The sequence below is a fragment of the Oryzias latipes genome, chromosome 3 (assembly GCF_053564925.1).
Source record: "Oryzias latipes strain Hd-rR chromosome 3, Olatipes_Hd-rR_3.1".
In the NCBI taxonomy this organism is placed as follows: Eukaryota; Metazoa; Chordata; class Actinopteri; order Beloniformes; family Adrianichthyidae; genus Oryzias; species Oryzias latipes.
The window spans coordinates 17,836,942-17,979,935 of NC_136239.1; the positions used below are offsets into that span (position 1 = coordinate 17,836,942).

Genomic DNA, 142,994 nt, shown 5'->3' on the forward strand with positions numbered 1-142,994 from the left:
CGTGAAACGCCCACAAATGAATATTCATTGATTGCGAAACCATGGCAAACACAGAGAGGAAATAAAAAAAACGTAACTTCACTCAATGTGAAGTAGAAGTTATCGTTGGCGAGGTGGAAAAGAGGAGAAAAGTGTTGTTTGGAGGGCACAGTGTGGGCATTACTAAAGCCAAAAAGGCACTTGAGTGGCAAACGGTGGCAGACGCCGTAAATGCCTCACAACCTCGGACCGTGGCCGAAGTAAAAAAGAAATGGTCAGACATCAAAGTCGAGGCAAAAAAACGTCTGGCGCTGCATCGCCAGAGTGTGTCTGCCACGGGGGGGTGGACACCGGTGGACACCGGAGCTGACCCATCTTGAAGACAGACTGGCGGCAAGAATTGGGGAATCCCTTAGTGGAGTGGTGACTGAGGCGCAGGGGGACGCCGACGCGCCAGATGCACCGGGTGACACACCCCCAAAAGCCCGCAGAGGTCCAACAGGACGGCTCGAGGAAGTCGGAACCGGCTCATAAGCCACTCGTCCTCGTTTTCCAGCACGTCTTCTTGCTGTCTAAAGATGCGTTCTCTTCGAATTCTTCCATTTGCCACATCTTCTAAGAGCGCAAGATCAGCCATTGTGCGTCATTACGCATTGTGATGGGGCATTTTATTTCCATCCATTTAATTGCATCTGACAAGCTACAGATGTCGGCAATAATCGACGTGGAAATGGGAAATTGATCAGCACAAATGTAATTTCTTGTTCCTTTCTGAATGGTTGAGACATACGCCATACATTGTTTTATCAAAGATAAAACAAACTAAAGGCATATGCATAAATACCATAATTCCATAGCTTATGAAGAAATGTTTTAATATGAAAACAACTTTCCCCAGTGGACAATTAGTACATCTGTCCGTCCGTACCGTCCACACGCCCGCACCTATATCTGCTCCGCCAGACGGACACATTGACGAGAATATCAGTTTTGTACATTATTTCGTTCTGTTAACTTTATTATTTATGAGGATGAATTGCACAACATGCCAATATTGCAGAACATATTTCACTTTTCTTTTTGCAAATAAGTGTTCATTTGAATTTCTGTTGTAAATTTCGTTTGATTTTTTTGTTTGTTTCACTGCTGATCGATCAAACGGGTGTTCGTGTAGGCTGTTAATTGTAAGACTTGCTTTGTGAAGTCTTCATGTTTTGTATAAGAGGCAGTATTGTCATTTTCACTTTCACGTGTTTCTTCCATCTGCCGACGGTGTCGCCGTTTCTCATTTCACCCGTTTTTGTGCGTACGCCTGGGTCAGAGCTTGCGTGAAGGACCGCACATTTTCCCGTCAAGTTTGCTTTTTATAAATCTCAACTATTGCATAGAGAGTGGCGTACGCCTTCTTTTGTGCGTACGCAACGTTTATAAATGAGGCCCCAGACCTCTACCACACCCATCCATTCATTCATACACAAACTCTCTCCACCCATCCCTGTCCTGAGCAGCCTCTCTCCCCTGCACCACAGTCATCCCTCTTGCATTCAACGCTCTTTTTACACCCTCTGTCCATCCCATTCGCGGTCTTCCTCTCATTCTCACTCCACTCGCATCAGATTTGTATACCTTTTTCACCAATTGCTCCCTTTCCATTCTTACAACATGTATTTGTCTTAAAGATAAGACAAATACATTAAAGGTTATATTATTTCTTTATCTTTAAAATCTGTCTGTGAATAGTTTACAGGAAGTGTAACATTGTGGTTTTCTACTGTGGTTGTGTGCATTTCTTCATATATCTTGTCAAATCAGTTTAAAAAAAAACACTGACTTCTACAGAAATCCCATAATGCTCACTTCCTTTTTATGGAAGCGATTGTGTAGCATAATTAAAAATAAAAGTCAAAACCAGAAATGCTTTTTCATTTTCAAAATGTAACTGCATCAAATGATTAAAATGAAAAATCAATACTTCAAAATGCTTTTTTATTTTATACTTTAAAACCGCTTATTCTGTGTCATATTTGAAGTATTGCTTTTTCATTTTAATTTCTAGTCAAAAAATGCAGCTTCATTTTGAAAATGAAAAAGCATTTCTGGTTTTGACTTTTATTTTTAATTATGCTACAGAATTGCTTCCATATCTGTTTGCACTCTCTGAAGAAAAACTAAATGTAATACAGTCAACTACCTGTGCGTGTTCCAACACAATTCTCTGATTTTTCTTCTTGTTGTCACTGAGGATTTTTCTGCTGGATGACTAAAGAGAATCCAATGGAGGTTTTGTGACTCAATGAAAGGACAAGCAGAAAACACGTTAGATGGGCGGCGCCAAAGACTCACCGGTGCAATGGCAGGCCCAGTGATTGGTGGCAGGCACTGTCAATCATCTTGGGACAGATGTGGCAGCAGGCGCATCTCAGTCAGGAGTTTCGACAGTGCATTGCTTCTAGGTATTTTTGGTTCTCCCTTTTAAAATCAAGTAAAAGCTCCAGAAATACTGGAGCAAAAGTTGAATTTGGCCTATTGAATTTCATCCTTTACCATGGAGAGCGGCGTGTTTACCTTTGTGCTTCTGTGTACTGGTGAGTAGACCATAGAGAATGTTCTCCTTTTTGATATACTTTGACAAAGACTAGCCCCGTATTTTATGTGGTTTGTTATTTCTAATTTTTATTTTTATTTTTGGACAAATTAACTAAATGTGGCTTTTACACCACACATTTTCTGTTTTAATGTAATGTAGAAAACCTAATGGACAAAAACTAGGCCTATCAGGATTTTTTTATTAATTAATTTAGTGTTTATACTTGTTGGGGCCAAATTCACAGTTTATTTTTAGTAGTTATTGTTGGAGCCAAATGCACTTTTTCATTTAATAGTTAATTTAAATAATCGTTGTTTGAACTTCCAATTAAATAACGCTGCGTCACAGAGATGCTGTTAGCAAGAATCATTGTAGATTGAAGCCTGAGAAAATTGGAAGCGATAAAGTTTTTTGAACGTGTGTTCGTGTAATTTTTACTTTTTGGAATAAAAACTTGATGAAGAACACGTCTCACTCGCGTTTCAAATAACAGTTGCTGGACAGACTTCAAACAGTGGTACAAGAGAAAGAGAAGCTTAGTGAGTGTCACTACATTTTACTCAAAAAACTCGCTTTTCTAAATTCGGATTGCTCGGACGTCTGGAGGAAGTGATTTTGCCTTCCGCGGGAAGTGAGACGGACAGAAAGGCACCCACACACGGCACGCACCTCATAAGACTGTCATGCTCTCCGTTTTCCAAAGATGAAGGTATTTTACTATTCTTTCTGTGAGTAATAAGATGACACGAAGATTTCTGATGCTCAAAGAAAAGTGACAAGATGAAACTAAGTGATGACGTAACCGAGCTGCGCTATAATAGCACCGTGAATTTCCCGTATAAGAGAACGGACTGCAACTTTAATTCAGTCAATGTGGAGTTCGGCGCTTTTGGAAACTGCTTGCATGTCTTTATAGAAAGAAGTCCATTCAAAGAGAAGCTTCTTAATAACGCATTCAGTTTGTGCTTAAACTTTGCAACGTGAGTGATGACTGATGAGGAGGAGCAGACGAGGGGGTGTGGGGGGGGGGGGTTGCAGCGGAGCAGGGAGGACCACGGAAACTATCTGAAAAGGCTTTAGAGGAGAAGTTACAGAGATGTATTGCATTAACATGAAGAAAATTTGATGCATTGTCAAGCAAAACTAAAGAGCTTGATATTTTAATGAATGATGCAAAAAATGTCCAAAATGTACAAGATGCAATGGAAAATGATTTTGCATTTCTGATCGGTGATTTTGGCAGTTGTAATACTGAAGTCACAAATCTTTTGGAGGAAGATGAGATCACTTTTGAGCAACAGACCTGGTTTGAGCCAAAAAATGGCAAGAATCAGTGCATTTATGCGAACCACAAAAGCATGGATAGCAGCTGGGCAGGAGCTCAGGTTGCCACCACTAAATGAAGAAGATGTGGCGCAAGGAAATTCTGGTGTTATGGATAACTTGCAAGCAACTGTTGGGCCAATTGACAGTGTAAGTGTCACTGAAAAGGTTACAAGATTAATTAACTTTTGGTTTAAAGGAAGAAATGCCTTTGTTTGAAGATTGTCTTATTAAAATGTGTAAATTGTGTTTTAGTTGATTTCATGCTGTTTAGTACTAAGTTATATAGCAATGTTATATGAAGTTGTGTATAACGCTAATAACGCGAGAGTTCCTGAGAACTCGCGGGATTTGATATTGGGCTGAGGAGTTTATTCTCACATCATAATAGACTTTGAACCAAGATCCATGCAAAAAGGCAGCTTGGCAAAAGAGTCAACCAGCTGTGAAAAGTTGAATACAGACTGGTAATTCATCAAAGACCTCCGAAGTGACAGGCAGCCACGAGGTAGTTAACTTGTTATATATTTTCTGGTAAAACTGTAAATGGCAAGTCTAACGGTTTTTGTACAACTCTGTTCTGTAGTTTTCACGGCTTTACATGGAGTGAAGACATTAAAACGCGCCTGTTCTCGAGAATACCGTGTCCAGCATTGTCATTGAAGAGCAACAGTGAAGAAAACTTTACAGACAGTATTTCACAAGCAGAAACTAGTTCTTGCAGTTCACGTGCAAGTCGGAAAACAGCTTCATCCAGCATTTTTCTAGATGACCAAGACAGGAAGCAGAACATGCAGTGCTGCTAAAACGTGCGGCCGCACTAAAAAGAAAGCAAGAGCTTGAGTTTGAAGCAGCTAGAATTCAAGCAGAAAAAGAAAAGTTGGATCTGGATACGGCGTTGGCCGAAAGTCATGCAAAGTTAAAGGTGTTAAGGGAATATGAAAGTTTGGAAGATGGTTGCAGGAGCTACACATCAAGGCAAAATTTTTTAACTAAAACTGTTAAGAAAGAGAAAATTAACATGAAGCCACCGCAAGTTACTGCAAACATGCACCCATGGCCGGCCCGCCCTATACGCGGATTAAGCTGCCGCGTAGGGCCCCGCCGTCACCACTAGGGCCCCGAAGTGGCGGGGGGAAAAAAGGCTCAAATCTGGCAACACATTTCAAGGCACTTCCGGACCAACCTGCGGTCTAATGTTGTGCAAAAGAATGTTGCCTGCACTTTAACTATCCCCCCCCCCCCCCCCCTTCAACACACCTGAACTAATCTGGCAACCAAGATAATGACAATACGCCACTCCTAGCAACGATTGGTCAACATCATTGCATGTGAACCTGGCACAGTGTGCATTTACGAGTGCATTTTGTCACGTTGATTCATGCGACCACAAGAGAACGTCATGCCAAAGAGACTTTATCCATCAGGCGCTGGAAAAAGAAAGAAGAAGAAAAGGGGGGGGGGGGTATCTGTAATTTTCCGTGTTATATATATTTATTATTCGTCACTTCACTTTATTACTTCATTTATTTTATTTCCCAACTGATGACTCATCCCTGATGATCCAAAAACGCCTGAAGGAAGTGACTTTAACCAAAAACAAACAAAAAACCAAAAACTGAAAAGAAGTAGTCCGCTCCTGCACTTGATTATTCAAGTGGACCGAGCGACCATGTCTCTGAGCAGGGCAGACGGACTTTGTGTTTGAGGGGAAGGGAGGATGCTTTGTTACGTGTGCGCTATGTGTGGGAGACTTCGGACTGTGATCCGTCCCGCAGCTCTAACTGAACGAGCTACCAAACTCAGGAGAACCGGGTCTCTGTAAAAGTGTGTGTCTGGGCAGAGCTCTGACCGCCAGCTCACAGCGGCGTTTTTGGGGCAGCAGCTTTTCATAGTAGAAATGTCAGTCTTTAGAAACCGTTCAAACAATCACGTGGATTTGTGTTTCCAGTCGTGTTCCGACAAAATAAAGGCTGATGTTATTCCCACATGTTTACGTGCAGCCAAGATGCAGATTGCAGCTTTTCCTGCATGGATTTTATGTTCATCCAAGGCCAATGTTGTTAGCCCAGGTTAGCCTCGCTTAATGTCTTCCGGCTCCGTTCTTCCACACAAAAAAGCACTGACCACACGGATTAAAATTAAAATGATGAGCGAACAGGCACTTCATAAAAACCGTAAAAATAATAAAAGCCCGTTTAGAAGATCATCTCGTATGCTACGGAGCTGCCAGTTATCTATGTATGTAGCCTCTCAGCGTAACTCATTTCCTCTTCCGGTATTTCAAACCCTACTGCGCATGTGCGAAAGATTTATTCTGACCAAAAGTGTGACCCATGTGAACGTTTGTCACAATCGGAAAAAGTTTTTCTGGGCCCATGTACGCGGTTGAATTCTAATCCGACCATTCATCCGATCAAGATATTTTGCACATGTAACAGCGGCTTATGTTGTTGACTGGCAGCGTGGCGGGGGCGTGGCATCACGATGGTGTCCCTCCATCGTGAGGTCAGTCACCCATCACTGTCCATCGGCACAACCCTAAACCTTACTTATTTTTTCAGTATCACTTGAAAAATAGTCATACATTAGTGCACACGCACACAAAAGTGAAGGCACTTCTTTCAAACATTCTGCCTCCAGTGTGACAGCAACTGTTATGTAGATTTGATTATACCCTTATCCTTTCCACTGTTTGCTTTTGTTGAAGTTATGTATCTCATGTTCCAGAGGCTCCAAGAGAAGAGGAGCTGCTGGATCCAAAAATTTCACCTACTCCAAATTCAATTGGTCCAGCTGAATGGCCAACCACACTCTCTGATCCAGTAGAATGGATTTGGTGCAAAGAGGTCCTTTTCAGACTGAGAAAGACTTTGACTTTCAAAAATTATCCTCAAAATCTATGGAGTCCTAAACTGTTCATAATTAAATAAATAAATATTTAATTAAATAAATAAATATGACCTCATACAAATACACAATAAACCAATAAATCTCTCATAAATATATAAAAAGATCATGAAATTGTGAAAAAACTGCACACAGATTTTAAATTAGCCATTTTATTATTTAATATATTTCATTTTGGCTTTAAAAACCTGTTCATTATTTTAAAACAGCATTTTAAAATATTCATTTTTAATCATGTTGAATATTATCATAATTCTGTCTTTTTTTAGAAGCTCGTATTTCAAAATCAATGTTTTCCAAAGTAGCTTTGTTTTTATTTCATGTTGCTGTTTTTCACAATGGCTTATTTATTTCATGAAGAGCTTTTTCAGGAGAATAGGTTTGTCTGTCAATCAGTGATCGTGGTCGGGATCTAAACGCTCATTGGCTCATCCATGGAAATCGATTCATATTCCTCGATACCCGTTCAGCGGTATGCCAGTCAGAGAGATTACATGTTTCAGCGATATCCGCGCGGCTTTGCTGACATTAGAGATCAAATAGAGACAAACAATCTGTCTGCTGCAGAAGATGCAAACATGGACGACTCTGTTTTTGTAGTTTGAGGGTTTGTGTGGACCAAACCACAGAGGAGCTCCGGTCGTCCACGTCTCGAAGTCCCCGGTTGAAACACTCCTCATTCTTACGCCATTCACTCATAGCTCACATCGTGCCTGATGTCGGCTCGCAGGAGGTGAGCTGGCGGACCGACAGAACAGGCAGCTGCGCAAAGCGGGACAAGCCTGCTCGTGCCTCCTGAACCTTATGATATTTTTCTATTTTCATTGAGACAATGATTGTAATCAGGTCCTCTGATTTTATGATCCCTCTCAGGGAAAATGTTGAACCTTTCCTGCGATGACGTTTCTGACATCTTAACACTCTCCATGTGCATTGTGCATCCATGCATTGTTACTGAGATAAGCACAAGCAACCGCTCCATGTGGCTATCAGGCTAAAAACATTAGCTGATAGCTCCTCCCACACGCGGCATGTTGCGTTCATGGAACTCTAGTTCATAGAAGCTTAGTGGAACTCCAACAACCACTCAGCCTAACTTAGGCCACTACTAGATGTTCATGAGAAGATGAAAATTGCCGAACCGACGACAAAATCACCCGAATTATGCACACTCGCCCAAAGCCACTTTTATCCGCAAATTTAGAACCAAAACTGCCCAATTTATGGTAACACTGTGGATGTGTTGAGGTCATTCATATTTTTTTCTTTGCACTATTAAAATTGGTTTGGTACCACTAAATGTGCATCCAACATGCTAGAAATATACTGTATTCAATTCTTCGGCAGCAACAATAATACGAAATACAAAATGTATTACCGTACACAAGCGCTAAAGACACACAGCACACTCACAGAGGTGTATGAGGGGCCGTATAAGACATTATTTATTCTGAACCATTCACATTCATACATTCTTGCTCTCGCAGTCATATATACTCTCTTTCGCATACTTATATTCTCTTACGCATACATATATTCTCTCTTTCACATACATATATACTCTCTTACGCATACATATATTCTTACTTGCACAGACATATATTCTCACTTGCACAAACATGTATTCTCACTTGCACATCCATATATTCTCTCTCTCGCATGCATATATGTATGCGTAAGAGAATATATGTATGCGAAATAGAGTATATATGTATGTGCAAGAGAGAATATATGTATGTGTAAGAGAATATATGTATGCGAAAGAGAGTATATATGACTGTGAGAGCAAGAATGTATGAATGTGAATGGTTCAGAATAAATAATGTCTTATACGGCCCCTCATAGAGGTGCGCAGCGCGTGCCATCACGTCTCCTTTCTTCCTTTTTACATATGCACTAGAAAACGCTGCTGCTTTCAGCACATACAAAACACCAGCTTAAAGCACACACAGACACACACACACACACACACACACACACACAAAGACTTGCGTCGCGCGTGCTATATATGCGCTAGCGACAACCTGCTGCTTTCAGCACATACACACACACGCACACACACACACAGACACACACACACAGACTTGTGCCAGTCTATCTCTGCATTTCTCCTATGCACCAGCAAAAACACCAGCTTAAAGTAGTGGGCAAGCTGCTTTTCTGCTTACTCCTCCTGTACTGAAATGGTTGAGGGTTATGAGGTAGAAGGAGCATAAAAGGCTTTAAAATGTAGATAGTTGCGATGCAGTTAGGGGATATTTCTGTTTTACATTAAGAGCCATCTAATGTCAGGGAATGAATTTGCATGTACACTCGGCCCAGCGAAAATCGCTTGGGTGTGAACACAAAAAACGTGTTGAAAAACGCTGGCGAATAACGTGCGCCGATATTTGTCCTGGTGTGTACGGCCCTCTATGCTGTAAAAACAGCAATTGGTTGGGTGGTAAATAGACCCAAAGGACAAGAATCACAGGACATCAAGAGTCTCAATGGTTGAAATTGAGAAGCTACTGGTTGAACAGTACAACTCTGATTTTCCTGAACAGAGGTATAATGACAAATAAGAGATGTCTCAAAATGACAGGCAGTTTATGGAATCTATGGAAAAAAACAACAGTGTTTGAAAGTGGACATTACAGTATTGGACTGCCATTCAAGAACAAAAATGTCAAAATGCCAAACAACCAATGTGTAGCAGAGCAGCATATAGCCTTACGAAAAGAAGTTCCAGAGAAATCCTGCGTTCTTTGAGCACTACAAGAACTTTTTGAACACCGTCATCGAGAACGGCTATGCTGTTGAAGTGCCGAGCCACCAACTGAACCGTGATGACAGCAGGGTGTTTTACATACCACACCACAGTGTTTATCACCCAAAGAAAAAGAAGCTTCGGGTTGTTTTTGACTGTACCGCCACCTATCAGGGTAAATCTAATGCAAAGTTGCTACAAGGGCCGGACATGACCAACACATTGGTTGGTGTCCTTTTGAGATTTTGCGAGGAGTCTGTGGCGTTAATGGCTGACATCGAGTCAATGTTTTACCAAGTTAGAGTGTGCCGGAACATGATTCTGACTTCCTGCGTCTTCTTTGGTGGCCTGATGGCAAAATAAACAAGCCCATGAAGGAGTTCAGAATGATGGTGCACCTCTTTGGCGCTACCTCTTCACCAATTGTTGCCTCATATGCGCTAAGAAGAACTGCTAAAGACCACAAAGATGTTGCACCTCAAGCAGCTGTGCATGTAGTTCTGTGGAATTTCTATGTGGATGACTGTCTAAAAAGCGTAGCTACTGAAGATGATGCAGTGGCCTTGGCTTAGGATCTTCAGACAATGTGTGCCGGGGGGGGGGGTCACTTTAACAAAGTGGATGAGCAACAGCAGGAAAGTATTGCTCTCAATCCCAGAACCCTATCGAGCAAGTGAAGTTAAAGACTTGGATTTGAGACCTGACACTCTGCCAGTTGAAAGAACTCTTGGCATTCAGTGGGACACAGAAACTGATAATTTCACCTACCAAATACAACTGCAAGACAAGCCAATGACTAGGAGAGGGATTTTATCTGTTGTCAACTCCATTTATGATCCCCTGGGCTTCTTAGCACCTGTCATTCTTCCAGCTAAGCTACTTCTGAAAGAGATCTGTAAAGAACATTACGGGTGGGACATGAACATAGGTGAAAAACATGCTACAGACTGGAAAAGATGGCTGGAAGATGTTACTCACCTTTCCAACTTCAGGGTAACAAGATGCCTTTGGATTTTGGATCCATTGGTGCAGCACAGTTGCACCACTTTTCAGATGTGCACATGGTACTGTGTCCGACCTGCTATTAGAGAGCAATGAAGGAAAAAAGCACTGTGTCTTCCTAATGGGAAAATCAAGAGTAGCCTCACTCAAAGTGATCACAATAACTCGAGTTGAACTAACTGAAGCAGCTCTGGAGGTTAAAATAGACAAGATGCTACAACAGGAACACCAGAAATGGCAAAGACCAGGAAGAAATTTCATGGCTGGAGATGTTGTCCTTCTTATGGACAGTTCTTCCCCACGCAACTCCTGGTTTATGGGGAAGGTGGTGGAAACAATACCTGACTTCAGTGGGACGGTGAGAAGAGTAGGGATAAAGACCAAGACCAGTCTGCTAGAAAGGCCTGTGAATAAACTGTGTCTGCTGGAAGAAGCATTTGAAGGGTGAAAAGAAAGGAAAGAAGTTGTGTGTGATGGATATTTAAAGGATTTCGCACTCTATGTTTGAGTTTGTAATTGCTCAGTCATCCGGCTAAGCAATTAGGGGCCAGATTATGTTGGAGCCAAATTATCAGTTTATATATAATAGTTATTGTTGGAGCCAAATGCACTTTTTTTAATTTAATAGTTAATTTAAATAATCCTTTTTTAAACTTCTAATTAAATAAAGCTACGTCACAGAGATGCTGTTAGCGAGACTCATTGTTGAATGAAGCCTGAGAAAATTGGAAGCGATATAGTTTTTTGAACGTGTGTTTGTGTAATTTTTATTTTTTGGAATAAAACTTGATGAAGAGCACATCTCACTCGCGTTTCAAATAACAGTTGCTGGACAGAGTTCAAACGGTGGTACAAGAGAAAAACAAGCTGAGAGTGTCACTACAATACTCTTAGCAAAGCATTTTAATTTTTGCGTGAAATCAATCTGCCCTATAGTTATTAATGACTTTTTTGTGTTTTGTCCTTACAGTGTGGTTAAATGTTGAAGCCCTTACTGTAAGTATTCCTCAGAAATTGTATGATGTTCCCAGAGGAGGCAATGCCTTAATACCCTGCACATTTAAAACAACGGTCCAAAACCCAAGGTCTGCAGTTATCACCTGGTCTAGGAGGCCTAACCAACCTGATGCTGAGGATGTCAGTATTAAAATAATATAAGTACACATGGACATAAATGTTTTATTCTAATTTTGATTTTTTTTTCCAACAGGTGGTAATCCTTACCTACTTTTATCCTGACACAAGCTTTGATTTGGCAGAAGGTTTTGATCCAACGCGATTTTCCATTGGGGCAAATGTCCAGACAGGCCAGGCTAATCTTCTGCTCAAATCCCTCAAATTTGAAGATAGCATGTTCTATGAGTGCCATGTCCAGGTTCGAGGGGATACTTCAGGCAACACAACTGCTACAACAAATGTGGTGGTTTGGGGTAAGTATTTTTACATTCACAGAGACAATTGGTTGGTGGGAGATATGGGATTAAAAAATATATTTTATACATTTATAAAATATATTTTATGAATTAAATGCACACTAAAGGTCAATATTTTAATGAAACATGAGGTATTTTTGAAAACATTTTTTTTTCCCGGATGTAGGATGACTCAGTCTCTGAGGCACCGCCTTTGGCTCCTTGTGGGTACCGCCCATTTCATGACCTTAACCTAGTGCTGACCTCGGCAGCGTGTCTGCGTTTGAAAACGCCACGAAAACAAAAAACATCTGAACTTTTACATAGATGGATGTGCATATAATATTGGTAAACTGTATATATGTCCGAGTTTTTGGCGATGCTGCTTGGCCTGAGGAGAAAGTGTGTGTGTGTGTGTGTTTGCGTGTGTGTGTGTGTTAGCCTGGGGTCAGGTCTGTTGCATAATTCAAAATAATAGTCAAAACCAGAAATGCCTTTTTATTTTCAAAATGAAGCTGCCTTTTTTGACTCAAAATTAAAATGAAAAAGCAATCCATCAAAATGCTTTTTCATGTTCTTCCTCAACACTGCATATTCTGTCACTTAAGTAAAATGATAAAGAAAATGGTATTTGACATTTAATTTTCAAAAAGTTCTCTGGTAAATGTGTAGCATAATTCATTTAGAAATGTCTAATTTGACAATTAAAATGGATTCACAGAAATGCTTTTTAATTTTCAAAATGTAACTGCATCAAATGACTCAAAATTAAAATGAAAAAGCAATACTTCAAAATGCTTTTTCATTTCATACTTAAACATCGCTTACTCTGTGACATAATTAAAGCAAAAATACAAAGAGGGGATTGCATTTGCGTTTTCACATCCACCCCGCAAAATCTGTAGCAATATTCAATCCCAGTAAGCATTTCCAGGGGGGAGGCGGGGCGATGACGTCAGTGCTCACTGTTCTTCTGCGCACTTAGCCCTCCCGGGAGTGTTGCTAGATTGGGCGGTTTTGGTTCTGAATTTGCAGGTAAAAATGGCTTTAGGGGAGTAGGCAAATTTTGGGTGATTTTAGGGTTGGTCTGGCAGTTCTTATTTTCTTATGAAAATATATTACCGGACTGTGTGGCTGTTAGAGTTCTGCGAAGCTTCTATGTACTGGAGCTCCATGAACGCACCAGGCCGAGTGTGGGAGGAACTACCAGCTAATGTTTTTAGCCGGATTGCTACATGGAGTGGCGTCTCTGTGACTAACTATCTCACCAACAATACATGGTAGACACGGAGAATGTAGAGAGATCATGTTTATTTGTTTTAAAGAGTTCTACATCATAATCATGTTTCCGTGTTCGAGTTCATCCCAGAGATTCTCCCACAGAGTCTCTCCTTCAGCTTCCAGGCATGACGGCCGCTGCGCTGCAGGCTGCGGTTTTCCATCTCCCTCTGACCGAGTCTGAAAGTTTACTGTCCTGCGTTAACCTGAGAGGGAAAAAATAAAACCAGATTTATAATTATTGTATCGATTAAAATGAAAAGACATAAGATTCAGGAGAAGGGTTTAGCATCCTGCTAATACGTGTCAACAACATTAAGCTTAAGCAATAAGCAGGGGTGGCGAACAAGTTTGACCCAAGAGCCGAATTTTTTCACTGTGAGAGTCAATGAGTCACACCATACACTGACCTTACAAGACGTACACACACAAACACACAATTAAAGCTGTATCATCTTCCATAACGCATTAAATGCATTAAATTTTAGTTGTGTGCAACTTAAATAATTTTTACCTTCATTATAATGTCTTGCTTTCATAAGTTTATTTTAAGTTAAAACTGAATGACTGACATTTGCATCAAAAGCAAATAATATGTTGGATGTCAATACATTGCATGACTCAGTTAATTCTTCAATGTAGTTAGCAAAGAAGAACTAACTTTCCATTAATCTGGCTGCGTTATCTGCAATTACCATGCCCACAATATAAATTTTTACCTTGGACACACACACATACGGGCAAACGGCATGCAAGTCACTTCTGCTCATTGCTCCCTGGCTCATGGTTTTACACTTAAGATTTCCCACTTCCCATGAGCCTTAGGGGCTGAAGGCGGGGCTAACACCCATGCCAGTTGTAGCCTCTCTGATCGGTTCCTTTACGTGAGTGTCGGCCAGAACGGACCGATGTCTTGATTTCACGTGTTTCAAGGTAATAAACAAGGACTGGCAGACATATGTTGAGGAGAACATCAACAGCAGCTTGAGAGCAACTCTTTGACACACGGGTATTTCTCCGTTCTCCAAAACGTAACAGTATGGGGCTTTCAGCTCATTTATCTCCGGTTCTCTCGCTGCCTCATCAGTGACAAGCGGGGATCAGTCAGTCTCTGCATTAAAGGATCGATGAGAAAAGTGATCTGCGGTCGTTTCCGTCCAGTTGTGCAAGCAGCATCACGTTCTGCGCTTTATTCGTTTATTGCAGCTTTCTGCTGTGAACTCCACAAAGAAGGAGAGTGGAATTATGGCCGTTTTGAATGTGCACTTTGAAAAGCTTCAACTTGTTAATAAAGGAGACAATTTGTGTCAGATCAGGAAGAGTTTTTAATATTCTCCGGGATACGTTTTGTTATTTTCTGCCATGAACTATTTTACTGCTTCCAAAAGCTCATAATAATAAACATAGGAACGCCATTCAGTTCAGTGAAAAAGTAAGAATCTTCCTGTTCTTCCAGAAACGTCCTGTGTTTATCTTTATACTCTGAATTTCATCATTTTGACCATGAGGGTAACAGTCTGCACGCACATGAAATCTTTATATGTGTGTTCCGGCGTTGGGCGTAAGCTGCGCAAATGATTGCCGCTCACGTATGTGTCGGGAGCAGAATCAAACACACACACTGCCAAATTACTTTTATTATTATTTATAATTTATTTTCAATACCCTCTGATGGTTTGAGTGTGGTTTAAGAGGGAAAAAACTATGAAATGAGGCACAGTATATAGAAAATATGATGAGACGCAAAGAGCCACACGCTTATTGGCCAAAAGCTGCATGCGGCTCTCGAGCCGCGTGTTCGACACCCCTGTTCTGATGCATTTAAACTCCGTACTGCGGGCAATGCCACAATGTGCATCTTGGCTGTAAATATGTGGGAAAAACTTCAGCCTTTATTTTGTCTGGACACGATTGGAAACATAAATTCACATGATTGCATGGTTTCTCAGGACTGCCCGAAGAACCGCCTTCAAAAGCCGCCTCAAAGCTACTCTTCTGCTTAGAGAATCGGTTCACCAAGGAGACACAGTCAGACGGAGTGAGGTCTGAAGCGTCCTCCGGAGCCTTGAATGTTACAAAGCACCCTTCACTTCCCTTTACACAAACACGAAGACTCCGGCTGCACTGATCAGACATGCTTGGCTTGCGCAGAGCATGTAGCCACACCGATTGAGCACTGACGTCATCGCCCCGCCCCCCCCCTGGAAATGCTGACTGATATTGAATATTTCTACAGATTTTGCGGGGTGGAGTTGAAAACACCATATGCAATCCCCTCTTTGCATTTTCACTTTAATTATGACACAGAATGAGTGGTTTTTAAGTATAAAATGAAAAAGCATTTTGAAGTATTGCTTTTTCATTTTAAATTTGAGTCATTTGATGCAGTTAAATTTTGAAAATTAAAATGAATTTCTGTGAATCCATTTTAATTGTCAAATTAGACATTTCTAAATGAATTTTGCTACACATTTGCTACACTGCAGAGAACATTTTGAAAATTAAATGTCAAATACCATTTTCTTTACAATTTTAATTAAGTGACAGAATACGTAGTGTTGAGGAAGAACATGAAAAATCATTTTGATGGATTGCTTTTTCATTTTAATTTTGAGTCAAAAAAGGCAGCTTCATTTTGAAAATGAAAAAGCATTTCTGGTTTTGACTATTATTTTGAATTATTCAACAGAAATGCTTCCATAGTTCTGGTGGTACCGGTACTTTAATTATGATTATGAAGTTTTTAGGCAAAATTAAAGAAAACTATCATTTTCTAGGACACAGTTTCTGCAGATCAAAATAGGTTAAAATCTATATTTTCCATCAATAGTTAAGTTTGAAATATTTTTATCATATCAATTATAGCTACATTTGAAATCTGTGGACCAGATGTTAAAGTCTCATGTGGGTTCATTGTAAATATACCAAACTCTTCTGAGTTGATACTTAGATCATTAGTTAACCTTTGTTTTAAGAGTGTGTATGTGTACTTTGAATCATTTCATTACTGCAACAACTAAACAGGATGGCTGCCAATTTTTGTGCTAAAAGAATCAAAAAACTTTGCTATTGAACAGAAAGTATGTACTGCTGTGCAGCAGAAGATAAGAACATGTAATTTAATCTTAGTTAAATTATGAACAGTTCTGGCAATAGATTGAATCCTCCTTAGATATGGTCATTTTACATTTTGGAAGACTGATAAACCATGTCATGAATGGTTAAAAACAAGTTAATCTTACAGTTATAGCATCATCTCATTTAAAAGAATAAAATTAAATGATTAAATGTGGCAAACAAACCCATTATTTATACACATTTAAACAAACAAATGGAGCTACTTCGAAGCTCCATTTTGAAAGCTTGTGGAAAAACATTTTAACACAAGAACCTTGTTTAACAAATATACAGTACAGACCAAAAGTTTGGACACACCTTCTCTTTCAAATGAATGAGAAGATGTGTCTTAACCAGGGATGTCAAATACATGGTCCGCGGGTCGTATCCGGCTCGCCAGGTGGTTTAGTCCAGCCCACACATGAAGAGTAAAAATCATAAGGATGTTTAAAAAAGAAAGCAAGTTTCTAGTCCATTCCTGTGACAAGTTATGATTTGTTAAAGAAATAACCGAAATTCGCAATTCCCCCACTAGGATGAGCAAAGGAAAAGCAAAACAGGTGAAACAGTGAATCCAGGCAAAACCTAACAGCTCTACGTCTGGGTAAGATGCACTTTGGTTCCCTATGAGCCTCACCGCTGTTATCTTGCTATAAGGATGATCAGTAGCGACACCCTAATGACCAAAATGTTGTCAAAAAGTGAAGTGGATCAAAGAGGTTTCCAGGAAAAATTGACAGTTTTATTTTTGTTTATTTTTTTCACAAAGCTGAATGCAAACCCCCCATGCTTGGTATATGTCATCAACAGGTCACAGTGCTCAAAGAATTTTTTTCAGCACCGCTATGATACTCACCATAAAGAAAAGTTTCACCATTTGCAGTTGAGAAAAGAGAAGATTTCCAACTATTAACTGGACTGAAAAAATTACCGTTTCAGTTGATTTTAACTGCTAAATTATTCTATTAGTTTTAATATAGGCTATATTCTATACTATACTTCATTTCGTTTTATGCATCTTATTCTCAGTTTTTATTTATTTATTTATTTATTTATTTATTTATTTATTTATTTTATTTTTTTTAATAAATCTTATAATTTTAGTATCTTATTGTGATTTTAGCCCCAGTGTTTCTTGTGGGAGTCTTTTCTGCCAGGGTTGCCGGCTTGCCCGGTGGCTGTTGTTGCAGTTCTTGCCCTTGCTGGGGCGGCTGGGGTTTAATTTTGCAGCCTCACGGCTGTGAAGTGGACCCTGGTGTTGTCCCGGTCTGGGTTGGCGCTGTGGCCATGCTCCCGTGGGCGGGCTGGCTCCTGGTATGAAGAGATTCCCAAATGCCGTTTCCTCACAGCAGAGCCAAGCCTTGTTTGTTTGTTTGTTTGTTTGTTTGTTTGCTTGCTTTTTTATTTATTCATTCATTTATTTATTTATTTATTTTAACTTGCATTGGTAGTCAACATTCATTGTCGTGGGTCATGTGATTTAATGGAGGGGAGTGGGAAGGGTGTAGGGTGGGTTGGGTTTTTACTGTAATGTTGTGTGTTTTTTGTTTTTAATGTTAAAGCGCTTCGAGCTGCACGAAATGCATGATAAGCGCTATTTTATAAATAAAGTTTGATTTGATTTGATTTGATTTGGTTTGCATTCACTGCCCCATTGAAATCAGTGATGGAGCAGTGACAGCTACCTTATTTTAAACAAATTGCTGCAAACATCCAAACCATTTTTTAGAGGTGAACTTGTGGAAAAATGCTGCAGAACTTTTGTGCCCCAAAAACCTTTGCCAACATGAGTCTGTCAAGGCTTACAATTCCAGATATAACATCTCTGAGGAGACTTGGACGCCAAATGAAGGAGTACCGTCATTTATTGCATTTTCGGTTGCTATTTATGAAAACACCAACATCACAGTTATATACAGCCGTGCATATTTATTAGAGATGTCAAAGAGACCGTCACAGATGAGTTTCTGAGTTGATGGACACAACAACAGCTGATGACATAGTCAGCTCTCTATTTAAAGCGGCAGACTATGTTGGAGTGAACTGGTCACGTGAAATCAGTCTGGTCACTGATGGGGCCACATCAAAGGTCAGCAAAACAGGAAAAGATTCTTGGACATTTCTCTGTGTTTTGCTCACTGGAATGACAGTAAATGTGTTGCTGCACAGGATTCTGATATTGACGGTCCGGTGAAGTTTCAGGAGAGAAAGGAAGGTTAAATTCTTATATTCGCAAATGTTAGCAGGTTTAATTTAGTTTAATTTTTAATGGTTTTAATGGTTTGGACATTTAAATTTTAGGCAGGTGTTTCGTTTTTTTCTGTAGCCTCTCTTGAGTTTATTATCGGGATTGTTTCAGTGTCAGATGTAAAATATTCAGTCTGTATAAAATTGAATAGACCATTTTTTTTAAGTGAAATTCATTTTATTTGAGATCCATTGGCCCCAAGTGATTAGGCTACTGTGTTGAGGAATTTTTTTCCAACTGAGTAAAAAAACAAAAAGAAGGCTGTTATTTTGCTTTTACTTTACTGGTCCGGCCCACTTGAGATCATATATATATAAAAAAAAAAAACGCCCCTCTCACCCTCCGCGGGTGGTTTCTCCTCCAAGCTCGGTCCTCTACCAGAGGTCTGGGAGCTTGAGGGTCCTGTGCAGTATCTTAGCTGTTCCTAGCATTGCGCTTTTCTGGACTGAGAGGTCTGAGGTCTTTCCAGGTATGTGTTGTAGCCACTCCTCCAGCTTGGGGGTTACTGCCCCGAGTGCTCCAATTACCACAGGCACCACTGTCACCTTAACTTTCCAGGCTTTCTCCAGTTCTTCTCTGAGTCCCTGGTATTTCTTCAGTTTCTCATGTTTCTTTTTCCTGATGTTCCCATCACTTGGCACTGCCACATCCACCACAACGGCTTTCCTCTGTTCTTTATCCACCATTACAATGTCTGGTTGGTTCGCCATTACCATTCTATCAGTCTGGATCTGGAAGTCCCACAGGATCTTTGCCCTTTCATTCTCTACCATCTTCGGAGATGTTTCCAATTTTGACCTTGGGGTTTCCAGTCCATATTCTGCACACATGTTCCTGTATATTATGCAGGGTTTGTCCTCCCATGAGGATAGTCCTCCAGCACTGTATCCTCTGCTCTCTCTTGCCAGAGACATTCACTGAGCACATTGTCAGTTGGGGCCTTGAGCTTGATGTATTCATGCATCTTGGATGTTTCATCCTGGATAGTGGCTTCTACGCTCACTAGTCCTATATATATATATATATATATATATATATATATATATATATAAAATAAATTAAATGTATGATAAAACACAGCACAGACTTTCAGCAAATGAAAATGTTAACTAATTACAGGAAATCAGAACTGAACGTACATCGATTTTAAGACATATATATAATAATAATAGCAAAATAAAATAAGAAAAAAAGGGCAACATTTAAAAAATTCAAAAATGTTACTTTAAATGCACCACAAAAATGAAAAGTTCTAAAAAAAAAACTCAACTGGAGAAAACTTCTTGTTTGAAGATGTTTTGCCTCTCATCCAACCGGCTTCTTCAGATTCACACAGAAATATACACCTTGGCCATCAGAAGATGCATAACCACTTATTGTAACAGTAAAATCTGTTCAACACTAGAGGCCTTCAGCTCAACTGTTTGCTCACCTGTTGAACAGGACAAGTTAAAAAAAAAATCTTTATACATGCCTTCCATCATGAGAACAATTCTACAAGAACATGTTAAAACACCAAAACCACAGTTTTCATTGGAGTGGGTCTTTAAAGCCTTTCATATCATTAGGATGATACTAGTTTACAGGTACATACTTTGGAATGATCGTATAAACCATTGCATTGGTTTAACAATTATTTGCTTTATTTTAGTAATCTCCAAAAAGATTATACGTTAATACTGATTTGTTGTACCAAACTGAATCTAGTCACTTGATTCCTAAAGAACCTGTTTTGCTTTTGTTCCTTTTCCTAAGTGCCTCCAACCAAGCCCATCCTCAATGTGCAGGGAAAGCCTGAGTACGGCCAGAACATCAATCTCACCTGTGTGTCTGAGGAAGCTTCTCCTTCTCCCACATACAAGTGGGAAAGTTATGATGTCCAGAACAATCTTCGTCCTCTAGACTCCAAATCTACTGTCAGTAAGTGGTGGAGAAGAATGGATACATACTTCTCTGGAACAACTATGTCTATGATTATGGTGAAATTGGCACTTTGCTAACATTAGAGCTTACTGTTTGTGAAAAGGAGTCATTTCTTTGTAAGACTGGGCAGTTTTAGGGAACCTCACATGTCCCTAACCTGCATGACAGCATTGTTTCACCACAGAAAAGTTATGAGGAAGAAAAGGAAAACGCTCTGTATGGCACAATGTGTTGTATGATATTTACTTTGAATTTCAACACTATTGATAAAATGTAAATGTGAGGAAACTGGAGATTCTAAACAGGACTGTAAAATAGCTAAATTAGGTTCGTTCCCCTTCAGCTTCCTGCACACAGAAATGAATGAATAAAGACTCAGAGACAGTTACTTATCTTTTGTGGAGGTTTTACTTCGTACAAACACGAAGGGGACAGACAGATGAACATGGTGCATTTAAAGTCCGAACCAACGAGCTCAGAGATGGGCTTGGTATATAAAGCCTGCATTTGCATATTCAGAAGATCGTCCGATGGACTCCGTGTGAAAATCACGCCCCCAGGTTGCTGCTGGAAAGGCGCTTCAAGGCTAAAGTGAAGATAACTCTGAGGCCTCCTCAGCAGATCACACATGCACAGAAAAATGGAGTATGAGAATAAACTGTGAGGAAAATAGCTTGGCTGTGCTGTCTTCAAATGTAATATAATTTTGAGATGACAATACATGCTTAGTGAATTAAGTTTAAACCATTAGTGTGATAAAAGTTAAAGGCAGTTTCTAACTATTCTTTACAGTAAACATCATTGACATTTACAGCAACTTGTACTTCATATCAATACAAACATGGACTCTGGTTTAGTCTGTATTTTAGACTGATTTTCATATTGTAGTTGTGTTTGTTGCTTGAAAATCTTAATACTTTATTAAAATAAAACAGCAATGTCCAAACAAACAAAATTGAAATAGTTTAACACAATTTTGTACTTTTTTTTTTCTTTAAATATGAAAATAAAGCAACATTTAAAAATACTTACATGTTCACTTTTGTGCTTCGCAGACGGAGGTATTTTGAGTCTTTTTGATGTCACCAAAGAGACGTCGGGAATCTACGTCTGCACATCCACCAACATAGGTGGCTCTGCTTCAACCAACTTCACGCTCTCAGTTGTGCCATGTATGTTGTCCTATAAATTTTATTTTAGGACATACTTGTTGCAGAATAACTCATATTTGTCTCTTGTTACATGACTCTAAATGTCCTTTGAACTTGTAGCATCCATGAGCATGAACAGTATTGCAGGAATCATTCGTGGAGTTGCTGCCTTTTTGATTTTACCGGCTATCATCATCCTTTGCTGCTACTGGAGAAAGAAAAAACAACCTGAGGAGGCTTATGTGATGGGGTAATGTTAAAAATCAATTCACTCACTTAAACCTTTGTACATTTAATGAGAAATTAGGAGTTTTCACAATTTTAGAATGTGCATCTTTGCACATTTTGAGTTTTAACTTTTTTATACCAAATGTTTGGTTGACAAGAAAACATTACCAGTTTCCTGCAGTAATTTCTAAATTATGTGGTCGGTTCAAATTTTGAATTGACCTTTTCACTTCTCTGCAACCCAGATTTTATGCAAAGTGTAAATAAATATGGGACATGAGATTTGACATAAATTTGTTGCTAGAGACTTAAGACTAAATACCTAACATGAGTTGCTTCTCAGACAAATGAGAGACTTGGACTTGGGTCTTCTACTGAAAGCCATTGAATCAAAAAAAGAATTTTAAAAAAGCTATCACACAAAAGTTATTCAGTTATTTTAAAGAAAGCATTATTTAAAAAATGGTGCATTACAGCAAATAGTCCAATGTGTTTTATATTTTCTTTGGGTTCAAAGAAAACTAAATTGTAATCGTCTAATTTAGTTACTGGTGAAGTTTAGTTGATATTAGATCTTCAAACTTAAATATTTTAGACAAATGGAGTAACAATTATAACTGAGTTACTTCAATTGTAAGGCAAAAACTCTTTGAAAGGATATATTGAATAATTTCTATTCTAGGTCATTTAACTTTAAACATCGTATGCACCAGGTTTTGTCTCCTTAGGAAATCCTGACCTATTTGTCCCCAGTCACCTCTTTCTTATCCGCTAGTACAGTGTTTTTCAACTAGTGTGCCGTGGGAAATAATTACCCATTCACTGATCTTAAAACATTTTCCATCTCCAGGATATCAGCTCTGTGTTCATCCAAACAGGCCCTGATAAAACACTGACTAGTTAAGAATATAAAAGATCGTGTTTATTTGATTGTATTAAAGGCATTTTGATAAGAATGACGGTACCGTAATTTAGCCGTAACTTCAGCTGTTTTAAGAAAAGTCCCGCCCCTTTAACTGTCTCCACCAATAATTCTTGGAGCCTTAATCATACGTCATCAGTCTGACCAATCAGAAGTGCTTAAAATCTTCACTTCCTTGTTCCGATTCTGCTCATAAAGATGCTCAGTGCTAACAAAAAGACCAGCTAAAGCTCGTCTGAAGCTTTCAACAGGATCCGGTATCAGACCGTGGAACAAGTGAAAAAACAATGAAGCTAAGAGACACGAGTCTCTTTGGCGTTCAGCGGATGTTTGTACTACATCTCCCATGATGCATTGGGTTAAAGTGACAACGTCTCAGCGCACAATGAGTCCTTGTTAAACGTCTTGGAACCACAACAAATACACATCAAACAGTTTTTAAATCTTCTAACTTAACTTTTATTACATCTTTTAGAAAAAACAACTGCAGCTTCCAGCTTTTTCTGCCACAATTATCACAAAAATGGATGTGAGATTGCGGAGGGGCTGTAGATCAATACAGACTATGAGTTTCTCCTTTTTTTTTTTTGGGATGCTGGTGTGCCGCAGGATTTTTGTCAAGGTTAAAGTGTGCCATGGCTCAAAAAAAGTTGAAAAACACTGCACTAGGAGATTTTGTAGGTTTCCCAGGTTGGCCTGGTGATTTATTGTCTCATATATGTTTGGGTCCCCCTGGAAACTCTCTCTGATTAAACAATTGCCACATACCTGTTTATGAAACATATAACTCATGAAACAAATGAAAACTTGATTACATTTTATGTTTCTATGAAGTAAAAGTACAGCACAAGAACCAGCATATGACTGAGTGAAGTAGAGACTTAAACTGTCATGACGTACCATCCATACACATTAGAGAAAATATATATTTGCAACACAGAAATGCATTTATCTTTTTTTTAACACGTACTTGGTTTGAAGCATTGCTCTAGTTTTTTTTTCCTATTTCAAATTAGTTCACAATAATACCTGACCCTTATTAATGTGTTTTACAGAGTTCCTAACAAAGACCCAGTTGCTAATGATGAAAATCACCACCCTGAGAGAGAAGAGCTTACTGGATTATAGTGATACCAAGGTCCCCATAGATGGATCACTATGAGGAAAAGAGAGAGCACAATGATGACCACTGCAGTGACTTTGATGACCAACGGAGAAACTAGAGCAGGGGTCCCCAGACGACGGCACGGGGGCCGGACCTGGCCTGCCCACGCATTTGACCTGGTCCCTGAATGATACCACAGAAAGACCCTTTGTTTTGGTTTTGCATTATTATTTCTTTTTAGCCTGACCCGGTGATCGAGACTAATGGAAACACTGGACTAGTGGAAAACTGGGATGAAGTGGGTCTGCCCAACGGAATCCCTAGAATTGTTTCTTCACGTCAATAAAGCTTATTTGAATTAAAATGTGAGCCAACCTAAAAAAATTTCTACTGCAATCTCACTTTGCCCCAGTCAAGCCAAACAAGTATGTTTTTGTTCAACATAAAGAAATGGCTGTTTGTCTCATCTGTCAATAGATGGTGGCGGTATTCAAAGAGTACAGTCTACACTGAAATTATGAATCCTGTCATAAAGAAAAATATGATGGCTTGCAAGGGCAGATGCGAGCAAACTCTCAAAGCTAAAAGGGGACTGTTACCTCAGCAGACTGTGTTACTATATATTTCCTGACTTTTAATGTGAAGAACCCAGAGAGGTTTTTTTATTGATTTCAAAAATAGTGTTATTAAATATTTGCTGATTATTATTATTATTTTTATTTATTTTTTGGTAAAGAACCCAATGAGTATTATTTTATATCAGATCGGGTTATGTATATTTGGTTATCTGTAGCTTTCTGGGAAACAATAAGTGTTTACATTTAGACACCCTTACGATCGTCACACTTTTTCTGTTTCAAACTGACCTTGGCCCCCGTTTAGAGAATGGAAACGTCATGTGGCCGTCACTGGAAAAGGTTTGGGGAACCCTGAACTAAAGCTACCGTTGTGACAGTGAGCGCTATATGACGACCGCCACTATGATGATGAGCGCAGTTATGACGATCGCTAAGATCGTCATAACGGGGGGCGAAGACAATGACTGCTGAAACGTAAAACAGATCATTAGTGCAACTTTAGAGGTCATCAAGCAAGGTTAGAGTAAGACTATCCAGAAGATTAAAGGTGTATTAAAACCACCTCTGTCTTGTATTCACTGGTTGTGCGGATGAGGACCGTTATCAATCTATTGATCACAACTGAAAAAGCAAAAAAAAAGTTTTTTTTCTTTTCTGTGCTTTGAGTTTTATGTAATGTCACAGCAGTTCTGGCATGTTTGTTTTCCAGTCTTACACATTACTTGAAACAAGCAATAAGACAAAATAGGTGACTCAGATGCTGCAATTTAATGTGGAAGTTGTGGTTTTAACTTAAAATGCTTAGTTGTGTCTCATTTGCATGTAAGTATTGATATTCTCATGTCTGATAACTTCTGGGGTTGGTAACAGGGTCATTTTAGTTTCATTGTTTTATTAAAGCTTCATATGTATACATTTAAAGCATTTCTCTGAAGGTTTGTTACCCTTTAGAATTACTGAAAATTAGAGTAGCTAATATTCATTTGACCCTCATTTTCTCTGGGTCATGATTTACCTATTTTCAAGTACAAGTATGAAAAAAGTGCTATCTACTTCAGAATTAACTATGTAATGCGTCACTTCAAGGCTGTGTGTTGCTTTGTGGGTCAAATATGACTCAATGTGCCTCACAACACACAAACACACCCGGACACACAGGCTCTTTTCACCACCCCTATCCCACGTAAACTCAATCATTCATGCATAATCGCACACACTAAAACAATCATATTGTGTTTCATGCAAGCTAACAACACAAATATACCTGATCTTAATAGTTTTAAATACAATAAAAAGCCAGATTGTTTTAGGGTTAAGTGTACTCTTATAAGACATTCTATCTATCCATCCATCTATCCATGCGGTATGTAGTTCTGTTTTGTGTTAGAGAGATTCAGGTAGATGAGGAAAACGGCAAAGAAAAGTTTTCTAAAGGTTTGGCTTTGGCTCTGCCCAATCCTGTTTTGCTTTTTTTGGTGTACTGTTGAAAATGTATTGTTTTTCTGGAAATCCTAAAAACTGTGTGCCTCAGAAAAAATTGAAATCTGATGTAAATTACTTCACCAAGCATAAACTTACAACAGCACATACAAATTTTGGCTCTTTGAGAAACAGAACTACACGGAGCCCGTGACCTGACATGGGTAAAAAAATGATTGAATCATTCCCACAAATTATTATTTCTCTACCACAAATTATTATTTTGTTTCCACGAATTATTGTGTCACCTTGAAATAATGATTTGTTCCAGCGGAATGATTTATGACAGATTTTTAGGGCCAGCTTACAGACATTTTTATTTTATTTTATTACGACTTTAAAATCTGTTAAATAACAAGAGTAAAGTAATAAATTTACGAGAAAAAAGTCGAAATTTTACTACTTTAAATCTCGTAAATGTATTACCTTTTTCTCATAAATTTACGAATTTGATCTCGTCATCAATTAACAAGAAAAAAAAACTCCAAAGTTGTCTGTTTATCGGAGCCTTGCTTGAAGATGAAAGATGTGGAGCATTTTGTGAAGCTTCATTTCCGGATACGTTTCAGAAACAAAGAAATTGCGAACATTTTGGCAATTCCAAATCAAATTATTGTTAGTGTAGCCAGCTTTCCGGGTTCGGTGTCGGTAAAATGGAGTTTTATACGTAAAATAAGGAGCTCAGAGACATGTTTGGGTGAAGACAACCAATACTTTATTCACCCATGTTCATTCACGTACCCAGAAGCCCATTTGTCACCTGATGAATGAAAATAGTCTGTTATTTTAGCATAAGGACATTGAAAATGCCAAAAAGTGCTTCTCCTCAGACGGAAGCTTCACACAGACTTAGAGATATTGGTTGTGTCCGAATTCCCACCCTAACCCCTAACTACACTGACCAAAAATATAAATGCAACACTTTTGTTATTGCTCCCATTTTTTATGGTATGTACTCAAAGATGTGAAACATTTTCCACATACACAAAATAACCATCCATCCATCCATCCATCCATCTTCCTCCGCTTATCCGGGACCGGGTCGCGGGGGCAGCAGACTGAGCAGAGATGCCCAGACTTCCCTCACCCCAGCCACTTCCTCCAGCTCCTCTGGGGGGACCCCGAGACGTTCCCAGGCCAGCCGAGAGACGTAGTCTCTCCAGCGTGTCCTGGGTCTTCCCCGGGGCCTCCGCCCAGTGGGACATGCCCGGAACACCTCTCCAGGGAGGCGTCCAGGGGGCATCCGAACTAGATGCCCGAGCCACCTCAACTGGCTCCTTTCGATGTGGAGGAGAAGCGGTTCTACTCCGAGCTCTCCGCGGGTGACCGAGCTTCTCACCGTATCTCTAAGGGAGCGCCCAGCCACCCTGCGGAGGAAGCTCATTTCAGCCGCTTGTATTCGGGACCTCGTTCTTTCGGTCATGACCCATAGCTCATGACCATAGGTGAGTACTGGAACGTAGATCGACCGGTAAATTGAGAGCTTTGCTTTTCGGCTCAGCTCTCTCTTCACCACGACGGACCGATAGAGCGACCGCATAACTACGGACGCTGCTCCGATCCGCCTGTCAATCTCACGCTCCGAACTTCCCTCACTCGTGAACAAGACCCCAAGATATTTAAACTCCTCCACCTGGGGCAAGGACACTCCACCGACCGAGAGATGGCAAACTACTAACCAGTTCTCTGAAATATTTACACAAATCTGTCTAAAGGCCTGTTCACACCGAGACGAATTTCGCCCGCGATTTTCGCCGACGTTTAACGCCTCGTGACTAAACAAAGGGCACCAATGTGAGTGTGCACACCGACGCGAAAAAACACCACGCGTCACAGCGTCACTTTTTAAAAAATGCCTCGGGTTCGTTTTTTTTGGTTTGTCGCACCGCGTCGAAATCTATTCGACCAATGAGAACGGCGCTTTTGCACACGTGTCTGGAGCTTCTGAAGTTACAGTAAAACACAACTTGGGGGCGCTCAAACACAAAACTGCCTTGCTGAGCACACATACCAGCGAAGAAGATAGATGCCTAGTTGCATCTACACTGCCGCAAAGAAATAATGACGGACATTCTAAAATATCCCCGAAATATTCATGTTTTCTTTGTATGATTCTGACAAGCGCGTAAATACTTGCTCTCTTCTTCTGAGCGAAAAAAGACTTTAAGAAGCGTAAAGTTGCGCAGCGCCACCTTGTGTACAGGAGTATTTCTGTTTTATATTAAGCGCCATCTAATGTCAGGGAATGAAATTGCATGTTCACTCGGCTCATCGTCAGCGAAAATCGCCTGGGTGTGAACACAAAAAATGGGGCGAAAAACGCTGGCGAATATTCGTCCCGGTGTGTACGGGCCTTAAATCTGTGATAGTGAGCACTTTTCCTTTTCCAAGACAATCCATCCCACCTCACAGGTGTGCCTTAGACTGGCCACAAGAAAAGGCCACTCTGAAATCTTCAGGTTTTTTTTATTGAGGGGGTCAGGGGACTCAGACAACCAGTCAGTATCTGGTCTGACCACCATTTGCCTTATGAAGTGCGACACATGTCCTTCGCATACAGTTGATGTGGTTGTCTATTGTGGCCTGTGGAATGTTGGTCCACTCTTCTTCAATGGCTGTGCGAAGTTGCTGGATATTGGCAGGAACTGGAACACGCTGTCGTATACACCGATCCAGAGCATCCCAAACATGCTCAATGGGTGACATGTCCGGTGAGTAACCGTGATGTTTTCAACTTCCAAGAATTGTGTACAGATCCTTGCAACATGGGGCTGTGCATTATCATGCTGCAACATGAGGTGATGTTGTTGGATGTACGGCACAACAATGGGCCCCAGGATCTCGTCACGGTATCTCTGTGCATTCAAATGACATCAATGAAATCCACCTGTGTTCTTCGCCTATAACATAGCGTGTCCATACCATAACCCCACCACCACCATGAGCTACTCGATCCACAACATTGACATCATAAAACCGCTCACCCACACGACGCCACACACGCTGTCTGCCATCTGCCCTGAACAGTGTAAACCGGGATTCATCCGTGAAGAGAACACCTCTCCAACGTGCCAGACGCCATCGCATGCCATTGCATGTGAGCATTTGCCCACTCAATTCGGTTACGACGATGAACTGGAGTGAGGTCGAGACCTCGATGAGGACAACGAGGATGCAGATGAGCTTCCCTGAGACGGTTTCTGACAGTTTGTGCAGAAATTCTGTGGTTATGCAAACCGATTGTTTCAGCAGCTGTCCGAGTGGCTGGTCTCAGACGATCTTGGAGGTGGACATGCTGAATGTGGAGGTCATGGGCTGGTGTGGTTACACGTGGTCTGTGGTTATGAGGCCGGTTGGATGTGCTGCCAAATTTCTCAGAAACGCCTTTGGAGACGGCTTATGGTGGAGAAATGGACATTCAATTCCCTGGCAACAGCTCTGGTGGACATTCCTGCTATCATCATGCCAAGTGCACGCTCCCTCAAAACTTGCGACATCTGTGGCATTGTTCTGTGTGATACAACTGAAGATTTCAGAGTGGCCTTTTCTTGTGGCCAGTCTAAGGCACACCTGTGCAATAAACATGCTGTCTAATCAGCATCTTGATATGGCACACCTGCGAGGTGGGATGGATTGTCTTGGCTAAGGAGAAGTGCTCACTATCACAGATTTAGGCAGATTTGTGAACAATATTTCAGCGAACTGGTTATTTTGTGTATGTGGAAAACGTTTCACATCTTTGAGTTCATACCATAAAAAATGGGAGCAATAACAAAAGTGTTGTGTTTATATTTTTGGTCAGTGTACTAAAACACTATACAGTGCGGCACTATATAGTGCCCTGAATTATAAAAGCTATTCGGACACCTCACTCTGTTTGTTTTTTAACGGCTGACATGACGTAATCGATTTCACAAAATTAAAATCTAATTAATATGAGCATTTTGCGATGATTATTTATGAGTCCACTGTGTTCTGAAGATAAAAACGTTGTTGATTTATTAAAAAAAATACATTTAAATAACGCAATGCATTCTGGTCTATATTCGCCGATCTAGTGAGCATCAATAAACACGGGTTTTTCGCAGAGACTTCTGGGAAATTTCTAGGGCACTCGATTTTGGAATTGTAGATTTGAACAGCACTACAAAATGGCGAACGCACTAGAAAGTGCACTAAATAGGGCAGGGGTGGGAAAACTACAGCCCGCAGGCTAGATCCGGCCCGCCTCCATGTTTGGTCCGGCCCACTGAACAATATCAGAGACCCATGTTCATTTATTATTTTAATCTGGTCACATGGTCAAGACGTGACATTTTATTCCCCCCTTCTGCAGTCTGTCCTCCAACCTGAATCCCTCTAAAATCTGTCAACTAGAACAGAAGACAGTCTTTCCTTTTTATGTTGCAGTTCATATTTCCTGGTTTAGCTCATTATTTCTGAGCGATCATCCAGCCTTTTTTAAACCCGGCACCCTGTTCAGTGTCCTGATTGGCTGGAGACCCTGTCAATCAATCTCCTCAGTCCGTGCCGTGTCTCCTGTACAGCGGAACGCGTTACATGGAGTTCTTCAGATCTACAGAAATCTGTGATCGAGCAGATCTTTGTTTTCATTCTAAGATCCTGAACCTAATTTCTATGAAGGTTTGAGAATATAAACAAGAGAAAAGGGTGAAAATGTTCATGTCTGTCTGAGAAAAGTGTAGAAAGTGTGCAGTGAGGAGTTTTGATGCCATAAAAAACATCTTCAGACTGAGACTCCGTGGATTTCACAAATCAAAGTTATTTTTTTATTGTAACTCCAGCAATAAATGAAGGAACTCTGTAATGGTGAAAAGGTAACACAGATATATGCGTACCTGCAGCAGAAGACAAAAAAATATGTTTTTTTCATTATTACTGGATGAGAAACAGACGCGCAGGACACAGCGCAGGTCCTCGATTTTAGCACAAACTGTTAGACGAACCCCACGACCACAATAGACAACCACATCAACTGTATGCAAAGGAGATGTGTCGCACTTCATGAGGCAACTGGTGGTCACACCAGATACTGACTGGTTGTCTGAGTCCCCTGACCCCCTCAATAAAACAAAACTGAAGATTTCAGAGTGGGCTTTTCTTGTGGCCAGTCTAAGGCACACCTGTGCAATAATCATGCTGTCTAATAAGCATCTTGATATGGCACACCTGTGAGGTGGGATGGATTGTCTTGGCAAAGGAGAAGTGCTCACTATCACAGATTTAGACAGATTTGTGAACAATATTTCAGAGAACTGGTTACTTTGTGTATGTGGAAAATGTTTCACATCTTTGAGTTCATACCATAAAAAATGGGAGCAATAACAAAAGTGTTGCGTTTATATTTTTGTTCAGTGTATATATATATAAATTTTGTTTTAATCCCAGATTTAAAGAGAGGACAAAGTGTGGGGCAACATAGAGAGTTTTAAGACTTAGAATGAAAAAGAAAGCAAAAGAATATGCTTGTGATTTCACCACTTTTACAAACCACAAGGCCATAAACACACCTCTGAAAATAGGTGGAACGACAGCTGACAAAGTCTGTAACACATCAATGCTCAACACATAGAATTCATAATCTCAACACTCATCATTGAATTTGGGAAGACCAAATAAATAATACATAAATAATTCAGTCATAAAAAATTTAAACCTCAACCATGTCCAGCAAAAATATCAAAGACTTTCTTGAAAAAGGACATATGAATGGAATAAGAAAGCAAAATTATTCTAATGAAGAATAATGAAAAACAGCTTTTTGAGCAGTCATTGAGTAAAACAGGAATACTAGATTATTGTTTATTATACTATCATAATTTTCAAATATAATTTTTATTTCATTCAAATTGAAAGGAAATCAGGTGTTCAGGACATTTTATAGTCCTATTTCTCAACATATTTTTTATACACATTTTTTAACTGAAATTCCTTTAGGTACTCAATTTAATTCCTTTGTTTTTGTAGTCCATTTGTACTATAACGGGAAGTACAGCAGAAAGAACTGATACAAAATGAGACATTCAATAACTGATTTTTTTTTTGGCCATAATTGCCTGCAGTTAACATCTTACAAACAGCACAGGAGGAAGGGAAAGACAAGACTTAAATACATACAAGGGAACAAGACACAGTTGGAAACACTCAGGACTGATGGGGAAAGGTAAAACTTGAGACAACAACAAAACAGGAAATGCTACAAAATAAAACAGGAAGTAACTCAAACAGGCCCGAACATAAAACAACTAGAACATAAAGGCAAAGAACCTAAAACCGTGACACCTAATGTGGGTTGAAAGGCAAAGAAGGAGAAAGGCTATGTTTTGTTTCACATTAAACATGTCACATGACTTTAAAGTGCATTTTGTAAACATTTAAAATCATATCTAGAATTTTCAAACCTAAACACAAATTTCATCACGTTTAAAGTAGTTAAAACCAATAAATGTAACAAAGAAGAAGCCACACAGAGGAGAGTTAAATATTGAAGGACTTTGAAAAACACAGTGTGGAACACGCTGAAAACGTTGCCAAACTAATTGCAATGATAGCTTTTTATATTTATTACTTCCATCGTTGTTTTTATCTATACGCGTGAGCACCCAAATAAACTGTTTTGAACTGCAAACCAGTTAATATAGCACACACCAACAAGTGTTTAGGTCAACAACAGAACCAGGCGCTGGAACCCGGAAGGAAAACACAGGTAAGTAAGATGGTAAGTATTCAGATGTTTTTGTTGCCATGGCTTGGAGTCGTGGCGTGGCTGGAGGTCCTGGCGTGATTAGGATTAGTTGCGTGGCTGGAGGTCTTGGTGTGGTTAAGAGTTACCAGGATTTTCAGTGAAGTAGAAGCTGCTATAGGAGATTTATGACTCAGGTGACACTCGTGGTTTGAAGTCCTGAGGCAAGAAAACAAAGTTAGTGAGAAGCAAAAACACATGAGCAAAGCATAAGCTCTAGTGAACAGACTAAGCACCATCAGGGGCAACGAACTGGCGATGAATGCTGGAACTGGATCTCCTTATGTAGGGCTGGTGGATGATGAGGTGAGTGGTCAAAGCTAGTTCGAGTTAGGGAGTGGAGAAGAGAGGGGAGGGGGAGGAGAGACTGCCAGAGGCGCCATGACAGCTTTAGTTTATTAAAAGCAGCATAGATTTTTTAAAGCCTATCCATAAAGCAGCCTGAAAATACAAACTGACATTAGTGAAAATCTTTTTCACACTTTTACAATCACTTTAGAAATATACAACGCCATCTTCATGTCAATCTTTTGCTGAGACATGTATTTTTTGACAACATTAAACGATGTTGTGAGCAGAAATATGGACATGTGCAGTCCATACTAGACTTTACACACTGTCTTCCTGGTAGATCTGCTTGCCATTAACTGTGGTCAGGCTGGCTATGGAGTGATGCGTGCTGTGGATGGAGGTCACACGTATGTTAAAATGGGTTGGGCTCCGTGGGGAGTGTTTGAGGATCCAATGACAGCAACAGCACAGCTGCTGGTTAAACTGCCTCTTGAAGGTCTCACTGAGTAGGTAAAGGGCAAATGGGTTGATGCAGGAGTTGGTGAAAGCTAGAATCCGAGCCCAGACGCTGCATACAAAATGAACCATGGAGGTGTCCACCTGACAACAAGACAATGGGTAAGGAGATGAAGAATCAGTTTTAAATGCCAATCTAATTAATGTTAACTCATTAGGGGTTCACAGTTTTTGTCACTACCTTTCTCCTTATTCATGATAAAGTCAGGCATGTCGGGTGTTGCATTTATCTAAGCACACATAAAATACAGACAAAGATTTTCTTCTGTCGTTGAATACTGGTAGGAACGATACAAGTAGATGATGTGACTGGTAAGCCAACAAATGGCAAAGAGACCAACAAACACCAGGACTGTCTTAGCCAGACGCTTCCTTGATTCAATCTGTGGGTGTGAAAAGAACCACTTCAAATGAGAACAAAGAAGAAACAAGCACTGAATGTGTTGTTTTCTCCATTAAAAATAAAAGCAAATGGCTTTAGTGTTAGTTTCCACTGAACTCTTTTGTGGTATACACGAAAAAAGCTGTAGTTGTAAAAATACTCATAGAAAAAGTAATAAATGGATTCTGCATGTTAAAAAAACTAAAGGCTCTGGTTTGAATATATATTGGAAAGAAGGTAAGTGACAAACTTAGGTTGTACAATTGTTTGTAACATCAAAACTAGGCTGAATTGAACTGACATCTTTTCAAGGAATATCTGCACATATTTCCACAAATCTGTGAGTTTACAAAAGGTAATGAAGAAGATTGTTGACACTAAGACCATGCAAAGGTTTAAAAGACTTAATGTGCCGACGACCACCAAGAAGGGTTGCACACATAAAGATTTTGTGTTATTTTTTATTTTTTGGTTGCTCCTCAATGAAAACCCCACATCCACATCATGATTCGGCTTCAGTTTTGCTGCAGATGACTATCTCAATCACTGACTGTTTATGAGAATTGGACCGAGAGAGAGTGATGTCACCCAAAGAAAATCGTTTACTTCCAGCAAAATGAAGCAAATTCAGTCGTCATTTTTTTTTGCAATACAAACACCACCGTGTTGGAACCAGTAAACAGTGATTGATCTGAGTCAACGTTTCTATGGCAACAACTCTCACCAATCCAGATTGAGCTTGTTTAAAGTTCCACTGAAAGGGGGCTAGGGTGAATCTGTCAATCAAACATTCTGAACGTAAGAGGTGGGGGCCAGCGGGCACCACACGCTTTTTGGAGGAATCTGATCGGTCAGTTTATTATGATGGAGTTTTAGAGCCACCAAAAAAACAAAAGAAAGTAAAATTACGAGATTTTAAGTTGTAAATTTATGAGAAAAAAACTCTTAATTTTACGAGATTAAAGTGCCAGTGAGCATACAGAGCAGCAACAAGTGAACGCCGCGCAGCAGCAGAGCAGCCCGACTAAACTTAATTGAACTGAATGTTTATTGATAATGTTCCAAATGTTTGGAAGCTGAAGAAAAATGAGAAATCTGTCACTTTGAGATTTCTTCCATGCGTGTTCGTATGTCGGGAGAATGACCAGAAAATGCGAACGGAATAAAATTAAGAGGTTTTATTTCCCTAACAAAGAGCTCTAAACAAAAATAAAACAGAATAAAACAGATCGATCTGGGTGTCCAAAATCAAGGCCTGCAATACATAAGACATTACAATCCGATTCACATGCAGCTTGTCTGGACACAAAACATTTTCCAAAGCATGGCTCTTTTAAACATGTGGTCAGAGTCCCTCTTCCTGAAGCATGATGGCCGCTGAATCTCCGCCTCTGGTCGCTAGAGATTGGCTGACAGAGGAACCCGCCTACTTCCTTCAGTCCATCACAGCATCTGGTCTCTGCTTCCCGTGGTCCTCCACAGGCGACCGGAACTTCCCAGCATGCATTCAGTAGATCATAAAACTTTTGTTCTCCACACGTGAGCGTACGCCTGAAGTGGTTCCCATAGCTGCAGTCCCAGAGATAGTTAATTTATGGCCCATGTTAGACCTTCAACCAAATGGCCTTAGAAGATCAAAGACTGTTTCTTCCCCTGACGGGGGATGGATGTGGAGCTGCCTTCTCACATATGCAACTTAAGGAAGCAACTTCAGAGTTCAAAGGATGTTAAAGCACACACTTCAGCAAATGATTTATCTTCAATGTAATAAAAATTAAGACTGACAACCCTAATGAAAGTTCCAAAAATATAAATTCCTTCAAAGCTCATTTGTTTGATTTAATGTTTATTAATGTTTTATTTATTGATGGGTGGTTCGCAGGATCTCTGCTGCCGATGAAGCCATCGGTGTCTCCTGCAGGCAGCTGTCCACTTCAATCCACTTCAATCAAATCAAATCAAACTTTATTTATAAAATAGCGCTTCTCATGCACTTTGTGCAGCTCGAAGCGCTTTAACACTAAAAACAGTAAACACACAACATTACAATAAAAACCCCAACCCACCCTTCACCCTTCCCACTCCCCTCCATTAAACCACATGACCCATGGCTCCCACGTACAATGAAATATGACTATGTAACTGTAAAAGAATAAATAAATAAATAAATAAACAAGTATGGCTTAGCTCTGCTGTGAGGAAACAGTATCTGGGAATCCTTTCATACCAGGAGACAGCCCGGCCACCGGAACATCGCCACAGTGCCCACCCAGACCGGGACAACACCGGGGTCCCCCTCACAGCCAAAAGCTGTAAAATTAGACCCCAGCCGCCCCAGCAAGGGCAACAACTGCAGCAACAACCGCTGACCAAGCCGGCAATCCCTGGAGGAAAAGATCCCCTCAAGAAACACTGGGGCTAAAATCATAAGATGCTAAAATTAAAAACATAAAAAAGAAGAAAAAAAAACCCATAAAATTGAAAATAAGATGCATAAAATTAAAATAAATACATAAATAAAATAGCCTATACTAAAACTAATAGAATAAATTAGCAATTAAAATCAACTAAAAGCTATATTAAAAAGGTGGGTCTTGAGCCTCTTCTTAAAAACCTCTACAGTCTCTGCGGCCCTGAGGTTCTCCGGCAGGCCGTTCCACAGGCGAGGACCGTAATGGCAGAACGAAGCCTCACCATAAGTTTTGGTCCTCACCTTGGGAACAACTAAGAGGCCAGTACCGGAAGACCTCAAGGTCCGCGAGGGCTCATATTTTAAAAGAATATCATTTAAATAAGAAGGCCCAAGACCATAAAAACATTTATAAACCATTAAAAGAATTTTAAAATCAATCCTGAAACGCACAGGGAGCCAATGCAGCGATTTTAAAACCGGTGTAATGTGTTCCCGCCCTCTGGTCTTCGTCAGAACTCGTGCCGCTGAGTTCTGTAGAAGTTGTAAGTTTGAAAGAGACTTTTTGGGTAAACCAGAGAGCAGGGCATTACAGTAATCTAAACGACTGAAAATAAAAGCATGCATTAGCACTTCTGTGCTGGCAAGAGAGAGGAACGGGCGGACTCTGGCAATGTTTTTGAGATGATAAAATCCTGTCTTAACGACATTTTTAATGTGTGGGATAAAATTTAGCTCAGAGTCAAAAAGTACGCCCAGGTTTCTCACACATTGAGAAGGTTTAAAATTATGAAGATGTGGTAAAATCATCTCTCTCTTGTCTTCAGAACCGATGATTAAAACTTCAGTTTTGTCCTGGTTGAGCTTTAAGAAATTTTCTGCCATCCACAACTTTATATCTAATCAAGATCTCTACGTTTGTGTGATGCTTCCGTCTGAGAAGGAGGAGCACTTTTTCACATGTTCAACGTGCTATTGCTAATATAACAGACTAATTTGATTCCTCTTAATTGTTTTATGTTAAAACGGGACGTTTCATCTGGAGGAGGGGGTGTATGTAACACTGTTTACTTCCGCATTGATGTTCGGATGACAGGCTGATGACGTAAGGTGACAAATGAACTTCAGGGTATGTGAATGAAAAGGAAAATAAAGGCTGCAGAGGTCCGTGTCTCTGAGCTCCATATAAAACTAAGCTTTACTGACCGAACCCCGGAAACAAGCACTGAATGTGAATGTGAAGCCAGCTTCACAAAAGGCTCCACATATTTCATCTTCAAGCTTGGATCCGACAAACGGAAAACTATGGGGATTTTTCCTCGTAAATTTATGAGATTTTAAGTCGTGAAATTATGACATATAAACTGGTAAATTTACGAGACAAAATCGCATAAATTTGCGACTTAAAAGTCGTAATTTAAAAAAAAAGAAGGTTTTAAACTGGCCCTAAAACTCCGTCGTAGTTTATAGCTTAGAAATTCTTGCAATTTAGAAAAAACATTGTTAAAAAAAAATCAGGGTTAGCAAGAACATGTAAAAGAATATGTAAAAAAAATCACAGTAAGAATAGTTATTCTGACAGATAAATATGACTGAATAATAACTGATTGTTGATTAATGATATCTATGGGATTTTGGCTTCTTTGGAACCAACGGTACTTCCTGTTTTGAGCATGCAGGGGGAGGGGTTACTCAGTCCATTTCTCTAGTACAGTCAATGATCTTAACTCAATTTTTCCAGCCCCAAAACTGACAAATGAAAACATGGTAAAGTGCTCGATGTGGTTGGAGTGACTCACAGCCCAACCCTGCATACTTCATGACATCAGATGAGATTGGCCGTGCACAGGGTGGCACAGCCATACTCACATATTTTGATGTGAGATATGAGAGTTGCATGCAGACACTTCCTCTTACCTTAAGCTCAAAATGATTGTGATAAATGTAAAAAGGGGCCAGTGCGTGTGTATCACCTGTTAGATGTGTTAGAATTGTCACCTACAATCATTCATGTAATTTGCACAGCTCAAAAAGGACTGCCAGATGTAAATTTTGCACTAACCTGACTTCTCATGTGCACATTTCCCTCCACAGGGAGAGTTGACGCGCTCATTATAAGGCTTTGTGCAATGACAGTGTAGTACATGGATATTACCAGCAGGGGGATGACATAGAAAATGAGAAAGGAGGCCATGGAGTGTATTTGAGGGTGCAGTTTTCCAGCATGGGGATAGGGAGCGCAGGTGACAAAGCTCTCATTCGTGGAGGGGATGTTAAAGGTGTGGAGGTCAGAATACACAGCCTCAGGAATGGCTAGAATCAAAGAGAAGACCCAAATGGAGGCCGCCCGCAGGATGATGCTGGTTGTGGTGACAGAAGTTTGGATGTCCAAGGGTTTCACTATGGCCCTGTACCTGTAATGGACAAATGTAAAAAGAGACACACAAACATGGCTGGCTCATTAGCTGAATAGTGAAGTGGTGTGAAGCTAAGCATGTGTGTTCTTGTCGCCTCGTTGCAACGTCAGTTTCCAGCTTAACCGTTTTTCAGGACCAGTTTTCCTTTCAGAAACCAAAGACTGATCCACAAAGATCAAGTATTTTTACCTATTCCGTGTCAGTGCTGCAGGCCTATGCAGGTCAAATTAGCCGAGGGCATCAATTAACAGTATAGTGAACATAATTCACACAGGCTTTCAGAATGTGTCATTTAACAGTTCCCTCTTAAAAAGAACAAAAAAATAAACACAGGAGTTTTTTACTCATTGTTTCTCTGCTGCAGTGACAGATGCTCTGTGTCATACTACACACTTTTCTCTTGTTCAGCATCACAACCCCCCCTTTGGTCCTGCACTAATCACGTCCTTGACCAGCCACAATAGTTTTCTAAAGGATGAGACAGAAGATTGACTGAGATGCTCTTTCAGCCCCTTGTAGATGAATAAAACTTATGGCTGCACAATGAAACTCTAATTTTGTCTCTCAGTCCTGGTTGAGAGACAAAAATGGACCAGTTTTTATGCATCACACGCTTTGATCACTTAGGATTCCACTGTTATTGTCATGAATCTCGGAGAGTGGCGAACCCAGGCGCTGGAACCCAGAAATACAAAAGGTAAGTGGCGGGTAAGAAATGATTTATTTCTTTCCAGGAACTTTTGAATTTTGTGGTGGCGGAGGTCTGAACAGGACAGAGGCTTGTGGCGTGGCTGGAGCGCTTGGCTGTGGCGTGGCTGGAGCGCTTGGCTGTGGCGTGGCTGGAGCGCTTGGCTGTGGCGTGGCTGGAGCGCTTGGCTGTGGCGTGGCTGGAGCGCTTGGCTGTGGCGTGGCTGGAGCGCTTGGCTGTGGCGTGGCTGGAGGTGTTAAGCGCGGTCAGCATAAGCCAAGAGATCTTCTACTTCTCAGAGAGCTTGATGGATGATCCAACTGGCATCACTCGTGGGATGATTCTCCTGAGGTTAGACAGCAGAATTAATACAAGGCAAACTTGACTTGACTTGACTTGACTTTAACATGAACATGAATAAGCCTAGACCAGGCATAGTCGCCATAAGGGGTAACGAACTGGCGTTGAATGATTGAGTTGAGTCTCCTTAAGAGCAGAGGAGGTTGATGAGCTGAGTGACGACAGCTGGTGGAAATCAGGAGCAGAGTGGAGAGGAGCTGGATGGGGGGGGGGGGGGGGGATCTGACAGATGCCTCATGACAGTTATGCTCCTTTTGGTTCAGCTATACTTTAATGCTAGGCGACAGACCCCATGAGGATGAGAATGATCCATCCTTATGGACGATGTTTAAACTGACACAACTGAGCTGCCATAAAGACACACCTATCACGCAGTATTATGGAGCAAAACTGATAGACGGCAGTTGTATATATCAATTTACTCATAATTTATTCATTCAGTTATTTTTTTACCTCTTTATATTTTGCACACAGGCCACCTACAAGAACAATTCTAGATTTCTAAAGCAAAATGTTTAAGATCAAAATTGTCTTTGTTTTTGAAATTGAGTTAGGAGAATAAGCCTGTTAATCTACCTAAAACATAACTTGTTTTATAACAAAATAGTTAATCACAGAGTATATGGAGAATATACCATAATCAAAGCAATGTCTGTCTGTCATATTTCATATTTCTATGTCAACAAATTTTGCAGCACCCACACACAGATTGATTGCATCTGTATCTTAAATTACAATGTTTTCAGCCACTGGATCAACCAGACAACATATCACCCATCTGTAATGGAATAACTTCTGGGGATAAACAAAGTACACAAAGGCAGTTTAGGCCTACATTGTCAAAAAACATATTTTCACTTTTTGATCCAAAAAATGATCAAGAACATGCTTCAGAGACTGAATGCTTTGTCTTGTTTGGGTATCCTTTATTCTTCTAGTAAAGCTGTAAAACATGCCTAAAGGCAGAAGGAAAATATGGACTGCTTTGTTTTGTTCAAAGCTGAAGTCCTAAAAAATGGTTAAAAATGTGTTTTCAGTCTTCCATTTTCTCTTTCTGTCTGTGTCTGACTCTTCTTTGTCCATTGACTGCTCCTTTCAAGGTTTGCCTCAGCCAATCATCCGCCTCCATCCAGCTCTATCCTCTGCATCCTCCTGACTCTCATCAACTGCTCTCATGTCCTTCACTACATCCATGAACCTCCTCTTTGGTCTTCAGCTAGGTCTCTTTCCTGGTAGCTCCAACCTCTATCACATAATCACTGTCTCTCCTCTGAATGTGTCCAAACCTTGAATTTATCTCCAAAACATCTAACATGAGCTGTTCATAGGATGTTTTTATTCCTGATCCTTTCCATGTCTGTCAGTCCCCAAAGAGAGCATCAACATCTTCAACTCTGCTACCTCCAGCTCTGCCTCCTGTTTCTTTCTCAGAGTCTCCAGAACAACATTGTTGCTCTCACCACAGTCTTTCACTTTCATTCTTGCTAACACTGTCATTACACGTCACACCTGAAACCTTCCTCCAACCGTTCCAAGCTGCATGCACAGGCCTCTCCACCTCTTTCCAACACTCTACCTAAAATCTCTACTGACTGTCCAACTCAAGTCTTTCACATTTACCCACATTAACTCTGCCTTGGTGCAGTTCCTGTCAGCCTAATGCATCAGTGCTTAAAAGCTAAAATGGAAAGAAAATAGTAAAAAAAAAATCATCATGCCTTAATGCAGTTCAAGTAACTCAGGACTACAGTTGGACCGATAATGGCAAAGACTGTTGAGACAGAACTTCAAGTGACAAAATCACTAATTACTGGCACAGATGGAAAATCAGACAATTTGTTGATTATACAGATGAAAAAAAAAACAATAATGAAAAGTAACACAAATGGGTCTAAAAATAGAATTCACATTAAACTGCAAGATGGCAACAGTCTCTTGGCAACACCACTCAAGTCATGGAGACTCCACAACGGCTAAAAGTCAATGAGGACAACCGTAATAAATAACAAATAAAAAAAACACCTGCCATGCAGAGTAAAACTTACACTCTAATGTTTATTTTCATGGTTGTTGATATAATATTTAATTTATTTATTTTTTTCTTTTTCTTCACCCTGTGTTGGAGTTTTTCTCCACCTTCTGAACATGAGTGGGGAAGAACAGTCCCATCAACAAAGACAACTTCATAAAAGGGTCAACACTTCCTGGATGTGCAGGAGAACATAAGCCCCATCTTTGCATGCAGTTCAGAGATATAAACTTCCATGATTGCAGTTACAATAACTGCTGCCTTTAAACCACTTGAATGGTCAAACAGGCACTCACCAAAAGATGACAAAAACTGTTTCAAAACTCATTAAAAACAGCACTTTACATTTTTTCAATCTATATTATTGTCATCAAAGTGTGTGTCTCAGAAAAAGGAACAGGTTTGGCTTTAGTCATTTTGCGCGCCTGCTTTTCACATGATCAGCAGTTAAATTACAAACAATTGAGTTGGGATTGTAAGAAGATATGGGTCACAATCTTCTTCTTTCATGAAAACCATTTTAGTGCTTCCTGTGCTACATAATACAGAAGTATTCATAACCCCTTTCTTTTGCAGTTTATGGAAATCAAACAGCGCAGTCACACATCACTCTCCTCTATTGAAAGTCTTTCTAAGCAAGAAGGTGCTTACCTGACTTTACAGCTGAAAATATTTAAGCAATAAAACCTGCAGGAATGAGTCTTGTGCAAAACAAAGATCAAGAATATCTATGCAATATCAGAGTCACTAAACAAAATAGTAAGCCAGAGCTGTGGTAGAATACAAAAAATGTGAAACCAAACAATGAGATGAGACATAAATGTTCAGAAGATATCTGATCCACCAAAAAACCCCAAAAGCCAAGCTAAGAGGATTCTCATAAATATATAGAGGTTTAGAAATAAACACCTAATTTAGAGAGTTTGAGCTCAGCTAAACTGTGCATTTAAAAACATTATATCCACAATCTATGGTGAAAAAGCCATGATCCTAAAGGACTTTTAGAAAAATGTTCCTCAGAGAAGATCAGCACATGAATTTTACAGGTAGTAAAGTGCATGAAGAAAAGAAAAACATGGATCCTCTGAGGCTGAAGCAGCTGAAATCAGGGCCTCTTAACTGCCACAAAAGGCTGGTCTGACAGGAGGAGGAGGCACTTGTCATAAAAAAATAAGAAAATGTAATTTATGAGTGTATGTATGTGAGTATGTGCTGCTGCATCCGGCAAGTTACAGCAGGCTTCCTTCCTCAGGACAGCATAAAATAGTCCCACGCTGAATGACAAAGTGCACATAGATCAAGCATGTCCAAAGTCCGGCCCATGGGCCAATTTACACCTTCATTCAAATTTCCACTGGCCCGCAGGCCCCTGTTATAAAATCAATAATATGTGGCCTCCAGCACTTTCTAAAAACTGTGTGTATGATTTTTTGATTGTGATTGGCTACATCAGGTTATAAGCTGTTGTAGTACTGTGTACATGATCTTTAAAACCTCAAGGGCCAAACCAGAAGTAAAAATATATTTCTTTTTCCAATCAAAACCACAGTGGCTTGTAGTTTAGAAGAAAATAACTGTTTTATTTCCCTCTTCACCTGATTTAAATTTAGAACTTAACAGTAAAAGTGGCAAAATATGTAACATTTCATATGAACCCAGATTGAATGTTGACAAAAGCTTTTTTTTCTTTAAATACCACATTTATTGTATTTCTGGTTTTTAAATATGAAATTTACAGTAATTTTGATAACATTTATTTAGAAATATTTATGTTCTATGTGAAGAAATGAAAAGTATTCCAATGCAAAAAATGTAATTCAATAGTTCCTTTGCATTTAATGTTATTATAAGGGTTGAAAGAATGGCTGATTGGTTGGCTCTCATCTCACAAAATAGTTACTTTAAACATGAGATAAAAAGGAAATTACAAAATATTGTGTAAGATTAAAACATGGATATCAAGACAGGTGATGGATAGCTGCAAAGTTGACCCATTGACACCTATTGATGCAAATGTGCATCAAACCACCTCTGTTCCAAAATTACTTTAAACTAGCATCTAAAGCAAAAACATAAGTGATTTTTTTGTCATAGTGGTAAATAAATTCAGATATCAAGGGGTTAACTAACTCAAAAGAACACAGCAAGTATAAGGACAGCTTAACCCACTATCGCCGAGAGCAAAACTATTTACATTAATTTGAATATGTTGTGTGTCAAGTCTGTGCTTCACCAGGGAAGTCTGACATGTCCCAGGAATCGGTGGACCAAAGTCCAAGTTTCTAGTATCATTTTATTATTTTTTTAGGAATTTTTTGTTCTCAAATTCATTATCTTTCAGTTATTTTTTAGCATGTTATTTAGGAACTTCCTCTATATACATTTTTTTATTTTGTTACACATACCACTGTTAAAAATAAAAGGAAACCACAAAAATTTATCATGTTATGTTTTGATCTATTTTTTAAGACAAGAAATTCTTGTTGAGTATATAATATTGGGTAAAAACTACACGACAAACGTGATGGTGCAACCTTTTATAATGAAAGTGGTCTAGGGTTACAAAAAAAGATGTGGAGAAGTGGAGACAGGTGAGGGGTGTGACCTTTCAAGCTAAAAGCGTGGCTCCAGGAACTTCCAGGAACATTATATTTGAAATAAAAATCCTAAAAACTCCAAGAAAACCTACGTCAGATTGCCCAAAGGATGAGAGTTTGGATTTTAATTTCAAATCACAACACTCAGAGCTTTTGTTATGCTCTGAGAGTTAAAAGTGGATGAGAGTCAGGTAAATATTTCATTTAAAATAGCCTCTTCTCTAAAATTAGAAGGCGTGGCTTACTGAGCAGGTTATCTAGGAGTCAGTGCCAGCCTGGGGGGCACAGGGAGGTGGCACATCAGAACAACTTCTGGATTTTCCTTTAAATCAACCACATGTATGATGTTCTGTAAATTAAGTTTTACACACATGATTTCCCAGCTGCCTCATTTACCTGTTTTCCTGGCAACTATTTCATTATTTATATAAGCAAGACATTGTTTATCATTTTAATGAAGAGGAACTGCTCATGTTGTTGCTTCCAAAGTTTATTGGTTTTACTTGGAACTAAATGGCACTCTACTGTTCCAAACAAATATGTTTTTGCTGGACACTGCAATTTAATAAAGGCCATGTCCTTTCTTCATTTTAAATCAGATTTGGATTATTTTCATGCTCCATCATCCTGCTCCTTTGGTTTTCAGTAAAAATGAAATGATCATTAGACAAAAAGCTTACCTGTCTGCAGAGAGGGCCGTGAGCGTGAAAACAGACACCCCGACCGACGTGAGCTGAATAAACGGGATGACTTTACAGCCCACTCTCCCGAACAGCCACTCATCTGACAGGTAACGGCTCGCATCAACCGGAGCGCAGGTCACCAGCAGCAGCACATCCCCGAGCGCAAGGCTCGACATGAACAGAAGAACAAAACGTCTTGATAAGAGTAATGTTGCCGACGAGCCCCAAAACACTGATTACACCGTAAATGGACGCAATGGCCACGCCGGTGCTCCACATTTCTGGTGCTGAGCTGTGGAGAGGAGTGACGTTGCGCGACGCACCGGAGCAGAGAGATGCTCCATCTGTCCCAACGTCAAACCAAGACGTTATGATGTTTGTGAAATCAAACAGGAATGTGTTTTATGCTTAAAATTTGGAATAACTTCAATATGAACAAAAACCAAGTAAACAACAGGTGAGAGAAAACTTTGCATGCGCATGAGAGGGACTTTCAAGCTGCTCGTAAACTCACACGGTAAAAGATTAATGTGGAATTGTGCGCAAATTCATTTACTACAAGTTAAGTTATTTGAAGAAAATCTATAAGCAAAAAGTATAGAGCATCACGCAAATATTACGTACTTAACATTAAATCTATTTTAAACGCATAAAGGAGAAATGTTCACCAAAAGTCTTTGTGTTTATTCTACCTTCAATCTATTCTGTGCGACACTAGAAAAACTCATTCTAGACCAGCCATCTGCAACCTTGGCTCTGGAGCCTCATGGCTCTTTGACTCTTCCTGTGAGGCTATCTGGTTAAAGAATACTGCAATGTTTTTTTATTTAAAAGTTAACATATTTTTGGACTGTGAAGTGCATCAAGCAAAACAGATCAGTCAGATAAATCAAAGCTTATTCTGTTGACAGTTGAAGCAAGCGCACATCACTTCACCAGGCTCCTGACTACAATACCCACAATGCTCCAACAATCCATCAAGTAGGGCAGTTGACCCAAATTGTACATTTCAAAAGATTTTTGAGCGCCGTATACCACACAAAATCAAGTTCAGAGAGCACAACCAGAATTCCTATTTAGGTCGCATCAGATTATAAGGCAGACTGTCGAAAAAAGAAAATTAAGGATTTTAAGTGTGCCATATGCAGAAAGGTCACTTACTTAGTTCTAAATTTAATTTGACATGGTTAGATTCACAAATTTCTGGTCGAGATGTACCAAAAACAATAAAACGAAACTTATAAAGTTTGTTTTTTTCTTTTCTTTTAATAACTGCTGACATCACATCACCTAACTTTTGTTGCATTGACGTGATCCTTTGTGGGACAGGGAGTCTTTTATTTTGGATTTAATTGTGTCAGTCATTGATTCCAAATGTCTACCAATAGTTAATGTGGGACTTTGAACCAAAAATGGAAAAATAATATCTCATAAAAATATAAAGGTCTTTCCCTATTGACTAAGGAAAGTCGTCATGATGCAGCAATGAATAACTGTGCCAAACATTTAACCTTTTCTTTAGCAAAAATGCTATATAATTACATGAGAAGTTCAGAAATGTGTAAGACGTTTAAGTATGTTTGCTGTAGACTGTGGATTTCATTCAAACCCTCAGATACTTTAAGAAGCCTCTCAAGCCATCTACCTGTCACTCATAGAGCTGTTGTGCCTTTGCAGATTCCTTCCATTTGCCTCCATTTCTCTGCTTTTGACAAACACTCAGATAGATGGATTCCTTCCTAGACAGTCACAGACCTCTGGCTGCTGCAGAATAAAGAGACTCCACAGGCAGAGAAAGGACTGCTGTTCCATCAGCCAGTGGTCAAGAAAAGAAATAATCCGCAAAATAACCTCTTATACTGACTTGCTAAAGCAGCCATGCAGCTATGATTACACAGGCACAGACAAAGCAACAGGAGTGACTTCTCCTCCAGCCAGGTGTTTTAATCCACAAATACAAAAACATGTCTAATCTGGCTATTGACTTGTTTTTTTTCTTTGTATATTTCAGGAACTGCCAGTTTTTAGGTGTTATATTAAACTGAAAGCCCATATGTGCCGTGGGCTCTGAATGTGCAAGTAAGGTAAAAAGCCAGGGAAGCAAGGGATCCATTTAGAGAAGAAACTATGGAAAGGATTATTCCACACCTTACAGATGAGAAAGACCTAATGAAATTACAATGGAGAACTTGTTTTCTGTTCATAAACATAATTTTTTAACCTAAAGCATCTTGTAAATAATAAAGGATACACTGTGACTCTTTCAGTGTGATCTAACAAACTAAGCTTTTTACTGTTCAAATAGAAAATTCAGCAATCTTTGGGGAAAAAAATCTTTGGCTTTGTAAGACACAACAAAATGAAACATTAAGTCCTCATCTAAGCTACAATTAAACAATGTTGTATTTGATCATGATTAAATGTACAATAATATTAGAAACACACTATGCTTTCAAATGTCCAAACCCTATTAATACCCAACATAGTGAAACCAAAAAATACAGATAAGATTAAGAATAGACAGGACTATAGAAAGTATTGTTTGAGAATAGTAGTCAATAATTGTGACTAGGAGTGTAACGATTTATTTTAACAATGATTCCATTCATATCATCATTTGTGGTTGCCGAACCGAATCATTGTCAATTTTGGTTCCTTTTGAACGGTCCAATCTACTGACGTAAATTTGAACCAGAATATCAATTGAATCAGTGTGACTCAGAGATAAATACCTGGTACTGAACAGTGCAGCTGAGGTTTTCCAGTTTCCTTGTATTTCTTTCAAGATAATCGAGTGTAAATTAAATATGTGTAAAAACAAACAAGTAAACAAAAATTAATGGGAAATCCATTCACATTATAGTTTCATAAAGCTCAACCCACTGATGTTTTTCCACACCAAAATAATCCAAAGGAGACAATTATTAGAACATTCTAGCACACTATGTGGTCGCATGTCTTTGCTAAATTCAAAGTGCTTCACACCCGTACTCGTGACTGTTGTTTTGCATACCACCTCACAGAATTGCAATCATATTTTCACCAACAGTCATAAACAAGAGACTATTCCTTCAGTGATGCACATGAAGTTGTTTAACCTTGTTTTTTGTTATTTTTCAGTAACATATCAACAATTCAAAGGCCTCTCTAGGACTAAGATATATTTAGTTAGTATACTTCCAAGACCACATGGTGTATGGTCCATGTGCCATACTTGTACTTAGCAAATGTTTGTGACAAAAAAGACTTCAAATGGAGGCCTACTACTTTTAGTTAATTGTTAGATAGTATTTTGAAATAGAAAAAGAACATTCAACCAAAATTTAGTTTAAAAATAAGACAAATTCATTGAAGGTCATATTATTTATTTTGTTTTCAAAGTCTGTCTGTGAATAGTTTGTGTGTAAGTGTAAGACTGACACCCGGGTCTGTGGTTTTCTAGTGTGGTTGTGTGCATCTGTTCATATAACTTGTCAAACAAGTTTGTCCAAAAAAGAAAAAAGAACACTCTGACTTCCATAGAAATCCCATTATGCTCACTTCCTTTTTGCACTCTCTGAGGAAAAACTAAATGTAATACAGTCAAGTACCTGTGCTTGTTCCAACACATTTATCTGGGATTTTTTCTTGTTGTTACTGAGAATTTTTCTGCTAGATGATTAAAGAGAATCCAGTGGAGGTTTTGTGACTCTATGAAAGGAAAGGACAAGCAGATACACGTAAGATGGGCGGGACCAATGACTTACGGGTGCAACGGTAGGCCCAGTGATTGGTGGCAGGCACTGTCAATCATCTCGGGACAGGTGTGGCAGCAGGGGCATCTCAGTCAGGAGTTTCGACAGTGCAGTGCTTAGTTATAGGTGTTTTCGGTTCTCCCCTTTCAAATCAAGTAAAAGCTCCAGAAATACTGGAGCAAAAGTTGTATTTGGCCGATTGAAGTTCATCCTTTACCATGGAGAGCGGCGTGTTTACCTTTTTGCTTCTGTGTACTGGTGAGTAGACAGACGGACAGAGAATGTTCTTTTTTGCTACTACAGACTCGGCCACACCTTGTTCTGCTCGAACACCCAAAGCTTAAAATCAGTTTTATGGGCTTTGTTACCCGTAAATATTTCTAAAATTATTTGTTTATTGAAAAATGAACTAAATGGGGCTTTTACACCACACATTTTCTGTTTTAATGAACCAAATGGACAAAAACTAAGCATAATTCAGGTTTTTGTTCTTATTTATTTTTTATACTTCAGCATAGCATTTGAATTATTCCTTGAAATCAATCTGCTCTATAGTTATAAATGACTTCTTTGTGTTTTGTCCTTACAGTGTGGTTAAATGTTGAAGCCCTTAGTGTAAGTATTCCTCAGAAATCGTATGATGTTCCCAGAGGAGGCAACGCCACAATACCCTGCACATTTAAAACAACGGTCCAAAACCCAAAATCTGCAGTTATCACCTGGTCTAGGAGGCCTAACCAACCTGATGCTGAGGATGTCAGTATTAAAATAATATAAGTACACATGGACATAAATGTTTTATTCTAAGTTTGATTTTTTCCAACAGGTGGTAATCCTTACCTACTTTTATCCCGACGAAAGCTTTGATTTGTCAGAAAGTTTTGATCCAACGCGATTTTCCATTGATGCAAAGGTCCTGACAGGCCAGGCTAATCTTCTGCTCAAATTCCTCAAATTTGAAGATAGCATGCTCTATGAGTGCCGTGTCCAGGTTCGAGGGGATACTACAGGGAACACGGCTGCTATAACAAATGTGGTGGTTTTGGGTAAGTATTTTTACATTCACAGAGACAATTGGTTGGTGGGAGATGAAAAAGGCAGGCAATAAGCTTAAAACCAGACAGATGACTACAAATCCTGTATTTGTTGTCTAACAATGATTTAAGTGGAACTAAGGTCTTCCTAAAAAATGACTTGGTGGCTTTTTGTTTGAATCTCTTACACTCCAATACCATGAACAGAAACTTTTGTACTTAAAACAGAAAAGAAAAAAATGTTTTTATTTTGACTAACTTGTTTAAAGGGCCCGTATCATGGTAATCTTAAGCCTTTCAGAATAAACTATATCCATATATATGATAATATATTACTTTTAGCACACTAAAGGACAATTTCTTTAATGAAATATGTGGTATTTTTGCAAACAATTTTTTTCACCCGGAACAAGGACCACTTAATCTCTTAGGCACCGCCTTTCGCTTCCTTGTGGGTACCGCCCATTTCATGACCTTAATCTAGAGCTGACCTCGGCAGCGTGTCTGCGTTTCACCCACGAAAACAAAACATATCTGAACTTTTGAGAAGATGGATGTGCATATAAATTAAGAGTTTTTGGAGATCACTGCTAGGCCTGCGGAGAAAGTGTGTGTGCGTGTGTGCCTGGGGGCGGTGCTGGCAGCGCAGACTCTTCCTGGATGGGGCTGTTCTCCAGGGTTCTCACTATGAGTGTGAGAACCCACTTCTTTTTTCGTGGATTGGAAGGTGCTGGTGCTCAGAGCGCGGGGTTTAAGAGGAATACTCAGAAATGTGTGAATGGCTCAAAAAACCGCTTTGAGGTTCTTTTTTTGTGATGAATTAACAAACAATACTATTAAAAGCTCTAAAGTTGGTTTTGCATGGTATACGCCCTTAAAAGTACCACTCCAATCATTTTTTTCAATCTATTGTTAAAACATTACTAGTGGTATTTTTATTAGGATTATGCGGTCTTTAGGCAAAATTCGAGAAAATTATCGTTTCCTAGGACATAGTTTCTGAAAACCTGCAGTTGGATAGGTTCTTGTAAAAGAGCTGTTCACAAGACTGACTCATTTGGCTCTTTTTTATATTAATCACTCTGAGTTTATTCATTTTATCCTGAGAATAATCACAGAAAAGATTGATGGGCTGAGATCTGGATCAGCATAGTTCAAATTCAGATTTCCCACCAATAATTGAGTTTGAAATGTTTTTTTCATATTAATTATAGCTTCAGTTCAATTCAATTTTATTTGTATAGCCCAAAATCACAACAACAGTCGTCTCAATGGGCTTCGTACTGGTAATTGTAAAGTAACCATAAAATCAAAATGATCATGAATACATAGAATTCAATAGGAAAATTCTAAACTGAACTACTAAACAGACTAAACTGAACTGGGCATCCCTGCCCTTAGACCCTCCTTCTCGGTGAGGAAAAACTCCTATACTGTTTGACATCTGTGGACAAGATGTTGAAGTCTGATATGGATTCATTGTAAATATTTAAAACTCTTCTGAGTTGATTCTGAGATCACTAGCTACCCTTTGTTTAAAGAGTGTGTATGAGTACTTTGAATTATTTCAGTAATGTAACGACTAAACAGGATGGTCTGCAACTTTTAACACTAAAAGAGCCATTTGGTTCCGATCCTCCTGATGAAGCAGATTTATTTGCAGTAATTTTATGCGATTCTGTAATTTAAGAACTTTTGCTTTTGAACAGAAAGTAAGTACTGCTGTGCAGCAGAAGATAAGAACATGTGATTAAATCTTATTTTAATTATAAACAGTTCTGGCAATAAATTGAATCATCATTAGATATTTTGGAAGATTGATAAATCATGTCATGAATGGTTAAAAACAAGTTTATTTTACTGTTATAAGATCCCCTCATTTTAAAAAATAAACGTGAAAAATGTAACAAAAAAGCCATTTTTATACATGTTTATAAAACAAATCGGGCTACTTTGACACTCCATTAACATTTTGACAAGAATATTTTTTTATTTTTTATTTTTATTTTATTTTATTTTTTTTTGAATTTTAAATGTTTTTTTTTTTTCAAATTTATTTTTTATTGAAAAAGCACAGGATAAATTGTACATTGTTTTGACGTGTTACAATGTTCATGCTTTCTCAGTTTTTTAATTGAAAAACAAAAAAACAAAACAAAATAATAATAAATAAAAAAGGAACATGTGAGGAAGCAGGGAGTTTCAAAACATAAATGATATGACATGATTTCAGATGAAATCTGATCTTACAGGCTTAACATATTCTGTCCATATAGACCAAGTAGCGTAAAAAACATCCAGCCGTATTTGTAAAGAGTGTGAGATTCTTTCCATTATATAAATTCTTTGTACCACATCAATCCAGTCTTCTGTCGTTGGTTGTTCAGGTTTAAGCCATTTTCTGGTTATTGCTTTCTTACTGGCTGCCAGCAGAATGTAGAGCAGTTTCTTATTTTTGTTGTCTAGGCCATCAATTTTACTCAAAAACAGACTTTCAAAAGATAAGGGGAAAACAATAGAAAACACATTTTGCAGATGTTCATGTATGTCAGACCAATACTTCTTGATAATCACACAGTCCCATAATATATGGAAGTGATTGGCTCCATTGTTACCACACCTCCAACATTTACTATTTCCTAGGTATTTTTTTTGAGAGGGTGTAGTAAAAAACCTCATTATGCTTTTCCAACAGAATTCACGCCAAATGTTTGATCCTGTTGTGATCCATTGTTTCCGACATATTTGTTCCCAATCCTCCTCTGTGATAGTGAGCTGTCCTTCTCGTTCCCATCTTTCCTTTACATAGTATGTGTTCTCCCCCTTGTGCGACAAGATACTATTGTATAACTTAGAAATTATTTTCGTAGGGCATATTGCTTTTATTAACGTTTTAAAAGTTTTAAGAAACCTTGGGTCATCTGTGGATATTTTAATTTTTTGATTGAAATAGTGCCGGACCTGTAGATATCTGAAGAAATCGTCAGAAATTAACCCGTGTTTTTTTTTTAGGGTATCAAATGTTTGAAATGCTCCCTTATGAACAAATGAGTTGAAATCAGTTAGCCCTTTGGCAATCCATAACTTAAATCTACCATCATACTTGTTGGGGGTGAACTCTGAGTCGTACGCACACCATCTGAGAATTTTTGAGTCTTCCATCAAGTTGCATTTTTTAACTGTGTCATTCCAGGTTTTAATCATCATATTCAGTAAGGGGTCATCTTGTAAAGGAAGTTCCCCCTGTAACTTGATATCTGCTAATAAAGCTTTTAATGGCATTTTTTCAAAAGTTTTCAGCTCTAGATCTTTCCACCCTGCAGTGTAAACTGGAGAACACATGCAGATAAGAGGCCTCAGCTGGGCAGCACAGAAATAGTCTTGTAGACAAGGAAGATTTCTGCCACCCTGATCTGTTTTTAATTGTAAGGTTTTATATTTAATTCTGGGTTTTTTCCCTCTCCATATGTATCTTGATAACATCTTATCCCATTCTACAAACTGCTTTTGGGGTATGGGAAATGGTAAACATTGAAATAAATATAACATTCGTGGTAATATATTCATTCTTATTGAGTCAATCCGTGAGTGAAGGTCTAAAAATGGTATTGCATTCCACCTTTGTAGATCTGACTGTAGTTTAGTATTAAGTGGTCCATAGTTCACTTCAAACATCTTTGTAAAATCTTTGTGCAGAGCAATGCATAAATATTTAATTGAGTCTGCCTGCCATTCCCATTTGTACTCGTCTTTAATATTTTGAGGAGGGCTGTAGTTTAAAGTTAAAACCTGTGTCTTGTTTACATTAATTTTATATCCTGACAGAGTGCCAAAATCTTTAAGGGAGTTCATAATTATTGGTAGAGTTTTTGTAGGTTGAGATATAGTTAATAGTAGATCATCTGCGAATAAGGAAAGCTTTTGTTCCTTTCCTGAAACTTTTACTCCTTTAATGTCTGCTCTTTGCCTGATCCATTGCCCAAGAGGTTCAATGTATAATGCAAATAAAAGGGCAGACATGTTACATCCCTGCCGCGTTCCTCTCTCTAAGGTTATCGTCTCAGTGAGGTCTCCATTGATTTTAATCCTGGCTGTTGGTTTGTTATATAACCCTGAAATTGTCTCAATGATTGATTTGCAAAAGCCAAATTTGCCGAGTACTTTATATAAAAAGGTCCACCTCACCGAGTCAAATGCCTTCTCGGCATCCAGGCTGATCACTAGAGTCTCCTGTTTTTGTTGAACAACTTGATGAATTATGTTTAGTACTTTCCTGATGCTGTCCTGTGTCTGTCTCTGTTTAATGAATCCTGTTTGGTCCTTATGTATCAGCATTGGGAGAATTGTTTCCAATCTCCGTGATATTATAGAAGTGAATAGTTTGTAGTCGATGTTTAAAACACTAACTGGCCGGTAGTTAGCACAATCCAGTCTGTCCTTTCCCTCTTTGGGGATTATTGAGATTATTGCTTCGTTCCAAGACAATGGAGTCATTTTTTTCTCCATCACCCAGTTAAATGTTTTTAATAAGGTTGGAATTAGATGAGTTTCCATCGTTTTATACCATTCTGGACTAAACCCATCTGCTCCTGCCATTTTTCCGCTTTTTAGTTTTCTGATCGCAAATTGAATTTCTTCACTAGTAATTGCTGTAAGCAATTTTTCATTTTGCTCAACTGTTAGAGTTGGCAAATCCAAATTTTTTAAAAATGCATCTATTTGGTCACTATTATTTAGGTTTGTTTCTGAGTAGAGATTTTTATAGTATTCATGAAAACACTGTTGAATTTTCTCCTGGTCCGTTTCAATTTTTTTACTTGAAGGATTTTTTATTTTATAAATTGCTCTCTCTGCTTGTTGTTTTCTCAGTTTATAAGATAGAAGTTTAAAAAGATTTGCTGCCTACTTCATAATATTTTTGTTTCATTAAAACAAGTTTTTTCTGTACCGCCAGTGTATTGATGTCGTCAATTTCTTTCTTTAATTTTATAATTTCAGTCTTATTTTTGGTCTTTACACTTTGGAAATGCTCCTGTTGAAGTTTTAACAGTTTTTCTTCTAAGCACTTCAGTTTCTGTTGATTAGCTTTTTTCTGGTAGGATGAGATGCTAATTATTTTCCCTCTCAGAACTGCTTTTAGAGCATCCCAGAGAGTTCCTGATGATACCTCACCATTATCATTATGTATTAAGTATTCTTTAATTTCATAGCTTAATTTATCTTTGATATTTGGATAATTTAAGATGTTATTGTTTAATCTCCAAACAGTAGCTCTTTTCTGTCCAGCCAAGTAGAGACTCACTGTAACTGGATCAGTGACGTGCAGTCAGGAGAGGCAGGTGAGGCACAGCCTCACCTGTCATTATGGGAAGAAAAGAGAAAAAATAAATTCAATTATTATATTTAATCAGTAAGTTGTGCTTTGCGGTCATTTTCCATTTAAATGTACCATTTTTGGGTGTTTTTTCTTTTCAAAATCGCTGAATTCCCGCATTTGCCGTTCAGATACTAAGTGACCTGCGATGAGGCACCAGCCCGCTGAGCCTCACCTTGGATTGCGCAATACCTATGCAGTCAGACGGTACTGCTGTCTCTCTGTATGTCGGTTCAATCACTTGTACTATATGAGCTGAGTTTAAATAATTTAGCAGATGTATATGATGCACAGTGCTTGTTTTTATAAATAACTGTATGTGAGGGACGTGTTTCTTGTGCTGAGCGCTAAACGACGGCGAAAAAGCCGCTGGGTGAGGCCAGACATTCTCGTGCCTCATGTTGCAGTTCTCGTGCCTCATGTTAGGGGGCGCCGGTGAGCCCTGAGATTATGACGCTAAAAATACTAGAAGAAGTGATAGCAAGCGGCAAGTCATTTTCTTCAGAAGGAGCGGCGTATGGACTTTATTTACAACTAAAGGTAAGACGATAATAACGTTTGTGCTTTTTTCTATGCTGCAGTTTGTATATGAAAAAAAACATGTTGAAATTATATTTTAAACAAAACGTTAACTGTTGTCAATCAAATGGTGAATAAGTTACTCAGTTATTTATACTCATGGTTCATATGTTTGTAAATCTGACTGATGACGTCAGTGCCTCACCAGCCATTAACCTCACCGCACGTCACTGAACTGGATTATGGTCAGAAATTGCACAAATTCCAATATCACTGTTTTTCACTCTTAGTAGGTAATTTTTGAACATAAATATGTAATCTAGACGGGAGTACGCGTTATGCGGATGTGAGTAGTGAGTATATTCTCTTTTTGTTGGATTATTTTCCCTCCACACATCAACTATGCCCATTTCCTCCATGAGATGTCTCATCTTTTTCCCAATCTTTCTATAGTCACCTTTGCCATTTGAGGAATCGAGAGAGTTATTTAATACAATATTGAAGTCTCCGCCGCATATCAAGGTTCCTTGACTTTTTGTTGAAATTATTTCAAAAATATGTCTATAAAAAGACCAGTTGCTACCAGGGGGAACGTACACATTTAGTAATGTTATTAGAATACTATTGATTTTTCCTGTTATCATTATATACCTGCCTTCTTTGTCTTTGTATTCTGATACATGTTGATAATTCACTGCCCCAGCTATCAGGGTGGCCACCCCTGTCCTCCGCCCTGAGCTATGGGAAGAATAGAAAACGTGTTTAAAGCCCATTTTATTCAACTTTAGATGCTCAGCCTCTGGGAGATGTGTTTCTTGTAAAAAGACTATTTCTGCTTTATCTTGTTTTAGTTTGGATAATGTTTTCCACCTCTTAACTGGATTATGTAAGCCATTGATATTAAGTGTAAGCAGTTTTACGTTTCTGTCATACATAATGTTTCACATTTTAGTATTTTGCACATATATTCCCTGCTCCTCATTTTGAACACTGAACTCTGAACAGAAAGAAAACTTAACAGTTGAACATAACTAAAAACAAATGTAGGTAACTTAAACTTCCAAGGTAGGGGTCTTAGAAATAGACCCTGTTGAGCCTCTAAAGGCAGTGTCCTCCTCACTTTGGTAGGGGGGGCCCTTTTGAGCAGGGCTTTAGGTGTGGGAGATTGTCCCACCGACAGAACCACGTATAATGTCAGTTACTTATACACCTGATGACCATTACGTCTCAATATTTTTATTTGAATTAAAGGTAAAAGGTAAAAATAAGAAAATAAAAATAAGATCTCCTCAGACAAGTTCTAGTAGATTCTGATTTATCAGAAACGGAAACCAAAGTTACCATTGGGAAACCTTTCCAGGGTATTTATAAAACTCACTCCACCGCTGGGTCAGCACCGGTTCTCCTGAATGCTCTCAGTTTTTCTTTATAACTCGGACCCGGTGGGCCTGGTGCAGTGCGGCCGGTCCCTCTAGTCACCCTGTTCCAGGTGTTCAGCTGCTTGTATCGCTCCAAAACAGATTCCGGTGGTTTGATGACCTCCACAGGAAATCCTCTTTCGCTCATGTCCTCACTTGCTTCTGTCGCTGTGTTGTAGATCTTGACTCCATCAGCATACTTCACCTTCAGCCTTGCAGGAAATAGGGTTTGAAACTGGATCTGCTTGTCTTTTAGAATCCTCCGGATAGCTGCATATTCTCTTCTTTTCTTGAGAATGAGTGGAGGGTAGTCATTGTCCAAAGATATCTGTTTACCTTTCCAGGTAAAGCCTTTTTGTTGCCATGCTTTGCGGAGTATTTGCTCTTTGGTTTTGAAGCTTAAAAACTTCACCAGAATAGAGCGTGGTGAGGCTCCGTTAGGGGGGGGGGCGGCCCTAGTGAGCGATGGGCTCGTTCGATGTTTATATTCTCCGCGCCCTCTAGCTTCAAACCTTCACGAAGTAAAGTTTCCACAAAAGCACTCATTGAGGGGGAATCTCGCTCAGATGTTTCTGGCACACCATAAATCCGGATGTTTTCTCTCCTTTCGCGGCTTTCCAGGTCCGTTAGCTTGTCTGTTAGCTTCACGTGTACCTGCATTAGCTCCACCATAACGTCTTTCATTGTTTGGATTCGCTCCTCTGCTTTTTCAATCCTCCCCTCAGCTTCTTCCATTCGGTTATTCACTTTAGCGATGTCTTCTTTAATACTTTCCAATTTTTCGTTGTTTTCTTGGCGAAACGCTCTAAGCTCTTGCAGCAGTATATTGTATTCTGCCATTTCGCTTGTGTTAGCAAACGTTAACTTAGGTGGTAAGCCTCCGGTGACAAGCTTTAGCAGCTAACGTTAGCCCGTTTCAAAGTCAGTTTGCTTCCACCAATTCGCTGCAAAACACTGGTCTTTGGTGTTCTCTCTTTGCCCTCGATGTTATATTCAACTTACATAGTTGATTTCGCCGTTCCCGGGGCTTTTTTTGACTGATTTCTCTGGTTCAGTCGGGAGCTCTCCCACTACACAGCCATCCCGATGATGTACAAACCGGAAGTCTCGACACAAGAATATTTTTAACAACACAGAAAAACTTAGTCATGACTACAACTCCAGAACGACGACTGAGCCCCCCCGAATCCCACCATCCATGCTGTTGCTGACTGCATTGACTGCAGCTCTGAGGCACTCTTAATTTTTTTTTCTTTTATGGAGGTACCTACACAAATCGTGTTTGCACATCTGATGTAAAATTTGCATTTGAAATGAGAAGGATGAACTTGTTGAAGCTTTTATGTTTAACGTGTCAAACTCCAGGGGTCGGAGAAAAAATATCAATCATGACTCGATTTCCATTATTCATGTTCATGAGCCCTTCAAAAGATTCGGTCTATTTGTGAACGTCACATCTCTGCTCATAAGAAATTCCCCTCTGAGTTGTGGGTGCGACCATTGGTGCTGAGTAAGCCTGTGCTGATATCCCATCAACCTTTTGTTTTACTCTTTCCCTCTAGCTCACAACCCCAAGCTAACATTAGCAGCGCACCAAAAATGGTGACTAATTTCAGAGCTTTTAGCAGTACACTAAAGCCATATGCCAGCTCAGACGAGGAAAATGAAGACGTTGGTGGATCCATTTGTCTGCAAGTGGATGCAGAGCAGGGAGCTTTTGGCCCAACTAGCGTATTTTCTATGACACAAATAAGTAGGGGTGGGCGATACAAGGACTTTGGGTATGGATCCGAGACCAAGTACTTACAGGGCTAGTATCACAGGAATACCAGTGATACTTTTTTTCTTGAAATGCTTGGTTATAGAATAATTTCGGATATATATATATATATATATATATATATATATATATATATATATATATATATATATATATATATATATATATATATATATATATATATATATATATATATATATATATATATATTTTTTTTACAAATTAAATGTATAATAAAGCACAGGACAGACTTTTGGCAAATTACAATGTTAACCAATTACAAAAAACAGAAGTAAACGTACATCAATTATAGGACATGTATATTAAAAATGGCATAATAAAATAATAAGAAATAGTGCAAAATTAAAAAACGTTAGTATAAAACCACAACAAACAAATGAGTTTGTAAAAGTTCTAAAAAAACGTAACATCATAAATATGACATAAAGCATAAGTATGTGCGTGTGAGCTGTAGTTGTACTGTTTACATGTTGACATGTTTGTATGTGAAGATTTGTGAACATTTGAGTGTATGTGCGGACAGGTTCCGCCCCTGTAGACTAAAATTTATACCTGAAAGCAATGATGGTAAACTTCCAGGAAGTCGACTCGCCTCCCATTTTCTCCCTAACCCTTAACCAACCCCCCCCCCCCCCCCCCTCCCTTCACGCCCGCATCTCTAACATCCCTCATCCCTCTCACTTCTTCCCTGTTATTCTTTATCCGTCCGGTCCAACGAAATGTTATAAATATAATTAATATAAATAATGTTTTGCCTTAATTACAAAAGGGATTCACACAAATATACACCTTGGCCATCAGAAGATGCATAACCCCCTATTGTAACAGTAAAATCTGTTCAACACTAGAGGCCTTCAACTCAGCTGTTTGCTCAGCTGTTGAATAGGACAAGTTAAAAAAAATTCTTTATACATGTCTTCCATCATGAGAACAATCCTACAAGAACATGTTAAAACACCAAAACCACAGTTTTCATTGGAGTGGCTCTCTAAAGCCTTTTATTTAAGGATAATACGATTTTAAAGGTATATATTTTTGGAAAGATCAGATATTTGCTTTACTTTAGTAATCTCCAAAAAGATTATACGTTAATACTGATGTGTTGTACCAAAATGACTCTAGTCACTTGATTCCTAAAGAACCTGTTTTGTTTTTGTTCCTTTTCCTAAGTGCCTCCAACCAAGCCCATCCTCAATGTGCAGGGAAAGCCTGAGTACGGCCAGAACATCAATCTCACCTGTGTGTCTGAGGAAGCTTCTCCCTCTCCCACATACAAGTGGGAAAGTTATGATGTTCTGAACAATCTTCGTCCTCTAGACCCCAAATCTACTGTCAGTAAGTGCTGGAGAAGAATGGATACCTCTCTGGAACAACTACGACTGTGATTATGGTGAAATTGGCACTTTGCTAACATTAAAGCTTAGTGTTTGTGAAAAGGAGTCACTTCTTTGTCAGATTGGGCAGTTTTGAGGAACCTCACATGTCCCTAACCTGCATGACAGCATTGTTGTTTTACCACAGAAAAGTTATGAGGAAGAAAAGGAAAACGCTCTGTATGGCACAATGCTTTGTATGATATTTACTATGAATTTCAACACTATTGACAAAATGTAAACATCATTGACATTTACAGCAACTTGTACTTCATATCATTACAAACATACGTAGACTCTGGTTTAGCTTATATTTTAGACTGATTTAATACTTTAGTAATTCTTCATAATACTTTATTAAAATAAAACTGCAATTTCCAAACAAACAAAATTAGAAATCAATGTATTCTGTATTTTATTTTAAAAAATACTAACATGTACACTTTTGTGCTTCGCAGAGGGAGGAATATTGAGTCTTTTTAACGTAACCAAAGAGACGTCGGGATACTACATCTGCACATCCACCAACAAAGTTGGCTCTGCTTCAAGCAACTTCACGCTCTCGGTTTTGCCGCGTATGTTGTCTTATGAATTTTATTTTAGGACATACTTCTTTGCATCATAACTCATATTTGTCTCTTGTTCCTTAACTTTTAATGTCCTTCGATCTTGTAGCATCCCTGAACATTGGCAGTACTGCAGGAATCATTGGTGGAGTTGCTGCCGCTTTGATTTTACTGGTTATCATCATCTGTTGCTGCTACTGTAGAAAGAAAAAACAACAGGAGGAGGCTTATGCGATGGGGTAATGTTAAAAATCAATTTACACACTTAAACCTTTGTACATTTAAAGGCAAACAAGGAGTCTCCACAATTTTAGAATGTGCATCTTTGGACATTTTAATTTTCAACTTTTTTATGCTAAATGCTTGTTTGATAACAAGACATTACCAGTTTTCTCCAGTAATGCCTAAATTATGTGGAGTTTTTTAAACTGAATTTAGTAAAAGTCTGTTCAAATTTTGAATGGACCTTTTCACTTCTCTGCAACCCAGATTTTATGCAAAGTGTACATAAATATGGGACATGAGATTTGACAGATTTGTTGCTAGAGACTAAATACCTAACATGAGTTGCTTCTCACACAAATGAGAGACTTGGACTTGGGTCTTCTACAGAAAGCCAGGTGAATCAAAAACAGAATTTAATAAAGCTATCACACAAAAAGTTATTCAGTTATTTTAAAGAAAGCATTAATTAAAAAATGGTGCATAACAAATAGTCCAATGTGTTTCATATTTTCTTTAGGTTTAAAGAAAACATAATTTAATTGTCTAATCCAGTTGCTGCTGAAGTTTAGTTGATATTAGATCTTCAAACTTAAATATTTTAGACAAATGGAGTAACAATTATAACTGGGTTACAACAATTCTACGGCAAAAACTCTTTGAATGGATATTTGACTAATTTCTATTCCAAGTTATTTAACTTTAAACTTCATGCATGTTTTGTCTCCTTAAGACATCCAGACCTACATGTCCCCAGTCACCTCTTTCATATCCTCTAGGAGATTTTGTAGATTTATTATCTCCAATATGTTTGCGTCTCCCAGGAAACTCTCTCTGATTAAACAATTGCCACATACCTGTTTTCGAAACAAATAACTTATGAAACAAATGACTGAATGAAGTAGAGATTTAAACTTTCATGAAGTACCATCTATATACATTAGAGAAAATATTTATTTGCAACACAGTAATACATTTATCTTTGTTCTTGTGTTGCACGAATTTAACATGTACTTGGTTTGAAGCATTGCTCTAGATTTTTTTTCCTATTTCAAATTAGTTCACAATAATACCTAACCCTTGTTAATGTGAATTGCAGAGCTCCTGAGTACACTGACAAAGACCCAGACGGAAATGATGAAAATCACCACCCTCAAGAGAGCTCAGTGGTTTACAGTGATTCCAAGGGCCCCATAACTCGACGGGATCAATATGAGGAAAAGTCAGAGCACAATGATGACAGGCGCAGTGACATTAATGATCGACGCAGAGATTATGATGACCGCCGCAGTGACTTTGATGACCGCCGCAGTGACTTTGATGACCGCCGCAGTGACATCAATGACCGTCGCAGAGATTATGATGACCGGCGCAGTGACTTTGATGACCAACGGAGCAACTACAGCGACCGTCGTGACAAGTACAGTGATCGCAATGAGCGCTATGATGACGACCGCCATTATGATGATGAGCGCCGTTATGACGATCGTAGAGGGCAGCGCTAAGACAACGATGGCTGCTAACTAAAACAGATCATTAGTACAACTTTAGAGGCCACAAAGCAAGGTTAGAGTAAGACTATCCAGCAGATTGAGATGCATTAAAACCACCTCTGTCTTGTATTTAGTGGTTGTGCAGATGATTGCCGTTATCAATCTATTGATCACAACTGAAAAAGCTAAAAAACAATGTCAACTAAATTTTAAAACTTTCTAAGTTCCTCAGGACAATCTGCTATATCTTCAGCTCTAATTGTGCAATTGAAGACTTGACAGGCAATAACACATTCAGTAGAAAATTCAATCCCAGTTTAGCTTGATATCAGGTTTTTGAAGCAATTATTGTTGGATAGGGTGAATCTACTTCTGTAGGACTAAATATAGCCACAGATGGCATTGTAAATATATTTTTTAATAGCATAATTTTGATAAAATTACGAAATGTAAAAGGACATTGAAATGTATGTAATGTTGGTAATGTCTTCTGGGGACCATGCAACATTGTATTAGAATAACTGCTTCATGACTACTTCTTCAAATAGGACAATTCTACACAGTGACTTCTTTAACTATTTGTGTAACTGTAAAGAATTTTCATGAGAAATTTTTAACTTGGAGTGTTCAGTAGGAGAACAACTATTTGTAAATTATTCTTATATCTTTCTATTTTTGCATGCAAGTATTGATATTCTCATGTCTGATAACCTCTGGGGTTGGTAACGGGGTCATTTTAGTTGTATTGTTTTAATAAAGCTTCTTATGTATACATTTAAAGCATTTCTCTAATGGTTTGTTACATTTAGAATTCATGAATATTAGTTGGCTAACATTCATTTGACCCTGGTTTTATGGGTCAAATATGGCCAGCAGAGAATAGGCTACTGGCTATTGTATGCGTCACCTCAAAGCTGTGGGTTGCTCTGTGGGTCAAAAATCACCCAATGTGCCTCACAGCACACAAAAACACCCAGACACACAGGCTCTTTTCACCAACCCTATCCCACGTAAACTCAAACATTCATGTAGAATCGCACACACTAAAACAATCATATTGTGTTTCATGCATGCTAACAACACATGCATACCTGGTCTGAATAGTTTTAAATATAATAAAAAGCCAGATTTGTTATCAAAAGATTTTTATGGGTTTAAGTGTACTTTTACAAGACATTCAAACCATCCATTTATCCATTCATCTTCTTCGCTTATCTGGAACCAGGTCACGGGGGCAGCAGTTTAAGCAAAAATGCCCATACTTCCCTCTCCCCGGCCACTTCCTCCAGCTCCTCTGGTGGGACCCCGAGTCGTTCCCAGGCAAAACCTTCGAAGGCTATGTCTTAGACCTACTTGAAATATTTCTGTTTAAGTGCTGCAAAAGGCCTGATGATTGCCTATGCAAGTGGAAAAAAATCAATTTAGGAAAATTCTATCTAATTTTCATAAACTTAGATTTTTATATAATCCTGACCAAAAAGTAAGATGCATACATAATGTCATTGATAGATTGGATGTTCCTTGCCTTCCTAAATGTATTGGAAACACTTTTTTTTTGTCTTTGACTGAAAACAAATATAAAGAAAAAAATCAAACACTTCGTATCATTCCCAATTTTTTAATATGTATTTAATTATTTTTTGATAAATGTTATTTACTTGGAAAAAATGCTAACAGGAATTTTTAAGGCAAAAAATAGTCACAATTTGTTTCTGGTGGGACAATTTTAGGCATAGGATTAAAACAAGAGACTCATTTTACATTCAAGTTTCACCAAAACTATAACATCCGTTGAGATTCAGCTAGATTTACCTGTTTTTATGAGTGACATAAAGTAACCTCGCATTATGTTAAAATTCGAAGAAACGAAATTATTGACTGTATGGGGGGGCAAATATGTGGTTCTGTTTTGAAGAACAAATCAATGTGTTAGAGAGATCAGGGTAGGTAGATTATAAAACGCCAAAGAAAAGTTTTCACCAAAAAAAATCAACTTCGAATCACAGGTTTTACTTTGGCTCTACCCAATCCTGTGTTACAGTTCGTGTGCTGGTAAATGATGTGCATTTTTTCTGATGTTTGAGTGTATTTTCCGAGGTGGAGAGTCATTTTTCTGATCATTTTGTTGCCATATGAATGCAGCATTTCTCCAAGTTTGCATGTTTCTTGAGGGACATCAACCCACTGTTGCATTGGTGCTGAAATTACAGTAAAAGCCAGTTTTAAAATAAAAGCACAATAAGAATATATATATATATATATATATATATATATATATATATATATATATATATACACAGTCAGGACCATAAATATTTGGACAGAGACACATTCTTTCTAATTTAGTTTCTGTACATTACCACAGTGAATTTTAAATAAAACAACTCATATGCCATTAAAGTGCAGACTTTCAGCTTTTATTCCATGGGTTGAACAATAAGATTGCATAAAAATGTAAAAAACTAAAGCATTTTTTAAACACAATACCTTCATTTTATGGGCTCTTAAGTTATTGGACAAATAAAATAACTGAAAGCAAAATGGTCATTGCATGCTCAATTGGGTTAAGAACAGGTGACTGACTTGGCCATTCAAGAATATTCCACTTCTTTGCTTTAATAAACTCCTGAGTTGCTTTGGCTGTATGTTTTCGGGTCGTTGTCCATCTGTATTCTGAAACGCCACCCAATCAGTTTGGCTGCATTCACCTGGATCTGCGCAGACAGTATGTCTCTGAACACCTCAGAGTTCATTGGGCTGCTTCTGTCCTGTGTCACATCATCAATAAACACTAGTGTCCCAGTGCCACTAGCAGCCATGCACGCCCAGACCATCACACTGCCTCCAGTGTTTTACTGTTGATGTAGTGTGCTTTGGATCATGACCTTCTCCACACTTCTCCATTCTTTTCTCTTGTCGTCATTCTGGTAGAGGTTGATTTTGGTTTCACCTGTCCAAAGAATGTTTTTCCAGAACTGTGCTGGCTTTTTTAGATGCCTTTTAGCAAAGTCCAATCTAGCCTTCCTATTCTTGAGGCTTATGAGTGGCTTGCATCTGTAGTGTACCCTCTGTATCTACTTTCATGCAGTCTTCTTTTTATGGTAGACTTGGATATTGATACGCCTACCTCCTGGAGAGTGTTGTTCACTTGGTTGGCTGTTGTGAACTGGTTCCTCTTCACCATGGAAATGATTCTGCGATCATCCACCACTGTTGTCTTCCATGGACGTCCAGGTCTTTTTGCGTTGCTGAGTTCACCAGTGCTTTCTTTCTTTCTCAGGATGTACCACACCGTTGATTTTGCCACTCCTAATACTGTAGCAATTTCTGGCATGTTTTTTTCTGTTTTCTCAGCTTAACGATGGCTCCTTTCACCTGCATGAAGAGCCCCTTTGACCACGTTGTCTGTTCACAGCAAAATCTTCAAAATGCAAGCACGAGGCCGCCTCTTATTCTTCTTCTTGTGGTTTTATTGGCAGGAGGCACCAACGTGAAGGTGCATTACCGCCACCTACTGTGTTGGAATGTGGGTCAGAGTGGGGACTACCTAACAAAAAAACAAAAAAAAAAACACCCCTAAATTTTCCTCAATAACCTGGTCCTGCTCAAATAACCTATTATCACACCATTTAAATTCTCCTCCCCTCCCAGAAGCTTCTTCAAACTCCGCTGTTCACCCTCTATCAACCGTACTCTACTTTCCAGCTGTCGTCTTTCTTCCCCATACAGTTCACAATGACGTGGAAGGCGCTCCACTGACTCTTCACCTTTCCCGCACTCACACAAACCAGTTGGGTGTTTCCCTATAAGATCCAATGTATTATTTAAACCAGCGTGTCCCATTCTCAACCGTGATATTATGCCGTGATCTCTGGCGTTTACTCTGACATTCAAACCTCTCCCTACTTTGTCTTCAATGCTAAGTAAATGTCGACCTTTCCTCTCCCTTTCCCATTGTGTCTGCCATTCTACCATAATACGCCTCCTAATAATCGCCCTAATTTCCGTTCTACCTATTGGAATTTTCATCTCTATACCCTGTTTCAACGCACTTTTCGCCAGAAAATCAGCCATTTCATTTCCCTCCACCCCGCTATGTTCTGGTACCCACATAAATCTGATGCTTATTTTCAATTTTCCCAACCTGTACAAACTCTCATTAATTTCATACAATATATCTGATCTGCTGTCAGAAGAATAAAACTTCAGAGACATCAAAGCTGACAATGAGTCTGAACAAAATATACCATCTCCAATTCTATTCTGTTCTGTTCTTACCAGTGTAAACTATATGATATTGCCAACATTTCAACTGCAAAAACTGAAAGATCCTTTGACGTCTTAATTCCGACATATTTTCCCAATGTAGGGCATGAGTTCTCTAATCAACTCCAGGCCTTTTATCTGCTTCACTCATAATGACATAACAAGGGAATTGCCCACACCTGCCCATGCAATAGCATGGAAGTCAATTGTCCAGTTACTTACCAGCCCATGAAATGAAGGGATTGTGTTTAATTGTGCTTTAGTTTAGTTTCTCACAATTTTATGCAATCCTTTTTTTCAACCCATGGAATAAAAGCTGAAAGTCTGCACTTCAATGGCATCTGAGTTGTTTTATTTAAAAATCCCTGTGGTAATGTACAGAAACTAAATTAGAAAGAATGTTTCTCTGTCCAAACATTTATTGTCCTCACTGTCTATATATTCATTTTCAATCAAAATTAAAGCATGTTTTCCTTCAGATGTCATGTTATTTCTTTCTCTAATGAGGTGGATTACCAAAACGTGCCATGCATATGCTCCTGGACGGCCCTTCTCTACAATGTGAAGAGCCTGGGTGTCATCCTGGACAGCTCACTATCTTTTCAATCTCATATCAATAACATTGCTCGGTCTGCCCATTTTCACTTATGTAACATAAATTGCCTACGTCCTTCCCTTACCATCCACTCTGCCTCTATTCTGGTTCACAGTCTGGTCTTTTCTCGCTTAGATTACTGCAATTCCCTCCTTTTCAATCTCTCAATAAGCTCCAAATGGTCCAAAACTCAGCTGACCGCATCATCTCCTGAATCTCTCAGCAATATCACTCCGGTTCTCCACCAGCTGCAATGGCTTCCCAAAACCTACAGAATCAAACTCAAACTCCTGCTGTTTACCTTTAAGGCCCTCCTTAACCTGTCTCCTCCTTATCTAACCAACATACTTCATATCAAAACCCCCTCTCGTTCTCTTTGGTCCTCCTTATCTGTTCAGTTTTCTGTCCCTGCGGCCCGTCTTGTTATAGCCATGCCATGCCCAAACCCTGGAACTCCCTCCCTCCTGATCCCCGTAACTTAGATTCCTTACTAACTTTTAAATCCAAACTTAGAACTCATTTGTTCAACTCTGGCTTATCCTTCTGATTCACTTTGATTCTCTGTCAGTTTTTACTTACTGTGTTTTTAAATGTTTTGTAGTTTTAAATGTTTTGTAGTATCTTTAAGCTTCACTTTTGATTTTAACTCATTATTTATTGTGTTGTTAATTGAGTATTTTTTAACCTAGATGACCTCTGTCTTTCTACAGTGTCCTTGAGTTTCTAGAAAAGGCGCTTTTAAATCAAATGGAGTATTATTGGACTATTATTAATTTTAGAACCCTTTGTAGTCCACGAGTCAAAAAGTAAGCTTTTGTCGGTGTGGTCCATTGATTCTTGATATAGACTCCCTGCTTTGAGATATAAGAAAACAGAGGCCAAATGGAAATCCTAAGAACTGTGTGCCTCACAAAAACATAAATTCTACTTTATGAAATCTGATGTAAATTACTTCACCAAACCTGCACTTAAAACAGCACAGACAAATTTTGGCTCTGTGAGAAACAGAACTACACAGACCGTGACCTGACATGGGTAAAAAAAAGTATTAAATCGTTGCTACAAATTATTGTTTCGGTACCACAAATTAATAATTTTTTCCCATCCATCCATCTCCATCCATCTTCCTCTGCTTCTCAGGGACCGGGTCGCATGGGCAGCAGTCTGAGCAAAGATGCCCAGATTTCCCTCTCCCCGGCCACTTCCTCCAGCTACTCTGGGGGGACCCCAAGGCGTTCCCTGGCCAGCCGAGAGACGTTGTGTCTCCAGCGTGTCCTGGGTCTTCCCCCGGGCCTTCACCCTGTGGGACATGGTCAGAACACCTTCACAGGGAGGCGTCCAGGATGTGTTCGGACTGGCCCACCTCACCGGGCTCTGTAGAACAAGACACATCACATTTAAAGTGTTGCAACTCAATCCTTTACTCAGGAAGCATTATGCTTAACATAATGAAGAGAAACAGGTTGTAAGAATAACAATATATATTAAAGGATTACATGCAGACCGAGGCAGACTTACCAGTAGGCAAAGGTAGGTGGTCGCCTTGGGCCCTTGACTTTCTAGGGGCCCTGAGCTGCACAAATGTCTAAAATGAATTTTACGCCCATCATTATTTAACCCTATCATGAAAAAAACCCACATCACTGAGCTGGCATAAGGTTGATCAAGTTTTGGACCTTCCCCGTCCTCCTGCAGCTATGGTATATTCTAGTTCATAGTAAGTCCAGAGCCTCACAAGATAGCGAGCAGAGGCACCATTGCCAGGCTGGGAGGTTTCCAGCTCAATGGGGCAGTTTTTATTCTGACTTTGCGGGCAAAAATTGCTTTAGGTGGATGGACATAATTTGGCCGGGTTTGAGATCGGTTTTAGGAGCTTTTACTTCCTGGTTGAAATGTGTTTCAAGCAGGCAAAGTGAAGTCTGGGGATAGGCAGGTGACAGGCAAGGCGTCACCTCTGGTATTCCTCACCTGCAGTCATGAAATGCAAACCCTACTGATAATAAAACAAATATGTGTTCACACTAACCTGTTTAATACAGTTATGATCAATTATTTTTATCCTCAAAATCGCTGTATTTTGCGTTTAGCACAGGCTGCGAGGTCTGCTGCACAAGAGATTACGCAATCCCGAAGTCAGGTTAATTGTTCCTTTAGTTTACTCAGTGTATGCTAATAATGTAGAGCTTTTTGTTTTTACATTCTATTTTTTTTTTTTTTTTTTTTTTTTTTTTTTTTTTAACTTGTCCTGTCCAACAGCTAGGCAGACAGATGAGAGCTGAGGGCCTCTTGGGTTGGACATATTTTACTTTAACAAGAGGGGTTATTAATCTTCAGACAAACCAAAGTTATGTCTGAATAAACCCCTTTTGTAATTGAGGCCAAACTTTATTAATTTCAAACATGTCTGAAAATCTTTGGTGTTGGACCGGACGGAAAAGGAAAGAGGGGAAGAAGAAAGAGGGACGTTAGAGAGAGGGGGGGTAGGGGGTGATAATAGGAGGGGAAGGGGGATAAGACCATGAAGCAGCATAAAGCAACAAGTTTACTGGTTGTTAATCATTATGGTAAGGTTCAAATGTAAAAAAAACAAACAAAAAAAAAAAAAGGGCGGAGCCTGTCCACACACACACTCAAATGTTATAAACATACGGAGCCCGTGTCCTGACATTAAGATATAAAAATATATCTTGTTCCCACAGATTAATATCTTGTTCCCACAGGTTATTATGTCGTTCGCACGAAATACTATTCCGTTCCCACAAGATACTATTCCGTTCCCACAAGATACTATTGCGTTCCCTCAAAATACTATTCCGTTCCCTCGAAATGATTAACTCGTGCGAACGCAATAATTATGTCGTTCGAACGCAATAATTAATCCGTTCGAACGCAATAATTATTCACGTCATAAGTCATTCACGCGGATATGCTCTCTGTACGCCGGCAAAACTAAGCCGCTTTCAGCGGTAACTTCCGTGTCTCTGTGACCCATATTCGTTCAAAAAAGGAACATGAAAAACAAAAATGATCACTTTATTACCGTCTCAATGAATATAAGAAAAATATCAAAAGATTTATGATAACTAGGCTGCTTTGTCATATGATAGCTCCTGCTAGGCTACTACTAGCTCCGCCGCAGAACTCTTTGATGTATGCCGGCATTTGGGCAACTGGCTGGTCTGTTGTCAGACAGCTGATATTGTAGTTTAGGGTCGAATAGGAATAATAATATTCAGGACTTGTCTTTTATTAACTTTAGCAGTCAGTATCTTTACATTCGAAGCCTATTAGGCTACATGCTAACTGACTAGCCGATCATTTCCTGTTATTAATTTACGTCATAGATTTACAGCAGATACCTTCACATTTCTCTCTGTGTGTGTCTCATTACATTGCATTGAAGACACGGAGGATGTTTAGAGAACAGATTTATTTATTTTAAAAAGCACAGAAGCATCCATCGTATTCACGTTCTCATCATCTGGTACGCCTTCAGTCATCTTGCTGCAAAAGCCGCTCCCTGCCGCTACTTCCGTGTCTCTGTGAGCATTCAATAGGGGTAAAAATAAAAGCAAGAATGGTCGATCTGTTATTTTCTCGATGAAAATCTGAAAAATATCATATTAAGCTGGATGCTTCGCCTAAAGCACTTACCTTTAGCTTGTAGCATAACAACAATAGCAGTACGTCCCGTTTCCCAGGGTGCTTTGCTGCCAATCACTGGCCAATCATTGGTCCTGTTGTTAGACCTTGGTCACAGGGACACGGTGATTGGCCAGTGATTGGCAGCAAAGCACCCTGGGAAACGGGACGTACTGCTATTGTTGTTATGCTACAAGCTAAAGGTAAGTGCTTTAGGCGAAGCATCCAGCTTAATATGATATTTTTCAGATTTTCATCGAGAAAATAACAGATCGACCATTCTTGCTTTTATTTTTACCCCTATTGAATGCTCACAGAGACACGGAAGTAGCGGCAGGGAGCGGCTTTTGCAGCAAGATGCGTACCAGATCATCATGTGAATGAACGTGAATACGATGGATGCTTTTGTGCTTTTTGAAATAAATAAATCTGTTCTCTAAACATCCTCCGTGTCTTCAATGCGATGTAATGAGACACACACAGAGAGAAATGTGAAGGTATCTGCTGTAAATCTATGACGTAAATTAATAACAGGAAATGATCGGCTAGTCAGTTAGCATGTAGCCTAATAGGCTTCGAATGTAAAGATACTGACTGCTAAAGTTAATAAAAGACAAGTCCTGAATATTATTATTGCTATTCGACCCTAAACTACAATATCAGCTGTCTGACAACAGACCAGCCAGTTGCCCATATGCCGGCATACATGATCAGAGAGCTCTGCGGCGGAGCTAGTAGTAGCCTAGCAGGAGCTATCGTATGACAAAGCAGCCTAGTTATCATAAATCTTTTGATATTTTTCTTATATTCATTGAGACGGTAATAAAGTGATCATTTTTGTTTTTCATGTTCCTTTTTTGAACGAATATGGGTCACAGAGACACGGAAGTTACCGCTGAAAGCGGCTTAGTTTTGCCGGCGTACAGAGAGCATATCCGCGTGAATGACTTATGACGTGAATAATTATTGCGTTCGAACAGGTTAATTATTGCGTTCGAACGACATAATTATTGCGTTCGCACGAGTTAATCATTTCGAGGGAACGGAATAGTATTTTGAGGGAACGCAATAGTATCTTGTGGGAACAGAATAGTATCTTGTGGGAACGGAATAGTATTTCGTGCGAACGACATAATAACCTGTGGGAACAAGATATTAATCTGTGGGAACAAGATATATTTTTATATCTTAATGTCAGGACACGGGCTCCGTATAAACACACCTGTTAGTTGCAAAAATGTCCACCTGTCGACATGTACACAAAACAGATAGTGTTCACACGCATACTTATGCCTTAAAACCAACTAGTGTGAAATATTTCAGTCATTCAGTCTGTTGAGCTGACACCTGTGCTCAGGTGAGTGTTTATGTTCTTCTAAAATGGATGGTGGAACGTGAAAAGAAGGAGGGAGAGTGCCCAGCCATCCCCACCCCAAGACCCCCACCGCACCAGCAGCGGCAGCCGGATTGTTTTTACATTCTAGACATTTTTATTCCATGTCCTCCCTTTCTATATGATAGGTCATGTATTTCATTTCACATCTAATGTGAAGCTGCAACAGAAAAAACAACTGTGCTTTTTTTTTATATATTAATTGAAACAATTGATCATTTCTTTTGTGAATGTAAATATAAGTTTTTGGGAGGATTTTTTGAAGTGAGTGTTGCAAAAATTCCTTTTAATACACAATTAGAAAACAAAATATACTTTTGGCAGTCATTTCAAGTGATGTTTTTTTTTAGTTTTTAATGTAAATTTTATATTCACAAGTACAGGTTTTCAAAAATTAAACTCCTCTTTATTCTTTTTTACAAAGACATTTACTTATATTTTATGTCACTTAAATTAATTAAAAGTAAATATACAAGAACAATTTCCACTTTGGTTCATGATAGACTAATAAGGTGAACTAGAACTCCTATAGTGTTTAAATATTTGTGATTTTTTTCCCCTTTCCTTTTTTAATTGTTCTTAGTATTTGAGCAAAACAGCAGTGATTGTTAGAAAAGTTCAATAGGACTCAATTATTAGGCAATTATTAATTAAAGCCATGATTTTATTGGACTGACTGTAAAAATGATGGATGTAATATCATCAAAAATGCGTTAAAGTTAGACTTTCAACAAAATCAGAAATTAATGAATAATGGATGACTGATTACTGCTAATTGATCACTGATTCTTATTTTTGGGTGTTTTATTTGTTGGGTCTGGTGGTCTTTAGATTACTTTTGGGCTGGAAAATCATGATTTTATCTGGCAACACTGGTAGAGATTAAATGATGCTTCAAAGCAATTTTTAAAAAGTGGTCAATTGAAGCAGTGTGATCCGAGGGGCTGTGAAAAGAAAAAAAGCAAGACATTTGTAGCCAAACCTCCAAAAGTGCTGGACGACAAATAAAATAGGAAAAACAAGAACAGAATAAAACTCTGTTTCTTTTGCCCTCTGTAGTAAAACCTAACAAATTAAAGAAAGGACTGAAAAACGTAATTTGTTCTCAAATTAGTGCATTTAATAAATGAAATATTTTTTCAAGTTCAAATCATTTTTATAATATAAAATACATTTCTTTAACATTTAAATTTGATTTCAGTTTTTAAATTCTTATCAAAATATTTGGATTCTTGACATTGAAGTTGTCTGAAAGTAGACCAGTAAGGAAGTTAGTCAACGTTTGACCTTGTAGGACTTTAAAAAATAACAATTAATACAACCATTGCAGAGGGCCCCAAGTTGTTGTTCACCTGGGGCCCCTAAACTGCTAAGTCTGCCACTGCATGCAGAACACAAGATGCAGAGGATCAGTTTACCATCATTGAACCAGGCCACAGTAATGCTTCTCTCAAGAGATCAGCCAGAGAGTAAAGGATTGAGTAAAGGAAGGAGTAAAGGATTGCAACTCTTTTATCATCTTATGTCTCTTCCAATGCCGTTCTGAGGGCATCTCCTTGTGTACATGTATCAGTAAATTTCCAATGTTCTTTGCTAAGTGTGAGATATAAACAGGTTTTAGCTGATTTAGCATAAGTAGGAGGAAATCCATTGGTGGGGAGCAGCTGCATCCTGCAATTTGAGGAAATGGGGTCTGCAGCATGGAGAAGTGGTCTGGACATTATGTCCGTTTGACCACATGCAGTTTCAAAATAGAAAAAAATAAATGATGTTTTTACTCTTACAAAATATCCTTCTGCAACAGGTCACAGAAATGAAGTCATTGTTTGATTCTGGAAAATTATAAAAATCTGGCCTGATGGAAAACTTGGTTAAAAACTGTTAATCAAAATTTTAAACCAGTAACTTGCCACGAGCAGAAAATGTTTTGCATTTCTTGCATTCTTTTTTCATCCATTAATGTTCTTCGTCTTGCTGCTTTAAGTCTTAGTCACAACTGCCCTTACGGGTGGACACGGGTTGTCTGCAGGAAAAAATAGACATATCTGTCAAGGGCATGCGGGTTACAAGGTTGTAGACTGCTTAGTGAGCCCATAGAGTGAAAATCTTAATGCAAATTGTTTCTATAGGCGTCCTGCGATACAAAACACTTAAAGTCCCACTCCCACTATCTTCTGATCAATTATTAAAGTGTTCTCAGTGGTCTTTTAATTTGGGTTATGCCGTTTTTAGCCAAAATCAATAAACCTGTTTTGTTTTATAGGGAACTGCAAGACACACTTGTGTTCCCGTTAGGATGCCCTACATCTGTCCGTGACCCTCCATGGGCCTGAGCAACTCAAAAGACCCACAGCAGTCGAACAGACCAACCTCCATAAGGCGTTGAAGATTCACGAAACACTTAACACACACACAGTAATTGAACGTTCCAATATATCATTGAGGTGGCTGCATGAGCCTCAAGGGAACTGCGAGACACACCTCCACTCTCCAAATTTCATTAGTATTGCCTCACTCTACAAATGCCCTTGTGTATGTGCCCATGGAGGCATGATGGGTAGATCTGGGTCGAATTGACAGATCTAACACTTAGCACTGACGCGTTTATACCGTCCCCTTCAAAAAAAAGGAAAAAAAGGTAACTCAAGAGTTATATTGTTTTAAGGATATGACTAAATCTGCCTGATGAACCCACTGGTGAATGTCTGTTGTGCTTAGAAAGAAACCATTACTGTCTATATCATAGAAAATGTGTTTCACCAGTTTTTTTACTTTCTATGTTTCATATCTCGGGGCAGCCGTGGTGCAGCGGTCGACCAATGATCGTAATATTGCAAGTTCGATTCCCGCCTTGCACACCCATGTGTCAAAGTGTCCTTGGGCAAGACACCAAACCCCACCTTGCCTCTGGTGGCAGGCTGGCACCAGTGTTCGGCAGCGGAGCCGCCACCAGTGTGTGAATGTGTGTGAGAATGTGTGTGTGACTAAGTGAATGGGACTGTGACTGAAAAGCGCCTTGTACCTTCAAGTAAGGTAGAAAGCGCCATATAAGTATACGCCATTTACCATATCTCTATGTCCTTATCAAAAGATGTTGCAATTACAAAAAATTAAAGACTAAATACAATAATTATTTTTTTAAATAATTCTACTGGCCAAGCTTCACCTTTCTGCAGATATTTCCCAGTTGAATTCCCAAGTTAATTCTTTTACCAACAGTCATAAACAATAGAGACATTTAACCTCAAGGATGTTTTGTTTTTTCAACAATTCAAATGCTGCTTTTTCTTAATGCAAAGAGTGACAGCATGATGAAGGTTTGTGCTATTTTTGTTGTTAGTGGATCTAATCCTGTTATTCCTCATTGTGTTTCTATTAAAAACCATTTTTAAGGCAAAAGTGTTTCATTGTACTTAATTTAAAGGTCTCTTTAGAACACACTGGACTATCTTAAGAATGTCTTCAAGAACATATTCAACCTAAAGTTCAAATAGAATATCCACCTTTTATTTTTTATTTATTGTATTTTTTAGTTTGTTGGTGTGCAGTTTACAGGCTTTGTGGATTTTAATTTGGCTGTCTTCATCTGTTCATTTTTTGTTCTCCATCGTGTGTCCTCTCAAACTAGTTTGTCAGCAAAAAAAAACATGTCAAAACAAGTGCTGGAGAACATGAGTTAATGCAATCCCATAATGCCATGCTTCCTTTTTGTTCTCAGTAATCTAACATGTTACAAATCTAAACATAATTGACAAAACTTGATGAACTAAAACCAGTTAATCAAATCTACAAGTCTATTATTGATTCCAATTGTTAGCATTGTTCTTTAAAGCCCAAGGGTCACAGTGGAAAGATAAGGGGAGCCACATGTGGCTCCAGGTACTCAGGTTGCAGACCTTTAGATTTTAAGTATTGACAGGACAAGCAGAAACACGTTTGATGTGCAGGAAAAACGCCATACCTGTGTAACTGCAGGCACAGTGATTTGAGGTAGACAGTTGATCATCTTGGATGGGACAGCAGGCTGCAGAAAAGTCTCAGTCAGGAGTTTCAACATTACATTGCGTAAAAGTATTTTCGGTTCTCCTTTTTCAAATCATATAAAAGCGCGAGAAGGAGAAGAGCAGGTTGAATTTGGCTGATTGACCTACGTATTTTACAATGGAGAGCAGCATGTTTACCTTTCTTCTTTTGTGTTTGGGTGAGTAGGCCGTTGAAAATATTCTCATTTTCTTTCCACAAAGACTCTGCCCCACCTGTTAGCATCGAAAGCTTAAAACCTGCTTTATGTTCTTTTGTTTCCCATAAATGTTTCCTAATTTCTTTTTCACAAAAGTACTCAAAATACGGCTTTTACATCGCAAAAGACAGGATGTTTAAAAGACAAAAACACTTTTTTATATCAACATTATTTTTCCTTTAGATGTGATTTTAAATTTTGCTTGGTATTTATTTAATACAGTTATCAAAGACTTTTCTTTAATTCTTCTTTTTTGTTCTGACAGTGTGGTCGAATGTTGCTGCCATCACTGTGGAAATTCCTCAACAAATGTATGAGGCTGCCAATGGAAGTGATACCAAAATACCATGCACATTTACAACAACAATAACAGAGCCAACAGCAGGCGTTATCTCCTGGTTTAGGAGGGTTCTAGAAACCACTACTGGGAATGTCAGTATTAAAATAATATAAGCAGGTTATTCTAAGTTTAAGTGGTTTATTTGTCATAATTTTCCAACAGGAGCTAATTCTTACCTACTATTATCCGGACAAAAGCTATGATGTGCCACAAACTGTTGATGCTAAGGGGTTTTCCATTGAGGCGGATTTCCTGAAGGGCCAGGCCGACCTTCTACTCAAAGAAGTCACACCAGAGGACAACATGATCTATGAATGCCGTGTCCAGGTTCGAGGGGATGTTGAAGGCAATAATGCAAATTCGGCAACTTTGATCGTTTTGGGTAAGATCTTATATACATTTATGGAAAAAACCAGCAGGTTGAAAGGCTAGACAAAAATTAATGTTTGTTGATTTTTGTAAAGAAACGGATAATGTGACATGAAAATCTAAAGGCCCGTACACACCGGGACGAATATTCGCCAGGCGTTATTCGCCAGCGTTTTTCGCCACGTTTTTTGTGTTCACACCCAGGCTGACGATGAGCCGAGCGAACATGCAATTTCATTCCCTGACATTAGATGGCGCTTAATGTAAAACAGAAATACTCCTGTACACAAGGTGGCGCTGCGCAACTTTGCGATTCTTAAAGTTGCTTTTCACTCAGAAGAAGAGAGCAAGTATTTACACGCTTGTCAGAATAATACAAAGAAAACATGAATATTTCAAGCACCTGTTGCTCCAACTGGTGCTTGGTTCGGGGATATTTTAGAATGTCCGTCATTATTTCTTCGCGGCAGTGTAGATGCAACTCCGCGTCTATCTTCTTCGCTGGTATGTGTGCTCAGCAAGGCAGTTTTGTGTTTGAGCGCCCCCAAGTTGTGTTTTACTGTAACTTCAGAGGCTCCAGACACGTGTGCAAAAGCGCCATTCTCATTGGTCGAATAGATTTCGACGCCACGCGTCAAAAAAAAAGAACGAACCCGAGGCGTTTTTTTCCATTTGGCGCTTTGACGCGTGCCGTTTTTTCGCGTCGGTGTGCACACTCTCATTGGTGCCCTTTGTTTAGTCACGAGGCGTTAAACGTCGGCGAAAATCACACGCGAAATTCGTCCCGGTGTGTACGGGCCTTAACACTGTGATTCATGTGAAACTATAGAATTATCAAAAAAATGTGTTCTTAAGCCTTAAGCCCTTAAACTGCAGCACCATGCAGAGAAACTATTTTACTTTACAGCTGATAAAAGAAAAGATGTTTTAATTTAGAAGTTACCTGCTTAAATCATTTTATATCACAAGGATAATACTGATGTCAAGGTAGATATTTTTAAATGGTCCTTTAGTTTTTATGCTACTCCTGCAAAAAAGTATTTGAACACCTGAGAAAATCAATGTTAATATTGAGTACAGTAGCCTTATATTTTTGGCACAAACGGAACCCCATATGTTTTGTGCTTACACAAGTCAAACATTTCCTGTAGCTGTTCCCCAGGTCTGCACACACTGCAGGAAGGATTTTGGCCCACTCCTCCACACAGATCTTCTCTAGATCTGTCAGGTTTCTGAGCTGTCGCTGAGAAACACAGAGTGTGAGCTCCGCTTCGAGTCATTGTCATGTTGGAAGACCAAGCCATAAACCATATTCAATCCTCTGACTGAGGGAATTGGTAAATGGTAAAAGGCGTATCCTGTTTGGCGCTTTCCTACCTTCATCGAAGGCCCAAAGCGCTTCACAGTCCCATTCACCCGTTCAGACACAAAGTCACACACTGATGGCAGCTCTGCTGCCAAACACTGGCGCCAACTTATAACTACTTTGAGGCATGGGAGGGCAAGGCGAGAATCAGTCCTGTTCTAGGGATTTTGGTCTCAGTTGACCATATGACTTTCTTCCATGCCTCCTCTGGATCATCCAAATGATCATTAGCAAACTTTAGACGAACCTGGAGAAGTGTTAGTTTAAGCAGGGGAACCTTCCGTCCCATGCAGGATTTTAAACCGAGATATCTTCGTGTATTACCAACAGAAACCTTGGAAATGGTTGTCCCAGCTCTTTTCAGGTCATTGATCAGCTCCTCCTGTGTAGTTCTGGGCTGAGTGCTCACCTTCCTTAGAATCATTGGGATCCTACGAGGTGAGATATTGTTTAGCTTCTTCCATTTTCTAATAATTGCTCCAACAGTGGTTCTTTCTTCCCTAAGCTGCTTGGAAATTGCCCTGCAGCCCTTCTCAGTCTTGTGGAGGTCCACAATTTGGTCTCTGGTGTCTTTGGACAGCTCTTTGGTCTTGACGACCATGTTAGTAGTTGGAGTCTTATTGATTGTATGGGTTGGACAGGTGTCTTCGTGCAGCTAACGACCTTAAAAAGGTGCTTTTAATTTATGATAATGAATAGAGTGGAGGTTAACTATTTAAAGGCAGAATAACAGGTCTTTGAGGGACAGAATTCTAGCTGATAGGTGTTCAAATACATATTGCTGCAGTAGCATACAAATAAATTATTTTAAAAAATCATATAGTGATTTCCAGATTTCTTTCGATTATGTCTCTCACAGTGGACATGCACGTAAGATATAAATGTCAAACACCTCCATGCTTTCTAAGTAGGAGAACTTGCAAAATCAGTTGCAAAGTCTTTTCAAATGATTATTTGCCTCACTTAAGTAGATCTAATGATTATTATTAGTAAACTCTGAAAGATTATGTTCGATATTGATGCGTTGTAGCAAACTGGATCTAGTCACTTGATTCCTAAAGGATATGCCTTTGTTTGAATTCCTTTTCCTAAGCGGCTCCAACCACGCCCATCTGTGAGGTGCAGGGAACTCCAGAGTATGGCCAGAACATCAATCTTACCTGTGTGTCTAATGAAGCTTCTCCCCCTGCCGAATATAAATGGGAAAGTCGTGATGATCAGGACAATCCTCGTGCTCTAGACCCCAAATCTACTGATGGTAAGTGCTGGAGAACATGAGTTATGTACTTCTCTGGAACGACAGCTGGGATTATGGTGAAATTAGCACTCTGCCAACATCAGAGCTTACTGTTTGTCACTTCTTTGTCTGACTTTATATTAGGCTGATTTTCATCTTGTAGTCTGGTGTTTGTTGCCTGAAAAGCTTGATATTTTAATAAATTAAATCTGCAGTTTCTAGACCAACTAATTTAGGGAAAGTTTAAGCCCCCACTTATTTTCTGTATCCTGCATTCTGACATGTTCAGTCTTTTCTTTTGCAGAAGGAGGTGTTTTGAGTCTTTTTGACATCACCAAAGACACATCAGGAACCTACGTCTGCACATCCAGTAACAAAGTTGGCTCTGCTTCGTGCAGCCTCCCGCTCTCCGTCACGTCATGTATGTGGTTTTGATTTCATTTCAGTAAATACTTCCTTGCAGCTATTTAACATAAGTCTCTTTGAAGAAAGCCCAGCCGTTACCGTAGTACCAAAGGCTCATTTCTATTATCTGTATCTGTTGTATCAATCATTTGTTAAAAACCCCCAGAATTTGGCCATAGGTGACTCAAGGTACACCTTCAGGAGTTGATTTCTTGAAGGTTTCGTTTTCTTACTTGCTTTTTTAAATTGAAAGCTTATAAACTGAGAGCTTTAAATTGACCAAAGCAGATTTTATTACTGCAATCTGCCAATTTCACCCTTCCAACCCTCCCTTATTGTAAACAGACTGTCCAAAAAACATGTATGAAGATATAAGACATTTCAAACCTTGAGAGGCAAAGGTGGGGCCTGTGCAGACGACTGTGTGGTGTGCAAGCAGCAGTAACAAGATATGAAGTCAAACCATTTCAGTAATGACTGTGTCCAGACATTCTGTTCACAAAATGAATAGAATTGGTTTAAAAAAAACTGAAAGACTTCAAATTTCATCTAAACCAGACTTAATTCTTTTGCAAACAAAGCTCCCTCTGAGTTTGTATAGCCAGCATGAAGTCTAATTCAAAAGGCCTTTATAACGGCAGTAATTAAAATGAACAAAATAGAGGGTCGTTTAACCCTGGCTGAAATACCACAGTTCTGCATGCTTAGCAATCTTTTTAAGGGCCTATTATATGCCAAAGGAAAATGGTCAAAATTCCTTTTTTCATAAAGCATTGAAGGGTCCAATGTATGTTGAAAAGTTTGAAGAGTATTTACGAAACAGACTAAACCTTAAGCAAAAAGAATAAAAATAAAATAAAAAAAGATCTCACATCAAAGAGTGAAGTAGGAATTTCAGTTTTCATCAGGTACCATCCATGTACATTAGAGAACATCTTTATTTACAACACAGCAATAAATGTATTGTTGTACTTATCTTATACACATGAAGTAAGCTTTGCTTAAATTTTTGAGTATTGCTCTTTTTTTTTTCTATAATTCAGTTCTATGTATAATTATTTTTACCTAACCATTGTTGTTATTGCAGAGTTTATGATGACTTCAGTGACAAAGATCCAGACGGGAACGATGAAAATGGAGAAGAGAGCTCAAAGGGTTGATTCCAAGAGCCCACAGATCTGCTGGATCATTTTGATGAAGGAAGAAAGCGTTGCGACTTTGATCAACGCGATGATTACAAAGACACATTTTGTAATTTCAAATAAATCAAAAGGAAAAATAAAGCTTTTTTTCGACTTTTTTTTATTCTTTTCTTTGAACAATAGTAAAATCTCAACATCATTAAACAACTATTACATCTTAAAAATCCTAAATATAACATTAACCTCAAAACTCTCAAAAACATACATTAATAAATATCATTGTATCAAAACTGCAATGTTAGGAAGCAATAAGATTCTTTGTTAGGTCACAGTGAGCACCTTCCACTGTAAACATCCTGTAGGGTCTCTGCTCTTTAGACTTGCTCTTCTTAACTGTTTCAGTAACAATTCTTTTAAAGCAAAAAAAAAAAAAAATCATAAAATATAATAAACACTTTCCCAATCAGAAAAAAGCACTTTGTGCTCATTATGCAACACTGACATGACATTCATTTGGTTTCAGTCAGATTTTCATCCCACCAAACAAAATACTCCATTTAGTCAACATTTCTGTTGATTCTTAAAGCTACAGTGAGTTAATATCAATACAGAACATCTGAAATGTTGGAAACTGAATATTTACATGGTTAGTAAAACTACATTTTCTTCAGAGTTTTTTTTTCGTAAAAAAAAAAAAATCACTAAAAATGCCATCAATAATCCCTGAATATAAAAAAAAAAAAAAGAAAAGTCTTGGTGCCCCCTTATCTCACCTCTACAGCACCAGGATATCTCCACGACAATGCACACAGCAGTTAAAAGTAATGTTCTCATAGCGGGTGTAGGGGTGAAACCTCCCAATGCTCTTCTTGCTGTTCAGGAAGTTTGAGGAGGATGAATCAGTGAGCTCAGCCTCCGCTTTGTTTTCTGAATGAGAGATCGGGTCCAAAATCTGCAGCACCTTGGCGAGATAAACGGTGAAATGTTGATGCAGTTTTGAGTTTTTATAGAAAGAATGTACAGAGAATAAAATGCTTCGATGCAATTCATGTTTTTGTACGAATAGCTACCTTCTCAGCCATTTTCTCAGCTGGTGTGCTGCAGAGCTGCTCAGCAGCCCCGTTGCTTTTCAAGCCGCTGCTGCTGTCCTTTCCCAGAAGGCGCGAGTTGATGGTATCTGCTAGCTTATGATTGGCTGCTGCCAGCTCTCCTATGCTGAGGGGCTGAGCACTGGGGTAGTATGTCTGCTGTCTGCCCCACTGCAGAGACACCAGGAGCTGCTCCAGAGATCTGAGCGAAACAGAGGCCACAGATGTTCCTAGGACTCATCCAGATGACCATGCTAACATCTTCACTGCTGTCATTTGGACTTCAGTAGCATCAAATGAACACTGCCGCAAGCATCAGAGAATGTCAGGTATGCAAAGAATGAAACTTTTAGAAAGGTTAACTGATCATAACTTTTTAGTGAACTTTAGCACTGTCAGTTTGTTTTCACATTCAATCATTCTATTTGTGCTGTCACACAAATATATTGCTGATGAAGGCCATTAAAAAAATGATAAACCTCTTTTTTTTAAACCCATACGAACACAGACCCCCTTTTTTTAATTAAATTATGTGTATTTTACCACAAACAAGTAGACCACAGAATCTAGTTCTGATATTTTTCTGTTACACTGATGTCACCATGGGTTCTTATGGATTAAATGATTGGTATTTTCTTATGGCCCAACAACTTTAAATACAGCAGAGAGCAGCGACAATATCAACCAGCACTCGGTCTTGGGTCACCATGGATCAGTTGTTATTTCACCTGTGAGTGAGCATCATGTCTCTAGAAAACTCCTCTCTCTCCAGAAGCAGGTCTTGGATTGCTCCTTGTGCCTCTCTGGTCTGTCTCTGGAGAGCCCCTCTGGCGTTGGTGAGTTCCTCTGCCATGACTCTAAAGATATAAAGCTGGGCTATAAATCACAACAGCATCCAGGCCACGTTTTTCTAAAAATTAGCTTCTTTAAAAATGAGACAGAAAACCAGAATCTTATGGCAGCACACAAACATTCCATTGCTTTTCTCCAGAACTCGTAAAAAAAAGCATTTTCTTACCTGCTGGCCAAGAACTTGCTCCTCCAGACGTCACACTGGATGCTCATTCGCTCCAGCTGCTCTGCAGTGTGTGCAAGACTCCGACCGAGAGCCTCATTCTCCAGAATCAGTTGGTTTTTCTCCCGAGCCAGTCGTTCAAAGTGATACTGAAGGTCATCGCCTACAGATGCAACCAGCAGTTTCTTCAGTTCACGGTTGACCTGGCACAAAAAAATATGTTGTTATGAAGGGTTTTTATTAGAGGACAAAGACACTCAAAAGAAAAGAGAAAAAAAAACAGCCATTTATCTAAACAGAAGTCAACAGTTATCACGGTCTTTCTTTGTATTCCAATAGGCTTACCTCTGTCTGCACTCGAAGCTGATTGGAGAGGCCCTCCTTGTCTTGTAGCAGTCTGCGTTCTGAGTTTTGTAGCTTCTTCAGTTCTCCTCTCCAATCTTCAACAAGCGGTGGTGAAGGAGAGCCCCGTTCCTCAGCCTGGTGGTCCGGCTCTCCTTTCCCTTCAGTGGGTCCTGTACGGCTGCTCCGAGTGATCGCAGCTCGAGGTACAATAATCCTTACAGCCTCCACCTCAGTACAGGCCTCTCGACTCACCTTGCCCAGGTGCAGCACCCCACGAGGCTCAGGGATGGCAGGGGCAGGGATACAGGTAGACTTTGGGCTGTGCTTTGGGTTAGCTACTTTGAGGAGGGAAACTTGAGATGGATTTGGAGGCAGGACTTCAGTGTTTATTTCCAGCACTGCTTTTGAATTTTCTGTTTCCATGCCATCTCCAGGACCCCGAATAGGAACTCTGGTAGAAACTAGATGATAAAAAAAAAGGGGGGGGAAAGCCACACAGAATTTTTTTATATTTAAAGTCATACATAAATAGTATATGCCAGTTGTTGCCAGTTACCATCTTCCGACTGCTTACCCTTGAGTTTTAAAAAGGAAAAGTATTTATATACATATATTGCACAACAGTTTTGTTTATGTGTCTCATATAAATTACAGTATTTATCCAGAGGAATTAGAAACAACAATGGCAAAAAGACTATAGTTTGTAAAAGCACTGAAGCCACAGATGTTTCTGAATATAAGCAAGATCAGCTGACAAACCAGCTCATAATCATCATTTTAACAGGCATAACAAAAACACAACATGGAGCCTCTTTATCCACAGTAGGAAAGAGTAGTCGTTTACCATTTTCTTTAAAGAATAGTAGCAATAGGTATAACACTACTATGTTAAAAAAGATGGAATAATATATATATATATATATATATATATATATATATATATATATATATATATATATATATATATATATATATAATTTTTCCTTTTTTTTACAGTTATCTAAATATCCCGTGATGTCTTTAAATATCAAAATCTTAAAGAAACAATAACACCACTATGAACACAAGTGTCTGTCGTGGTGGAGTATAAACACATAAACAACAAGCTATATCTGCCCAGATAAGATTTAGACGGTTAAAAAAAGTTTATGTTTTATGATTGTTTTACTGGTCTTATACACAACCTTATGGCCTGTTGTTTTAGTTATGACATGTTTTCTATTGAAATTTGCTGGCAAATGCTGTTTGCTATCAGAACCTGATAAGTTGTACAAAACTGCATGTTATCAGCAAAGTTTAGTTTTTAGATGATCCAGTGAGCATAAATCAATGCACATGTAAAACAAGTGCGGTTTATCCTTTATGTATAACATAACGTACCCCTCACAGCTGCCATTATGACGTGGAGATGACCAAAGAAGATATAGGATAAAAAAAACACGATCCCAGTCCCTGTGGAGGAAAGAAAGAAGACCAGATACAGTCATTTGTTTACTATATCATAAAAAGAGTCTGATTTATGGCACCGATCAAAGAGAGAGCTGACTTTAATAAATCAATGTCAACAGCTGAGTTATAAATATCACTGATAAGGAAAGCTAAACAGCTAAGCCTTAACCTGTTTAGCTTGAAAGTAGCCTCTAGGCTACTTTCAACGTTAGCTATTTGTATTTCGTACACACGTTTTACCTGACACTGAAAAGAATAAAAACTTGGAAATAAAGTCTAACTTACTGCTGCATAAATACACTTTAACGTTTTACCTTTCAGTTCTGTCGTTGAAACGAGGGAACAACAGATACAAAAGCGGCTTATGGTCACAGCCACCTTAGTGAGCTAGCCGTAAGCAGCGGCTATGTTGGGTTGCCACATCCTCTGTTGACTTTCTTGGAGACAGGCAAGGAGCTGAAAATGTAGTGCTGCCCCCTACTGGACTGGAGTGCAGTGAGAGCCACTGACAGGAAAAGACAAGCATAAGAAAATCGGCTGTCTAGTGTAATTTTTTTAAAAAAAGAAAAGAAATCAAATGAGAAAGAATTTGAATAATCATTCTTAAATCATAAAAGAATCTAATAGACCTGTAGATTGAGAATTTTAATAAAGACACGTGAATTTTCAATGTACAAGTTACTTATAGCAAATGTAAAATAATAATAACTTTCAAAATACACACAAGTTATTGAAAAGTTTAGAGTAATGAGAAATTGGTTAACGCATTTGCTTTAAACCATGTGTTTAGTTGTCATGTTGTTTTCTTACTTGCTTTTTAATTTCAAAATTTTGCTTGATGCTGTTTGAAAAAAATAAAGTAAAATTAAAGGCACAAAATAATCAACTTTTTTGAATGAACACTGCAGCCCTCTTGTGCATTTTTTAGTATTAAAAATACAGATCTTCAAAAGGTTTACATTTTTGCTCAACAAGCTCAGTTGGATTAAAGGTTTGAACACTGTATCCTTTTTATGTATTAAGCGGTAACTTTTCCATCATCTTTCTTGTTCATATATACTTAGATTCTAGAATAAACTTTATTTTCCAATATAATATAATCCCTTACGTATTTGCATCAAACAAAATTCTCACAATTTATTTATGCAACAAACTCTGAAGTAGTGTGAACCCCGTTAATTGTAACATTTAGACTTATAAAGATTTAACATACAATCTGACAGAAAAAAATGAACTAAAACGTACGGTCATCCGTAGCAAATAAAATCTTTTGTTTTACCACCAGATGGCAGAAAAACATTGAAGCACCATTATGAGAGAGCAGAGCAAGCAAATAAAAACACAGTTTCTGTAGTACCTAAAGTGTTATGACACTTCTTGGTTGTTTTTTCAATGCACCCATTTCTGTGCAGATTCTAAAAAAAAATAAAATAAAATAAAAAAAACTCTGTTAGTTTGGAGGGCTTTTGCTGCAACAAATTTGCAATATTTTGCTTGGTAGATGAAGAATAAGGATACTTGAGGAAAAATGTGGTAACATCTTACTCTTGTTATAAGAAGAATGAAGTGAATGGAAAATTGCATTTTATGGTTTTCATTGGGAAGATACAGTAAAGTAAAAACGTGTCAATAATTTATTGCACCCTTTCTGGAGGCCAATAAAAGCTCTTAATAGAACAAATAAATGCAGATTTCAGACCATAGATGTTGGAGGTTCAACGGGAGCGTTCCAAATGTTTATTTATTTATTTAATTGTTTGTTTGCTTATTTTTTGCATTGGTCCATTAAGAAAAATGAAAGAAAATACTGCTCAACAAAGCAGGAGACGACGTAAATGTGAACTGGGGGAAAAACTGATTACGAAATGTGATCAAATGCAACCGAGCAGGAGGATGTGATAAAAAATAAAATAGCTTAAAACTGGATAAACATGCAAAATCTGGACTGCATCTTTCATAGATATAAGCATCAAAGTTAGCAGTTAAGGCTGAGTCTGCGAGTGCGATTAGTGTTTTTCATAGATGTTACAGAAAGCTACCTGACAAAAATACAGTAGATGGGAAGTGAGATGTGAAGCTACCTAAACTTATTATAGCATAGTCTCTCTCTCGAATTTTTTTTTTTTATCTCAAGGGACTTCCTGGTAAAATAAAGTTGAAATACCTGTAGTTAACAGTTTGTTAATAGTTCGCCTGCATCATTTTTTCTGAAATGGAAATGAGAGAGGTTGTTTTGTGGGGCTGTCAAATAAGTCAAACTGTTCAACGTCACACACTAAAAAAAACTGTACTTTAAAATTGCTTGAGAAAATAAAGATCCGTATTGCGTTTGTAGCGTCAAACTTTAATTTTGAAATGTTTGTAACGGAAGTGGCCACTGTTATTTTGACACGCTTGCTGACGGTCCCACAGATTGCTATTGTCCCGTTATGGGCCACTTAACGGTTCGCTCGAGTCTACATCCTCCGGGGAGAAAAGGGAGGAGAGGAGAAGACGACAGCTTTCTTTCAAAAATGTTCATGAATCCACGCTGTACACTTTGGAAACTACTTTTGAGCCCGGCGTCGTGGTGGATATTTACAATTTGTCTTCTTGGAGGTAAGAAAAATTAACGGCAAGAGAGGTGGAGGGAAAAAAATGGAGCAGTTGAGTGTAACAGGTTGTTTCAACTCAGGTCTGCGGTGACGTAGCTGTAATAAACGAAAAACAGTCAAACCATCAAGTGTTTTCTTAAATTTGAGCTTTGTTCTGTATTTCTTGTGTTGTCTCACAGAAATGGATAATTTAAAAGACGCTAAAAGATTGTTTTCTGCTATTATCCGGGGACTTTGAATAATTCACGGCTGGGTGATTTGACTGGTCTGGAAGCTTTGGGGGGTTGTGGATTAGGAAGTCTAAAGGAAAATGGAATGAGTTGATCATTTCTTTGAAAAGTTGTTACGCTACTTCAACACACAGACGTTTCTTAAACCTTTCTACACAACAACAAGAGCTAATAAAAACAGGAGACCCCATTGTTCTGTCCTGAATGTTGCATTTATTTACATGAATGTAAGAAAAAAATCTACCTGCACTGAAAACACAAACATCCAAAGCACCAGCTGTGCTGTCTTTCCTCCTCTCACTTTCATTTTATCCTTAGGGGGTGGCCTCCACTGAAAACTAATAAATCCCGGCTCCCCTTACAACCCTGTGGGTTTGTGTGTGTGTGTGTGCGTGTGTGTGTGTGTGTGTGTATGGTTCCTGCTTCAAGGTCTAAAGAAATCAGAGTGATTTGTTCTAAACCTAAAGTTCAACTCCGATCATCTTTTGATATGTTTTAAAACCATCCCCAGTGTTCTTTTAACTATTATTATGCCGCTTTTTTGGCAAAATAACAAAAAACTGTTTTTCTTCTTCTTCTAGGATACAGTTTCTGTAGGAGTTCATTAGAAATTTGCCTCTGAGTTGTAGGCGGAACTATTGGCGTCGAGTAAGCCTGCCCCCACATTCCATCATCCATCTGTGTTACAGCCCCTCACATCCCCAACAAAAATGGCGAGCAATTTCGTTGCTATCCAGCCGCACAGTTTTGATCCAGATTTTGTATCTTGTCATCTACAAGTGGATGCATCAGAGTGATGCGGAGCAGAGAGCTTGTAACATGTTGATCGTAGCTTCTTCATCTGCGCCTAATTCACAACGGTTTGGGGAAATAAACTTTGAGCTTAAGTTTATTTATGCATGTGCTCCATTATGACAAAAACACCATAAGAACATGTTAAAAACAAAAGCTTTATTTAATTGGGTCTTTAATCAGCATCATAATGGTAAATATTAGTATAGCCATAGAATATTAGTTTTTACAAAACAATTATGATGACACACTTAGTTTGTATTTACTCATAAATAGCAATTCTTAGTGTCCCAGCCGTTTTTAACTAGAATACTTGGTCATTAGTGTTTGGACTTTCTTATTTTGTGACTACGGTAAGTAGAAACTGTCTACATAAACTCGGATTTAGACTTTATAAACACAAAGTCATTCACATTGTAGCTGTTTTGGGTTTTTGAGTTACATCAGGAAGGTTTTTGCTCAGAAAACTTCCTTTGGGTTCGGTCTTGATAATTGAAAGACAACAAACTTAGTCTAGTTTTAATGAAGTGATCACTTCCCCCCTTTTTTGTGTTAATGATCAAACTTGGGGTCTCTGATCCTCCTCATCCCCTTTGGCTTGGTAACTTATGCATTCAAAGCATCGAGAACAGATGTTTCTGGGTGTGTGCTTTCTTTTCAACAAGGTCCGTTCACTGTTGTTCATTGCTTCATCGCTGCCGAGCCCATGCTCCTGGTAATGGTGCACCACAGAGCGCTACGACTTCTTAAGGCTTCAGAACAATGTTGGGTCAACTCAGCTCAATTCACAGTCAGACTTCTCTGCAGCAGAAGCAAAGCCAGAGGGTCACAGAACAGCCTGGGTTGTTTTGTCAGATGGTGCTTGGGTTTGTGTAAGTTTATCTGAAAAGGAAGTCTGTTTTGCTCCCGATTGAGGGTGGTGTCTCTTGATATTGTTGTGAGATAGCCAGTACTAATTACTAAAATAAGAAGAAAATATAGAGCACACTGTTAATTAGGTTTTTTCACAAAAAACAGGATTTTATCTTCAGATTTTTGAATTTGATTTATTTGGTTTCCCTTTGTTATTGTCCTTTGCAGGTATCTTCCCTCCACCATGCTCCGGAGTTCATGTCTTTGTGAGGGATGAGAGAAAGTACGCCATTCTGTTCCAGTCGGTGGTTCTGCCTTGCCAGTACACAAGTGTGTCAACCCAGACGGCTGTGGTGCAGTGGGTCTACAAGTCGTACTGCCGGGATCGAACGAGGGATTCGTTTAGCATTACGGACAGTCTGAATGGCGGCCTGGGTGGAAGTGGGCCGGCGGGTAGGAACGGAGTCATCAGTGGAAGTTACGAGGCTGGGAGGACGACGGGATACCTCGACTGTTCTGACAACAGTCGGACCGTACGGACCGTGGCCTCCATCTCCGGTTCCTCAGTCACACTATCCGAGTTCTACAAGAACAGAGACATCTCCATCATCAACAGTAAGGCGGTTCCCTTAGTTTTGATCTGATTGGTTCTTTGCAAAGATTACATTTGAACTGCATGTCTTGTGAGTGCTGTTGTTATTCCTCTGCTCTTTGTTGTGTCTTTTTATCTTACTGGCATAGAATTGGGCACACATAAATGTTAAATGAATGCACATATATAGTCTTGTTTGCTGGACTGATTTATGAAGCCCTATGGAGGAAGAATTGGGCCTCTTCGCACTCAACAGGATGTTAGACAAAAGAAATAGTTTTCAGGCTGTCTTCTTATTCATCTTGACCCCCTGCTCCTTCCTTCTGATGTAGATGTAAGTCACGCTTTTCTTTTTTCTCTCAACATCCCACCATCCAAGAAAGTCACATTTCTTGAAGTGGAAGTCTTTCTTTAAGACAGAGTGTTCCCTTTCTCCCTTTTCCTCCCTCTCAGTCCATCTCCTGTCTTAACACCTCGTACTGTGAAGATTTTTTCTTTAATGGACAAAAAGCTAAAGATTTAGTTGCTTTTGGAGACAACCAGTCATCCATTCCCATATAATCCTATTCAGGTTCCTAGAGAGATTAGATTCTGTCCCAGCATGCACTGTGGCAGGGGGTGCTCCTAAGGGGTTGGTGAGTTTAACCAAAATAGGAAAAGGTGTCCTCTCCGTCTTTCCCTTCTTTAAGCGAACAGGAAAAGGAAAGCTAGGCTGAGCAGTCTGTTTCCTGTCCTGTATTTCTATCTGTTTCCCCCTCTCACTGGTACTGTTAAAGGCCCAGGACTGTTTTGGGTTTTGGACTCTTCGACTTGTTTGCTAGGTAACCTTAGCTATTATGACAAACCAAACAACAATCCGTGTATGTTTTTCATCACTTTGAGCTATCAGGTTTGTCAAACGTTTTTTAAATGTGCAAAGATTTTTGGTATGACTTGTGTTTGTACCTGGTTTTCCAGTCAAGTCCCACTCTGATCATCTTTTGATCTATGCTAAAAGCATTTCCAGTGGTCTTGTAATGATTATGCCTTTTATAGCCAAAATCTAAAAACCTGTGTCATTTTCTGGGACATAGTTTCTGCAGAGCGGCAGAAGTTCATTAGAAAGTCACCTCTGAGTTGTGGGCAGGATTGTTGGCGCAGAGCAACCCCTTACCCTCCTTGTTGCTGAGGGCTCAGAGCAGGGAGCTTGTGGCCCACCCTGCGTATTGTAAGCTTTTTGTAAAATGGAATTTTTTCATTTGCTCCTGATTCACAACGATTTAATAAATAAAATACCTTAAAATACAATTTTGCTTAACTTTCTCATTACATGTCCTCCATCATTATTCAAACTCCACAAGTACATATCAAAAACACCAATGACACAATGTTCATTGTAGTGGGTCTTTAGGGTTAAGCTTATATGAAGTATTTTGTTCCTTCTTTTCACCTTTTCTTTTTTAGAAGCGGACCTTCAAATAGGAAGGGTCAAGTGGGGAGATAGTGGAGTGTACATCTGCAAAGTGGTCATATCTGATGATCTGGAGGGGCAGAACGAAGCTTCAGCAGAACTGCTGGTTCTTGGTAAGATTGCATGTTTTCTGTCCAGATCATTTTAAATGTCTTATTTAAATGAATTGACTGAAAAGCAAAGCTAACAACTGCAGAGGATTCTTTTCAGACTTTCTGTTACACCACAATAGAAGAGGAGCATTGACCATTATTAATATGACATACAGCAGAAGTTTTAGGCCATTATTATGTTTACTGAAGTAGCAAAATCTTTTTCTTGTCTTTTCTTCATTTTGGGTGCAAATTTAATGTGGCTCCCACTCTTTATTAGTATCTAGTATGAGCAAATTTTAAAATACACCCCACAAGAATCCATTCATCCATTATTCAGTCTACACACATTATGTTGTTCTGCACTGGACAACACAGCCAGCTATACACTCATTAAAAAGCTGATTTACAAAAAGCCTTTTTGAATTCCTGGAGGGAAATCTTAATTTGTAACCATAGTAACTGTATCCTTTTACACTGGACCTGGTATTTATTCAGTGTAAATTATTGGTCTTTTTGCCATCTATTCTTTATTATTGACATTGAAAGCTATGCATGTGTGTATTTGTGTTTCTCTTTCATGTGCTGTTAATGTGTCTGTTGTGTACCTTGTAACAGTAAGTCTATATGTCTATCCTCACTTAAAGATGTTACCGTAGCAACACCTAAGAGGCCGTTTGGTGCCGTAAGACTTTGAGAGGCTAAACTTTTGTTAGGGGTTTCACTGGTATGCACAAAGAATCACAGCCACACACATAAACACACAGAAGTTTTATGGATTTCTAGACTTGGCGAAATTGTTAGGTTTGGCTTTATCGCTGTAGAACAGCTACAAACAGAATGATGATGCATCAAAAGCCATTTGCAGACAAAAATAGAGTTTACAGTCCCCACATTGTGTCAAAACACTGTGTTTGCTCAACTTTTCGTATCTAATAGGCAATGTGAAGCACTTGTGTTTCCATAACAACAGTTGGGGTCCGACTCAGGCAACCTTTTGTCTTGGAGAAAAAGCCTTACAGGAAAGTAGACAGGGAAGATTTAAGGATCTGAAAGAGACATGACAGAGTGTAGTAATACAATAGATGGAGGTGATGCCCCACAAAAGGCCTGACTGGCTAACAAGACCCATTTGAAAGTTCATGTACAGCCAATGTAAAAAAAATAAAACAGAATTCCAGAGTCTTAATAGTGGGGATTACCTTTTTTTAACCAGTTCAGACTTTTAAACCATAAGACATTTTCTTTTTTTTCATCATTTGATGCTTCTAACTTTTAATTGTGGTACCACAGTTCTGAGTCCAGTTATAAAAAGCAAGGTCTCTAAAAGCATTGGGAATAACAGCATATTTTGATGGTATTAAATACTTTTTTTAAACAAATTTTGTTTTTAATTGTTTTTAATTTATTATTTAAAAAAACACTTCTCTGTACCTTAGTTGCACTTTAAGGCTCACTTCTAAATTTTCTTCATAAGTAATGAGAAGAAATGTGTTGCTGCTTATTATGTTACTGCTTATCTAAAAAAACCTTGCGTTACTGGGGGTGTGACGATAACCACATCACCGTGGTGATGACCTCATCACCCGCATATGCAGGACTTTTTTTTTAAAAGTCTTGCATATGGTGCGTTATTGGAACTATAATAAACACATTAAACACATTCATCTTTGCTGATATGGACTTTTTCTGTTAGTCCTATGTTCACACTTCAAGGGTTTCTGGGGGAAACCTTTTATTAGTGTTCTCCTTTACTCCCGGCACCGCGCCTCTCACTGCACGCGGCGTGCTCCCTCTACTTACACACACACGCGGGCGGTTTCAGCAGCACATACACATCTTCATTCTACAACAGAGTTTCCGTCTCGCAACGAAATATGACAAATTTACTGCGTTTTAATTATTCATTACCATTGTATTCATTTCCATTACATGCTGCGTGCGTTCTTGAGTGCGCGACACGGCCGCCCGCCAGAGGATTTTTGTTGGGGGGTTTATTACTGTTCTCCTTCACTCTGTAACACCAAACACAAACATGCACTGTTAGATTTCGATGAATATCACTACATGTTTTGTTTGGGAACTGTTTTGTGCAGCCCAAAGGTACGTGTCTGTATAAATAAATGCGGAGTCTCCTGCCCCGCATTTTTCATGGCTGTCAGGCTTCTTGGCTACCGGAAAGGTGACAAAGTGTCTGCAGTCTCGTTTGTTACTGGGCAAATATAATATTCTGAGAAGATGTCTGTACCAGAGAGCACAGGTGAAGGCTCGCGTGCAGCTCGAGAGCGGCCCGCTGCAGAAGAATCAACACGCACTCCCAACACACTTGTGTGCGCTCCTTCCTCCTACACACGCAGCGCGCTTACACACATACACATAGTCATTCTACAAAACCTATATAGTTAGTTCATTAGTTAGATAGGTAGTAGTTAGTTGTTACTGTTATTTGTTAATAAGGAATACTGCGTTGTAATTGTTAACCGCGACACCGCGCCCCCTGCTGGTTCATCACCGCAGTGATCAAATATCCCACACCGTCACAGCTCTACGCGTTACTAGTTTAAAAAACTGATCTCATTAACTTAAACTTAATCTGATCAAATTTGCCTGCAAAAAATAAACTAATTTAAAATACACTGCATATTTTTACTCTTAGTTTGGGGGATTTATGTTCCTTCAGCGATGTAATTGGTGTTTTTTTTGTTTTTCAAATTTAGAAAAACAAACAAATTTAGAAATAAACAGAAATAACCATCCTCAAAGATAATAAATATGTGAGTATTTGAGTGCAATAACAATAGTCCAGCTTGTATCATTTTTCTCTCACCTTCCTTTTGTTTACAACCAACACTCTTTTATTCCTTTGGTTGGAATCAACAGTAAAATGTCTGCTTTTACTTTACACTTAGGAATCTGTCCTGTGCTCAGGTTGGCTGTAAGTCCATGTGAGGAAACTAAAGCTGTGTGAAATGAAACAAAAAAAACATTCAAGAGCATAGGACAGATTCCTATCTTTCATGTTTTATTCAAACATTTGTTTTGCCTCTTTATGGCAGCATGAAAAGACAAAACAAAGGAAGAAATTCAGAACACAAAATCCAGAAACATCTGGTTACAGCGGTTTTTTATATATATTTTTTTTTTTTTTACATTGGTTGAACCCTTTCTTAAATCAGGCTACATTTATTTTAATTTACATCAAAATCAGAACATCTCAGAATTAATGTCATTGTCTGTCATTGTACTTGTATCATAATAGGGCCATTGACCATTCTAGTTGTCTATTTTTAATAAATTCAACTTGACTAAGTCTTCAAAAACATAACTTTTTAGTCATAAATCAGAAATTGATTTGGGGGTTATTGTGTTTGCTAATGCAAAGTACTGTAGATTTTCAAAAATACTTTTAAGAAGAGTTAGTTTGTCTGCAGTTTGTTGCAAACTCTAAGAAAAGTCTCATCTGCAAAAAGGCTAAATGATCTGCTTTAATAACCCCCTGTTTGCCACTTGTCTTAATAAGAATGATTGACATGTCTTAACAATATTGTTTTTAATGTCAAAAATCATTCAATCATGTTCATTAGCTTTTGTGATGAAAATAAACATCTTGTGCATGATTCTGTTACTTGCCAGCTCTCTTTTTCTTCTTCTTTCTCTGCAGTTTGCAGTATTTTGATCCTGATTGTCTCATTGCATGTTTCTACAGCAATCATTTTTTTAAGTGATCATTTCAACTTATATCCACTCTTTTACTTCTTCTCTCTTTTCCTCTCCTGGTCACTCTTGCTCTGTCTCTCCAGGTTTTTCCGGTGTGCCTGAAGATCTTCTGCCAGACTTTCATTTGAAGATTATGCCAGGTAGGGGCATAATGCATCCTCTCCCCTGGCAGTTTCCTTTCACACTAACCCTGCTTCCAGCTCAAGCTTTGGCTCAGTATGAAAAATGAAACATTTAACCTAAACGTTTGACTTTCAACTTATTCTGAAAATCTCCCAGTTAAGAAAAAGGAAAAAAAGACAAAGTGACACTGGATTCACGTCCATATTGAAATCCAGAGTTATTCTAACCTGAAAAATGTTCTACTCTTTGGCAACATTTTTATGGAACGTTCTGTGCAAATCTTTTTATAGACACATAAACAAAACAGTTCAATAAAACTGCATGTTTGACAGCATGATGACAGAGCTTTAGCAGAGGACACAGGAAACTTCAACATTTTTACCTTAAACAAGGTCTTAAACTGTGTGTTTTTTTTAATAAAATCATCTTTTAGGTTTTGTCATTACATTCTTTAAGTGACTTCAGTGAACCAGGTTAAAGAAGGCTTCCCAAAAGTTAAATTAATAAAAGTTGTGTGACAATCAGACTGATCCTCACTCATTAGACTGTGAGCTGCCTGTTGCTCCCACCAAGATAAGTGCTGCTGGAAACCAGCTATTATCCTCATTACAGACATTTATGGTCAACATACTGGATACTGTTTAGTAAAAAAAAAACAAAAAAAAAAAAACGCTGCCTTGCTGCTGGGGGAAAGTATTTGGAGACAGTCTCATCAAATTCCACAAACGTTTGTTACGCATTCCAGAATGGAAAAAAGTCAAAAATAAATATCTGGTTAAGACAATGTGAGATAAAAGAAAGTATACTTCTCTCCAAATCAGCAGTTTTCTCCTTGTTTAATTGCTTGTGTGTGTGTGTGGGTGTGGGTGTGTGCGTGTGTGTGTGTGCGTGTGTGCGTGCGTGCATTTGTGTGTGTGTGTAAGGTGATGAAAGTGTGTAAGGTGATGAGAGTGTGGATCAGTCATGGTAATTGCAAATGAGATCGGATTACAAGCTGTCGTGTTGTTATACAAGTTTCCCCTTTTCTTAAACAGCAGCTTCAGCTCTTCTTTCCTGCAGCACAAACTGGTTTCCTGAAAGTGTGTGTTTGTTTTTGGAATCCTTGTGTGTCTGTGTGTTTGTGGGTATCGCAGATAGAATGTTGTGCTTGATTTTACGTTGTTGTTACATTTCCTTATCCGCCCTTTTCTTCCCCTCCCTTTGTTTTGTCCCCACAGATGAGAACATGTAGTCTATCAGTGGAGCAGATAGCAAACTGTGACCTTGTTCCTCCATTAGTGTGTTAAATTACTTTTTATAGCCACTTTGATCTAAATTTTTAGACAATTATGCTAAACAACTATGGATTTTAATTGTGTCTTGTGTGTCAAAATTGATCAAAACTGTTTCAAACATTCTTATTCAATCTTTTAAAGGTCACACTACTCAAAAAAGTAATAAATAGGTCAATTGCAAAATGTCCCAGTTATGTTTCAGACTTGATCTATGAGAATATGTGGAGTTAGACTACAACTATTGTAACTTTGTTATAACAACTCTTCAAAGATGGATTCCAAACAGCTGGTCCTAATGTGCATGCATGGGTTTCTGCTGCTCTTGCAGAGTGGGTGTTTGTGGTGGCCGTGGTGTTTGGCAGTGTCTTGGTCCTGGTGCTGGTCGGGGTCTGCTGGTGTCAGTGCTGTCCTCATTCCTGCTGCTGCTATGTTAGCTGTTGGTGCTGCCCTGACACGTGCTGCTGCCCCAGACACTGTGAGTACAGTCCGGACAGTCCTCCCTGAACAACCCTCCCGGAGCTATTCTGATATTTTGTGACGGCAATTTGACAATATCAAACCCAGTAACAGAGTACGGTACATGTCTAAAGTGCTGCAAACTTATTCACAAACAGAAAAGCACCATAGCAGTTGTTTTGTTTCATCTTTGCAGCCAAATAAAGAAATAAAAATTGTTTTGTAAGAATAAGAATGGAAATGTAAAGACTAACACGTATGGAGTTGACATCAAGTTTATGGGCAGTATAATGCTCTAACTCCTTTAATGTCACATAAGCCTTGTTTCCACTCAGTGGTACGGTCCGGTACGGTAAGGAGTGGTACGGTACGATCCAGTTAATACTGCAGAGCGCTTCCACTAAGTTAAGCCTCGCTTCCATCGAGCAGTTCTTTTTTACAACTCATGCGTGGTGTAGACCGCTAGCATGTCATTGCATCCTTGTAGTGTGACAACTAAAAAAGCAACAACAATGGAGGTCATCCAGCAGCTTGTCTTTTTATTACTTTACTTCTGGTACAAAGTATATAACAGGAATTTGATGTTTGGAACAAGATTCCGGGCGGCTAAGATGTATACCGTCGGAAAGAGGAAAAAACTTTTGGATTGGATCCTGAGTTGGGAAAAGGGTCACCTGTGTTTGGGCTTTCTAATGTCGCCATCTTTTTGTGTCAATACCTTCCACTTTACAATGGACCTACAACAGATGGGAGCCCCCAAGAGGTACAGTTCGGTACTGTTTAATAGGTTCCTTTTACAATGGAAACGCTCAAAATACCAGACCGGACCTCTCAGAGGAATCGAGGCTATTATTGTCACAAAATAGCTTCAGATTGAGAAGATTTGTGTTTAAAATACTGATTGAAAGAGGACTATATTTTTAGATTGTGTGACTGGAATGTTTTCTTCTTCATTCCTTTAGTGTATGAGGCAGGTAAGGGTATAAAGTCAGGCACGTCAAGCCCCCAGGCTCCCTCCTCATACCCTCCATACTTTGTGTCTGGCGTTCCAACCATGGTGCCCATTGCACCACCATCTCTCGTGGACAATGTGTCTTCTGTTCCACCCACAAATGGCAGCCTGGTTACAACAGGTGAGACCATTTTATTGTTTCCCTTTTGAAACTGAAGCATTCAGAAGCTGTACTCAAAACCTTTTAAGGGGCATAGCTTTTGCATTTAATTCATTGTGTTGTCTTTTAGAAATTTGGTTGACCAACTAAAATCCTGGGATTGAATGCTATTTTTATGTACTATTTTGTTTGGTAAACCATTAAATGGTCCTAAGACAAGTTAGCATCCATTTTGCCTGCTACTGAGTCAAGTATGTACATATCTTCAGTGCCCGTGCATGCTGTAGGGGTTCCCTACTGTGTGCCCTCACCGGATCGTGACTCTCTCAGAGTGCTACAGTATGTAGAGAAACAGCTGGCTCACTTCAACCCTTCCAGGTCCAACAGTCGACAGTGTAAGCTTAATAAGTCCACTTCACGGCTTTGCTTCTATAGCATGCTGATGCTATCTTTGGATCTCACAATGTCATTTCAGCTTTTTAGTCTCTTGTCTCAGCATGCCCATCTGCTTTCAAGCTTTCTGACTACCGTAGTTCATTTCCAACTGATCATACACGAAACAAAAGATGATCTGTCATTCTTTGGTTCAAATTGTCAGATCACCTGTTTTCTATCAGGCCTTTGCTTTTCTACATTTACTGGTTCTTTACTTTCCTTGGAAACATTTCTTTTCTATAATTATTTTTCCCAGCAGTCTTTACTGATTCTTTCATTTTCACAGCCTCTAGTCACTCTGAACTGAGCTCTCTCCATGAGGGGGAAACTGCCTTCCGCCAAAACTACCAAACTGTTCAGCAGAAAGCCCTGCCGACAATCCCTGATCATGACCCTCAACCTGAACCTCAGCGCTCCTGTGAAACTAACAGTCCTGAGCCACAACGTCACCACAATAAACACTCGTCACCTCACCGTTACCGTCATGACCTGACCTCAGAGCCTCACGACTGCCAGGACGAAGCTCTGCTGTCCCGTCGATGCAGTGATGAGCCTCCCTCCTTCTCTCGGTCAAACAGGACTGGCAGGAATCAGTGGCAGCACGGCCCTGATGAGGAGGAAAAGTACAACAGGTGCAAAACACGTCAAATATGCAAAACAAATGCAAAACATATCATACATGATATCTAATAATAATATCTGATGACATCTTACAGATGGAATCCTCGTTCAGAACATCTACATAGAAAGGCGTATCGTACCACCGGACGGAGAGGCTCACTCGTTGAGCTGGAGGAGTTTGCTGATACCTATGAGCAGAGAGGAGACAGAGGAAGGAGGAGAGAACAAGAAAGGGAAGACTATGAGACGGAGCTTGAGTTCAGAGGGTATCCATGCTACCGTAACGGCCCCCCACAGTATTATCACAACAGTGAAAAGGATCTGGATGACGACGACAACCGCCAAGAACATTCCAGGCACTACAAGCAAAACAGACACAACATAAGCCCACTGCATTCTCCTAAAAAGAGGAGGGGCTCATGGGAAAACGAGTGCAACGTCCCACCTCCTAATACATCAGGTCCACAACTGACAGTTTTTGAAGAAAAGGACTATGATCCCACATTCCTAAATAGCCTGCTAGAGCGCAAAGCTAAGTTGCGAGGAGTTTGTCAGGGAAAGAGTAGGTCCCGGAGTGAGGACGATTCTGATACACCCTCGAAGGGCAGCTCAAGAAAGGGGAGTAGGGAATCGAATCTGCATTGTAGCCACGTAGCCAGTAACAGACTTGAAACAAGTTCCAGGCCTCCTTCATCAGACACAGAGAGAGCGAGAGGTGACAGCAGGCCATCTCCACGCCCTCTCCATGCAAGCACCCACTCCCCCCAACCATCCGCCCATTCCCTGTCCAGTCGGAGGGAGGAACAAAGGGAGAAGTCCCATAAGGTGGTGAGTAACACTGACTCCTGTCAACCGTTGACATGATTCACAAGCTAAAGATAGATGCAAGGAACAGAGCTTAGTCCTAAAAACTGCTTTCCAATGTTTCATGTTTGTTTAAAATGTCTTACATTATACGAAACACATTTTTTACATTCATGAAATACCAAGATATAAAGAATTTTAATGTTTCTACATTCTGTATTTTTTATTAAACTTCAAGAGACATCACACATTGCAAAGTAGTACGATGCTCGGCATGTGACATCACACTCAATACTGTTAAAGTTGCTCTTTATTACTAATGCATTTATAATGATGTAAAACATCATTTATACCATGGTCTGGGTGAATGCTCGATTCCGCTTCGCGTCAGACGGTTGCTTCCGCGAAGTGCGTTAAAAAGTAATAATGCACACTTCGAAGGCCATTGACCCGGTTATACCATGGTCACTTACAAAAGAAATAAATATTAACCAGTTTTTAGTCCTTAATTCTTGTTTTTTTCCCGATTTGGATCGCTTTTCTCACAAAAAGCGGACTATTTGTTACGTGGTGCGGCAAATCTTGACTGCAGCGGTGGTGCGGCGATATATATATGCTGATCTTTCTGATGGGTTGAATAAAGCATCAGTTCAGAGAGAAAGTTCACCTCTTACCGCTTGTTTTTGTCCAAATGGTTGTTTTAAAGAAGCCGGCGCAGTGATACAAAACATTTAAGCTAGTTGACCGGAACTTCTTTTTTCACCGTGCGGTTATCACTTCTTAATGTACACCCAGCAGCCAATCAGAATTGAGTATTCACCCGGACCATGGTATAATTTCTGATAATGCATACTTCGTAGACCATTAACCCTTACGTAACAAAGTTCTGTTATTTTGGGTCTGGCATCCATCCATGGACCCACAGGCTGGCTGAACAAGCCTGGCCTGAGAACCAAGAAAACAAGCATCATAGGCACAGTGCTCATTATCGTGCAGTGATCACCAAACAGTTGACCACCAGACTTCTTTATGTTGGTCAGAGACCATCATTTTATGCATGTTCTTGATACCAGTGTGCTCATGCTCCACCAGCACACGCCTCGTTTCCATTCAGACACATCTGCTGATGCAAAGCCGATGATTTGCTGCTTGGTAAGAAGGAGATTATGGTCTCTGAAGCATAAAGATCAGTCACAAGCAGAATGAGGGGTGACATCTTTGTAAAGTGGATGTTTAATAGTTAGGACTACAAGTGGGTAAAAAGTGAATCCATATCAAAATATTCACAACTCAAATAAAGGTTTAAAGTGTAAACGGGGGGAAGAGGGTTTTGTAGGCCTGCAGTAAGTGTTGTTGTTGTTGTACCTTTGACAGGTCAGGTTCAGATGCCACAAGAATGAAAACTAGGTATTCTGTATCCCAATGCTTTCTAAAACAATAACTGGTTGTTTGCTCACTGACATAAATGGGTCAAATCAAAAACTTTAAGTCAGAGAAAAGCAAAAATCGTTTATGCAACACAGAATAAATGTATAATTTTAAATGTGATATAATCCAGTGCCAGTATACAAATTCTGCTATGGAATCCTTACAGTTGCTTACCGCTTTTAGACTCTGTGGGTTTCAGGTTTGACTCCAACTCAGAGTTGTTAACAAAACAATCCACATTGAAGACATACAAAATGTTTTCAAGATAAATTAAGAGCCAAACTGTACAATTCACATGATATTTTGTCTGTTTTTAGGTATCTGTAAAATGATGTCAGTACCAGCCAGCTGTTTTGTTCTGTTGTTCTGCATTGTGTCACTCTTACACATTGTGTTAATTTAGTAGCAGCGTGTTCATAAACTTCTCTTATCTTAGGTTGTTTTTTTGCCATTTTAATCATTTTGTTGAATCCAATTATCTGAGCTGGTGTAAAGCCATATTAATGCAGTGCTGAATCAAATGAATCTGTCACTTCATTCTCCAGTAACACATTTGCATTCAAAGTGACCTTGTTTGACCTTATTTGTAAATATTTCTGTTCTGAAGACTGCTGTGAGCTAGTTAGTTTACTGATACACAACTGCATGGCAAGTCTGAAGTCAGCTTCTTCAAATTAAAATGTATCACATTTCTTTTTTATTCTGAAATTCCATCATAATAACGGAAAGAGAGGGATTACTGGCTTTTAAATAGTAGAAACTAAGAAAACATCATTTCTGAGCGGTATCTCCAAACAGGGAGTTCAGTTATTTTGGATATCAGCATTGACGTGACTTAGTTCAGGAAACAAGGCTGCAAGCCAAGGCCTAACTTATCAGAGAAAAAAAGCAGGGATGTGACATAAATGTTTTTGTATCTGTGATTCACGTATTCTGCTCTCTGTAAATGGTTTTAATAGGATTAGATGATCTGTCAGATAAACTTGATGGTAGTTTGTAGGCCTGCACAATAAACCGCAAATTTATTGTCATCTTGAAGTATTTAACTTATTAAGTAGAGCCCTTTACACATTTGACCAATCCTATTGATCCATTTTAACTTAGATGCACGCCTCCTTTGTAGACGAGTATAATTTAAGTTATGTTGACTTTTATTTGAATAAAACATGTTTTTATTTGTTTTGTCTATTGGTTCACAGGTCACATTGTCATCGTATTATTGGTCACTCACATTGCAGGTTTTCCTCATATCAGGCAGCTCTAGTAGTTTGTTGGATTCACATCATTGTATAAACGGCTGCCTTGCTCTCTTCATGGAGAGAGCAGACGGTGCTGTCCTTACCCATCTAGAAAACTCTCCAACATATCTGTGTTTTTGTGGAGAAGGCAGAAAGAGTCATGAGCATTTACAAGTATTCAGAGATATTTGTCACTCATTGGTTAAGCCACAAGGGTGCGAGAACACAGGCTTTTTAAGCTGGCACTGTTCACGACTTCAGCACCATGGTTACATCCAAACTATTTGCAGCATGCAACTCTGCAAAATGCTAAATACCATGTGAAGCAAACACATAGTTTAAATGGGTGGAGGGCTTACTGTCTCCCACTTTTACTGTTCTCAGTGTACTTTCAAAGCAATAATAGAAAAAACAGGCTTTTGCAAATGTTTTTGCATATGCTAAAGTAGCTTTATAGAATAAGTTCTGAATTGGCTTTACTCTGACTTATTGTGAAAAAATGATTGCATAAGGAGTTTAATCCATGTTGACCTCACCCAATTAATCATTTTGGCTAATATCTACTGTACTTTTCTGCTGTTTCTCTTTCACGATTGCTGTTTTATCCTCACCAGAACACCCTTCTCAGCCGGGATTCCCTCATCGTCTGATTGACCGAAAGAAGAGGCCTAAAGCTTCAATCTACAGGAATGACATGTCAGCTCAAGAAAAAAAAGGATGACTAATGACTGCGAGTGTGGATTTCCCCGCAGCATGCTCGGTACAATTCTCAGAGAAATACGGGAATTTCAAGTCAGTGCTGATAAGTGAAGAGGACAATGATAATATAGCTGCGATCTCAGTGGCTGATGATGTCATCAAGGGTTTCACTGCTACCAAGCTAATGTTAGCAGGGACAGATGACCTGGACCGCCCTGTTGTCTTTTTACAGCAGCTCTGGTGCAGAGACTTGCTCCAGCCTTCCAGTACAATGACAGCGTTCATTTCCATTCGATGGGAGATGTGAATGAAGATGCACGTTTGCAGAACAGGCAGTAAATGACAACAGCATTAGTGTAAATGACTCACTGCCTGCCATTTAAAACAATGAGATCACTATATCATGTTGATACACACTTAAGTACTAAAGCACTTATTTTGAAGAGAACGTTAATGTTACATGTCATGTCAGCATGTTTTTATAGTTAATAGAGGCAATAATAACTACTGTATAGTTGTATTTAACAGATAATTTATTCGGGAGACATTAACACAAACCACGAAAATACAGAGTAAATGAGAAAAGTGAGAAACATGTAAATGTAGCAGAACTGCCTCCCAGAAATCTAAACACTTAATTTAAAAAAAGAAATAACTGGGAAGTAGTCATTATTCATCAAACACTGTTATTTTCCTAAAGGTTTGTCCACTTTTACTTTTTAATCATCCTTTGGCAACAAAGCTGCCACAGGATGATAAGTTCTGCATTTTACTGTAAATATTTCACTGTTTCCATAGTTAATACATACCATCACCTAGCAACATCTGAAGGTAATGCATGGAAAGGTTCCTCTGAAATCCTTTAGTTCCATCTCAATATTGATATGATGATATGTTATGATTTAATTCTTGATTAAACTAAGAATCTCCACATTCAATACTCCAGTCTAAATTCAAATGTTTCTAAATGACATCTGATGAAATTGGGTTTGCTGATGTGTTTTTCTGCATCTTTTTAGCTTTTAGCTACAATTAGGAATCAATGTTTTGAGTGATAGCAAAGGATCTCATATGTTTTTAAGAGAGAGGATACAATTCTGGTGCTGTTTATTTGATTTTCATCTTCTTACACATGTTAACACTATTAGATTAAAACAGTCTATAAAAAAACATAAAGATAAGTGAATCTTCTATGAAACATTATGAAATTCATTTCTTTAAGGGTGGAGAGTTCAGCATTCTTGTTTAACAACATTTGAAATGTTGACTCTTTAAACCACAGAACGAATTCATTCTTAGTTCATCCTATAAAGACAGAAAGCTTCATGTATGAAAACATATATCAAAAATATATAGAATTCCTTAAAAAATACTTTAAAAAATCTTTTACATCTTTCTTCAAAGAAACTTTATAGTTCATCCGTTTGGCATTAGCAATATTTAGAGTTAATACTAAAAGTGAACGTTTCTATATCACAAAATAAATACCTCTTGACTTAAATGTATTGCAGTGGATGCTGTTTGAATAACTAATGTGTGACTTTGTACCTTTTTTTAAATGACTGTAATCTGACCTTCAGTATTACTGTTGATTACTGAGTCAACAGTTTATCCAACTGCATGAGCCATACACATAAACACACTCTGCTTTTTGAAATAAGTCATGTTACTGGTTTGTTTTTCCACCTCTGTGTGTTAAAGCGTTCAGGCTCAAGAAATGTGGGATCATTTTGTTTTGTTTTGTTTCATTCATTGTTGTTGGGTTTTTTTTTGCTGTTTGGTACTGACATGTTTGTGCATTTGTGGCTAAGAGAGAGATGACTCTTTACTTTTCTGCAAAAGAGACAATGTGTGATTGAGCATGACTCATGTCTTTGTTCATTGTTGCACTCACATCTAGCCTGTTTCCCTCTGCACAGCTGTGTCAGAAGTCACGCCTCTTCTGCAAATGCAGCCACAGAAAATGAAGTTCTGAAGTATGTATTTGGGATTATGACAATAAAGTTATGCAAATGTATGTTTGTGCTTCTGCCTGCCATGGGATGAATTTCTATCCTATCTAGCACTTCTAGCTTAATATGTTACATTTATTTAAAATCAAACTTTGCTTCCTGTGTTAAAGGTCAACCGTTTTTACATCCAAAACACCAGAAGTTGCTAAATATAACTTTTTAATTAAACCACAAGTTAATATGAATATAGTAAAATTAGTAGCACAAGAGTCAAGATCTGCATGAAATGTTGAAATGTTTGAGGTTTTCTTTTTATTTGTTTCACTCCTTAATAATAAATGTTACTCATTTGTAAAGAAAGAGGAATAAAACTGAAGTGAAGAATGCTGGTGCTTGAAGAAATCTGCCTGTGCGTTGATTCACTGCATGTTTGTGGGGACAGGAAATCATTTAAGTCAGACTCACCTTAATATGTCAGGAATGTTATGAACAGCTGCTTTTTATAGGAGCATAACCCTCCTGAGTAAAGTAAACATTTGGGAGAATGAATCAGGATTATGACATCATGTTTTTCTACCTGTATAGAAAATTGTGTGATAAGTCCCATTACTGGTATAGAAATCCTATTTTGGTATCTGTTGTATGATATGAACTATAAAGAATTTGCTCAACATCAAAGGACCTGTCTTAAAGACCATGAATTAAATGTGATCAGTGTATTTTAAAGCTTCAAAATCCCATAGAGCCTTGTAAAAATACTAATGTCTTCTGAGAGGAAGATGACTCACTGCAAGCTTAACATATATTAGTTCACAAAGCCTACTTGCTGTCAGAAATGCAAAAATGTATATTTGTTATTAGTCTCTTTCTCTTTCGGCTTTTCCCATCAGGGGTCGCCACAGCGAATCATCCTTTTCCACCTCACTCTATCATGGACATCTTCTACCCTAACATTAGCCAACTTCATGTCCTCTGTTAAGACATCCATGTATCTCCTCTTTGGCCGTCCTCTTGCCCTCCTGCCAGGCAGCTCCATCTCCAACATCCTTCTACCAATATATCCACTATCCCTCCTCTGAACATGTCCAAACCATCTCAGTCTGGCTTCTCTGACTTTGTCCCTAACACAGGCAACATGAGCCGTCCCTCTGATGTACTCGTTCCTTATCCTGTCTAACCTGGTCACTCCTAAGGAGAACCTCAACATCTTCATCTCCGCTACCTCCATCTCAGCCTCTTGTCTCTGTCTCACTGCTACCGTCTCTAACCCATAGAGCAGAGCTGGTCTCACCACTGTCTTGTACACCTTTCCTTTGAGTCTTGCTGGCACTCTTCTGTCACACAACACTCCTGACACTTTCCTCCAACCGCTCCAACCTGCCTGCACTCGCCTCTTCACCTCTTTTCCACACTCCCCATCACACTGAACTGTTGACCCCAAGTACTTAAACTCCTGCACCTTCTTCACCTCAGCCCCCTGTAACCTAACGCTTCTGCCTTGATCCCTCTCGTTCAGACACATGTATTCTGTCTTACTACGACTGACCTTCATGCCTCTTCTTTCCAGAGCAAACCTCCACCTCTCTAGCTGTTCCTCCACCTGCTCTCTACTCTCACTGCAAATTACAATGTCATCCGCAAACATCATTGTCCAGGGAGATTCCTGTCTTACCTCATCTGTCAGCCTGTCCATCAGCATAGCAAACAAAAAAGGACTCAAAGCTGATCCTTGGTGTAGTCCCACCTCCACCTTGAACTCCTCTGTCTGACCTACAGCACATCTCACCACCGTCATACTTCTCTCATACATGTCCTGAACCACTCTGACATACTTCTCTGCCACTCCAGACGACCTCATACAGTACCACAGCTCCTCCCTCGGCACCCTGTCATACGCCTTCTCTAAATCTACGAACACACAATGCAGCTCCTTCTGACCTTCTCTGTACTTTTCCATCAACATTCTCAAAGCAAAAATGGCATCAGTGGTGCTCTTACGGGGCATGAAACCATACTGCTGCTCACAGATCTCCACCTTCTTCCTAAGCCTGGCTTCCACTACTCTTTCCCACAGCTTCATTGTGTGGCTCATCAACTTTATTCCTCTATAGTTGCTGCAGTTCTGCGTGTCACCCTTGTTCTTAAAGATGGGGACCAGAACGCTTCTCCTCCATTCCTCAGGCATCTTCTCACTCTCTAAAATCCTATTGAACAACCTTGTTAGAAATTCCACTGCTGCCTCTCCTAAGCACTTCCATACCTCCACAGGAACGTCATCAGGACCAACGGCCTTTCCGCTCTTCATCCTTTTCAGAGCCTTCCTAACCTCATCCTTTCCAATCTCTGCTACTTCCTGCTCCACAACAACCACATCTTCCTCCCTTCTTTCCCTGTCATTTTCCACGTTCATCAGCTCCTCAAAATACTCCTTCCATCTTTTCTGTACACTCTCCTGGGTTGTTAGCACCTTTCCATCTCTGTCCTTAATCACCCTTATCTGTTGCACGTCCTTCCCATCTCTGTCTCTCTGTCTGGCTAGCCTGTACAAGTCCTTCTCTCCTTCCTTTGTGTCTAACCTGTCATATAGCTCATCGTAAGCTTTCTGTTTGGCCTTTGCCACCTCTCTCTTCACTCTACGCTGCGCTTCCTTGTACTCCTGTCTACCTTCCTCAGTCCTTTCTACATCCCACTTCTTTTTAGCCAACCTCTTCCTCTGGACGCATTCCTGTACTTCCTCATTCCACCACCAAGTCTCTTTACCGTCTTTCCTCTTTCCAGATGACACACCTAGCACCTTCCTACCTGTTTCCCTGATAATTTCTGCTGTAGTTTCCCAGTCATCTGGAAGCTCATCCTGACCACCCAGACCCTGTCTCAACTTCTGCCTAAATTCCTCACAAGTTTCTTCATTCTGTAGCTTCCACCACTTGGTCTTCTTTTCTGTTTTCCCTCTCTTCTTCTTCCTGACCTCCAGAGTCATCTTACACACCACCATGCGGTGCTGTCTGGCTACACTCTCTCCTACCACCACTTTGCAGTCAATAACCTCTCTTATATTTGTTATTAGTAGGAGATGTAAAAAATCAAATGACTCATTGAGATAAATAATGTTGGGAATTACAAGAATGTTTTTCTGTCATTTCAAACCAAACACTAAAAGCTTTTTGAAAAATCCTGATATGAAACTTTTACACAGAGTTGTGGAAAAGTTCACTTTCAAAATAATGTCTTCACCGACAGGCCGAAGCCTACTACAAATAATTCTCAAATTTGGAGTTGCAGTTTTAATCAAGGGATTGTTTGGTGTCTTAAGTGTTGAATAAATTCTGGCGTTTCATCCAAGTCCAGAAAGGATAAAATAGAGGGATGTTTGCAGATGTCTTCAGTTAAAATGCTTGGAGGAAGACAGAACTTTGAGTTCAGGCTGAAAGAAAAATAGAGGTTCAGGCTGACATCTAGTGGCGTTTGTTCCAAATTACATCTCCTCTTTGAATATAATTCAACTCAGCCAAAAAAATAAAATAAAATAATAAACTCTGGAACAAACTAACATTGTCAAACAGTCTGAATGAACAGGAGGCATGTTAATTAAACGCACAAAAACAAGACAAGCTGATGAAATCTTTCATTAATGCACAGGCATGAATAAACCAGGCTAAGACAAAACACAGGATTAAACTTCCTTCAAGCTCATTGGAACTTTCTAAGAAAACCAAGTTCTTCCCACAAATACAGAGGTGAAGAGGAAAAATTCATAACAGAACCACCTACTTACCAGTTTCATTCCATGTTGTCAGCTGTTGGTGGGTGGATTTACAGGTTATACAGTGTCTCAGGGTTTTACTGGTTGTGTCACTTTGACACAGGCAACTCATAAATTCTTGAGAAATACCTCATTCATTCATAGGTATATGCATGAGAGCTCTTCTTTTCAGCTCTCTGAGCTCCTCTAATCACTACTAAAAGTGACTCCAGTGTTCTACCATTACCAAAAGATGTGCTGATGATGATGTATGCGAAGTATAAGAACATCTGGAAAATAAAAACTGAAAGTCTGTTTGTATTTAAAATCTGCCTTTGGTTCAGACCTACTCCAGATTTTTGGAATTGAGATAATAAACACCATTAAATAGGACATTAGATCCGTATTATAAAGAAAGCAGCAAAAGATCGAATACAGAGCAAAGTAGGAACAATAAAGAACTCTCCTTGAATAAAAGGTGGAATTCATAACTTTGCTAACATGTGGTACAAATGTACTGATTATTATCCAACACTAAGCCCAGCATGAAATACGTTTGTACAGGACCAGACCTGCTTACCTCTGAACTCATAGAGTCTGATGTTCACTAAGTCTGCTCTGTTGAAGACAATAACAGAGATTACAACAGAAATGTTAAATCCCGATCCAGCCAACCTATAATTAAACTATTTGTTTAAAAACACATCACCTCATGAACCTGAACATATCATGGACTATAGCTTCTGCTGAAATAATGATGTCTTTACATTGACCCAGATTGTGTGAAACAATGAATAACTGCTCAAATAAAATAAAAAAACATAGTAATTGTTTGCATGAATGATCCTTCATTGTCATGGTGTATTGAGTTTAGTTTGCTTATCTTGTAGTGTTGACGACTCTCTGATGTTTCAAACTTTTGATTTAAATAATTACTGACAGCAGTTACATAAAATATCTTTGCTTAAATGGTTCAGTTATAACTCTCATGTTTCAGTTTTATAATTTTTTTTAGCCTAGCCAAAAACGAAATCCTTTCTAACTTTAACCATTTTAGCTTTTGTTTTATAAATTAATGTATTTACGTTACATCAGATTACTATTTTATGATGCTTTTAGTTTCATTGTTTGTCATTTTTCCAGTTTTGTCAATAAATAAACGTGTATCCTTTCTTTGTTATTCTTATTTAAAGAATTAAATTAAATGTTGAGTACAAATTGTTAATATTAAAAGGAGACTGATCACAGGTTTCAGTGCTAGTTTGGCACATTAAGAGTCATATTCAACAGTGTCTTACATAATCCATGATTTTACACATTTCCCTTGTGTGACTCCTAAATTTGAAGTAAAATAGTGTTGTGACTATATGCCAAAACCGGTGCTATTCTCAATGAAGCTGTAACTATTTTTTTCTTCTGACTGTTTTTCATCAATAGGCAAAACGTCTGTATAACAAAAAACGGCCTTCTGTCTACCGATTGATGCGTCAATAAATATCTCTTATTTCTATAACTGTTACATTTAGGCTTTGTAAAAATACAAACAGCAAAGCAATTCTTAAACATTAAGAAAATAGATGGATAAATCTTCTCTAATATGCCAGAAAGTCTCTGTGTATTTGCATTTTTTTTGTTTTACTAGTAATAATTATTTTTTTATTTAATTGAACGTTTGGAAAACTCCTGGACAAAAATACAATAGGCCTACAAAAATAAAGCACAACTCAGAAATATATTCAGGACAAAATCATTCTAAAACACTGAAGGATGGAAACAGATGTCTTTTTTTTAAATTTTTTTTTTTTGGAGGAACTGCTAGCATCACTCTTCCTGAAAGGTGGTATCTACCTGTCTACGTCATCTACTGAGAGCGCACCTGTTTCGGGGTGTGGCCTGAATTAAGAGAGTTTGCCTCCGGAAGGACAGTCTGGTCACCGAAGCGCTCGGGATTTACAGAGATGATCGACTGAGTTTAGCCTAGAATATAGGTCACTGGTGCAGATTAGTCTAATTTCTGCTTTAGGTTTTACTCTAAGGTTTTTATTTTATTTAGTTCGTCATTTGTTTATTATTTCACCTCTAATAAACCTGGAGCTGGAGACACTTGGTCTTCATCATCATCATGGGGAGACTTCTTGTCGCAGTCTTCATCGTGTCGCTTTTGAGAGGTAATTTTTCTTTACCTATCGACGTCATTTTTTTTTTTTTTTTTAACCACGAAGTGAATTTTAAACCGACTGATTGTAACTTGTTTTTATGTAAACTTTTTTATGTAAAGTGAAACAAACCACAGGTTTCGGTCACATGATGAGGTTGTTTATGTAAAATATGTTCCCTGTTTTCTCTGTTGGTTCTCCCAAAGCTATTAATATGACCTATATATAAGGTATTTTTCGGTATACTGAAAATAAACATTGTATTAATATTTTTAACAATGACAATCTGTGGTTTTAAAAGTTTTGGATGTTTTTTACTGAAAATGTCTAAAATATTGTTATCAAATTTCTTCAGACGCTTAGTTCTCAGCACGTTCAGAAGAACTGAGCCGGTTTCATTCCACCATCTTTTTAGTTTTAGATGGATAGTTTCAGTGTAAACCACTTCCTTGCCCTTTGTTTCGGTCACCTGTTTTTCTGGTTCTGCCGCTTTAAAATCAGCTTCTTGTTTGCAAGAAGTCCCCAGACTGTTGCCTCACCTCCCTCAATGTTTCCTTCATCTCTTCCTGGACTTTCTGTCCAAATGTTTTTTTTTCCCCCAGATCTGCCACTGAATAATTGTTTTTTCTTTTCTTTCATAATGAATGCTCCAAACCTAAATGTGTGTTTGTTGTCTCTCCACAGAGTCTGTTTGCGTTCAGGTGGTTGTTTCTAAGACTGAGTACAGCACAACTCTTTTTGCCTCAGTGACACTCCGCTGTGACTACTCCACGTCTGCAAACATCCAGGATATCCTCGTCACATGGAGGTTCAAGTCCTTCTGCCAAGACCCTGTGCTGAATTACTACTCCACAGGTACCGATGGACCATTGGCTGGGACTTTCTGTCTCACACCGGACACAGAAAATGTCACAGGGGACACATAATGGGCACACTGTTAATGTGTTTATGTGCAATGCTAGCCAGACGTCAGTAATGCATACGCAACAAGTCTCAGATTTTATTGGTGAATCTAGAACCACTGTTAGGAGACAGGAAGTAGCCAAAATAGGAGGAGGGAGCTTTTGTATATATTTTTGAGGGCCTATATCATGCTTTTCCTAAGTCTTTCAGAGTAAACTATATCCACTAATATGATATATACCATGGTCTGCGCTGGCTTCTTTTAAACTTTTGCTTCATCATCTGGACAAAAACAAGCGGGAAGAGGTGAACTTTGTCTCTGAACTGATGCTTTATTTACCCCTTCAGCATGGATATTGCTTTTCTTTGCGGCTGCAGTCGAGGTCGGCTCAACCATTACAATGACAATGCATCGCATCATGTATCGCAAAGTCCTCTTTTTGTGAAAAAGTGATGTAAACAGAAAAAATAACACGAACCAAATACTAAAAACTGATTGAAAATTTATTTTGTGAGTGACCATGGTATAAGTGGGATAATGCCCTTCAAAGTGTCTAATATGTAAAGCTTAATGGCCGACAAAGTGTGCATTCTCAGAAAATTAACGCACGCCATTAACTTACTTATGCAATGGTCAATTACAGAAGACATAAATATTCAACCAATTTTTTATACTTTATTCTTATAATTCGGTTTGGATCGCTTTTTTCACAAATAGCAGACTATTTGTTAGGAGCTTACAATTGCATTTACCTCTTTAAAACATCTATTATAAATGGAATTTGTACAACTAATATCGATATTAATATTAACAGGGACATCTGGGGAAATAAATTGTTAGAAAATTGACCTACCCACACCCAGCAGCCAATCAGAATTGAGTATTCAACCCGACCATGGTATAATGTCTGACAGTGGAGAATTTGTTGGGCTTTATCTTTTACATGTTTTTGCTTTGGCACACTAAAGAACCTTTTTTTTTTTTTTTTTATGAAATATGAGTAATTTTGGCAGCTCATTTTTCAATCCGGAAGTAAGACTACACAATCTCTTTGCGCCTTTCACTCCTTGTGGACGGCCCATTTCATGACGTCAACCTAGAGCTGGCCTCGGCAGTGTGTCTGCATTACAACCATGAAGACAAACAATATCCGAACTTTTGCAAAGAGGGATGTGCACATTGTGCATGAAGGGAAAGCGTTTTGCTGATCACTGTTAGCTCCACAGAGAAAATGTGGGTGGGTGGGTGTTAGCCTGGGAGTGGAGCTGGCAGCTCAGACTCTTCCTGGAAGGGGCTGTTCCTCACTTTGTGACATCACAATGTCAGATCCCTCTTGTTTGGACTGGTGCACAGAAAGCAGGTTTTTAGAGGAATACTTAGAGATGCATGAATGGGGCAAAATACCGCTTTGGGGATGTTTTTGTTATTTTAGTTGATTTTGCATGATTACATATAGGCCACAAAAGTAACATATTATGCATATTTGTAATGTTGGTACCATTTTTTGTTGGCTTTATTTCACTTCCTCTAGCACAGCAGGAAAATGAGCTAATAGAGCTAATGAGCTAGTTAAAAAATTTTATGCAAAATTAGTAAACCAAGAATTGAAAATTAATGCAAACTGCTTTTATGTCTGGCCTTAATGTTTGAAAATTTTGATTATTCTTAGGTTTTTTTTTTTTTTAGTCTTTGTTTTTTTCTGTAAAGCTGACATAATCCATTGATCTCAATAATAAAGTTAAAGTTAAAATTTAATCTGACCCCCCCCCCCCCCCCCACCCCTTTTACACCTCCCACCCCCTAGCTGATGGGGATAGACGATGAGAAACAGACTGAGCACGAAAACAAAATGTTTGTTATTGGAAACACTAATAATAATTAGAACATCCCTCTCTGTGAATAGCTGCATAACTAGCCAAATGCAGCATCACAGGCGTAGACCACTCCACCACAGCTAAGTGGCGATGCAGGTCCCCATGTAGAGCAGCAGCGGCTGAACAGCAGCTGACCCAGAGGGAAAAGATCCAACTGAGGAAGTAGCAGAAATAAAAATGAGAATGAAAGAGTAACATACTGATAAAAGCAATAAACAATAAAAACATTGAAATAGGGTAAATGAAAATAAATCATTAATAATCTAGTGTAAATTTATAAAACAAGATAAAATGGATAAATAAATACAAAATTAAAAAATAAATAAATAAAATAATAAAAGTAGTAAAAATTAGCTTTAAGCCAGGTTAAAAAGATGAGTCTTTACTTAAAAGCAACTATGTTCCACACGACACTCAGGTCGTCTGGCAGACTGTTCTTGTGCTGAAAAGAGGCCTGTCCATAGGTTTTGGTTTTTACAGTCGGAATGGTAAGAAGACCAGCGCCCGAGGATCTCAGGGTCGACGAGGGTTTGACTAAAAGATCTGATAGATAAGAAGGTGCAAGACTGATAGGACTTTTAAAAACTGTTAAAAGTATGTTGAAATCAATCCAAAAGCATATGGGGAGCCAATGCAGGGACTTCTAAAACTGGAGTGGGTTGAGCCCACCTCCTGGTTTTGGTGAGAACTCGTGCAGCAGAGTTCTGGAGAAGCTGAAGGTTCTTAATGTCAGTTTTTGGAGGACAAGGTGCAGTTGTTTTTGTTTGTGGGTCTGTCAGTCTATGGGTTCCAATGGGTCCATTAAAACAATCTGCTTGTTGTTTTGCAGCGTACCAGTCTGCCCTGCAGCTGGGACAGGACCCTTCAAATGACTGTCCAGATCGTCAAAGGACTATACGCACTGTGGTCCAGAAGAAAGGAGGAAATGAGGCCATACTGGGTGGAGAATACGTGAACCGCAAAATAACGATTCAAAACAGTATGTTTTTGTCTAATCTAACTGAGCTGGGTTTTTCTTTTTCTTTACATTTTTTTGATTGTTTTAATTTATTAAGTCTTCTAAAATCATTTAAATAAATTAAAACAAAGTACATTTAAACACATTATTTTAATTACCAAAATTGCTTAAAAGTGTCTACTTTAATGTAAAGTATTTATTTTCTTTGTGTGACTTCTTGGCAACAGTTTGTTATAATTGCAAACAAATGTCTTCATATGATGATATGAGGCACATCTGGTGTAGTTAGACCTGTATCTGTTGGTATGTTCAGAGGCAGACCTGGTGATCAGCGAGGTGATGTGGTGGGACAACGGTGTTTACCTTTGCTCTGTTGATGCTGCTGGAGACACCTCCGGGAACCCCGTTCAAGAGGTCAAGCTTATTGTTTACAGTAAGCCATTTATGAAACTTCCATCAAATTATTCAAACCTTAAACCCCAACCCTGCTACTGTTGCAGGAAAACAAGATTACTGGTATTTCCTCCAAGAAAATGTTTATGATTGTGGAATAATTTTTATTACAAACAGTCTTTCTATAGAACAGTCAGTGTGTGCCGTCTGTGTCACTTTGATTTTCATTTACAACAGCCTTAGGGAAATGTTTTAGCAAAGAGATGTTAGTACTAGACTGGCAGTCAAGTACTAACTCAACTGCCAGTCGTGACTGTAGCTGTAGGGCGGATGGTGACTTTGGTATCCACTAAAAGCTCACTTTAATCTATAAGACTTTTGACTCAAACTTTTACTTAATGCCATAGTTTTGACTTGACTTTGTAAAAAAAAAAAAAAAAAGGAAAAAAGCTTGCTATTTGTTCCGAAAGTAATTAGAAACAGTTCTGGGTGAAAACCTTGTAGGGTTTGGGCAAAACCTTTAGTACAAAGACTGAATACTCAAATAAGCAGTATAGATGCTTCATGATAAAGGTATACTAACTCTGTCTTCTCGTGTCCTCTTAGATTGGTTGACCGTCTTGCTCATCATCATCGGCGCCTTCCTCCTGATATTGCTGTTTGGCATTTGCTGCTGCCAGTGCTGCCCTCAGAAGTGCTGCTGCTACGTCCGCTGTCCCTGCTGCCCCCAGAAATGCTGCTGTCCTGAAAAAGGTATGGAGAAGGAATTCTGTGCCTGTAGCAGTGAAGTCTCACTCCAACTATATTTTTATAAGTCATTCCCCGTCGACTTTTATTTATGATAACATCGTTTTTAGCCAAAACCAAAAATATGTTCTGTAGAGTGGCAGGAGTTCATCAGATATTTGCCTTTGAATTGTGAGCAGGTCTGTTGAGGCAGAAGTAACCCTCCCCTCAGACCCAAGGATACCTTTGTTTGCACTCTGTCCCACTAGTTTACAGCCCCTCACACCTTCAACATAACATTACCGGTGCAACAAAAATCCAGCTGTACAGTTTTCAGCCAGATGTCGGCTCAGATGAGGAAAAAAAGACATTCATGAATCTATTTGTCTGCAAGTGGATGCAGCAGAATGGAGCAGAGAAGGGAGACTTTGACCTTCCCAGTTCTGCTGGTCCGTCACAACTAAGAGCTCTTTCAAACGGCTGAGTTTTAATGATTTGGATGGAGAAATACCCAGAAACGTGGTTTTAATCTTAAATTCTTTTAGATGGGTCTTCCATTAAAAAATGCAACAAGAACATGTTTAAAATACCAAAAACATGATTTTCATCAGAGTGGGTCCTTAAGGGCACATTTGCTGTACCAAAAGGAGACGATTTGTTACAATTTGTATCGTTTCGCACTGCTGACGAGGTTGACGGGTAGATCTTTCAAGGCCTGATGACATTTCTTGGGCGAACTCGGCTTTTGGCTGTTGAGTGGTTGAACACTTACCAACCATGGTGACTAAATAGGAAGAAGCCACTCCTGAAACAAAAGTCATATATAAATATAATATGAAACTACTACTGACACAGTAAATAAATGCAATGTGTTTTTTCTCATTAGGTTTAATCCCAGTGGATTTGCATCTCCATCAGTGAATTTATGATCTGAAATATCTTTTGTTGCAAAAAATTAAAGGATTTATTCTTTCTCTCTTAGCAATGATGGAGCATCGTATGATGAAGGAGGCCAAACAAGCATGGCAGAATGGACAAGTATATATGCCACTAAGCCATGTTTCGTCTCAGATGAACCCAGCGCTCTATGGAGGTATTTATATCCGCCTCACCCATCTCTACTAAAGAAAACACTATTTAATGCTCAATCCATTTCTATGGTTGTTTTTTTCATCCTGCATTGCCTCAAGTGTCTCTATGAATGTGCCTCTACAGGATCAGTTACAGGGAACAGCAACCCTATGAAGCCAATGCCCCTCCCAGCCCCCTATTCACCTTACAGCTTTCCTCCCCCGAGTGTCCAAGGCAACCACCCACCTGGAAATCATATGATCGATTACTTGGAGAACCAAGTCCGAGGGCTGGATTTGACAAGTCCTCTAATGCAGGTATGATCGCACTTCTGCCATAGATAAATGGAAGAATGCATCATTTTCAAACGGCACCACAAAAAGCAAGTGCATTAGATTCTCCTGCAATAATGATATGAGGACTGTATGCAATTGGTCCTATTGCTTTTAAATGATATTTAAAACTATGTAACTGCCAAAGAACAGACTATATAGAGGAAAGTTTAAAATATAAAGTGATCATTGATTGGTTAAAAGCAGAAAATATTTTAGTTTGACCAAAGTTTTCCCTTCGGATCCTTTGGTGTTTTCAGTTGATTTTGAAAACATTTAAAAATGAGACTTTAATTTTGTTTGTTTATTATTTAAAATCGCAGATTATAAAGAGTGGTGACATCCGCTTTTAAGATCAGTGTATATGAAGTCACCACATGTATTTATGTTGTATTTAGGAGGTTTTGGCAGTTTTCATAAAATATGTAGTAACTGAGGCATGAAGAAGTAGACCATCTCTGGTTATAGTTGACCAAAAAAAATGAGCAACCAACACAAAAACAGGTTTATCTGGTCATTAAAATGAGTTGACCTTGTATTTCCTTGTATAGACTAAAATATTTTGTAAATAGATACCGCCATGTTGAATAAATAATGTTACAGTTCAATGGAAACTGGGGACTCGTACAGCTACATGTAAATAGAATTTATTTTATGACAGAGAAACGGATACGAAGACATGTGATGTCACGACCTTTAAAAGCCTTTGTCATTTTATTTTTTTAAAGACTTTTATCAATTCCTAATCTGTGATATGTAATTGTCTAAATTTGCGTTCTTTTTCCTCCATCAGTCCCAACCAGCTCCACCCCCCCACATGCAGCAGATGCCACCCCCTCCCCAACAAATGCCCATCAACATTCCATATTCTCCCGGCCCTCCCAGCATGATCTCTGCCCTTGATGAACCTCCAAGGGAGCGTCGCATCATCACACTTCCACCAATAAGAGAGCAGCCGCAAGGAAGAGGCCCACCTCCAGCACCCAAAACCCGCCCTCCCAGCTCCAGCGAAAGCAATCGCAGTGGTTATAGTCGACGTGATGAGAGGGGAGGAGCTGACAGACGTTACCCCTCACCAAGCAGATCAAGAGGACTGCCCCGGAGCTACAGCGAAGAGTCACTGGATGGGAGGAGCCGAGGTAGATCACGAGGAGGCATGAACCCTCCTCGCTCGCGCTCCAGGGATGACTTGTTTGACAGCAGGTCTAGAGATAACTACTCTCCTCCAGCATCCCGGCGCTCCCGAGGATCCTTTAGCTCAGACGAAGAGACCAGCAGCAGAGGAAGACGGGGAGGTGGAGGCTGGACTGAGTATGAGCCTGGACAAAAACCAGGACCAAGGAGGAATGATCCATACTCTGTAAGACAATCACTGCTCTAGCAAAGTTAGACACACACAGCGACACATAGGCTCTTAAAAAAATAAACATCCATTGTGAATATCAGTTGTTATTAAAACATCTGAGTTTTGATATATGCTCATATAGTTAATCTAAAGTTGGTATGTTTCTCCCAGGACAAGAGCTCTCGCGGTGGCACAAGCATCGTCATCTGAGCCTTCCAGCTGTGGAACGCCCTGTGACCTTTGTTTTGGAGAACATGCACAACTTAGAAACCCTTGTTAGCCGTCAACTGGAGATTTTACCCATTTTTATCTTTTAAAAGGAGTCATGTAAATACTTTTTTAGCCCTTTTTAAAGGATAAAAATAAAATGATTTAAACTTTATTAAAATGAGAGACTGACAATTCAAGGATATACTTTTTTTAGTATCTGACAAGTTACAGGAATACACTCCGTCTCCTGATTCGTCTGAAAGTATTTTGCACTTCTAGGATGGCCTTGGTGTTACTATTATCTCTGTGTGGTTAAAGGCATGGCGTTTATTATCAAATACAAGTCATTTTAATGTAACAAGGTTTTAAAATGCAAAAGGCTAAGAAGAGCTCAGGTTTTTCTTTTATTTTTATTTAACTAAACTGTTACATCAGAGCAAATAAAGATGCAGTGATTGGAAAAACTTTATGTACTTTTCAGGAATGAGTTGTAAATAACATTATCCAGTAAGAACTGTGGGATTTTTGTTTGTTTTTCTTGCATCAATTTAATGAAGGACAAAGTGAAACATTCAACTGGTGTTTATTTACTGTTGCATGTTTTAAATTAATGTGAAAATTCTCAAATAAGGTATCATTGTTTGGTTTCTACCAATGTACAGAAAACAAAGTCGTCATTTTGCTTTAAAATTATGCCTAAAACAAATTTGAAATGCAAAACTCACAGTTTTCTATAACGTTCTTCATTGATGCTTTTTCCAAAACTAATTATATATTTTTTTTTTTTGCTTTGCTTAAAGGCTGTACAGAGAGTCTGGAATTATTATTTTCATTAAACTTTACATTTTAAGGTATGTTCTTTTGTGGTCATTTCTTTGTCAATGATTTGACGATATTAATATAAATTGAAGTATTTATACTTTTTCTGTCTTACATAATTAGGTTTTCCAAACATTCTAGCAGGAATTATGTAGAACAATTGCTGGTTTGAAAATGAAATAACCAGATAGTTTTTTAAGAAGATGCATCACTCATTCACTGAAATTCAAGGATTTTTCTCTAAAAGTATATTTCTTAAGGAAAATCTATCTGTTATTAAAATGATTTATTCTGTTTTGGGAAAATCTCTTTAAAATACAAAATGCACTACATATGTTTATTCTATCCTTTACTATTTATAAATGCACCAGTGTTGTGTAGAAAAGTCTTGGTGTAAAATATTTGCTACGATTATTATTAGAAAAATTTACAGTTACAACTTTTTTTATGATTAGTTTAATTTTTTTTCAGTATCATAGTAAACATAGAATAAAACAAAATGAGATTTTTTTAAATACAGTTCCTTCACAAGATGGAGTGTTCTTGTAGCTTTCATGTGTCTTCTATTGTTTTTGGTAGTTTAATTTCGAGATGGAATACATTAAAACGAGGTTGTAAATTTGACATCTTACCCTTGTGAATGTAGAATTCCCCCCAAAGTAATAAAAAAATATATTTTTGGACTAACCACATAGTTCAAAGTAGAACATTAAAAATATTATTTTGAATTTTTACATTTAATTTTGTGATGATAAATACCACCAAATCGGACCAAAATGTCTTTGTATAATAAATACAGTGATAAAACAAAAATAGTCTCCTTACTTGTTTGGCAAAAAGAAAAACACAAGACTCTTCTATGTTTATTTTAAATCATATTGAACTGGATAACAAGTCCGAAAATGACACTGGTTTTATTTTACTATTAAGACAATATTTATGAACAGTAATAATGGCCTTTTCCTAATTAGAATCACCGTTATACTCTTTCATATTTATATTTTTTATTTTGTTTTGCGTCAAAGAGAAGTGCGACCGCGCGGCAGCGTAACGGTTAACGTCGCCGACTAATGACGACACACGGGAGGAGGTGCAGTTTTGCCACGTCGGTGAACGGCACTAACGCGTTTACACTGTTGCTCCTGGAGCCCCGGAACAACTTTTTGGGCCGTTTTATGCTTTTATGTGATAAGAAGGCAAACTCCGGCGTGTCTGGGCCTGTCTTAAATTTCAGTCCCACCAGTCCAGTGTTGGATATTGAAGCTGGAAGGCGCAGAAATGCTCGCTGTTATCTGGATTCGTCACACAACTGACTGATGCATCTTGGTTCCTGCCCGCATGCTGCTGTCGATGTGTGAGTATACACGAAATATGGAAGCTTTCTTTTACAAGCAGACAGTAAAATAGACGTTTACATCGATTTTAAAAAAAAAGTATTCTCATAAGTTCACATTGTGTTTGAGTGACAACCCTAACTTAAAACCATAAGTCTCAAAAGGTGCTGCCTTGCAGAAATTAGCAAGTTTCTTGGTCTCTAACACAATCATGTCACTTTGTAACACAGAGACAAAAAAAGCCCACACTTGTCAGTATTAAACTCTTTTAAACGGGCATATGATTTATTATAAAGTAAACAGATTTCCAATCAGCAGCCCATCACATCAGTTAATGTGTGCAGTTCACAGTTGCTGTTCTCACTCGATTGTTTAGGCTGTGAATTTTAGGTCCCTGGTGGAGTTTGTTGTCCCCCTGCTGTGTGTGTTCACGTCTGTTTCCTGTCGGTGCATTTAGTGTCAAATGCTCCTGCAACATGTATGTTGGCCTCTCAAGGCCTCATCATCATCTCCCATCATACCTCTTCCAGTGCATTTGCATAAAGAAATCGTTTGGATTCAGTTTGATGTTTCCTGTTTTAGCAGCAAACTCAAATGTATAAAAAGGGGGCGGGGCTAAATAGGTGTTAAGGTAAAGGAAAGTGGTAATATACTGTAAAGGCTTTAAATTTTAACATATAGTTTTGTCTTTTTTTCCTTTTTAGTTGACACTCGCAACAAATTACAACCCACATCTCTCAGATGTGCTTTACTGTCGTATCTTCTTTAAAAAAGCATATTGTAGGTTTGTTACCATCACTGTGCTGATTGTAAAATTAAACTGCAAATAAGCATTACTGATTACCGTTGTGCACTTTTTATTTTATTCTAAACTTCCATTTTATTTCAATTTCTGACTCCTAGCAGGATTTGAGGCCTGTTTAACAAAGAGGAAGTGGTGTTTTGGTAAAGTAACATAAGGTCTTACTCAAGATTTCAAGTGTCACAAAATTATTTAATACAGCTGAGCTGTGTGCTGCATGGCACCTTTACCTGCAGCCTAAATGACATCAAAATAATTCAAATTCAACCATAGCGTGAAAACATTTTCCCATAAAAATACAAATGGAAAAGTGACATTTTGATATATCCTAAGAACTACTTTTAATATATTTTTTTAACAATGTGTTTTGTGTATCATCCTTTTATAAAGATACATTTCACATCAAAACTTTTCCTTTATATGTCCCTTGCAAAGAGAAGCAAAAAGCATACAGTTTCTAGACAAAATAACTTTTTTTTTAGTGAACTGGTCTATGTGTGTAAACCACAGTGACACATGGCGATACTTTCTCCAATGCGAAGGAAACAAGTTTTGATGTCTCCTTTTTTATTTCAGCTCTTTGTGCAGGAAGAATTTAGTGTTGCAACACTTGGAGAAGGTCTTAATCCAATCCCAGTCTTCTATGGTCTGTGTTCTGCTAAATAACACACCTGATTCAGGTGATCAGCAGTAGGTGGGGCTGTCTTCTTCTTTACCTTTTGGTTGCTCCCCTCAAAGGTCGCAGCAGCCAATCATCTCAGCGATTCTGGAAAAACCAGCCGGACCCCTGCAGAAGTAGAGAAAATATCAACTTACTGAACTTTTTTAGTTAAAAGCTTTTTAATTATTCAATAATGAAATAGATTAAGGAGTTAATTAATTGAGCATTTTGATGCACAAGATAAACCTAAATTGGAGGATTGTGTTTAGAAAACATTTCTATTTTTAAAAACCAAACTTGTGGTTTAATAAAATTGCCATTCTTACATTATTGGAAGTTTCTTTCTTTCCTAAACCTCATGACTGTTTTTAACAAGGTCAAGAAAAAAGGTTTTTGACGTTGTTTTGACTGAAACTTCAGCGTCTGCTGCATCTGACAGACTCTCTCTGAACGTTTTATTCTCATAAGGTGTCCAAAATAATACGTTTCTTAATCATATTTTTCCTAATACTTGTTTTATTTATCCCCTAAAGAAATTGTGCTTTTATATATTCGTGTATTTTGTCTTCTTTAAATACTGTATTTTCATAGCTGGATGAGTTGGTGGTTTTTGCCTGTTGGATCTCATTTTTTAAATTTTCCTCAATCAAACGGTTTCTTTCTTTCTATTTTTTTTTTTCTTCTGAGTCAGCAGCAGCAGTTTATTTTCCAGTCACCTCTGTTGCTGTTACCTGTTTAAACAGGTATTTTTCATTGACATGCCAAGTTCAAAAAGTTAGGAGCAAACAGACGTGTTGCAGGATGAGGCTCTTTCTTAATATCAACCATACGTTTGTTGCGATAAACAGTCAGTGGCTGTCATAATTCAATAATCTGTTCTTTGGGCTTAGACATTTTTATATTGAGTTAGCAGCTATGCTCGAGGTCTACACAGTTGAATTCACTAGGCTGGTTAAAGTTTTTTTTTTTAGCCTTTAGTGTAAAGTATAAAATGATTTTTTTATTTACATTTTTATTTGGTGTTTTAGGCTAAAAGTTTTTTTTTTTACCTAAATTGATATTTCTGGATTGTCTGTCACTGAAAGAGAGCTAACCCAGCCGTGTTTTAAACACAGGTGACATTCTTAATAATTCATCAAAGCTCAGGAAGACTTTGCTTCTTCAAAGAGGTCCAGGCAGGTTTTTACTAAAAATAACATAAAAGAGGCTGAACTGCGTGTAAACAGGTTTGGTGTTGGTTTTAAGTTGCTCTGATTGTGCCGTCAGGTGGTTGACGGTCAGATTTTCAAACGGTTCTGTAATGCAACGATGCAAAGAAAGTCTTCTGTTTCCTTCACTGAACTATCAGTTTGGCTTTTTTTTACTAAAGTCATGATAATTAGGTGGTTGAAAGTGTAAATGTGGATGAGGAAAGTCTGTTCATGTGTCTTAAATGCTCTGATGTGTATGGAACCAAATGGTACCAGTGATGTCACGCCTGCCATTGAGTCTTTTTTTAGGCTTGTAGAACCTCCAGGTGTCTGACTGGATCAGCTGTGAGAGCAGGCAGCTGTGGGTGTCCTGTTGGATCAATATTGGGGTGCTGTTTAGGTGAAGACCACAAACAGTCACTGGATGACTTTCAGCAAGTAAAGAGTGGAGTGATATCTAACTCAGCAATAACCATAATCAGGATAGTTCTCTTAACTTTAATCATTTAATCCACCAAATTTGGCATTGGCAGAGATGTGGCAGAAATGTTCGTTCCGGCCATTGACTTTATAAGTAACCCCTCCCTCCTTGCGTTCCAAACAGGAAGCACCTGCTGGCTCCAAGAAACCAAAACATACATCCTATACATTTATTGAGAAATGAACAGCTATGGAACAGGATAACCATTCGTTTTTTGTTTTTTTTACATGTTTTTGATAATCTTAGTTTTTCATATTTTTTCTGTAGTGCAAGTTATTTAAATTTAAAAGAAATGGCCACTCAGATGTCTAATAACAGTATGTGGTACATGCTGGCCCACACCTTGATCGTTCAAAATGTTTGACAGATTTTCCTGAGCCCTCTTTCAGTGTAAGGGGTGTGGACTTCCAAGCTTATTCCTGATTGGTGAGAGTGGCTGTCATAGAAACGTTTACTCAGACCGACTGGGACAAATCACTCCTTACTGGTGTCCTTGGTCTACAACATGGCAACGTCCATACCTCAAATGAATTGACTTCATTTGGAGCTGGAGGCTAGACATTTTCTATGGCTGCCGTCACACACACTCTGTCCAGTTTTCTTATGTAGCCAACAGTATCAGCTTCCGTACTTTGTATTTTTCCTATTTATTTATTTGTTCATTTATAAAAATGTGGCAATTGAAGAAAGTTCAATAACTAAACACTTTTACATATCCTTCAAAGGTTTTAGGACATGTAGACGTCTTAAGCTGCACTGTGTTGGCTTCAAACTAAACTGTCGTTTCGTTGACTTTCTGCTTTTCAGTGGCTTGAAATTTCATGGTGGCTTTTTGAGACGAGCAGTAGCTGGCGACCATGCCAGGAGGCCGCAGGGGTCCAAGCAGACAGCAGCTCAGTCGCTCCGCTCTGCCGTCCCTGCAGACCCTGGTTGGAGGCAGTGTCAGCAATGGCACAGGTCTCAGGAATAGGTATGTGCATACCAAACACATTTCCTTAAAGACCCACTCTGATGAAAATGGTGTTTTGTTTTGTTTTTTGTACCATGTTCTTGTTTTTCTGTAGATAGGGCGACACAAAAAGAAAATTAGGCTTAAATATAATTTCTGAGTATTTTTTTATTCAAATCGTTGTGAATCAGGAGGACACAGAACGAATTCAGTTTGACAAACAACTTATGTGTTGTGTAGCAAGTAGGCTTGGCAGGCTACAAACTCTCTGCTCCAGTCCTTGTAGACGACTAGATCCATTTACGTTTTTGTTTTCCTGGCTCAAAGCTGCACAGCTGGGTAGCTCCAATATTGCTCCTCATTTTTTTGTTGCAGCTATGCTGTTGGGTTGGGGTTTTGAGGGGCTGCAAAGTCTTAGTCGCATGCACCCGTACAGGTTTTTGGGTTGTTCAGGCCCATGCAGGGTTGTAGACAGTCGTGTGTGGTAAGTTTATCGTAAAGCAAGGATTATGTAAGTTAGAGGCACTTTTGACGTACAGGTGAGACTGTCGTATGGCGTCTTTATGGCACACTCTAGCCCAGGGGTCGGGAACCTTTTTTGCCGAGAGAGCCATAAACGCCACATATTTTTAAATGTAATTTCGAAAGAGCCATACAATAATGTAGTGTCCCTTTCCCACACTGAGGCACGGAGACTTAACCTCTTTTAAGGTTCTTTATTCTGGTTACTGCAGACCACAACAAATGCTGAACAATTAATTCAGCAACTCCTGAATCTCTCCCGCCGAGACGAGAGAGAGCGCTTCTCCCAACTTTATATTCCCCCCCTCCCACTCCAGCCCTCCCATTTCCCTTATTTGGCCCATAGCTGAACCGCATTGGTCCAAATTACCTAACAACAGGCTGAGTGACATAACTGAGGGCCAATCAGATCTCTGCTTGACGCGTTCAATGAACTCCAGAACTTTTAACGCGGCCCAACAGCCAAGTTAAACTCAGTCCGCGACAATATGTTTAAAACTAAATATGCAAGTGAATGTGTGCATTTGATGTAATGTCAACATTTTTAAAGTACAATAAGTCAATTCAACTGCTGTCCCCACAACCCCTCACCCCCACCCTCTGCTTTCTTCTTCACACCTCCCGTCCCCGCAACTGTGTGCTCTTTTTTCAGAGACGGGAGCGCGCAGTTTAGGCACGGCAATTCACAGGTTTCCAGTTGGTACAAACTCTGTGAAATAATAGATAATAGTAAACTGATAATGCTGGCGCTGATTTTTCTCTCCAAGCACCGATACTACTCCGCGCCTCTGGCATCGCATCGCGCCCGAGAAGGACTGGTCTAATGAAAAAAAAAAAGTATAATTAAAGATTTGTCTGCGAGCCACATGTGACCATCAAAAGAGCCATATATGGCTCGCGAGCCATAGGTTCCTGACCCCTGCCCTAGCCGTTAGTGAGGTGCATGTGGCTGCTCCTTACGTAACAAATAAGCTGTTTGTGAGTGCAGCACGCACGGGGTGTGCAGGAGATAAATGAGCATCTATAAGATGTCTGTAGGATGCCCAGGCAAACTAGTCCTCGATTGTCTCATTTCCTAATTTTTAACAGTTGGGTTGTGTGCGAGGCATGCACAAGGAGCGTGCACTTTTCCCTTGAACAGCGCTAAAGTGGTACCTGTAAAGGGTCAGGGGGGTTTAAAAAGAAAAATGATGACAAGCTTACCTATTTTTCCCTTACTTAGCATTACATTTTGCTACAATCTGACACCCGCGCATGCCTGTAGAAAAAAATGTCCATGAACTTACAGGCTTATCTGGAGGTCTATGATCTTACATTTTCCTGCAGGGCACGTAGGTGGCCTGGTTTTCACCTAGTTTGCCCATTGTTCACCCGCAGACAGTCCGTATCCACCCGTACGGGCAGTTACGGGGGGTCCCCCCACCATGTTAAATATCAAATGAACTTCTGCCGCTCTTCAGAAACTGTTCTAGAAAACCACAAAGGGTTTGTGATTTTGTCTAAAAACTACATACTCATAATTAAAAGACTTCTGAGAACGCTTTTACAACCGATCAAAAGATGATCAGTGTGGGTCTTTAAAGCCTAGGAGTGCCATTCCATATTATCAGGAGAAAATGAAACGGTATAAAACTGCAGTTTAGGGATCACACGTCGGTTTTAGCATTTCCCTTTCTTCCCTGTAGGGGCAGCAACTCTGTAGGTCTGTCGGCCCCGCCTCTTTCAGCCCTCATCACTCCTGAGCCGGTCCGTCACTCGCGGATCCCTGAGCTGCCGTTGGACAGCAGCCTGCTGTTTGAGTTCCTGCTCTTTCTCTATTTGCTGGTTGCTTTGTTCGTCCAGTACATCAACATCTACAGGACAGTGTGGTGGTACCCGTACAGCCACCCTGCTGCCTCTACCTCGCTTGTAAGGGCTTCTCTTTTTTTCCTTCACGGAGTTAAGACATCAGACAAGCTAAGACTTGGCTGCTCTTTAGCTTCTTATCTCTGACACCATGACCTATGTTGTGTAGTCGACAACTAAAGCTTCTTTTTGTAAATGCAAAAACATCTTTTTAATTTTGGTTTACATTTGACACATTAATCTGTTTCTCCTGATTCAGATCCAAATGAAGTGAAAGCTTGTAAACAGTTGGTTTCAGATTTAATGTTCAAAGTAGAGTCAAAACATAAAACTGGTGATGATAAATGATTTGGCTCCTGCTTACAGAATTTCCATTTAATGGACTACCACCTGGCTATCTTCATCACTGTCATGTTGGCCAGACGGCTCGTTTGGACAATTGTTTCAGAGGTAAACAATCTGCCCTTTAAGAACTAAACTCTCAGTTGGAACACAACGGCAGGTTTGAAGGTCCAGATGCTCCGTTTTGTTGTGCAGGTGTCTCAGAGCAGCGGGGGATCGTTGCTGCGCTACGTGGTACTTATCGCAGCCCGGCTCAGTTTGCTGACCCTGTGTGGCTGGGTGCTCTGCTGGACGCTGGTCAACCTGTGCAAGAACCACTCGGTGCTGAACCTTCTCTTCCTGGGATACCCGTGAGTCTATGGCACAGTTTTTCTCTTCTGTTTTGTTTAGATTTAGAAATACTAATGTCTATTTGAAATGTTGGGTTTCGAAATACAACAAGAATAAGAAGCTAAAGAATATTCTAGGTTCAAATTGTAATGATCTATTTCACTGAGTGGCCACTTTATTAGGTCCACTTTGCTAGTACCGGGTTGGACCCCTTTTACCCTCAGTACTGCCTTAATCTTTGGTGGCGTAGATTCAACAAGGTACTGGAAACATTCCCTCAGAGAGTTTGGTCCATATTAGCATAGTATTATCATCAGTTGCTGCACATTTGTGCACTGAACACCCAGTCCCACCACATCCCAAAGGTGTTCTATTGGGTTGAGATCTGGAGACTGTGAAAGCCATTTGAGTCCAGTGAACTCATTGTCATGTTCAAGAAACCAGTCTGAGATGATTCCAGCTTCATGACATGGCGTGTTATCCTGCTGGATGTAGCCATCAGAAGATGATACACTGTGGTCATAAAGGGATTGACATGATCAGCAACAATACTCTGGTAGACTGACGTTGTGACAATGCTGACGTTAAGGGCCCTAAAGTGTAAAAAGAAAACACCCCCCACACCATTACACTACCACCAGTAGCAACCTGGACCATTGAGACAAGCCTGGATGGATCCCTGCTTTCATGTTGTTGACGCTAAATTATGACCCTAATATCCGAATGTTGGAGCACAAAAGGAGACTCGTCAGACCAGACAACGTTTTTTAAATCTTCTATAGTCCCATTATGGTGGTCCTGTGAATTGTAGCCTCAGTTTTCTGTTCTTAGTGGTTTTCAGCTGCTGTAGACCATCTGTCTCAAGGTTGGACGTGTTGTGGTTTCAGAGATGTTCTTCTGCAGACCTCTGTTGTAACCAGAGGTTATTTGAGTTACTGTTGTCTTTCTATCAGCTGGAACCAGTTTGGCCATTCTCCTCTGACCTCTGACATCAAGAAGGCATTTCCATCCACAGAACTGCTGCTCACTGGATATTTTCTAATTTTGGACTATTAAACTCTATACTATACTACTATAAACTCTAGAGATGGTTGTGGGTGAAAATCCCAGTAGATCAGCAGTTTCTGAAATCCTCAGACCAACCCGTCTGGCACCAACAACCATGCCACGTTCAAAGTCACTTCAATCGCATTTCTTCTCCATTATGATGCTCGGTTTGAACTGCAGCAGATCATCTTGACCATTTCTACATGCCTCAATGCACCAAGTTGCTGCCATGTGATTGGATGATTAGAAATTTGCATTAACGACCAGCTGGACAGGTGTGACTAATAAAATGGCCAGTGAGCGTGTTATTTTCATTAGCACTTTCTTAGTTTTCTGCAAGGATGCTGCAAGACAGAGGGCACCGTTGTCTGTTGTTTGAACCTTTGTCGAAGCTGTTCTTTTGCAATATTCTTTTATTTCTTCCAAAAATGTCCAGTGACATACAAGACAGATGGATTATTTCAAGTGTAGCTGAGTACCTGATGTTTCCTCCATTTATCTGAGTTTTGTGTTTTTGAATCATTTTGTGTACATCTTGTTAAGAAGGTGCCTGATATCATAAAGGCGTAATAATTATTTCCTGACTTCAAGTCAGTTTTATCCACACACCTTTTTATTTTTTTTATTTATACTGGTTGTTGTTTTATTTATTTATTTAATATATCTAAAAAAAAAATGGATCCACAGAGGAATAAACTCACTTCTTGTTTGATTTAGTTAATAAAAATGTTCCATGTTCTACTTTTTTGTGTTACTGTTTCCATTTCCTTCTTCATTTTTAATCTTTCATGACAAAACCTCCTCAAAAACTTGATTTTTTTTTCTATTGCTTCCTGTGCTCCAGGTTCGGCGTGTATGTCCCCCTCTGCTGTTTCCATCAGGAAGGAGGAAAAAGCCAGGCGGTGGCGGCGGCAGCTGAATGCGATTACCAAGGGGACCACCAGCAGGCCGATCTGGCAGAGTCTCCGTTTCTTCGGCCGCGAGACTTCCTCTTCCTGCTGCGTGAAAACCTCAGAGAACAGTTTTCCAGCCCCCCACACATGCCCACCCACACCTGCCCGCCACATACGCACTCGGACACACCCGAGCTGATCCGAGCAGAGGTGGAGGAGCTCAAGAGCGACTTTAACCGGCGAATCAAAGAAGTGCTGTTCAACTCTCTGTTCAGTGCCTACTATGTAGCATTCCTGCCCCTCTGCTTCGTTAAGGTTGGTGTCTTTGTGTTGCTTCTGCTGGATAATCTGATACCAGATGATCAAGCTGCTACAAGCCTTCATGCTGACATGGTTGGGTTTCCTGCTTCAACATCATTTTTCCCCTTACAGAGTACTCAGTACTACGACATGCGCTGGTCATGCGAACACCTGATCATGGTGTGGATCAATGCGTTCGTGATGTTGATGAGCCAGCTGCTGCCCCCCAGCTACTGTGACCTGCTCCATCGCTCTGCAGCTCACCTCGGCCGCTGGCAGAAGCTGGAGCACGGGTCATACAGTAACGCCCCCCAGCATGTGTGAGTGGCCTTCCCGGACTCGCATGATCGCAGCTGTCAGTCTGGGGTTTGTTTGTGATATGCTGGTGATTTTCAGGTGGTCAGAGAGCACCGTCTGGCCTCAGGGGGTCTTGGTACGACACAGTCGATGTCTGTATAAAGCGGTTGGACCCTATAATGTGGCCCTGCCCTCTGATGTCTCTCATGCAAGGTTTTATGTGAGTATTTAGTACTTATCCTCTGGTAGTAAACATGAGCTACGGATTAGTTTTATGATTTTTTTTTTGTTGCATATTTTTTATTCCCTGAAATTAATTTTTTTTGTGTATTTTTATATGTATGTATATATATATATACACACAAATTATTTGTTTTTTTTTTATTCCAAAGATGATTTGGGTGTAAAATTCTTGCTTAGGGCTCCAGTGTCATATTGTTGCATCAACTTTTATAACTCTCCAATACTTTTCTCTGTACTGTCTTCCTTCATTGGATATTTTTCTGGGTTTCAGCATCATAAAGGGGGGATAATCTCCTCAGTGGAGGGGCCTGATGGGTAAAGACTCTGCCCCCCCCCCCCCCCCCCCCATCGCACTTTTGGAAACCCCCCAGTTCCCTTTAAACTTTGGATCAACTAAATATTATTGTAGAAATTGTGGGAAAACTTGATATGAAGGAATTCTTCATGTCCAACAATAATAATGCAGCGAAAGCATGGGCTGTGTGCAAGAACTGCCTCTGAACAACAACAACTACACACTGTTGTTAGATTAGAATTTGTGCGTAACTAAAAACATTTATAAAATACATTTTAAATAAAGTCAAAGAGCCTAAATGGAGGGCTAATGCATGTGGCTCTGGTTTCAGAATTTTTGGTGGGAAAAAAGATAAAGAATGATATTTTGCTTCTTGATGTAATCTTTCAAAGCAGAAGGAGTTCTTACTGATGTGTTTAGTTTACTTGCAGAATAGACAGCTGGGTTTAGTGCTGTCCCAAGAATTAGACCATACCGCCTCTCCTCCGAACTTCCCAGAGTCTTTCTTTAGTCTGATGCTACAAACACACCAGGTCTGTGATGCATGTTCAAGAACGTGCATTTTTCACATGATGTTCGCACTGGACTGTTGCTACCTCAGACTTACAGTTGGAAGAGGCTTGGCATGAAATGTCGACGCAGTGCAAATCTTGCTCCAGGTTTTTTCCTTCACAGCTGTATTCCATTAAATGAAAGACATGGTGTTGTGTAATTCCACCCGAAACTGCAATTATTCATTTTTTACACCATGATCAATTTTCAAATGATTGGCACTTCCATGAATTAAAACGGTGCGCCATCCAAACGTCACTGATTCGTCAAAGTCTGAAAACTATTCAGTTTTTTCCCTTTCGGGGTCATGGGGCTGCTGGAGCCTATCCCAGCCACTTGTGGGCGAAGGTAGGGGGCATCCTGGACAGGTCGCCACTGTGTCGCAGGGTAGAGTGTCCTCAATGACACACCCATTCACTCTCACCTATGGACAATTTAGATTAACCAATTAACCTATGAAGCATGTTTTTGGACGGTGGGAGGAAGCCGGAGAGAACCCACGCATACACGGGGAGAACATGCAAACTCCACACAGAAAGGTCCCCCATTGATGTTCTGGTTCAGTTCCCCCAGCCGGGACTTGAACCGGGGGCCTTCTTGCTGTGAGGCAAGATCGCTAACCACTGCGCCACCGTGCAGCCCTGGTGTTTAGTGCACAAATACGTAAAATGTCATTGGAAGCAGACGCTTGAACACGTGTTGCAGAGGACTGATGTGGATGTAGCATGAAGTGGGTGGAGTCAGCTGTGAGACACCATGCAGTGGCTCTCATGTGGATGTCATGTTTTGGTTGGTGCTCTGTTCATTTTTTTTCACCACTTTTCTGTCTTTTCTTGCAGTTCTTGTTTCACAAACCATTGCGGATCCTGAACCTGCTGATCTGGATTGAGTCCAGCGTCGTTTTATATCAGTTATACTCTCTATTGCGCTCTGAGCGCTGGAACCACACGTTGTCTCTGGGCCTTATTCTTTTCTGCAACTACTATGTGCTTTTTAAACTACTCCGAGACCGCATCGTGCTGGGAAAAGCCTACGCCTACCCTCTGCCCTCCAACAGTTTGGGGCTGAAGTCCCAGTAGAGAATCTGCGTGTGGACACCAGTTCCAAGCTCTGGATTGGAAAAGGAGGAGGAGGTGGAAGACAGACTGTGAACTCATAATTGTGTTTTGATACGGTTCTATTTTTAATGCAATGTTTATATTTACCTATTTAAAAGAATAGTTTTATTTTGTATACGATTTTGTGTTACACCGGGCATTACCACGCGGACAACATAAGCATGTTGTTTTACGCTGTTTCTAGGCGACAGGGAAGCCGAGGAATGCCTGGGGGTGACTCTCACCAAAGATATTTTAAGTACATGTGGCCAATCACAGAGCAGACTTGGCCGAGGATTGTCTGCAAAACCAGACGAGCTACTCTGAACAGAGGAAGAAGTTGGGCTTGAAATCCTGATAGTTTGAAGCTCGAGGCACTCACTGAACAGAGTTGTCGGCAGTTTGATAATCACCTGTTTTGATTGGATACGATGGAAACAGTGGCTGAATCTGCCTTCTTTCTCTATAAAGCCAATTTTTTTCTTTTTCAGTTTAATTCTAACTGAAGCGTGAGAACATTTGTTTGTTCAACTTGACAAATTTGACTTTTTTTTTTTTTTTAAGTAAAATTTTTTTTTGTGGGAAAGAGTCTCGGCATCACCAGGAGGAGACGTTGGGTTCAAGGTGGTCTGTCTGCTTACGGTACTTTGGTGTCCCACAGGAAACGCTGCATCCCCTCTGCATATTTATCCGTATCTGCTCGTTCAAAGTCATCGCAGATGACGAAGTACAGTTACAGCCTCGGTTAACAAGCATCCCCAAACTGAAAGCATACTAAACATCTGGCAGGTTATTACACTTTTCTTCATGTTATGACAAACCAGTTTACTCTTCTGCGCCCTTTAGGTTAATCCGTATAAAGAGGTTATAGGCAGCCAGTTGGAAAGACTGTCACAGCATTACTGGCTCAAGTATTCTCAGTTACTGAAACGGTGTTACAGACGAGTTGCGTTTCACTTTGTGAAAATCCTCCTAATATCCAGTTGATTGTGTGTTGGATCCTGCCTGCTGCTGCAGTCGGTGGGATTGATGACTAGCTGACAGCTACCAACCCAGTATGAGCCCAAAAATGTGTTTAAATCATCTTACATGTGAAAAGCAACACTGCTGCTGCTGAAATGTACACATTTGACACATTTTCTTTTTTTCTTACCCCCAAAAAAACAAAATGTATCTTCTCAAATGCATCTACACTGCTGTGGAATGGTCTGTTCACATTTTCATTGTAAATGTAGCAAGTTTTTGCCACCGAACAGTGCTGTCGAATGGAGTTGGTGTGTTTTGTTAAAGTTGCTCTTCACTGGCCTCGTCATAAGGTTTTTTCATGTCTGAATGACAGAACGGGGCATTCCTGAGTTTGCCTTTTCCGAAATGCTTCTGTTTTATGTTGCCTGAATGATATTTCTGTTCTGGTAGCAGAAACGGCTGAAGAAAGACACGAATGTCATCTGAGAAGATTTTAAATTCGCTATCCTTGGTAGCTATAAAAAAGGGTTTCGTTTTCCTTAATGTCCCATAAATTGGAGATTTAAACGATGCAGACAAAATGAGGCTGATGTACTTTTTTTTTTCTTTCTTTCTTTTGGATGTGCCATACAGCAAGATCCAGATTTAAATTGGCTGCTCCGTATATCGACGTTCAACAGGATTCCGTGTCAACTTTCTCTGAATCTTGAAAATGTGTCCCTATCAACACTGAATGTCCAGGTGTAATACATGAGTCAAAAGAAATAAAATGCTTTATTGATCCTCAAAGGGAAATTAAATATACATGTCAAACAAGCGGAATAATAAAGCATATTGGACATACCCTCTTTTTTAAGAATATATTTCATTTAATCTTCCACAGTCTCGTGTAAGAAAAGGCACAAATGAAACAGAGTGAAGGCGAAATCAAGCAAGAAACTGTAGTGCTATATTTGGCCACCAGGTGGCAGCAAGTAGCAATGATTGAACTGTCCAGACTGGAAAACAATACTTCACAATTCGATCCTCAAATAACCTGAAAACCCTTTTCGATGTAAATTTAGTACAATATACTGGTGAAGACAAATATGTCGACCAAGAGGAGTTAAGCCCTTCCAGAAGGTAACATTTTGACGCTTTGGTACAATCATTCGCAAAAGTTTTCAGTAGAAAGTCTCAACAGTGCAACAAGTGTCAGCTCAGTAGGAGCTTTTTGGTTTTTTGTTTTTTTAGTAGGAGCTTTTTACTATATAGAGAAATTGCTTTAATTTATCGCAGTGATGCACAATATATATTTTAGCACCTAAAAGACCATTTAAAATCAATTTGTTTTGGTTAGTACATTTTTTAAACTAATATAAAACAGCACAAAGTGTGGTGTACGTTTATGTATCTTTTTATCTGATTCCCCCCCTTGTGGTGCCCAATTTTCCACAAGGATCTGTAATTGGGTTGGTGGTTTGTAGCTACACCCCTGTGAGGTCCTTCCTTCTCTGTCACCCCTCTCTGCAGTCCACAAAGTTGCCTTTTATCCAGTAACAAATCTGGGCATATTTCAGGGGCGTGATTCTCACCGCTACATTAAACTCCTGAGACACTCCTAGTTTCTCCACCCACTGATGGCCAGAGAACACGCCTATCACCTTACGCTCCCATCGCCCCCGGCGTCTGTCCCACATCCGGGCGTACACTCCTGAGCCGCTGGCGCCCGGCTGAGCGTCGCAGTGCTGGTACAACAGATCTGGTGTCTCCTCACCAGCCTGACAGAAGCGATACACAAGCTGTCCTGGGCGGTCGTTATCAAACCCCGAGAAGTGAACTCGACGGCCAGGAAGTCTCTGTGCTGGGGGGCTGACCCCTAACTTCATGTACCGACGTTTGTGGGGTTTCTTGAGCTCAAGCAAAGCATAGTCGAAGTCCATCCCGATGTCATTGGCATTCCCTTTGATCCATCCTTTGGGAACATGGGTCCGCTTGACTCTTATCCACTGGAACTTCATTTTGTCTTTGGTTGGCGGTGTGTACAGGGCGGGCCCTCCCTCAACATGGTTGGTAAGGTTCATGGTAGACTGTGGTGCGTCTCGTTGCTTAGATTTTAAAAAGCCAACCCGAAGCTTCTGGGCTCCTTTCACATAGTTTTTACCATCGTGCACACAATGAGCAGCAGTGAGGACGTGCCGGTCTCCTACCAGCGTGCCAGAACATCCAGTGGACAGTTTGACCGCCACTGAGAATGGAAACTTCAACAGGAAGTTCTGGCCTGCGATGCTGAAACGCCCATCATGCCCAAAGATCTCTCTTCGTTTTCTGACACGTGAGCGCTGGGCCTTAGCAGAAGACCCAGAGGAGGAGTAGGCCGGACTGGTGTTCAAGTTGGGGTTGTATCCATAAATCCCAATGGCGGTCTCAGTGAGTCGTCCGTCAGAGTGGAGCGTCTCAAAGGCCAGAAGACGCCGCAGATCCCAGTAGCTCAGACGAGTGGCTTTCTTGTGACAATCTGGGTCACAACCTGAGGCGACGTCCAAACGAGCTTCAGACAGGAAGTGGGGGGTCGGCTGATCTTCAGTCTTCTCGGGCAAGACCACAGGGACACGCTGGAGAATCCACTGAGGGCGAGAGGAGGTGGAGGGAGACACGGGAGAAAGGAAGAGCAAACAAAGGAGGGAGGTAGACCTGTGAATACACAAGAGGAAAAAAATCAATGTTCACTTCTGATAAACATCCTCAGCTCTTATTTTTTTTTCCACAGTAAAATGATCAGATGGTAGGATTCCACAAAACGTCCACATTCCTGAAGCCTGCATCATACATTTCTAATCACATCCATGGGAGCAGAAAGAGGACATTTAGACTCAGAAGTTTTTTCTAAACTGGAACCCTCTGGGTCATAATCTTATGCTGCTTTAAAGCAGTAAACATGACAAAAGCAGGCTAAAGATCAGTCCTAATATCCTCTGGTGGAAAATTCCTCAAGTGACCCGAGGGACGGCCCTTTCAGAATAAAACATTTCCTTTCAGTGAGAACATTTTTCTTGTAAACCATGTCAGAGTGAGAACTCCCCTTACCCCTTTCTGCCTCAGAAACTTGAGACTGGTAGTGCATTTGCTTTCAGAAATGTCACTTATTAGCTAATTTGAAGTTTTAGCTTAGTTTGAATTCAGTCTGCAGGGTCTCAGAAATGCGTGGCAACATCACAACCGTCCTTTACGCGCGCGTCTTACCAGGAGAGCGCAGCCCGGGAGCGCATCCTGCCTGTGCAGGTGAGGCAGCGGCGGGTCACTGAGGGAACCCCCCCTCAATGCTGGACAGACCGAACCTCTGATCGACGCGGAGGAGGCGAGAGCTCCAACTCTGAGAAAGCAGCAGCAGCCGCAGCAGCAGTGGTGTCCTGAGCTACTGTTTTTGATCCGGAATAGTTTGGAGCGGTCCTGCAAGAGGAGCCCAACCCACAGCAGAGACGCACCGTGCGCCTGGAGGAGGAGGAGGAGGAGGGGGAGGAAGTCCTCTGATTGCTGGATTTTACATTCGCCGACCAGGATACAGCAGAGTAAGAACTTGAATGACAATAATCATGTTCATAAAAATATATATTGACGCTATATTTAAAAGGTCAAAGGGACTTTCACTTCTTTCTAATTAAGTTTTTGGCCTCACTCAGGGCTGTTGTTGGAGAGATGATAGAAGATCACGAGGCTTCTGTGTTTTTTCTGTTCATCTTCTACAATCTACCGGTATTTTCTTTGTTCCTATCTTCTCTAGACACTTGGAGAGTTTTACTTAAGAGTTTGTCTTTGAAAAGCCTGAAATGTCCACTATAAAGGAAAACAAACTCCTCTTCGTCAATATTTTTCTGCCACTCTAACCCATTCAACTTTGTAAGTTAACAGGATATAACACACATCTGCACATCACACATGACATGCTGTAGAAACAAGGAAAGAGGAAGAAAATGGAAGAAACCTTAAATTTAAAGTCACTAGGTGTATTCTCATTGATGCTTTTAAGGAAAGTGATGCTGCAGAAACAGTAAAAGACTTGATACTCATTGCCTAAGTACCACTAATACACTCATTTTGCTCCTGTAGTTTCACAGAAACATTTGAAAAATTTCTCAGCTTTTTTATGTTGTTAATGCAACACACATACAAGTGTTCTGGCCACCCATGCATTGTTGCTCATTCATCCCCCTTATGAATTGTGGTGTTTGTCAACCAAGTTTATATCACAAGTGGTTGTTGCTTCACAATCAGCAGCAGTAATTTCATCAGTATGTGAACCACTGTGTTTCTGTCGTGTCTTTGGCCCAAAGAATCAGCTGAGCATGCAGAGCGAAGAAAAATGTAAATTCTCTTTTACTTGAATGCATTAAATACAAAAGCTTTGTCTGGATGCAGAACTCTCACGTGTCCCTGTATGTCGACTTCACAGAATTCACTTTATTGAAATCAGAGATCTGATCAAAATCATGTCAGACTACTTTGATGGCCTTAGAATAAAAGAAAATGTGCTCTGATAAGCTGTCCACTTAGGCTATTTAAGGTTTTTGTGTAGTCTTAAAATGAATATCGTTTTTTTTACATGGATTGTTGAAAGTGAAAGAAATTCTTTAAAAAAATGACTTGCGTTTTCCTGCAATCCAAAACAGATGTGGGTGTTTTCCACGACTCAGGGTGGACCTGCAGGCTTATAAAGTCCTATAAAATCTTCTCACTTTCTTAATCACCAATAAAACCTGTCTTCTCTTCCCTGGATCTGCATTTGGGTCAAAACCGTCAGTATTCAAACCTCTACTCTCTGATCGGATTCACAGATTTCTGTTTTTATGTTATAGTTTATTTAGGTTTTTTTCTTTTTGTATAGCAGAAAGCCCCTTCAGAAAAACTACAAATTACCAATTAATGCTGATGTGATCTAAATTCTTTTTAGAAACTTTCACAACAGAAAGGGCACTTTAAATTTTTCTAATTGCACTTAGTTTGTTTCGTAAGGACTTGCTTGTTTGGCCTTGACCTTTGTTGTCAAGGAAACTGGCATTCCTTGCAGTCCCATTCATGTTAATTGTTATATTCCTCCCACTATCTTCCTCTCACTTGTGGCCAGAGATACAATCACGGGAGTGTGGACAAGTTTGAATCCTCTCCCTTTATGTCCACTTTCTTTCTATCTGCTCTGTTCTGGATCTTTGCATTATCCCACGTAAAATGCTCTCTCCCCCATGCTGGACCTCTCCTCACTGGTCCTATGAGGTCATGAAACAGCTGTTTGGCTAAATGAAAAAATACTTTGCTAAAGAGGACACAAGCCAAAGTTCTGCGCTGGAGGCAGAAAGAAAATAGAAAAGGCAGAAGTGTTGAAAAGTAGATCTGAGATAGAACCTTATTTTGAAAACAAGAAGCGTGTTTTTATGGAGTCCCTGCAGTAAATTTCTCAGACATTTGACAGCCAAGAAAGGCTTTAGGGTCACAAAATAAGACTGATGATTGTACTAAAAGAAGAGTAGATATGCTTTATGTTGTTTCATTGCTGACGATCCCTTTATGATGTACATTCCCCACAAGCACTGCGTTCTAGTGAGCGACTCAATCCACGCAAATTCCAGGTCAAAGGCAGCAAATCATAATGTTCTCGTCTTCCAACACCATTTCACTCCTTTAAAGACCCACAGCTGCGGTTTTGGTGCTTTGTTACGTTCTTGTGGCATTTTTCTGATGACAAAGTAAATATGTATAAAGAAAATTAAGATTAAAATAGTATTTTTGAAATGTCTCCATTCAAATTGTGAATTAAGAGCAGACGTGTTCCAGTTGGAAAAAAAGCTTATTTGTGTTGTAGAAACTAAGCTGGGTGGCCCACAAACTCCCTGCTCTGCTTAAACAGAGAGCAACAGGGAGGTACACAACTCAGACACACCCACAACTCAGAGGTGAATTTCTGATGACAACCCAGTCTCATCCCAAAACGTGTAGCAGCTATGTTTGATAAAAACAGGCTTTAAATTGTGGGATGGCTATTTTTCATTTTCTAATTTATTTTCTACAAGCCTTCTCAGGATTATGTGACTTTTGATTTTCTACCTGCCCTAAAAGAAAAATATGGCACATATTCGCTATTTTTTCAGTAAAATTCCACAAAATAAAAATTTTTGTGGACTAATCTTTATTTTGATAACATTTTTAGCAAGAAAAGTTATATGTCTCGCTAGAAATGTTATCAAAATAAAGATTATACCTCAAAATATCTTGTTTTCTGGCATTTTCCACCGAAAAACTAGCAAATATCCGCTATGTTTTTTGTTCAGGGCAAGCAAAAAATCAAAAGTCACATAATCCAGAGAAGGCTCGTAGAAAATGAATAAAAAATTGAAAAGTAGCCATCCCAAAATTTAAAGTCTGTTTTTGTCGAATTGCTACTACACATTTTGGGAGGAGACTGGGTTGCTGATGATAGGGTGGCCGAGAGGTGCAAGACACGCTTACATTTAAGATACAGCAACAGCAAATCCCAGTACAAATGAACAAATCACGAAACACAACAGCAAATCATGAAACACAACAGCAAATCACGAAACACAACTACAAATCACGAAAAACAACAGCAAATACTGAAACACAACAGCAAATCATGAAACACATCAGCAAATCACGAAACACAACTACAAATCACGAAACACAACAGCAAATCACGAAACACAAGAAACACAACAGCAAATCATGAAACACAACAGCAAATCATGAAACACAACAGCAAATACTGAAACACAACAGCAAATCATGAAACACAACAGCAAATCACGAAACACAACATCAAATCACGAAACACAACAGCAAATCACGAAACACAACAGCAAATCATGAAACACAACAGCAAATCACGCAACACAACAGCAAATCATGAAACCTACGGTGGCCGGGAGGTGCAAGACACATTTATATTTAGGACACAACCAACAATAAATCCCAAACTAATAAATCACAAAGCACTAATAAGAATCTCGGAACAAATTAACAAATACTGAAACACAACAGCAAACCACGGAACAAATGACAGAGTCCTGAAACACAAAAGCAATTTTGGGGGAAAACTAGCAAATACTGAATTACAAAAACAATCTCGATACAAATGAACAAATCCAGAAACACAACAAGGAAAGCGTAGAAACGGCCTTTAACAAAAATGGAACGTCCTAAATCCCGGAAGTGACGTAATATAAAAGTAATTGTGTAATATGTTTTACATTTCCCTATTACTTTCTTTTTTATGTGGACATTTTCAATACATGAGACAGTCCAAAAGCATTTCTTCAAATGTATTACTACAATAAAAATTAAAACGTTTAACAAGGTAAAGTTTTTGCTTTTCCGGTATTAAGGGTATTCCCTCTCCGTCAAGACCACTCTAGCAAGAATGCTTCAGCACTGTTTCATGTTTTTAAAATGTCCACATAAAGAAAACAGTTATTAATAACATTTAAAAAATCATACACAATTAGTTTTATATAACGTCCATTTCTGTTAGAAGTCATGTCTCCGCTTTCATTGTTGTGTTTCTGGTTTTGGTCATTTGTAACAGGGTTATTTTTTTTGTAATTCGGTATTTGTTTCAGGACTGTAATTTTCATGATTTGCTGTTGTGTTTCAGTATTTGCTGTTGTGTTTCGTGATTTGCTGTTGTGTTTCATGATTTGCTGTTGTGTTTCCGTATTTGCTGATGTGTTTCATGATGTGATGTTGTGTTTCAGTATTTGCTGTTGTGTTTCATGATTTGCTGTTGTGTTTCCGTATTTGCTGATGTGTTTCGTGATTTGATGTTGTGTTTCGTGATTTGCTGTTGTGTTTCGTGATCTGATGTTGTGTTTCGTGATTTGCTGTTGTGTTTCATGATTTGCTGTTGTGTTTCCGTATTTGCTGATGTGTTTCATGATTTGCTGTTGTGTTTCATGATTTGCTGTTGTGTTTCGTGATTTGATGTTGTGTTTCGTGATTTGCTGTTGTGTTTCATGATTTGCTGTTGTGTTTCAGTATTTGCTGTTGTGTTTCATGATTTGCTGTTGTGTTTCATGATTTGCTGTTGTGTTTCATGATTTGCTGTTGTGTTTCATGATTTGCTGTTGTGTTTCGTGATTTAATGTTGTGTTTCGTGATTTGCTGTTGTGTTTCATGATTTGCTGTTGTGTTGCGTGATTTGCTGTTGTGTTTCATGATTTGCTGTTGTGTTTCGTGATTTGCTGTTGTGTTTCATGATTTGCTGTTGTGTTTCGTGATTTGCTGTTGTGTTTCATGATTTGCTGTTGTGTTTCGTGATTT

At 39.2% G+C, this 142,994-nt stretch overlaps 9 protein-coding genes and 1 long non-coding RNA gene across 11 annotated transcripts; 6 read left to right on the plus strand and 4 right to left on the minus strand.

The window, feature by feature from the left end:
* Window positions 1-2,320: 2,320 nt before the first annotated feature.
* On the plus strand, window positions 2,321-25,433 carry LOC105357764 (cell surface A33 antigen). The gene is made up of 7 exons (XM_023953346.2): window positions 2,321-2,564; window positions 11,521-11,687; window positions 11,761-11,980; window positions 20,361-20,525; window positions 21,584-21,700; window positions 21,800-21,929; window positions 23,885-25,433. Exons 1-7 carry the CDS (start codon window positions 2,525-2,527, stop codon window positions 23,955-23,957), a joined length of 912 nt encoding a protein of 303 aa, XP_023809114.1. The 5' UTR covers window positions 2,321-2,524; the 3' UTR covers window positions 23,958-25,433.
* Window positions 25,434-31,828: 6,395 nt separating this feature from the next.
* On the minus strand, window positions 31,829-33,275 carry LOC144990952 (uncharacterized). Its single transcript, XR_013654829.1, has 2 exons — window positions 32,991-33,275; window positions 31,829-32,913 (listed from the first exon to the last, which is right to left on the minus strand). It is a non-coding gene; the product is annotated as an uncharacterized LOC144990952 (long non-coding RNA).
* An 88-nt stretch (window positions 33,276-33,363) lies between these two features.
* LOC144991228 (gastrin-releasing peptide receptor-like) lies at window positions 33,364-45,303 on the minus strand. Its single transcript, XM_078945346.1, has 3 exons — window positions 45,125-45,303; window positions 38,416-38,767; window positions 33,364-33,645 (listed from the first exon to the last, which is right to left on the minus strand). The coding sequence occupies exons 1-3, from the start codon at window positions 45,301-45,303 to the stop codon at window positions 33,364-33,366; spliced, it is 813 nt and encodes a 270-aa protein (XP_078801472.1).
* Window positions 45,304-48,868: 3,565 nt separating this feature from the next.
* LOC101172378 (cell surface A33 antigen) lies at window positions 48,869-63,441 on the plus strand. Its single transcript, XM_023953344.2, has 7 exons — window positions 48,869-49,119; window positions 49,451-49,617; window positions 49,688-49,907; window positions 60,178-60,342; window positions 60,839-60,955; window positions 61,056-61,185; window positions 62,268-63,441. The coding sequence occupies exons 1-7, from the start codon at window positions 49,080-49,082 to the stop codon at window positions 62,671-62,673; spliced, it is 1,245 nt and encodes a 414-aa protein (XP_023809112.1). The 5' UTR covers window positions 48,869-49,079; the 3' UTR covers window positions 62,674-63,441.
* A 13,038-nt stretch (window positions 63,442-76,479) lies between these two features.
* Window positions 76,480-81,797, plus strand: LOC101160969 (cell surface A33 antigen). Its single transcript, XM_004067097.5, has 6 exons — window positions 76,480-76,758; window positions 77,063-77,229; window positions 77,300-77,519; window positions 79,966-80,130; window positions 80,414-80,530; window positions 81,602-81,797. Coding segments are annotated over exons 1-6 (711 nt in total). The 5' UTR covers window positions 76,480-76,718; the 3' UTR covers window positions 81,604-81,797.
* Window positions 81,798-81,843: 46 nt separating this feature from the next.
* blzf1 (basic leucine zipper nuclear factor 1) lies at window positions 81,844-85,997 on the minus strand. Its single transcript, XM_004067096.5, has 7 exons — window positions 85,868-85,997; window positions 85,485-85,556; window positions 84,105-84,565; window positions 83,763-83,962; window positions 83,473-83,601; window positions 82,727-82,946; window positions 81,844-82,617 (listed from the first exon to the last, which is right to left on the minus strand). Exons 2-7 carry the CDS (start codon window positions 85,498-85,500, stop codon window positions 82,432-82,434), a joined length of 1,212 nt encoding a protein of 403 aa, XP_004067144.1. The 5' UTR covers window positions 85,501-85,556; window positions 85,868-85,997; the 3' UTR covers window positions 81,844-82,431.
* Window positions 85,998-87,931: 1,934 nt separating this feature from the next.
* LOC101158679 (uncharacterized) lies at window positions 87,932-106,079 on the plus strand. Its single transcript, XM_011490844.4, has 10 exons — window positions 87,932-88,151; window positions 90,250-90,636; window positions 92,057-92,176; window positions 95,956-96,012; window positions 97,598-97,744; window positions 98,688-98,858; window positions 99,107-99,232; window positions 99,559-99,904; window positions 99,989-100,721; window positions 103,978-106,079. Exons 1-10 carry the CDS (start codon window positions 87,983-87,985, stop codon window positions 104,011-104,013), a joined length of 2,292 nt encoding a protein of 763 aa, XP_011489146.2. The 5' UTR covers window positions 87,932-87,982; the 3' UTR covers window positions 104,014-106,079.
* A 5,545-nt stretch (window positions 106,080-111,624) lies between these two features.
* LOC101158428 (immunoglobulin-like domain-containing receptor 1) lies at window positions 111,625-120,579 on the plus strand. The gene is made up of 9 exons (XM_023953348.2): window positions 111,625-111,924; window positions 112,597-112,767; window positions 115,520-115,669; window positions 115,962-116,081; window positions 116,648-116,794; window positions 117,750-117,860; window positions 117,983-118,155; window positions 118,964-119,530; window positions 119,687-120,579. The coding sequence occupies exons 1-9, from the start codon at window positions 111,879-111,881 to the stop codon at window positions 119,723-119,725; spliced, it is 1,524 nt and encodes a 507-aa protein (XP_023809116.1). The 5' UTR covers window positions 111,625-111,878; the 3' UTR covers window positions 119,726-120,579.
* A 1,005-nt stretch (window positions 120,580-121,584) lies between these two features.
* tmem39a (transmembrane protein 39A) lies at window positions 121,585-135,533 on the plus strand. 2 transcript variants are annotated; one of them, XM_023953349.2, is made up of 10 exons: window positions 121,694-121,898; window positions 124,841-124,965; window positions 125,820-125,982; window positions 128,169-128,391; window positions 128,695-128,778; window positions 128,866-129,020; window positions 130,892-131,255; window positions 131,373-131,560; window positions 131,637-131,757; window positions 133,467-135,533. In XM_023953349.2, the coding sequence occupies exons 3-10, from the start codon at window positions 125,870-125,872 to the stop codon at window positions 133,704-133,706; spliced, it is 1,488 nt and encodes a 495-aa protein (XP_023809117.1). In that variant the 5' UTR covers window positions 121,694-121,898; window positions 124,841-124,965; window positions 125,820-125,869; the 3' UTR covers window positions 133,707-135,533. The 2 variants fall into 2 exon arrangements, with proteins under 2 accessions (XP_023809118.1, XP_023809117.1); XM_023953350.2 differs by lacking the exon at window positions 124,841-124,965 and having other exon boundaries at window positions 121,585-121,898.
* On the minus strand, window positions 135,446-138,121 carry LOC101160471 (serine protease 23-like). Its single transcript, XM_004067095.5, has 2 exons — window positions 137,913-138,121; window positions 135,446-137,363 (listed from the first exon to the last, which is right to left on the minus strand). The coding sequence occupies exons 1-2, from the start codon at window positions 137,936-137,938 to the stop codon at window positions 136,187-136,189; spliced, it is 1,203 nt and encodes a 400-aa protein (XP_004067143.1). The 5' UTR covers window positions 137,939-138,121; the 3' UTR covers window positions 135,446-136,186.
* Between the last annotated feature and the right edge of the window lie 4,873 nt (window positions 138,122-142,994).

Bases quoted from the DNA above. Each gene is read 5' to 3' on its own strand.
- LOC105357764 (XM_023953346.2), top strand. From the start codon at position 2,525: ATGGAGAGCGGCGTGTTTACCTTTGTGCTTCTGTGTACTG. The intron at 11,688-11,760 runs GTCAGTATTAAA...TTTTTCCAACAG, and splicing joins ACCAACCTGATGCTGAGGAT to GTGGTAATCCTTACCTACTT. The intron at 21,701-21,799 runs GTATGTTGTCCT...TTGAACTTGTAG, and splicing joins CACGCTCTCAGTTGTGCCAT to CATCCATGAGCATGAACAGT.
- LOC144991228 (XM_078945346.1), bottom strand. From the start codon at position 45,303: ATGTCGAGCCTTGCGCTCGGGGATGTGCTGCTGCTGGTGACCTGCGCT. The intron at 38,768-45,124 runs GTAAGCTTTTTG...TGTCCATTACAG, and splicing joins ACGGCCCTCTCTGCAGACAG to GTACAGGGCCATAGTGAAAC. The intron at 33,646-38,415 runs GTTAGTGCAAAA...TCTTGTTGTCAG, and splicing joins ATGTGCACATGAGAAGTCAG to GTGGACACCTCCATGGTTCA.
- LOC101172378 (XM_023953344.2), top strand. From the start codon at position 49,080: ATGGAGAGCGGCGTGTTTACCTTTTTGCTTCTGTGTACTG. The intron at 49,908-60,177 runs GTAAGTATTTTT...CCTTTTCCTAAG, and splicing joins AACAAATGTGGTGGTTTTGG to TGCCTCCAACCAAGCCCATC. The intron at 60,956-61,055 runs GTATGTTGTCTT...TCGATCTTGTAG, and splicing joins CACGCTCTCGGTTTTGCCGC to CATCCCTGAACATTGGCAGT.
- LOC101160969 (XM_004067097.5), top strand. From the start codon at position 76,719: ATGGAGAGCAGCATGTTTACCTTTCTTCTTTTGTGTTTGG. The intron at 76,759-77,062 runs GTGAGTAGGCCG...TTGTTCTGACAG, and splicing joins CTTTCTTCTTTTGTGTTTGG to TGTGGTCGAATGTTGCTGCC. The intron at 77,230-77,299 runs GTCAGTATTAAA...ATTTTCCAACAG, and splicing joins TAGAAACCACTACTGGGAAT to GAGCTAATTCTTACCTACTA.
- blzf1 (XM_004067096.5), bottom strand. The intron at 82,947-83,472 runs GTGAAATAACAA...TGTTTCGCTCAG, and splicing joins GACATGATGCTCACTCACAG to ATCTCTGGAGCAGCTCCTGG. The intron at 82,618-82,726 runs GTAGCTATTCGT...TATCTCGCCAAG, and splicing joins CTGAGAAAATGGCTGAGAAG to GTGCTGCAGATTTTGGACCC.
- LOC101158679 (XM_011490844.4), top strand. From the start codon at position 87,983: ATGGGCCACTTAACGGTTCGCTCGAGTCTACATCCTCCGGGGAGAAAA. The intron at 90,637-92,056 runs GTAAGGCGGTTC...TTTCTTTTTTAG, and splicing joins AGACATCTCCATCATCAACA to AAGCGGACCTTCAAATAGGA. The intron at 99,905-99,988 runs GTGCAAAACACG...GACATCTTACAG, and splicing joins GAGGAGGAAAAGTACAACAG to ATGGAATCCTCGTTCAGAAC.
- LOC101158428 (XM_023953348.2), top strand. From the start codon at position 111,879: ATGGGGAGACTTCTTGTCGCAGTCTTCATCGTGTCGCTTTTGAGAG. The intron at 112,768-115,519 runs GTACCGATGGAC...GTTGTTTTGCAG, and splicing joins GCTGAATTACTACTCCACAG to CGTACCAGTCTGCCCTGCAG. The intron at 116,795-117,749 runs GTATGGAGAAGG...TTTCTCTCTTAG, and splicing joins ATGCTGCTGTCCTGAAAAAG to CAATGATGGAGCATCGTATG.
- tmem39a (XM_023953350.2), top strand. From the start codon at position 125,870: ATGCCAGGAGGCCGCAGGGGTCCAAGCAGACAGCAGCTCAGTCGCTCC. The intron at 128,392-128,694 runs GTAAGGGCTTCT...TCCTGCTTACAG, and splicing joins CTGCTGCCTCTACCTCGCTT to AATTTCCATTTAATGGACTA. The intron at 128,779-128,865 runs GTAAACAATCTG...TTTGTTGTGCAG, and splicing joins TTTGGACAATTGTTTCAGAG to GTGTCTCAGAGCAGCGGGGG.
- LOC101160471 (XM_004067095.5), bottom strand. From the start codon at position 137,938: ATGCGCTCCCGGGCTGCGCTCTCCTG. The intron at 137,364-137,912 runs GTAAGACGCGCG...GTGTATTCACAG, and splicing joins TCCCGGGCTGCGCTCTCCTG to GTCTACCTCCCTCCTTTGTT.